The sequence below is a fragment of the Styela clava genome, chromosome 2, assembly GCF_964204865.1.
Source record: "Styela clava chromosome 2, kaStyClav1.hap1.2, whole genome shotgun sequence".
In the NCBI taxonomy this organism is placed as follows: Eukaryota; Metazoa; Chordata; class Ascidiacea; order Stolidobranchia; family Styelidae; genus Styela; species Styela clava.
In genome coordinates this window covers 16,619,977-16,740,713 of record NC_135251.1, presented here as the reverse complement: position 1 = coordinate 16,740,713, position 120,737 = coordinate 16,619,977, and the positions used below count along the sequence as shown (strand labels likewise).

The 120,737-nt window shown below is 34.6% G+C and overlaps 5 protein-coding genes and 2 long non-coding RNA genes across 8 annotated transcripts; 2 read left to right on the top strand and 5 right to left on the bottom strand.

The window, feature by feature from the left end:
• The first annotated feature begins 10,745 nt into the window (after window positions 1-10,745).
• LOC144419857 (uncharacterized) lies at window positions 10,746-12,052 on the top strand. The gene is made up of 2 exons (XR_013474323.1): window positions 10,746-10,891; window positions 10,984-12,052. It is a non-coding gene; the product is annotated as an uncharacterized LOC144419857 (long non-coding RNA).
• Window positions 12,053-19,963: 7,911 nt separating this feature from the next.
• On the bottom strand, window positions 19,964-54,754 carry LOC120336220 (uncharacterized). The gene is made up of 26 exons (XM_039403842.2): window positions 54,310-54,754; window positions 53,767-53,807; window positions 52,005-52,079; window positions 50,297-50,360; window positions 49,411-49,485; window positions 47,001-47,154; window positions 43,650-43,744; window positions 40,326-40,444; window positions 39,093-39,241; window positions 36,947-37,035; window positions 35,962-36,078; window positions 35,432-35,486; window positions 35,262-35,338; window positions 34,680-35,168; window positions 34,056-34,133; window positions 33,253-33,412; window positions 31,666-31,782; window positions 30,426-30,619; window positions 29,626-29,763; window positions 28,443-28,614; window positions 27,779-28,164; window positions 25,600-27,651; window positions 24,399-24,585; window positions 23,155-23,385; window positions 22,674-22,737; window positions 19,964-21,928 (listed from the first exon to the last, which is right to left on the bottom strand). The coding sequence occupies exons 1-26, from the start codon at window positions 54,403-54,405 to the stop codon at window positions 21,304-21,306; spliced, it is 6,099 nt and encodes a 2,032-aa protein (XP_039259776.2). The 5' UTR covers window positions 54,406-54,754; the 3' UTR covers window positions 19,964-21,303.
• Window positions 54,755-67,881: 13,127 nt separating this feature from the next.
• On the top strand, window positions 67,882-70,488 carry LOC144419859 (uncharacterized). The gene is made up of 2 exons (XR_013474324.1): window positions 67,882-68,825; window positions 69,081-70,488. It is a non-coding gene; the product is annotated as an uncharacterized LOC144419859 (long non-coding RNA).
• A 2,642-nt stretch (window positions 70,489-73,130) lies between these two features.
• Window positions 73,131-81,732, bottom strand: LOC120335550 (serine/threonine-protein kinase NIM1-like). The gene is made up of 7 exons (XM_039403078.2): window positions 81,130-81,732; window positions 80,479-80,600; window positions 79,161-79,307; window positions 78,688-78,759; window positions 76,810-76,978; window positions 76,382-76,595; window positions 73,131-76,086 (listed from the first exon to the last, which is right to left on the bottom strand). Exons 1-7 carry the CDS (start codon window positions 81,578-81,580, stop codon window positions 75,528-75,530), a joined length of 1,734 nt encoding a protein of 577 aa, XP_039259012.2. The 5' UTR covers window positions 81,581-81,732; the 3' UTR covers window positions 73,131-75,527.
• Window positions 81,733-93,207: 11,475 nt separating this feature from the next.
• LOC120336334 (uncharacterized) lies at window positions 93,208-98,074 on the bottom strand. Of its 2 annotated transcripts, XM_039403998.2 has the most exons (4): window positions 97,974-98,074; window positions 97,665-97,855; window positions 97,026-97,152; window positions 93,208-94,426 (listed from the first exon to the last, which is right to left on the bottom strand). In XM_039403998.2, exons 1-4 carry the CDS (start codon window positions 98,017-98,019, stop codon window positions 94,356-94,358), a joined length of 435 nt encoding a protein of 144 aa, XP_039259932.2. In that variant the 5' UTR covers window positions 98,020-98,074; the 3' UTR covers window positions 93,208-94,355. The 2 variants fall into 2 exon arrangements, with proteins under 2 accessions (XP_039259932.2, XP_077966391.1); XM_078110265.1 differs by lacking the exon at window positions 97,026-97,152.
• A 3,813-nt stretch (window positions 98,075-101,887) lies between these two features.
• Window positions 101,888-105,627, bottom strand: LOC120336875 (uncharacterized). Its single transcript, XM_039404645.2, has 5 exons — window positions 105,564-105,627; window positions 104,720-104,806; window positions 104,390-104,601; window positions 103,776-103,902; window positions 101,888-103,062 (listed from the first exon to the last, which is right to left on the bottom strand). Exons 2-5 carry the CDS (start codon window positions 104,763-104,765, stop codon window positions 102,986-102,988), a joined length of 462 nt encoding a protein of 153 aa, XP_039260579.2. The 5' UTR covers window positions 104,766-104,806; window positions 105,564-105,627; the 3' UTR covers window positions 101,888-102,985.
• A 4,228-nt stretch (window positions 105,628-109,855) lies between these two features.
• LOC120336236 (uncharacterized) lies at window positions 109,856-112,019 on the bottom strand. Its single transcript, XM_078109759.1, has 4 exons — window positions 111,797-112,019; window positions 111,484-111,686; window positions 111,065-111,191; window positions 109,856-110,494 (listed from the first exon to the last, which is right to left on the bottom strand). The coding sequence occupies exons 1-4, from the start codon at window positions 111,840-111,842 to the stop codon at window positions 110,418-110,420; spliced, it is 453 nt and encodes a 150-aa protein (XP_077965885.1). The 5' UTR covers window positions 111,843-112,019; the 3' UTR covers window positions 109,856-110,417.
• Window positions 112,020-120,737: the final 8,718 nt, after the last annotated feature.

The following is a 120,737-nucleotide window of genomic DNA, read 5'->3' as shown; positions in this document are numbered from 1 at the left end:
GTTATTTTCTTCGAGGTTTCAGGATTTATTGTTTTTTGTATTGTATTTCTCATCTCAACGTTATTTATTGGTTTCCCTCTAGTTATTTCTTGCCCTGTGTTTGAGACTCCGGCATTATTCTGGGATATATTTTTATTTCCAGTTTTTGTTGATGGTGACTGTGTATTTTGTTTGTTTACACTTGTTTGTTTCTGTAATTCTTTTGTTATTTCACTGATTACGGAAACGGTTTGATCTCTGGCAGCTCTTTCATAAGATTTTGACGTATCTGTATTTTCAGTATTTTCTTGATTAGCATTTTGACTTTTTTGGATTTGTTTTTTCTCAATACAATCTTTCTCTAAATGGGGTTTTCCTTTTCCTCCACAATATTTGCATTTCCTTCGTCTTGGACAAGCCTCCACTTCGTGACTTAGAGAATGGCATATGTAACACCAATTGTCAAATTTCCTCAAGTTAGCTGGTCTTGTGGTGTAATAAACCCCAAATTCATCACCTGTACAGCTACTTGGAAGTCTGACTATTGGTGGAATGTCACTATGCATGATTATTTTGCACTTTCTGATTCCGTTTTCCGTACCATCATCGTCCAAATATCTGTTGAACGACTTTATCTCCCCAAATTTTGATAAAATTTTATTAATTGTGTTGTCTGGTACTTCCACAGGTACATAGCTGAGTGTTACCTCAGTGGCATTAGAATATACCTCTTCTGGTTTGGCATTGTATACATTTTCCTGGTGTTTGTATGAAATTCCATTTTTGATTATTTTATCATAGAATTCTTTGGTTTTCAATTTGATCCTCCAGCAGCTCTTCTTATCCAAAAAGTATATGCTAGATATGCTTCCTATTGCCGTTTGATCATATATCAATTTCTTTATTTCTTCTCTTTTCAACCATCTGTTGTAGGGAAATTTGATGTTAAAAGTATTTACGTGTTCTACAAATTCTTCTTCTTCTTCCATTCTATCACTTTCTTCATTTGCCTCCTCCTCGTCGTCTCCGTCTGGCATACTTCAGGCCTTCTGCAAATTCAGGCTACAATACTAGGCTAGTGCTTAAACTAGTGCTTAATCCTTAATCAAATGTTTAGCTTCCCCTTTTTCGGTAGTTGCTTGACGAGAACCACCTCCACTCAAAGATACACACGTAAATCTGCAAACCAACTACCTGAACTAACGACGGTATACGAAAGTACAGGCGTCTGACACAGACACATCGAAGGCAAAAATTGACGAAGACACAGCGCCATCTGGCGGTTTTATTGAGACATCACAGCCATCGATCTATAACAGGCGATATATATCAGTCGGCGAGCGACTGATCCTCGGCCAGTGCTCTTCAACCGGGTATACAGTATATCCAAGTGTATACCGGACCATAAGTTAGGTATAGACCTGATAAAAGGTATACGAAGGGTATACAGCAGTGGGCGGAAACTTTATGTACTTGCGAGCCAAATATGCACATTTCCGGTAGCGTGCGGGCCGCATCGATTTCCGTCTAGGATCAATCGCCTAATAAAGTTCAAATTATGACGCACTCGCACCATCAATGGCTGTGTTAAAAGTCTGGAACAATGAGACGTGTATGTGCCTTTTTAATATATTATTATCAAAAATACCTCCAACCGAAGAAGTAGTTCTGATTTATTCGTACCTTTCATGAGTAAATCTGTGAGTCAGCATTTCTTGTCTTTTACTGGACCCAAACTTTGGAATTCTCTTCCCTTAAATTTGAAAACGTTAAAGTCCAAAAAATCTTTTCAAAAACAAGTCAAGTCTCATTTAGTTTCCAAATATTAAAAATTACTACTGGTGGTATTCGATGACAAAAACTTGGGACACTCCACACTTGCACATTATTGTCTTAATGAAAATGTTGAACAGCTATAATAATATTGTTATATCTTGCCATGACTTGGCCAGACCTAGTCTGGCACCAAAGAAATGGTATTGTGACATGCATGAGTATATTTTATATATATATATAGGTAGCTGACATACCCGGATGGTATTTTCTTTGCATAACTGCACACATTCTATCACTTCACGCTCGTGTTTTTACCTTTTTGGACACGTAGTGGACATAAGGATCGTTTCAATATTATGTTGTTGTTGTGTTGTTCTTGTTCTTTGACACGTTTTTAAAAAGTCGCTTTTCTCTTCGAATACTGGACCAATTGCTTTGAAATTTTCAGTGGTTAAAGATTAATTTTTTCGCTAGAAGGCTATTACTTTTATTTATTTCAAAATTTTGCGTGAATTCTATGAAATTTGATATTTCGTCTAAAATTTTGCTGTATTATTTTTTATCCATGGGAACACGGATTTTAGTCAGTGTCATGACTGGCTGTACGTTTTGATTCTGCAAAATTCTTGCTACTGGAAATTCAGAACTTTTTTGAGGGTACCGGTAGCGTCAAAGGTACCGGTAAGGACTGATTCGCTCTGGTCTAACGTGTCCATATATTTGTGCGTAGCTCTCTTGTTCTAGCTGTGATGTCCTTATCATATATGCATGGTCTTATGTTTGAGTGGTGGTATAAGGGTTGTAGATAGTATAATATAGTTCCTGCAAGGTTACTAATTATTGAAACTAGGCGAGTAGTAGAGCTATGTTGGATTCTCCCCTTCAGATTTTAATTTGCTGTGGGTCATTTTAATTGGATGTGGTTTTTATATCATTTATGTATGCATGCATTTTATGTTAAGCCATGGTATTGGTGTTTGAGTTGACTTGTTGGCCAAGGTATAGATAGGAAAATTTTGTGTGTTTTGCATGGTGTGATAAATTTTTCTCTGTCCCAATCAGAATGTCATCACAGATCGTCTATCCATCGCTATATAATGACAATACATCCCATTTAATTAAACAATTATTTTTGCCTGAAATAAATAGTTCAGCGCGTTCCCCTTCACCCAATCATTGAAACATCTTCTCGCAGTTTTATTTTTTGTTTTTCAGGTTACTTCGAAGTGATTAAATGAAGAAAACACATAAGGAAGAAATCGAACAAAGACTCCGATATCCTGTGAAATAACGATCTTATTCCTATATCCTTGTCTGAAATTTGGCAATAATAGGCTCTAATTTGGGGAATGAAGTGATCTAGCCCAGTGGTTCCCAAACTTGTTGTACCATCGCCCCCATAAACTAGTTTATACAACTTCATCGCCCCCCGGCACTGCAAAAAAAATTGCAAGTCTGAAACAAATATATTACAGACCAAATAAGAAGACAAATCAGAGTTTATAGTGTTTTTCAATGAGATTGATGAGCTTGGTGTTCTTCAGCGAGTTTTTTATTATATCTAAAATTACCCCGTTTACTGATGGAAAGGCGATTTAGTTGTTTTGATAGCAATAGTGTCACGGCTGAAAACCCATTTTTCAACATATCAGAAGTCGGAAATGAAAGAATCCAGGGTTCTACCTCCTCAAAAACCGCCGGGTACTCTTGCCTTATAGCATTTAACTCCCTAAATTCACCCCGTTTCAAATTAAAGGAATGAAAACAAAATTAAATTTTCAAAACTTATAATAATGATTTAGGTACATCCCATTCATCCCTACAGCCTGATGACCTTCACCAAAATACATGATATATAACGGTATTCGGTAAAAATCATCCTCATTCCTCATCCTACCACGTCCTACAGTCCGATCACCAGTCCATAGAATTAATCAGCCATTTGTTTTGGATTTGTGGACTCGGATGGCTCGGGGGTCAGCAAATTTTAAGTCGCTCGCGGGACAAAATTTAGGATTGCTATCCTTTTGCGAATCGCATATATTTTTTGAAAGTTAAAAACGGAACATCGTGCAAAAACTCCGACAATTCGTGAACTCAACTCAGTCGTCTTATTAAAAAATTATTACAATGACATTTAATGTGACACTGTCTTGTTGCTGCATCACGCTTGATAGCTTTACGACGCCAAGACTGGAAGATTTTCCAAATCCTAGTTCTTTGCTTGTTCTTTGTAATGTTCAGTTTCAAAAATAATTGTTCGCCCAAATATGTACTTCCAAACATCGAAGTGAATGTTTTTGCATGGTTTGTGAAATTTTGATAAAGATTTTCTTTACAAAGATTCATTCTTACAAAAATTAAGCAGTGATGAATCTCTCGAATAGAATATGAATTTTTCCCCCTATTGCATTGCAATATATTCCGATATTCGTATATTTACTGCGCTATTAAACCCCTGCACTCAGCATCAACTTTTCTGCGTGTTTTCATTTGTCTAATTGTAATTAAATTGTAGGCTCGTTAAACGAGCTGTTCAATATAATTTTTAGGATATGAAAAAATTTAGTCTAAACGTGTCTCACGATAAATTATGTTACGTAAAAAATGTAATTTACTCTTCGAGCGTAGATAATAAATAAAATTAATTCATCGGTAAAACCGCCGTTTTGGATGTTTCCCCTGGCATAGACTTCCTTGTTTACTTTGGTGACATTGGCAAATCAGCAAGATGCAAAAATAAACGTAACAATGCCCCCTTTCGCATCCACTCAGACATATTCCTCACTCAGCCAGACTTTCAGGTGTGGTCGTGAACATTACCTCATTTTTGCGATTTTGAATTATATTCGTTAGTTTTTAGTTGTTTTTCGGAAATTTAAATAAAATAAGTCAATGATCACCTTGTCCTCCTAGGAGTTTTAATTTAATTGCAGTAATCAAAAATTAGTGTAGAAATAGCTGTGATAGACTAGGCTAAAATTCTTTACCGGTACTTTTAAAAAACAGATTGTTGAATGGTATGAATTAGAATGATAGTTTGAAACAAATCCTTCATTTTATAGGCAACAACTCGAGAAACCACTCTTAAAATAAGCATCGAAAATTTTAGAATGGTAAAGTATGGGAAGAATTTTCCGGGGTCTAAGGTCGGGGAAAGGTCCATTCAGCGTCCCTGGTCAGATTACCCGACCACTGGGATACGCAAACTATCGTACCTTACTGCGAAGACGAGTCCAGCAATCCCTTCGCGTGTGACATCGCCCATGTGATTCAAACCCACGAAAGCACTCATAGTACAGTAATCAAGTGCACGATGCGCCGAGCAAAACCAGTTTTCGCGAAATCGCCCCCTTCGACTTTTTCGCCCCCTTCTGTATCATTTTCGCCCATCGGGGGGCGATATCGCCCACTTTGGGAATCACTGGTCTAGCCCACCTCTTCATGCACCCAATTCTGGCAACTTTGGTTGGGCAACTTGGCATTTGACTCCAACTATAATCAGCTTGGCAATATGTTTTCAATAGATTCTCCCTTTTATTGTTTATTCACGATTAGAAGATCGATCAATTTGGCAGTGGCAACCATTACAAAATTTTCAATATGGTACGTGTGGCAAATAAATTTTCTTTTTTTCTATACCCTAAATTTATTGCGTTTTATTCTTACTCAAATAACTTTTCAGTGGTTGTGTGTGTGTGTGGTGGCTGGTGGGTGCATGTGAGCGTGTGTGAAATAACTTAATAATTTTAGGTGAGTAAACACCTACCACTTCCTCTTGGCAAAACCTTCCATCTCATATTCTGTACTTTATAAACCTTATCTAAGGTTTCGTTTGCTCCCCTGATTTCATAATCAGTTTTTATTTATTTGTTTTTATCTGTCAAGTGTATTGTTATGCTGATTATGGAGTCGAAATAAACTTATACTATTAACATTGTTTACATTATTTACTTATTATCAACGGAATCTGTGTGATATCACATATCAACTCCGTTGCCCCGCTGTACGTCTCCGAATAACGATCGGACAAGCAAACGTGAAGTTTATTCTAAAAACGGCTTATAAATAGGGAAAACACTTCAACTATTAACCTGGTAAAATTAACCGGTCAACCGCAGCGTGACGTTCGATGTAATAATTTATAATTTTAGCTTGTTACGTCACAATGGTTATAAAGCAATTTCGGGTGATCTTATCCCGGTATCGCTCAAAATTATTTACGAATGGAGATAGTTTCGTGATCGCTCTAATGCAAAAGATATGCAGCGTGCTCCGGACGGATATGGATATGGGAGTATTTTAGTAAAACCCGAATCCGGTAATAAATGTCATTTATATGACAAATTTTCAGTGTTTGACGTGCAAATTCTACCTTGAGATTTCATAAAGAACAAGAGAGCTATGCTTAAATATATGGACACGTAGCGCCACATAATTTTGAAGATGTCATAGCAAAATATAAAAGCAATTCTGGAAAAAAATTCCATTTTTATCCACTGAAAATTTCAAAGCAATTGGTCCAGTAATCAAAGAGAAAATCGATTTCTTCAAAACGATACAAAGAACAAGAACAACATAACAACAAAACGATCGTTATGTCCACTACGTGCCAAAAAACAGCATCAACTGCGCACTTGTTGGATGACATTGAATATACGATTTTGCAATAAAAACGTGAACAATATATTTCGACCGAAAACTGATTCTGAATTTATCATTGTCAAATTTTCATAATCAACAATACTTGGTACTACAAAATTATATTTCACTTTTATTAGGTCCCTACCAATACAGTTAGTGATTCTTTTGAAGTAAACACACCACAGTTGATAAAGTTGCGATGACGTAATCATTTTTGAAGAAATTGTACATTATAAAGATGATTTGTACCGGAGATGTCAGTTAACAGTTAAAATAAATTGTAACCGTCAACCATCTAAAATCGGTTAACCATTCCCAGCCCTACTCATAATGTAATTTTATGAAGCGGCTCACAGCAATATATATAATGTGCTTCTGTGCACATTACACGTATTGCTCCGTCGCATAGATGAGCAGTGACGCAGCCCCGCGTCTCGGGGTCAAATTTCGTATTTGCAATGACACGTTTCGCAATGACGTTTAACATTAAATCCTTTAATACCTGCTGACTTGAAATATCAAGCAAACTGGTTTTGAAATGCGCAATAGAAAAAATATTTTTCCGTCCAAGCACTTTGTAATGTTCCACCCTCGTCGCAAACTTCCCTGCGTTTCTCAGACATTTTTAAAATTTTAGGAAAAAATAATAGTAATAGCCTCCTGGCAAAAAATCAAGCTTTCACCGCTAAAAATGCAACTGGTCAAAGCAACTGGTCCAGTATTCGAAGAGAAAAGCGATTTTATAATGATGATGAACAAGAACAACATAATATTGAAACGATCGTTATGTCCACTGACGTGTCCAATAATCAATTGGAGACAACAACGCAAACGTGGCGCACATGAAAACAACTTTATCACGTCCACCAATTTTTAAGTCTTGGTCAGTCTCTATCTAACCCATATTGGGAAACGCGGCATATAAAATAACCACTTCCCAATAACACTTACCAGTACAAAGTCAAGCAAAAATTCAGGACGACAAAACCAAAATAGCAATAGCAAATTCATTTCAATTGAGACTTTTTGTTAATTACTGAAAATCTCGCATACCACCGGAGATACAGGCGCTCAAAATCAACGGAAGTCGTTATTTAAATCATGGCGGGATCCGTCAATATATTAGGATCAAAAATTTAAAAAAGGGTTGTTCAACAGGTATTTAAGTTTATTGCTTACGTTGACGAGCGCGCGTTATTGTAACACGTCCAGAAATGAGGCTTTTGTGTTTCCAACGTGCATTTTGGACCCTTAGTATCATATAATACAAATTCAAAGGCTAACACAGTACTCACCACACAATACAAAATTTAATAAGAGGCCAGGACAATAGTATATAAACATAAAAAATGTACACAACATAAACGCCGCTTACAGTTTGATATCCGGGGCTAAGAGTTCGGCGGGAAAAAAAGGAGTTGTACTTCAAACTACAACATCAATATCAGGACAAGAACCTTGTTCTGACTTTGAAAAGAAGCTGAACCGCTGCAACGGTAACGGTTTACAACTTATATTGTATTTCATTTGCTTTAAATATTTTTGTGTTAGTGTTTGCCTGATTTTTTGTTGTATATTTCGCCAAATTTGCTATTCCTATTTTTTTGTATATTTATTCTGCTTTCCCGCATTTTTATTAGTAATTATACCGAGATAGTTACATATTCTTAGTTTTACTCTGCGTAATAATCTCAAATATGCCTAATGTCGCAACTACTGCATTTGCATCAGTTGTCAGACTCATTCTTAGGACTTACCGGTATATGTTTCATCCCTCATTCATGTTACTTTTTATGCAAACTTGTATTAGCGCTGTAGGTGTCGCTGCTTAAAGACCTCTTTAAGTTAGGGTTGCCACACCGTCCGGAAAATTCCGGAATTTCGGGTTAAATTTTGCGTCCGGAAAGAATTTAAAAAAATGCTCAAATGTCCGGAATTATACTGCATCTGCAATCGTACACTGTGCACATACAGAACATTGTTATTTCGTACCGTGCACAGATTTTTTACTACGGGGTTGTATGGAATTATAATAAGTATATATAAGTTTATTTCGACTTATTATGATGTAACAGAGCGTTTTCCTTATTAATGTTTATCACTTAGAACTTTCTTGAACTTATTGACCGTTGTGCTGAATCCGAATCGGTTAGATATAGATCACATGCTGCGAAAATTACTAGAACATTTCAACAGTCTATAAAAGCAGGCGATTTCGCCCATATAATTAGAGAATTACTTAAAATGTTATAGATATAGGCCTACTATAGAGGGTCTGTGGAGATACCAAGTTGGAAGGATGTAGAGCAGGGATTATCAACTTTTTTTATGTTAAGAACCCCCTACACACACAAAAACTCGACTGCCATCCAAGTACCCCTGAAAATCTTCTCGCGAAACCCAGGTTGAAAACCCCTGATGTAAAGCTTTGCCTGGAATATCTGATTGGTAAAGAAAGAGGTTGATGTGAACGATGCAAAGTGCTTTGATCAAATCTGTAACTTGAAGCAGTTTGTGGAAAGTTACCTCCAGGATGAAGAATTTATTTAACTGCCAACGCATAAGACATGGTGCAAATATTTCGATCAGTCTACGAACATCACATGTCACTCAGAAATTTTAAAAATTGTACAATTTTTCTTTTCACTGATGCAAAGTCAGTGGACTGAAGAGAGAAACAAGTTGAGCGTTGCGACTATGAAATTGACTCTTCGGTATAATTTCAAAGATATGCGCTGTAATGAATTCTTTTCATTTTTGAAATCAGACAAGGCCCTATGGACCTTTCCCCGGCCTTTGACCCCCAAAAATTCTTCTTATACTTTACCATTGCAAAATTTTCGGGGCTATTTTAAGAGTGCTTTTGCGAGTTGGCGCCTGTAAAATGGGGTATGTGTTTCAAACCATCTATCGCTTATTCATCGCATACAACAATCTGTTTTTTAAAAGTAACGGTAAAGAATTTTAGCCTAGTCTAGTCTATCACAGCTATTTCTACACTAATTTTTTATTACTGCAATTAAATTAAAACTCATATGAAGACAGAGTGATCATTGAATTATCTGATTTATATTTAAGTTTCCGAAACACAACTGAAAACTAACGAATAGAGTTCAAAAACGCGAAAACGAGGTAATGTTTACGACCACGCTCGAAAATCTGTCTGAGTGAGAAAAGTGTTGCACGGATGCGAAAAGGGAGCATTGTTACGTCACTTTTCACATCTTGCTGATTGACCAATGTCACGAAGTAAACAATGAAGTCAATGCTCGAGGCAAGGTCCATTGAAGAGAATTAGATTTTCAGGAAATTATGCATGGTCAGAAGAGTAAATTTGTAGTTAATTGACTTACAAGCGTGTCTTCAATTTGTTTTTTTAGCATGTAATTTCTGTTCTTCCTTTTCGGCACAACTTGATTCTCATTATTATTTTTTACTCTGAAGTTGAGATTTTTTTCAGTGACGGTTCGTAGCTATATTTAGAGGTGACCGTACATTTGAACCCATGCGTATATCCACGGGTTCAATCTATATGCGGGTGCTAAAACCCATGGGTTAGGGTTAGTATCGGTTTAACTATCCGTGAAACAAAAAATTTTTTATAGGTGCAATAGCATACAGGTGCAATTGTCATGGGTTCAAATGTACGTGGGTTCAAATGTAATGGAACCATATTTAGAGAGTGCTTAGCTGCCTGGGGTGATATTCTGCTTGTGACTGAAGACAATACTTTTCATTTCGGTAGCTGGCGCTTTAGCATGAGTATAGTACAACGTTTGCAGCCTTAGCATTTCAGTAGCGTATATATATATGGTCTTATGAAAATAGGCATGCACTGTCCGGAATTTTGCTTTTTCAAATATGGTAACCCTACCTTAGGTCCCTCGCGACTCCGGTCACACAAATAATATAATTAGTACTGTATATTTATTCATTGCATCAGTTTTATTTGAACTTGTTTTTGTGATGACAAATAAACGATTGATTGATTGTACGTCCCATTTTGTGTGTTTATCTTTCTAAGTAAGAAATGAACTTTGCAGCTGATATCATTTCAGCGCACACTACCTGATAATAGCTATACTGTAGAGCTCGTATCCGTATTTAGACCAGGTTCGTATTTAGACCAGATATCTGAATGACCCACAGAGCAATAGGCGAAACACATGTAAAAAGAACAAATTATTTGGCTAGTAATATAACAACTCATATGAATCTGAATCTTTTCTAAGAAACCTGTTAATATTTTTAAGGTTTTGGATTTTTCGACTAAACATTTATTTTTTTTAAATAAATTTTTTTTTCATTCAAGATGACTTTCACTGTTGAGCATAAAGAAAATTCAGAGTGCTCTCAAAAGCTGAACGAATCCAAGATTGGCAAGAATTAAAATATACTATTCTTTTCCACACGGTTTGCCATCACTTTGTGTCCTCAGTAATAATTAATATCAAGCTTAGCTCACAGTTGCAATTTATGAAATATCGTGGAGGTGATTGATTTTGTGATTTGATATAATGATATGTAATTGTAGCATTTTAAAAAAATATCTTCGTATTCATTCACGTATTTTATTATTTTTAGCAATGCGATCGTGAAATCAAACATGAAGGAAGCGATTGTGATAAAATAGCTGATCTTTTGCACGCAAGAAAACGCACAATCAGCAATTAATACAATTATAGTAAAATTTCCATTGTTACAGATATCATTTTTCTTTAAAAATAAAATTCCTCTAGAAATTTGTCAATGATTCATTCAATCCCAAATGATCGGTAGAACGAGACACTTGTTCCTGTTTGGCTCAAAAAATCCTGTTAAGCCCCCACAAAGCAATTACATTGTATATTTGTAGTCGGTGACTGTTTCCAAAGCGGTTGTGTGACTGATGGCCACCGTAATCGACGTATTAAGCTAGCTTATGAATAATATTGTGTCTGGTGATCTCGTATAAATTAATTTTGATTATATCTCGAATGCAAATGAGTCAGCAGGAACATCGCCTACACGCATGCAACTTTCGGTCGTAGATATCACTCGATGCCGCGAAACGTAATTTTAGTGATTGATGTTACCGCATCATGCAACGCCTTTAATGACACTGATATTTTTCTTATCGATAAGTCTAATTATTATAGTCAATAAGACGATTTCGTGTGGCACAAAAAGTTCATTCGATGCGAGAAATGTGATAAAAATTACATTCGTGTCGACCAGCTGTCGAATAGTTATTATAATGATTAATAGACAAGACTCTGTCGATATTATTCCAAAAAAATAGAGTTTAATTTAAAAATATCGCTGATAAATATAAAAACATTCAGAGTAAATAACATGTTGCCTTTGGCACAGGACTGTACTACAAGCTGGTCGACGAGATACCTGTGGTTAACGACGAGCTAGAGCCGGAATTTTATAATATTAAAGATTATGATCTCGAAAGTAAACTAATTTTATGACGCACAATTCACATAGTTCAAATGTTCTTAGCATCACAGGCTTTCGTGGGGGTACCGACCAGTCCAGACAGGGACGAGACAGGAATCCGTACGTCTACAAAGTTGGCGCTGACGCAACATTTACCATTCAAAGAACTGTACCACCAGTTAAACACGTATCCGGCAATACGTGAATAAAAGGGGCTGTTGAAGGTCATCTGACGCTGAAAAACATGCCAAGAAATTGCGTATGAAATGGCATCTGAAATGTGTATGCATAGTATTGATTTGTTGTACAGTTTGTTGTGCAAAGATGGTTGATAGTAAGAATTCTGTGTTTTCACTGAGTTTGAATAGTGCCAGCCACAACACTGCAGCTGTGAATACAAAAGGATCAAGTGGTGCTGTTTGGATACACACAGAGAAAATGTGGAGTGCCGTTAATAAAGGAAATATGCGCCTGCATGCTCGTAGAACAAAGGATAGATCAGACGTGGTTATTGAAACGAGGCTGACATCGTATTGGACTGTGTGGCAGTGGCACAATGGCCAAAATATGTTTGTTATGTTAAGCATTCCTAATTCAGGATCAACTACTTCTAATTTATTCATTTCTTCAAGTTCGAAATCATCAAAATTAATGTTAACTAGTCACGCACTGCCAACAACACTTGGAGCTCGTGGCGATGATGTTTCTATGGACGATCCCAGGCTTTTTATCTTGGAATATGCGCCGGAGCTATCGGGAAATGGATATATACTGAGACACGCCAAGAGTGTGAGGTACATATCTGCAAGATCCACGTTCGCGCGAACATACAGAGCCGTATTGACACGTAGAAAACGAGACAGCATTGTGTGGTCTGTAGCGGGATAGATCGTCCATATGATACTCTCTTTATGGCTTCTTGTGTATCGGTTTTCGTCTGGCGGTCAAAATGCTTCGAAATTTTTCACATTATCATTGTTATGCAAATAATTTTTTACTGAAAGATTGCAATAAAATACCATTTTGGACACAAAGGTTCGTTATGTTCGAAGGCGGTGTCATGAAATCGCCGATAGAAGGTAAAGGCCTGTTATGTTATCTTAAATTGATGTAGGCTACGTTAGATTTAGAATACAATAGTGAATAGTCCATCTATTAAATTGAGGTTTAATTAAGAGGGGAATATATGAGTAATGAAGAATTATGAAAAGCCGAGTGTCAGCTGAGGTTATTATATTTGACGTGGTCTAACATCAAGTGAAACCATTGCATGTTATAATGCTACATTTGCATTTGGGAGAAGTGCGGATCAAATGTAATCGCGTAATATTATTTCAAAAATGATTTATAACAAAAATGTTTCAATACAACGAAAAGCATGGTAATTTCCAATTACTTATCATAATCGATTGGCAAAATTTCTAGCGACTGCCTTAATTGCCAATTGATATTAAAACTGATTCATTCCAATAGAATGGCTGAAGTATCGTCTAATTTCCTTCCTTCAAAATTACCCTGTTTTTTGCAATCAAAAGAGATTATGGTGGAAAATTCTCTCATTGACATTTAAACAACTTCCGCATTTCGTTGTTGAGGTCAATTCTATTTTTATCCGAACAACAAGCAGTATTTGATTTCAGGCGATGATAGTTATTAAATATTCTAAATCGCGATATCTCCAACCAGACCACGTTTTTCTGGAAGTGATTTTTCTAATAATTGAGTTTAATGTTAGGCTACGTTCGATTAAACGAGTAAGTTGGTCTAACGAGAATTAACATCATAAACCAATATCGTGTGTCATTTCAACCATTTATGTAAATTGCAATCTATCACCCAATATTCAATATTATTTAAACTTTAAGTAAATAAATTAAGGACGGTAAAATTGGCAATAATTTACTGAAAAGCTAACGGAATATTTTTATTTGGTTATAAATATTATATTCATTTGACCAGAAGTCATTCCATCAATTATAACTGTAGCTCGACTTTTATAAAAATCATTTATTTAGGCCAAATAGCCAAATGTAGGCTTGTATACAACATTTAAAATTTAACAACATAATGTGTTTTATTCATATTAAAAAAGATAAGCGGGAACATGATGCTCTGGTACAAAAAGTACAACATTTATCGGCATTATTGCGTTAATTAAAATAAGTTTTATGTTTTGGCAGATTCATGTTTTGGCAGATTTAAGCGCCCTCAATTCAAATTGTTTCTCATATGCCAAAGAGGTCATATATATTTTTAGTCATGATATGATGAGTGAAATGTGATAGCCTGATAATGTCAAGGTTATTTTCTAACGAGCCACGCATTCTTCACAGAAATATAATGATTTCACTTCCAAAGTTTTTATTAATGAATTACACGGTAATAATCTCTATTTCAGTATATTAGGTAAAATTGGTATAAATATGCACAGTTTAGAAGGATAATAGTTGACACAACAACCATTTCGCAAACGTGGTTATGCTTATCAGCCTTCAAAAACGCATTCGAAACACGAATAAGCGATTTTTATCGAATTTAATTTAAAAAGCGCCGGCTTCCAAACATGACATGAATAATGCGATTATGTACGATTTGTTTGTTGCTCAATTTACATAACTTTCGCTTGACGTTCGTATGACAAAAATTGGTTCTGATAGAAAACTTGAGTAAAACAATAACTTTTATTATCGTGATCTTGATCAGTCATTTCTTGTCATTATGTGTTGTAGCTACATGGTAAAAACATATATATTCATACATTTTATTTGTTGTAATTTTAGACATAAATTACCAAGGTGACAAACATTAATCAGTTGAGAATTCCATGTTTGTAAATCATCAAATGCTGGCTATTAAACTTTTATCTGATAAAGCAAGTGTTTTTCCTTATTTTGGTCACGGCACATTAACTGGTATATCACCTTGCATGAATTCACATAATTATTTAAGGAGAAACGTACTTTTTAGCCTTTGAAAGTCAATATTTTGCATATAACTCAACTGGAATATAAGATCGTTTGATGAGTTTTACCGACATGCATGCTCGTATACGTGCTTAATATATAACTATGTCGAAAATGGAAACGAAAAAATGTTGAAAACCAATTGTCCCTATTTATAAATCTATTATCGCGCCAACGTATATCTCTGTTTTGTCTATTTTAAAAATATCAATTGTCTCCATGGCATATTATGGTATGGACGCCTCAGACCTGAATCATTGGTCAAAATTCTGTGTATAGGCGTTTAATTTCCATCCACATTAGGGGCATTTCAGCAAAATTTAAATCTAATTACTAATCTTATTACTTCTACGGAGACGAAATGTACATTTGTATCCTTTTGCTGTCGTTGTAAACTAATCGTTTGCCGAATATTCGTAATATTGTTAGATGATTGAATCCGTTAGAAATATATTTATTTTTTTATCAATTTTTTTCTAATTTCTATGGAACTCGATATTTTCACCCAAAACTTTGCTGTTTTATATTAATTCACGGAAACATTTTTTATGAAATTTTGAAACACTTTATGCCGCCAATCTTTTCAGTAAACGTGGTACTAAGCCATGTATCCATGTATCTGGGCATTAAAATAATTGCCTAATTAACTCAAATAGCATTAGAAATATAAAATTGTTCAGTTACCAACGAAAATACGCGATTGTTGAACAGAAGTCGCATGGGATGTATTTCCCTGATTGCACCAGTGCATAGCAATTTGGGACAAATACCACGTTTATGCCCAAAATGAAATATTTCTGTGAGAGCTATGTTCGTTCGAGCTTGTTTCCAATTTGCATAAATGTTCGACAGTTGCGTCAACAATACTATGGAGTTAATGATCGAACAACTATTTTAAATTTTCAATATAAATAACGAATATTGGAAGTTTCTCATTTTTGGCTTGGGGTCGAAGAAATTGCGTTTTTTTGCGGTGCAAATAAAGTTTTGTCGACTATTTGAATCAGTAATCGGTAGGTTATTGTTTCACCGTACTGAAAATTCGGTTCTCCCGAAGTATGCGAACCAAGATGGCGGACATCGGAACGTAACATGGGTAACAGGTTAGGGTTAGGCGATAATTTTTTCCAATTTTCCTTATTTTAGTCCTATTATCAGTTCGAAGACTAGCCAAGAGCCTCCCGTAGTATTTATACCTAAAATTATGGCCTAACCCTAACCTAGTACACATATTACATTCCGATGTCCGTCATCTTGGTTCGCATACTTCGGGAGCCCCGAAAATTCACTTTGTACTAACATAATATAAAATAATAAAAATAACGTGTAAATGGAGCTTCGCGGTGAAGAAAGGCGCGAAAAAAAAAATCTTGATAATCGAGCAGTGACAGTGACACAACAAACCTGGTACATGGTATTACATAAGTTTCTATAATTAACAACACAATGCATCGATGGACGGATGCGGAACCTAGTCAACTTTTAAAATATGACGTGATCTAATACTGATTCCGGGGTACTCTCCGTCCGTTTAAAACTACTTCGTGACTTGACTTCAAGGAAACATTGCAGTAAGTATTTGAATCAGAAATTGCATGTATGCAAATAACAACCACATTATATAAGAGAGACGTTGTATAAATGCACGGCAAAGGCCTATGTCAGATGTTGAAGTTTTTAGACTTCTTCCGTGTGTAGGATATAAATTTGTGATACAGGAGTGTAAAGAAGAAGCCGGTGTGGGTTAGGAGGCACACAGGAAGAACTAAACAAACCGAATAGATTATCAAAAAGTGTTGGCGTGTCTCCAACCCTTTTCTCGAAATTGCGTCTCTGCAATTCTTAAACCAGTTTTTGTATATTCAGTTAGCCTGAACTATTGCTTGTCTTCATTGTTTTTATACCTAAACATTGTTATCATTCATTGATTTAGAATTTTACACTTATCTACTCCAACGAACTGTCTATATTCATATAGCTTTAGAAAAAATAGAAATCAAGATGTTGATTGCGGTGTAGGAGATGAAACAGAGATTAAAAAAATGTTTTCCAGCGTTTATTTTTTTTAATAAATGGGCCTAACCTATTTCAGATATATATATGAAACTATTGTGTTGTAAACGTATAAAAAGCTAACTGTGGGAATTAAGCTTTCCATGATATAAAGCTCTATAATCACTAAATAAACACCACTTGATTTTTTTACCCAGCGTCCTCATTATTGCTTAGATCGATGACTGCTGTCGAATTGCTTTTATCAAAATATTGCGACATTGTGGTAAATTGCGTAAAATGCCACTTATGTCTTATGTATGCCATCGTTACTAACCTATTTTCTCATTTTTACATTCAGTACATTATTTTATAATGGGACAGGTCGCTTCGGGATTAGACGTTATGGACGACGATGGGCCAGATATTTTCAGTTTGTTAGAGGATTTATTTCAGTGTTTTGGTATGTTAAACATGTTTGCCGGGAGCAACAAGCGCCGTAAAAAACGTTCAAAAAGAGAAAAAATGTACAATGGTTTTCAACAAGAACCACTATACACAAAGACAAGATATACGACAGACGAAGACCCGTACAGAAGTAGCATATATTACGATACAACCGGGCGAGAAGGAAATACTGGTCTTAATACGGATAACTCGGTAATAGGAGTACTCAAGCCGGATTTTGTTTTGGGTAAAACGGGTAGTACCATATACGAAGTTGAAGTTATTCAACCCGATACATATCAAAAATGGCGTCCCAAGCATAAGGTGCCTAAGTCAAAAGTAATTATCCAATTGGAACCATTGGCAGAGGTTTGGACAATGTGGCAACAGGTGAATAATGACTTGTGTGTATTCGGAATCCCGACAAAAGTACGCAGCAGTGACGGTACAGAACAAAATTCGTTCCTTTACGTAACTGTCGTAACTCTCCCTGTTCAAGTAAATAATTCACGTGATGAACTTAGAGTTGTTCGTCTTATGCCGGCATTAACAGAACCAATCAAGAATGACCTGGAACCGGACGATCCAAGACTTTTTAAAATGGACTACCTGGAGAAAAGTGGCAACAGAAAGCTGTTTCATATTGCTTCGTTGTCCTACTTAGGGATTGAAAATAACGACTTGTGCTTGACTGACTCCCGGCATGCATCTGTGTGGGAAGTTAAAGAACATGCTGTGTCCAGAAAAAAAGTGAGAAAGACTGCAAAATAGTCCTTCAGGCCAACTGTAAATACTATACTGTACTGTAAAGATAATGTTCATACTATAATTATTTATTTCTTGATCTAATTTATTGAGTGACAGCCAATAATTCCACTGTTAAAATGTATTTATTTGCTGTAATATATCGTTGTATTTTTCATGCAAACTGCATTGTTACTATTTTGTATTGTGGTATTTATTTTGAAATCGTCAAGTAGTGTCATCGATTTAAGTATGTTCGACTGTCACAAGTGCTTGTTGAAAGATAGAATTTTGTGAAAACTTGAAATTTTATGTAGCCATTGACATGAAAATGATCTTTATTACTTTTAAGTTGTACTTCATATATATAGTTGTTTTGGATGTATACGCCTACTTCTAACGGTGCGCAATGCAGTGTCTACTCTGGCTGGAGCCTAGGCTAAAGAAAACATATTGGTGTTATTTTACATTACTAAGATCTTGTTTCAATTTACATTATTGAAAATTTATATATTTTATTGGGGAATGCGGTACCGTATGAACCCACCCATTTGATAACAGTAATCGATCGATCATTTAGCACGTATCGGAGATTTTACTCGATCATTTTCTTCCTGAAGTTCATAGTCTTCATCACCCATAAATGACCCACGCTCTCGGGTTGGGACAGACAATATTATTTAAATATCGTGAAAAGTCTTTCTATATTTATACCAAGTATGACGCACATAGTAAAATTACGTGACTGATTGCAAACAAATGAAAGTGGATGTCAGCCTAATATGCAAAGACTTGAATGATATAAAAGTCTCATTGTTATTTATTGGCGTATATGCCAAAGGAGCTATAGAATGCGGATTCAATTGTCCCTCATTTTTCCCGCCCTCTGTCTAGAATTATGAAGTTATCTTAGACAAACAGTGCTTGTCCTAAAATGTAGAATGTATTAAAATTAGCACTGTTACATCATCTAATTTTGATCGAAACCACTTTCGTTGCGACTTTAATAATATTTATGGACACAATATATGAATAAATTTGATTATGTTTTGAATGTCTTGACAATATATCGCAACACGTCTTCGTAAGAGAATGAGATAATCACAATGTATTTACTTCATAATAAAAGTGAAAAAAGTCTCTGATAGACAAGAAGCTGTAAGGACAGGAATCTTTCCGATTCGGCATTGCTTTCCCAATTTATTACAACGCGAGTGAAGTGGTGGACAGAAGATTTTTATCCAAGACTGTAACCTGCGGTGCCGTCATTGGTGCGTCGAACGCTTTAGCCAACAGGCCGCCGCGCCCACTAAAAGTAGACGCACATCTGTAAAAGTACATAAATAACGACAGCCTTGCTACCAAATTAGAAAGAAGTCGCGCAACCGTCCATTAATTTGACGTGTTTCGACGTATCACGCCAGTATGCTCTTCAGTTACACAAACTGTAGATTGCACCGTAGAAGCATGTGATGTTGATAAATTCAAATAGGAAGATTTACAGATATTTTGGCCAATCTGGTATTGAAATGGAAAAAGTCGCAACCGCGGTTTCCGAACCGTGCGATAGTCGCCTTACTGCCACGGGTCTTACTGGAAGTTGGCCTATACGCGACACCTACTAAACATACACTCATTGCACGTTGCTATGTCATGACGGACAATGTCGCCATGACACGCTCTGAAACTGGGGCATGGCATGTACTGTTCATCAACCCGTCATGCTAGGAAACAAGGATGACATAAGTCAGCATGTTTACATGATTTGTTTTGATTTTTAAGTTGACCTCGTGATGTTCGTTAGCAATGAAAAAGGGAATTGGACCTTCCTCAAACATGAGCTTAACCAGGGAGAGTGCTTTTAAGGAAACGCTGTTTCCCTTATAGGAGAGACAGATCACAGTCACAGAGTACGAAAACAAAAGCAAAAGTCGTAATTACACGCATTTGCATTCACTTAGACTTTCCCAAGCCTGAAAATACCAAAACACTTTAATCAAAATGGCTTTGTTAAAAAGATAAATTCCAAAAATGATCACAAAAGTAAAACAAGCAAAACGAGTAACCGTCTAATAATAATAATAACAGCAGAGGCAATCTAGCTACGAATTCTACTTTACCATCTTCATCGCGATTCTTTGGCCGTGACAATAAATGAAAAATATAGGATAGAAAAGAGAACAACAATTCTACAAATTTAGTTTAAACATGAGTATTAGAATAAAGTATTAAAGAATATGCCTGTCATCATATTGAAATAACCTTAATTAAAAAATCATTCCGTTAAGAATATGATAAAACATACAGCGGCAAAAACTTTCAAACATGCAGCAGCTTGATCCAAATAATTGGCCTGCATACTTCATTCGCCACCACCAGCGCACCAGATGCATTCTATTTACTGAATCTTCTGCCAATATGCAAAATTGAATAACTTCTAGTTATGTGAAACCATCCGTTCTGACATACGTTTCAACCCTTATCGAATGTGTGATGATATTTGAACAAGCTTAATCCAAATTTTGAATTTGTCATCCACTAAAAATGAGAGCGAAAAACTATTATCAAAACGTTGAGCATACACCTCTTAAAAGCAATTACCAAATTTTCTGAAAATGGATTCTGCATAGAAATCAGGAGGTACAAGTTCGTCTTTTTATCGAATCAAGTATTTATGAACATCATTTTGCATTTTCTCTTGTACATAACTATCAAAAACAATTAATCTTCAAAAAGCAGAATTTCAAAATATTGAAATGACAAAAGTCAAAATTGAATTTACATTTCACGTCTTTTTATAATTAGGACGGGGTTAATGCCATTTTGAAGAATACCATTTTTACCATGATTACTCGAAAATTTATGTAAAGATTCACATTAAAAAAAAATCATGAGACTCTTTGCTACAAATCAATTAAATGCAAAAGGTTATCACAAAAAAGGACTGTTGTCATTAGCATCCGTGGTAGTGCAGATATCAGTATAATTTTTAATCTTAGGCCTGTGAATACATTTTTGGAACACGGAAGAAAAGGCTTTAAGTAGGCACATTTCTGTTTACAACAAAATGATAAAAGTTATTTTCACAACGTGAAGCTGATACTACTGAAGATACAATTGCTTCAAACCAGTCTGGTAAAATACATTTTATGAAATGTTACAACAAATCTCCAATCATGATAAATTGGTTCCATATAAAAATACAACTAAACAAACAAAACAACATGAATGAACGAGCAAAAAATAAGACTACAATGTGATAAAAATGGAAACTTAATCCTGAAAGAAAAAAAACAAAACTAGAAATAAAAACACGAATAATAAAAAAGCGTCATTTTCCGCTTGATGGCTTTCCTGGGGGAGGCGGAGGAGGAGGCAATTCCCCTCCTCTAGAGTCAGTTTTTAATGCTTTTGACACAGAGAATATGTTGTCTTTAGAGGTATCTACATTTTCAGGAGGTGGCAGAGGCGGTTGGGATGACGACGTGGGTAGAGGGGGTGGCATGGATGTCGGGTAGCCTGCACTTTGCATCTGCGAGAGAGAATACGGCTGAGCCATTATGCTAGATGTTTGATAGGGTGGATATTGAATCATCTGCGGTGATGAAACACCATAGCTGACATATGGGGTAGCATAATATGGTTGGCAATGAGGCACAGAAGTTGATGCAAGTGTTTTAGTTTTATCACCACCAGTCCATACTCGTTGTGTTGAATTGGTTGGTCGGGATCTAGATTGAGTTTTGTAATTTCGAGACTGTTTGCTTTGTTCTGAGTATGGGGTTGATGAATGACGTTCCTGATATCTTGGGTTCCTATTACCATGATTTCCTTGCCATGTGCTGTGTGACTTACGATATTTATTGTAATTATCATTTCTTTCATTGTTATCATATTCTCTTGTTCTGCTTTGCTCTGATATGTTGCCTTCTGAAGATGGTTTTCTTTGCCATGGCCTAAAAATAAAACATGTTATAGGCAATGTACAAAATAAAAAGAAAGCTAATTTAATTCTTTGTCGTAGAATTGAGACTCAAGTTGTGTTCGGAAATAAGAACTACAATAAAAGCACCCAAATCCTTGATTGCAAGGTGAGTCAAATTCCATATTTAACCCATACCAGTTCCTATTTGCAAATATAGTTTTTAATTTCAGACAGTGGAATGAGTCAATTTCAAGTCCTCAATAGCAAAGAGTTATTGGACTATGGACAAATCATTCAGTCATTATACAATTCATGACTCGCATCCAAGTACTTCCTAATACTAAAGGGCCTTTTGTTGAACTGTCTTGAGTCAGTTTGGAAAACTTTGGAATCTTGCACATCAGTAATCTTTTGAACTTTCACTTTATAGCATGTTCTTATCGACTTTTTAATGAGTAAATAGTCAAAAAATATGTAAGATAGCAATAACCACATTTTAATTTTTTTTTTGATAAGCTAAACTGCAATCATATCATTTGTGGCATTTAAACTGAAAAAGAGTCGTAACTTCTACTTTTTATAGTTGTGTGTTTATTAGGGTAATGAAGAGGTCATACAAGCTTCCGTTTTTATTATTAAAATTAATATTTTCACCAGAAATCATGTGATCAAAACATCCAATAGTTTATCTATATATCATTTGCTTCAGCTTTTTCACTTAAAAATAATCAAGCATATAGTGGCGTGCTTCAAGGTGTTGAACTCGAACTACTCACTTTTTGTATTTATCTTGAGAGGGATTTTGTTTATTTCCAGGACTTTTTCTATCTGAATTCCAAGCTGTAGAAATTGATATATTAATCATTAGTTCTACTGGAGTACAAATTATTTCTGTTTAGTATATACTGGGTAAAGCATTGTTCTATAATAGTTTTCTTTGTGGTTAATTATAAAATGACAGCAACTGATCATCATGGAAATAGAAATACAAATGTTCTTTTATAAAATAATTTTTGTTAATAAATCTTCCATTCCATTTTCAAAAATTTGCAAGTGGTGTTTGGTTAACTGTCCATTTTCAATCAAGTTAATACATCCCAGTAATTTGACGATTTTTACCAGTAACATTCCTGAATAATACTGGGCACTTCTGGCCGATAGAAAGAAATATAGCTCAAGTAACGAACTGCAGCTTGAGACGAGGATATTAACAAAACGAAGAATTAGGTATAGAAAAACAACAAATACATTCACTACCTTTACTACTAGAGACAGTTTTATTTGTGTTATTCTGCTTTGTGGAATGTGCAGTGCTGAAGGTTTTTTTGTGCAACTGATGGTCACCGTGCTTCAATTTTCCATCATCAGCATTCACTTTTTTGTTTTCGGACTTTGACGGACTTTGTACAAGATGATCCAGTTTCTTGATGCTGTCTGGTGTCTGCCGATTTACATAGTGAGGTGGGGAGGCAGCTGGTATACTTTCACCTGAGGATAGCACTATGGTCAATGAACAGGATTTATACGATTTACTCATTCATTCAAATAAACGACTGGAACAACAACCGATGTTACAGCTTCATCATGTGGTAAACCTCACTGATTGCATATCTAAAGCTCAGCTCAGAGCAAATGAGAATAACACAGGATATAACCACAATATACAGAAATTGCAACAAAATATAGAACAATGTTATCATGTTAGATTCAGTAGATCCACTCAATGAAGGGTGACACATATTTCTATTTGTCTAAACCATGGTTTCTCAAATTGGGCACTTTTCCTCCTTTGGGGGTCACGGATGGTCAGCTGGAGGTCACAAGTAAGGTGTCCATTAGATACCATTAGAGGTGAGCCCATTAATTTTGCTGCGATTCGTTTAATTCTTTGATAGTAACACATATATTTATTCTTTTGCTATCGTTTGTTGGTTTTGTAGTATTAAGCGCATGAAATAACTGACAGTAACGTGTTTAAAGCAATTAAGCAAAACTAGGGTTTTTTTTCTCTCTAAAAACCGGGATCATAAGTGTTGAGTGTGTTTGTAAGGCGCTATGGATTATGAAAGTTTGAGAATTACTGATCTAATTGAGTGATATATCTAAAAGGAAATTATTTAACCGGAAAATGGCAGTGTCAGATTATGTTCTTGATCCCCGCATCAGAGGTGTGCAACCTTTAATAGGGCCAGATACAAGTAACTGGGTGAAACCACGGTCCACACCTTCTTTAACATAGGCTTTCTAGTAGTTGCAGGCACAAAAATTTTGGTTATTGATCTTATGATATGCGTTGCTCACCTCATACAAGCTTGCTTCGGGCGTTGTAATGCATATGCATAAATTGGACACAGGTATTAGCTTTGCAATGCGAAAGAATTGGCATTACTTGCACGTTCCAATCAAAATTGACACTTCTCCGTGGGCCGCACAATTTCCCCCCCGTGTGCCACAGGTTGCACACCCCATGCTCTACATCGTACAAACAGTTAATAACTCACCATCGCTTGATAATGAGTGAGTAGGAGACTTGATATCTGGTGATCCAATTTGCGAAGAATGTTTGTGTGATTTCAACGCCAATTGCTTTTTCGTTTTAGGCCAAAGTATACCAACGTCTTCTCCCGAATATTTACCCTGGTGCTTTTCTGGTGATTTCTCTTCGTTTGCGTTTGACGATGTTTCCTCCTGTGATAAATAGTTAGAGAGATTGAACCGACGTGTAAAGTAGAAAATGTGATATATTAATATGATTAAAATATGTTTTCATATTTTCAACGGGGAGAATTTGGTCTCACACGTTTTTCCATTCATGCAGCAAGTCAGAAATATGTGAGAGCCACATAATTTTTGAAATTATTAGTCGATTAGTGGTCGCGTCTCGCGTGAGGATTTTCCGGGGTCGCCTGATGCGCACACAAGTGGATAGGATTTGGAAAGGAAAATTTGTGCTGGTCGGCAGGTACCGTAAAAGTGCCTAACTTCGGATTTTCAGCAATAACTCGACCATTCATTGTCCAAACTGTGTCAAAATTGTGGTGCTTTCATGCGATACCTAACTTTTCCAGCTAGTTGGCAGTTGACCTGCAGGTACACGAATCGTATTTTTGCCAGGATACGAAAAATCATGTTAATTAGTATCAGTGTAGCCGCTAGGTTATCGAATATTCGAAGCAAAGTTGCTTTATTTAGCGATAGGCCCTTGATTAGGTGTTTGACAAGTATGGTATTGATTGCAAGAAGATGTCTTGGGCCTTTTTTATGTATATATAGTAGTAAAGTAATCTTACTATTTCGAAGTATTGTACCATTCGTAAGCTTCCTTACAATACAACACATTTCATCAAGTCCGCCTTTGTTTCGGCAAAGAACCGTTATAATTCTGATATTGGGGTTTTTTACACCATGGTTTTCATTACAATGCCATGTGTTATCAAATCTTTCAGGGTTCCCCGTTTTGTCGGCGCATTGCTGGACTAGTACACTTGCATTCGATATACATGTTGTTTCCATTGAGGTAATTAAACTGATATACATTAGCCTACTGATTTTTGAAGTTGTTCAGCGTTTCTAGTTGTGGGATCGCGAGTATCTGTGGGCTTTGATTTTAGGAAAAATGGGGTCGCGAAAAAAAAGTTTGGGAACTACTGCACTAGGCTGGCCATTGGGCCCACAAATTAAAGTAAATCAAATTTCACAAACCTTTGAGATCCCCTTTTCTGCATAAGTATCTTCGTCTATAACTAATGATTCTTCACTTTCTCCTGACGTAAATCTACTAGCAGAAGTCGATGATGCCTCAGTTAGCAATGAAGCTGATCTGAAGTTGTGTGATGCCCGACGATTTGTTTCGATTTCTCTCCGAGGTTTTTCTGATTTACTTGTGGTGAATGAAGTCGTTGGTATGACATTTTCATTCAAAGATATGTTCATTGCTGGCATTCGTGCCGCTGTTCTTCTGGGTGGACTTTGATATAGCTCACTTTCTGGTGCAGAATCCGTTGCGGAATCTGATAAGCCTGTTATACCTGCCAGCACTTGAGGTTGTGACGAATTACTTGGGATACTGTCTTTACTCCAACGAGAAATCCTGTCATTTTCATGAACCGACGTTGTCACCGAGATATGTTCAGAGGATGTTGAAATAGAGACAGTCGAACTTTTTGAAGCAAAATTAGGAGAACCAGTTGATTCAGATTCTGATGGTGTCAGTGGTGAAAAGTTTCCTTGGTAAGGGGGTCCGTTATTTGAACCAGAAGATAAGCTTGACTTCAATGGGATATGAACTGTAAGAGGAGTGCTGTGAGATTGTGACAAACTATCCACTCTAGTTCTAGTCGAAGTATTCGCAATAACGGAAGTTGTAATCGGACATGTATTAATGGAACAGAAAACAGTTTGCACTGACTTTGTTGTGTTCGGACAAGCTGGCATCCCTGAAACTTGTATAATTGTCTGAGATAGCGTTGTTGGTACTTCAGGCAAGGCCTTCATCACATTTGTTTTCGATTTATAACCCTCTGGATACACAGGCTTTGAAATCTTGGGACTGTCTGATGTCATGTGATCATCATTTCGAGGAGTAGTCAAGGACGAAGGACTTCTTTTTACCTTCGATGCAGAAAAAGTTCGAGGTGACTTTGATGAGTAAACGCTGTTCGGAGATGAAACAGTTGGTGTTGATTGAAAATTTTCTGACATAGGAGCTTGAGATACTGCACATGATAGTGCAGACATCATCAAGGGACCGACAGACTGTCCTACGTTGTACACATTCGACGAACTCATTTTGGGAGTTGTGTGAATATGGGGGTATATATACTGATTGGTCGGAGTCACAGACATACCAGGTGTTGGAAAAATCCCCAAATGAGCACTTGGTGAAGCAAAACGAGCAGCCCCCAATGTCTGTAAATTTTGGTGCGTTAGGTAGGCGGCAGCAGCGGCATGTGGGGATAATGCCGCTGCATATGGAATGCCAATACTCATTGGATATGCCAGAGGACTGTAAGGTAATTGATAAAGAGATTGTTCATGGGATGGAGTCATTGCAACAGCATTTGGAGTCAATTGCAACAAACGTCTTTGCGTTTGCGGTGGGGTAACTGGTTGAAGAGGGAAGTTTTGTTGCCGGGGCTCCATCTTTACGTTTACTGTAGCGGGCGAGGGTTGCACACTTGTGGATTGAGGGCGGCTCACGGAAGGAGTACGTACACGACTATCCTGATGCGGTCGAGGTGTTACAGGACTATTCGTCTGTACTGTTGAAGCAGGCGTGTTTCTAACCGCTGGGGTTGCAACTTGTGATGCAGATTCCACATAGGGAGATGCGGAATTTTTAGTTTTATCAATTGTTATATGAGACGATTCTTTATAGACGAGGTTACTAATATTAAAATGAAGAGGATTCGATGACAATGTTTCCTTTGCAGTTGTATAAGGAAGTGATTGAGTGGAGGCTTGATGTAAATGGTTTGCGAATCTCTGTGGAGTGCCACTTGGTGGTGGAGTAATTGGTGACAACATAGACACGCTGTGACCATGGTGAGAATCAGGCTCAGTTTTTGGTAACTTGATAGGATGTGGAATATTAGGAGATTTGCCTAGTGTTGATTGTTCGTTATGAGGATGTTTTCTAGGTGGTGATAATTTTTTCACAGTTGTCGTTTTGTGTTTTTGAGCATTCAGTGTTGGTGAAGCGTCTTTCTTCTGGGGAGACTTGGTTTTCATCACATCTCTGTAGCTGTTCAGAACCTGAAAATTAGAAAATACTACGATAACAGACAGATATTTCTTTTTTTTTTTTCAATAAAATATTAATAAGCTACAAAATTATGCCCCTAAAGACAGGATAAACTCTACCAAATACAACATACTATACCTCTTGAACAATTGCCATTGCTTCAGGATTAAGAGTAGAGTCCTGATCTTTACTTGATTCGGATTGTTTCGAAGTGAGTGAGCTTGCTAAAGCATCTTTGGCCTTATCACTTGCAGAGAACGGTACAGGAAGACCGCCTTTGCCAAACCCCAGCATGGGTGAACTTTGCAAATGTCCTGGGGACAAAATTTCTGGAGTAGGTGGAGTTGGAAGTCCAGGAACCATCTTGGGAGCACCCCTTGGCATGGGAAGTGATAACGGAGAGTGAAACGGGGGATGTTTCAACCCAAGTAATCCATCATTAGAACGATCGTTTGCTTGAACTGTTATAGATTGACCAGCTTGTAGCTTGATGAGTCCATGGCTGTTGGGTGTGAACTTGTGACCTATATAAAACAAATATAAATGTATCGGCGCTCCAGAAGTGTGTGTACCAATATGTAAGGTAACTTATTTTGTTTGCCTACTTTACATCAAGCTGTCTATGGGCAGGGGGTATATTCACTTGGCTAACACAGACAATCCCAGAACTCGTTATAGAACTAAAATAAGAAAAATCAGAATAATATTATGACCTAACTCTAACCTGGTACACACACTACGAGAGTAATGTTAAATGATTTTATGTTGCTGGCATTAATTCATATATTCTCCATATACATACCATTTGAATTATTTGTTGGATCAAATGGTTGTTGTTCGAGTGCATTCATGACATCACGAAGCAACATATCAACATGAGTCATATTCTGTTTTCCAGGTAAACTTTCTGGTGTTGATATTGTGGCAAAATGGTAAGGTGAATTTATTTCTTGTGGCCGTCCTCGTAACTCAAACTAAAATACAGAAAGGGCTGTTCACAAATATATTTTTTCAGAAACATAAGGACACTCATATGATGGAAATATTTTGGATATATATAAGTAATCGATTTTACAGTTACTAAATCATTTAAAAAATTCAGTAAATTTCTAAATATCACTTTAAGGAAAATATTAAATATGGCTTTGCATTGAACAACGGTACAAGGAGCTAATACAAAAAGAATCAAATAGTAGGACATACACATGTGAATAATTTGTTACTACATATTACCCTTCATTTCAGTTACCAAAATTTAAAGTACTACCGTATATACAAGCAAGAATCTGCATATAGTGATTGCGGCTGAAAATGTTTAATGAATTTAATTTGAATCAATACTAAAACCCAAACTGTCTGATAAATCACCATTTTCCTGTTAAGTTCCCTCAAATTAAAATTTGGCTAATATCCCGAAAATATTCAAATTATGACAATTAGAATTTTATAATCCAGGGCTAGATTATGCAAATCCAGTTAATTAGTCGGACTCGGGTCGGGGCTGCAAATCCAGCTAATACCCACGGGCCCGGGTCGGGCTGGAATTTTTGGGCCTTACCTCTAGTTGTCAGACACATGAGCGCTTGCGTCTTTACGCTATGACAGCAACAACAGTCTGTGATTGGTTGTCATACATGTGACCGCTTACGTGTTTACGCTATGACAGGATTTTGAGACACTTCTTATTACCATAATATATTATTAATAAAAGGAAAACATAACAATAATAATGGTTTTATTTCCATTAATTCACGTCTGCAACCAATCGCTGTGACAGGTGCGTAAGCCGTGTTACGGTTTGTAGGGTTGGCTTGTATGCAGGGATATATTGTAAATATCAGTAGCTGCCTTGTTCAAAGTGAGAGGTGTGAATATAAGTTCAATTGTATTTTTAAATATCATACTTTTCTTTGCTATTCTTACGAAATAAAAATAACCATAATCTGATTGAAAAAAGAAAATAATGAATATATAATAGAACTCACTAATTTTCTGTTTTCTTCTTCCACGAGTTGTAGACTTGTATGAACTTGAAACAAATGTGCTTGTAAATTGTGATTCCTTGCTCTCTCAGCACTGATCAAATTGTAGATTTCACCAGGATTTTTAGCAGAGACCTGTAACTAAGAAGAGAATATCTCTCAATAAAAAAATAATAAAATCCCTCAATATAACACGAGGGAGAGTATGTCAGTTAAAATTTGAGAAACTAATAATTCCTCCATACTTTGAATATACTCAATTGTACTTTTAAAGATATTTTGTAAATCTCAATAGTGAGGAATTACAGGATTACCTCCAAAAAAAAAAACATTCGAAATGGACGGTTTCGTTTTTTTTTTTGGGGGGGGAGGGGGGTCACCTTGTACTTGATGTACCTGATGGGTGGGTATCAAAATATTCTTTCTGCAACCCTTTACAATTTGGCACCACTGAAAAGGATGGAAAAAATAAGAAATCTTCTTATTTTTCAATTTACAGTGGCCTAGCGGTTAAAGCGGCCTAGCGGTTAGACTTAACTGTGTTGGCATCGCAGATTATATATCTCAGATTCAAATCCCATGCCCACCAGAGTGTAATAAATTGGGTAGGCAGTGCCGACCCAAAAAGATTCAAATGTTTCCAGATAATAGTAACTCCTTAGATATCAGGCTGCTTGTTCGGAGTGAAAAAATTTCTATAGTTTAATTTTTCGCCAATTCCTACCAATGCAAAAAAGAGAACTCAAAATGGGATTATTAGACTTGTGATATTATTTAATTCCGCAAATATGTTGTACGCATACCTCATTCATATGATGTTTAACTAACAATTTATTTTCCTCTGCAAGCTCTTGTACATCATTGTGAATAGAAATAGCTGTTTCTCTAAGAAGATCGTTTTGTTTTTGTTCCTCATCGAGGTGTTTCTTCAGTTTTTGTTTGAATTCAGGACTTGTTGAAGCATGCATCAATTGCAGATAATTCATTTTCCATTTTTCTGTGAAATACAATTTTAACGATATTGCATAGGAGTGACTTTCTCAAAATTAAACTATTATCCATGAAATGATGCGAAATAAAACCTCTCGATTTAATAATGGAAATTTTCATCATATTTATATTGGGGAAGACTGGCATATGGGGCATGCTCCTCTAAATGAGTTTCTTTGAAAATGTGACATGCCTAAATAGAATATTCAAATCTTTTGCAACCAGAATCAAACACTCATGCAGTTATCTGATCAAAATGTAAAGTTTGTCACTGTGCGAAAATAACAAATATTTTGTCATATGAAGCAATAAATTTTATATTTTAAAATAAATGGGTGTCACTGCTCAATAATCAGTTTTGATTTTTTCAGGTCGGAAGGTTATGAGGAATCTTTGGAATTCATTTACAATTAAATACCCAACCTCATACCATTTTAAAAAGAACTCTGGCTCTGACTCAAGATTGATGAAACTTCTACTCTCGACTAGGGCTGAACATTTCGAATCAAATAGTAGATTATTCGAATCGGTTTAGATTTAGAGTAAAACTTTGAATCGCTGCCATCTTTTTTTTTTCTTTCCGCCAATGGTCGATGTGAATTCCTCAATTTTTTTTTTATAAAAGTCCTATTTTTTCAACGCAATCAGACATAACTAATTTCTGCAAGTATATGGTACAATTATAAACAAGAGAGGTATGCTAAAATGAAACGCTCAGCAATCTGACTGAGTGATGTATTCTATGTTTTCAGTAGTTCATTTGGTGGCAGGACCAGTTATAATAAAAAAAAGTCGCATACAATTATATATCTCTCAAGCATTCAAGATTAGATTCTGAAATCATCAGGTTTTCGAAAATGTCCAGCCCTACTCCCGACTCCACATCCCTGTTTTTGTCACCTTCTATTATTTCTTCAATTTACAATCTCCAATTGATACAGCCCCATAGTGAAATTTCCCAAAATACACAAACAAACTTTGTTACTTCATTAATAATCACATTGTCACAAACAATGCTGCATTATAGTCACAATTATATACATTAAGACTCACCAAACATCAAATCCAAGGCACACGATTGAGTTTGTTTCAAGACAGGTATTGATAAATCACAATCTGATGTAACAATAGGTTTACTTAGTAAGGACAAGTTCGCAACTTCACATGATTCTAAAAAAGGAAGGCAAAACACAATTGAATCGTTAGGAAATCATAATGACAGAAGTTAACACACGCCAATGGGGCAAAGACTGCCATTTCGGAGGTCAATTCGCAAGCTTGATGCGGATCAAAAATTACAAAAAGTACTTCATAAGAGTACTGTATATCGTGGATGTTCCAAAGCATTCAGATATTCTGAAAAATATGAAATAAAAATAGAAAACTGGTCAAATTATTATTTTTTCATCATAACCTCAAACATGATTGGAATATGAACTTCTGTGTGTTCTTTGTTGAATATGACCGAATCAGGAGTATTTTTGATATTTTATATTGATAATATTTATTTTAGAGCATATTAGAGATAGAAAATTATTTGATTTTGGCTATCCCTTCTTCATATAATTATAAAGAACCGTTTCCAGAAATAAGCTGGCGAGACATGGAAAAACAAAAGTATGTTTCATTATAAGTATAACAGGATATAATTTTTTTTATGATGCTTATTCACATCTTCTGCTCCCAACAAGGAGCTATACGAGAAGCTACTTATATGTAAAGATATTTGAGGAGCTACAACTTTTGACAAACCAGAATTTTTTTGGTTTTTCAACACACATTCTTTCAAAATAATCCCAATTCTGAGCTTCGTAGCATTCGTAGACGTAACATATGTAGGTACTAGGAAGAACAAATCGTACTAAAATTTACGTTCGATTCTCATTTCAATGTGAATTACTTTTATTATATTTAATTACGATACGACCAATCAAGTTCCATGTGCTGGCAGACCGCAGTATGTTTACACATTTTCAAAAATTGCACATCTCAAAAAAAAATATCAATATCATGATTTGAAGTGAGAAAAAAAACATGTGTTGCTTCTTAGAGTCGCTAAATTTAGGTACAATATTGATTTCTAACATCACATTTTCAGGGGATCATATCACAGAAAAGCTAGTTTCATCGCCATTAGCCTTCACCAAGAAGTCATAAAGATTTCACATAAATTATGCATGGAAAAATATGTGTATATTCAAAAACTCCATCCATCTGATAGGTGTGCAACCCAAAATTAACCTTCGAATGAATTTGAAATTTTATACAGGGCTATACATGACCTTTCTAAAAAAACATTTACAGACTTGATTAAGCATCAAAAATATAAAATAATGAATCGCAAATCAATTATTTTTGTAAATTTCTCAAACAAGATGGAAGAGAGATAATTATAATATTGTAGACCAAAATACAGTCATCATAACAACATAAATAGAAGAATTTTTTTTTTTTATGTTATAGACAGGAAAGATGATCAACAATAAGATCATAAAGTCAACTCCCCCCATATTCACTTTTAAGTTCAAGATTCACCCAATAACAACTAACAAGACAACACTAATATAAAATGGTTAAATATTGACATGGTTAAAAGTCATAACAAATTAATAAATAATATGAGAAGACTTTGATTCTTACCTGGTGAGGCAGATAGCGTTTTAGCATGCAGAAGATTAAGTGTTGCATGAAGTTGGTTACGACTCAACGTTTCTGTAATTGCGCTAGCTCCTTCCAATTTTCCTTTTTGAGATTTCCGCTTCCTTCTAGGAGGACTAGGAGACGAAGCTGGGCGATTTCTCTGAAATTTAATTTATAAAAATGAATAGATTTTATAAAGAAAGAGAACCTTAAATAATAAAGTATGTATAAGGCCGTGAATTACCGTATTTCCTCCTTGAAAAAAGCAAAGTCATTTATACTCACTCAAGAGTGAGGGAAACTCGTCTCTGAGCACAAGAGACAAATATGACACGAGAGAAAAAATGTTTATAACAGGATGTTAAACGAACACAATTTTAAAGGAGACTACGAGACAGAAATCATCTCTACTAATATCTACTGAACTAATACATTAAACCAGGGGTGTGCAACCATTTATACAGGAGGGCCAGATACGAATAACTAGATGAAAACCGCGGGACGCACTCTTATTTTACATAGGCTTTCTAGTAGTTGCATGTACAAAAGTTTTGATTATCGATTTTATGACATGCGTTGTTCGCTTCGCACAAGCTAGCTATTAGGGCATTGTAACGTCATAGACATAGGCATCGATAATAAATTGGACTCGGGCATAGGCTTTGCAACGCAAAGGGAATTACTCGCACGTTCCAGATTAAACTAATTAAGAACTCGTTTCCCGGGTCACACAATTTTCCCTTGTGGGCCGCATTTAGCCCGAGGGCTGCAGTGCCCACCCCTGCATTAAACAAATATCAGACCTTTAGAGGTACACGGTTGCTTTTTCTTCTGCTTCTATCATTGTTTAGTTCTATGTTGATTGTACTATTTTGTTTTGCCTGTAGATATATTATGTTTTATATTATTCGAAATATTACCAACAACTATGCAAATGTTCTCATTAATACCATCAGAAAGTTACTGCATTCAGAACTTCATATAAGCGAAAAGCTTATTAGAAATGTGAAAAATATTTTAAATTTACATATAGTAAAACTTTATACATAATGGAGCTTAGGACAACAAAACAATAATCCATTTAAATCATATCGAGGCTCAAAATAAATGTGTCCCTTTGTGCATATATTTCATTCAGGATGAATTCATCAATATATCTATGTCAAGCATCTGGCTATGAAATATTATGTAATGCATTGATAAAAAAATAAGTTGAATTACACAAAGATTATATTTGGGCCATTTTTGATTCGAAGGTTGGCACATCATTAGGGCTGCATGGTTTTGCCAGTTAGAATATCATCAGAGATAAATATATGCAAGGATTGCTGGACTCGTCAATTTCGCAGGGTGGTTCATATGATCAACCGCTGTTCAGATACGGCTTCCTACACTATCCAAAACCAAGATTCTGTGATAAAACATACCCTTCTGGAACCAGATGAATTATCAGCAACCACTGAATTCATATCCTTCTCTTGCAGAAGTTTTGGTTTCTTGGAAGCTCTTTTATTTTTAGCAGAAGAACGTTTTTTATTTCCAGCATGTGCTACATAATCAGCATCAGATTCCTCATCGCTTGATAATTCGATTTTCGAAGCCAAAGCAAGAGCATCGATATCATTGTCTTCAAGTTCGACATCTTGATCAGATATCTCGCTAATCTCAACATCATCAATGTCAAAATCTTCATCTTCACTTGAAGAAATATCGGAAGAAATTTTTCGCGATTTTTTCTTTGTGTGTTTCTTTGTAGCTTTATTTGAGGTTTTACTAGCAGCTAAAGGTGGATTGCCTTTTTGTCTTTTGTTGGAATTTGAATGAGATAAGTTATTGATGATGGGTGTACCAACTCGAGATGGTTGGTTCGATGAATCACTCATTGTGGATGTAGGTGACGCTCTGTTACTATCGTTCTACAGATAAAAAAAAAGTAAAGGCAATTAAGAAAAAAATTGACGGTAACGAACAAATTAAAATTTCTAGGTATGAATAGGGAAAATACATACTTTTCGATGACCATTGCATTTTAGATCACTGACAGAGAGGTGCTTTGCAAGTTGTAGAACTCCATTAGGATAAGCATCTGAAAAAAAATATTCAGTTAATTTACATTTTTCAAATCATATCAAAAACAAATAAGCATAACAGAATCAATAAAAAACATAAAATGACATACCAAGCTTTTCATTCTTCGATTTTCCATCAAAATTGACATATCTTGCTGCACGATACTGCAAAAAAATATGCAAAAAGTTACAACAAATATGGTTGTTTGACAACAGCACTTTGACAACTTTTGATTAAAAGCAATTCCGCAAACAGTCGTATATCATTTGAAATAGAATTTGAATATTATTATTCATATAATATAACTTATGTGAAAAAAAAAATTGAAAGGAAGGCGAGCTGCACAATGCTGCACTGCTATGTTTGCTCACACCACAGATATTAGAATACTGATAAAATTGGGCATAATATAAAGATTTTAAGAATTTTCCTGATTCTTGAGTCCCACCTCTTATCTATTACAAACATAGCATTACCCAAATTTGTAGTAAATATGATCTCAGTTTTCTTCGATAAAAACAAGCAGTAATATTGGAAAATATATAAGAGCAGTGCAAATATGTTTTATAGGAACTCATGGTCATTCCACAGGCCAACATTTATAACAGAACAACTCTCACGCTTAAATTTTCATTTTACCATTTTTGCCGCTGGACTATTTTCTTTTGATCTCCTTTGTTCCATTTCAAGTTCCTCTTTCAATTTTGGATCTTTCTGAGCATTGAAATATCTTTCTAACATTGTTCTATCCACAATCTGGGAAAATACAAAAAGACAAAACAAATGATGTGAATATGATAGCTTCGACGACACAATAAATGCCAAAGTGTTTGGTCTTATTGTTGTTAGTGGGTATCAGGTGAACAGTGAGAAAGACATTCTTGCAAGTAGTTTTAATTGTAACCTTGCTTGTTCTATGATTTGAAACTAGCATCATACATGAACTGCAGCAAAATTTTAGTTCAACTTCTGCATACGATAAATAACTTTAATCAAAGGTCAAATATTATGAGTTAAGAGATCGAAATTCCATCTATATGCCACACTTGATCAATGAATCGATCAGATCTTATTCATAACAGAAGAGCTACGTACAAATTAATACTCATAACTATACAGCATGTGGCTTTGTATCATTCAAATTGAAGGGGGGGTAGTAATAAAGCTAAAATAGCTAACACAACAAAACCATGGTCCGCTCATGATAACTGGATACAAAGGGATGGTCTTTGTTTTTATAGGAGATTTTTATAGTTCATGTTAAAAAAAACTTATTTTATAACCTGGACTAATGGACTAATTTTCAAACAAAATATTTGTTCGATTTCATCTTTCCCGCCTTTTTTTTGGATATTTACATTCCAAAACTTCTCATTTATTCCATTATGGTTAGCTAGTTATTTTTAAAGAGGGGCGCGAGACTTCACAAATTCTAAAAAGGGGGCGTGGCCTAAAAAGTTTGAGAACCACTGTTCAAGAGAAAACATCACTTTTGTGAAGAGCAATAGATTATTGAAACGTTTTGGTACAATCATATACAAACAAAACTTCAATTGTTGGATGGGTTCAATTAAGAAATTGATGGTACTATGGATAAGTGAATATAAAACAAAAATTGACATACCTGTAAATAATATGTGACAGGATTAGGAGTCCATGATACAGATCCCCGTAGTGGAGATAACTCTGAAACCCTCAAAATTGTGCCAATATCTGGAAAGTGGATTGTATTGAATGATAAAGTAAGAGAACACTTGTATTGTTTTAAACAATGTAGGAGCGAAGCCTTAGATATGATTACGGTATTAAACTATAACCATGACAAAAAAGACAAGTGTCAGAATTACATTGCTGGCAGATGTTTCCATCGCACCAAAAAGGAAGCAATAATATATAGTACTCCTACAATATTCTAAATTATAATCTAAAGCAGCGTTTCATAACTTTTCGGGCCAAGAACCCATGCTTGTGAATTTTATTTTAGGCGAACCCCCATCCTATGTCGTACCAATTTCTGGGCCTAACCAACGCGGAAGGATAATGTTTCCTTTGATGAAAAAAAACTCATGAAAGTCTAAATCAATACATACTAACGTTAAATACTGGTAAGCTAATGACAATTTGGAAAGAATATGATCTATTTGTATATGTTTCAGACTCTTTTCATTTGGTTGCGAATCCCTGTGCAGTCTTCGCGGACCCCAGTTTGGGAAACCCTGATCTGGATCAAATAAATCATCAACAAACGAATGAATAAACAAGTTTTACTTGTAATATGATTCATCAAGATATAATCTAAGTAACCGAATTGAGGTAAAATTAGTTGTAACGAAACTTTGAAACTAAGATTACACAAAGTTGATGATTTATTCAAATTTCGCATGACAAACACACATTCTATGTTGGATAATGAGAAAACTTTGGAGTATAAATAATTATTTCATATACATAAGGTCTGATAGGTATAGAAAAAAATGCAGACAAAAAACAAAGAAATAAAAAAGTATTTTCCAGCTGTTATTTTTTTTGCAAATTGTGTTTTGTGAATTGCTTTACTATAATTCAGAACCAAGGACAGTTGTACTCGCACCACCTAGAATATTGGAACCAAATCACCAAAAATGTTCCATTTCATTTTATATGTAAATATACCTACTATAATGGGACAATGCAATTGATAGATAGTCTTGGCAAATTACAAGGCAAAAATAAATATAAAAGCCACTGTAACGTGACAAGGCTGCAGTATCATTACAACAAATAATTGTACCATGAGGTACCAGTGCGGTCATACTGTAACGTGATATTATAATCTGGCTTATCATAAGGACCACCAGATTTATTTGAGCCCATTATTACCAGAAAGATGTTTTATTATATTTAATCACTGTACACTATACAGTATACAATACTAAGTATCTGAAAGAAACTAGATATAAAATTGCATATAAGAAGAGGATAATTTTGACAAAGCGTCAAATTATATAGTCTGGTGAAGCAGAAAGTCAAATTGCATATTACAATATAATCATTTAAATAAAGTATAAATTATATGTCTCTTCCAACTGATATTTCACCCATTTATTGAGTTTTTGAAGTTTGGCAAAATAACACAAAAATATTCAACTATGTTACAATGGTGACAAATATTGGCTACAGTAGCCTGATGTTTAGCATTTGAATTTACACTACAGATTCTAGTCTCCTATTTCCCGTATTTTATTACATGGTACTTTTATGTGCCTTTCTCTCCAAACAAGGTTCTATACAAGAAGCCACTGCTTGGTATGGAGCTACTATAATTTGGGAAATGGGGAAGAACAAGAATCTTTCCTGTTTGCCAATGACTATCCAATTTATTACACACTGGGTGAGGTGGCGGGCATGAGGACCATTACGCATCCGCACTATCAAATAAAATTACCATATATCCTCACATATAAGTCGACCCCTAAAAACATGTGTGCAGGAATGCTCTTATCATGAGAACTTGGCACATATAAGCCGACTCTTTAGTCCGATCAGGGTTATGTGTGTATAAGCCGAATTTTAAGTGCGATCTGAGTTATGCGTGTATAAGCAGACCCCTTAGTTTGGCAAATTTTTTAAAGTTTTAAACTCGGCTTATATGCGAGGATATATGGTGTATAAGAGACTTGCAGCAAAAGTTTTTGAGCAATTTTCAAGAACATTCTGGTCTGAGGGTGAAAAACAACTGAAAAGTAGGTTTGAAACCTTGTGGCATTATCTCGTCAATACAAAATACAAACCTGATAAATTTCTATCAGTTATTCGAAAATTCACAGGAGCAAAAGCTTTAGAGGAAACAATCCGAGCACCTTCTTTCAAATTTTGAAATCGAAGTTTGAGTTGATGATCTACTTCTGGCCCAAATGCATAATTGTTGACAAAAATAACACTGAAAATATACGATATCGTAATGGTTAAACATATCATACTATGCCGCAAAATTCATCACATAAAGCCAATAAGAATTATCAGATCTACTTTCATACATTTTATAATAAAATTATTTCTTTACAAAGACTCGCCAAGCATAAAAACAACCTAGGTAATGTGGAATCTTGGAAATATTTTTTTGCATCGATTAGATCTACAATGATTTTTAAAATACAATTTCGAATGCCATCTTAAATACTAAAATATAGATAGGCTATGTATTCTGAAATTTAGGTACGAAAAGCATCACATCATTTTTCAAAAATTGATTATTCCTATAGCCGAAATGGCTAAACTAAGCTTAATACCCAGATTCTGTTTTATTTGTTGATAAAATCTGTTTTAAGGATTCTGTTGTATGTATAAAAGATATTATTTGACAGGAACTAATTCTAACTAACTAACTAAGTGTATGTACCAATATGAATGTTTATTGTTTACGTCTTTTTTATATTTTGTTTCGCTGTGAGGGTCATCAGTGCATATCATAATAAACTTTGCGTATATTATACCTAAGCCAAGTAGTATAACTAGATATGCCCCAATCACTTGGGATAAACCAAATTCCCCCTTTTTTTTTATAATTTGATTCCTATAGATAAATGAAGAATTCTTTCGAATAAAAATTTTACTTAATACTATCGAAGTTAATTAAAAAATCTGTTATCTTCGTAGCCAAATCATAATGTAAGTTTAATTTGGGCTAATTTTTTATCCGTATCATAACTTCATTACTGAACAAATTTATTTAAATCCAACTATAATATAGGGGTGAATACCCAATATTGATTTGATTAAACTAAGCCTAGATTTTTTTACATCGACTCCTTAATTTTGATTCCATGAAAGTTAAAAAAACAACTACCTTTAGTAGCTTTTATCCTAAACTTAATTTGAATTGCACAGAGCTCCATTTAACAGAAGTTTATTAAACAGCCATAATTCACAGGGGCAAGTTCACAAAGAAGCAGTCATAGCAACAAAACATATTATTTTCAAATACGTTTTTTCAGAAAAAATACTTAACGACAATTTAGACTCACGTAGCCGTCGATATTTTTTCCCTCCAGTCATCAGATAGAAAATCAGCTTCCGATATTTTATATGGTCGATAAGTTTTCCCATACCATTTCATCCATCTACGAAAATTTCTTTCCATGGTCTGAAATAAATAAATATTTGATTTATATGATACAGAATGGGAAATAAAAGATAATACTACCCAATGCACCTGAGTGTTTATTTGAAAAGCTGGAAATCAAGTAAGCTACATAATGTTGCCACACAGTTACTGTCCTTATTATTGCGAAAAACACCAACAACTGAGTCTAGAAATTTGTCAACATCGAGATGTTTGTTTTTTGTAAGTGGGCGGGTTTATTACAAAATCATATACATATCATGCTTTTGCCACACAAAAAAAATAATTATAAGTCTATAATACTATATATTAGAGTGAAGATTTCAATATAATGTCTATATTATTAGCCATCAACCACATCAAAAAAACAGACAATAGATGAAATGTCAGTGTGGTTGAAAACACATTCTACCACTGGTTTGTTTGTTGATTGTGATAGTGCTGAGTTTGTATAGTGAAGCCGTTGTTATACTTCATAAAGCTTCAAAAACAGTTACCTTATTACATAAAGAAAACCAGAATGACAACAGCGGGTAGGTACAACAATACGTTACGCAGCGCACTTTCACAACATAAACATCGATTGATTAGTCAGAGGCTCACGGTATAGCCTGCTGTATTGCAATGAATTATTATGATGACATGACATGGTAAGCAATGCTGTTGGCAAACAGGACGCTCAACGTGTGTCTCATGTCATTAATCTTCGTGGCTATACCATTTGAGAAATGACTAATGGACAATAGTTTTTTCATATGATAAATGAGGATTTCATAATACAATGATTGTTTGCGTAAATTTCAAATTAAAATAGCATACTATAATATGTTGACTGTTGATAATTGATATTTAAAATCATTTCAATAAATATACAAGTACATATATTATGGCACATCTTCAAATGTATTAATATAATACAACTATTTATTCGAAACAGTTCAACTGCAAATTGGGTTGCAGTTCAGGATATATTAAGATATCTTTTATTAAATGCAATGCAAGAGCTAGCAACTGGATTGAGATAAGGTTTGAAATTACTTGTTGCATGATTGGTCTTGCAGTGATATTTACAAGAGATAATTGCAGAATTAAGATGGATTAGTCGTCAAAATTCACCTAATTGAAAGTTATAGAAAAATGTCTGCTTGAATGAAAATTATCTGAATTTTGCTTTAACATCTTAAATTATAGTTCATAAAATTTGACATTATTTTGCAAAATCTAAATAAAATTACGAAAATCATAATTCAATGAGCTGTGCAATAAAGTTTAATAAAGCAGCATCCTCACGGCCAAAATGTGGACATTTCTAACACATATTTATAGGAAAGTAGGCATTTTCTATGATCAACTAATTTGAAGCTTAATACTTCCATGTAAATAAAATTTATTGTTGTGTTTTGGATTAGATGTAACACATGTTTAAAACGGGGTTTCTTAACCAGGAGTGCATGCACACATCCCTGAGGAGTGCAAGAACTGTTCTAATGGGTACATCAAATCATCAAATATAAAGGCTATCATAACCAGAGCATAGTGGAAATAACAGCACAAAAGTGAGCCTTCTGCTTTATCTGAGACAATGTAAATATAGACTTATATGTAACTGTAATTTGATTATTATGATATTGATATACAAAAATAGTATTATTTTTTAACAATCATGGAATAGCAGTGCAAGAAACAGTTGGTGATTTTAAAGGCTGTAGGAGAAATAAAAGGTGATGCACCACTGGATTAGAAGTAAGAAAATAAGATGTAAATCAAGGTAATATGAAAGATTTGAAAAAAAAATTATGACACAAATGTTACCAAGCCTTATTCATAGATCATACAGATATAAGTAAACCTGAGAATAATTGCAACATGCCAATGAATTGAAGCACACTATCAATCAATATATTTTTCAACTTCCTTCATACGACCTACTACGCTATGATGAGAGTGAATGTATTGATCAATATTTCACTACGCACCATGCAACTTACGCATAGTAAGGAAATCAGACGGTCAAAATGCAGCTAATTTAACGTTAAATGAAACGAAATGCTGCACATTGGCTTCAGGCTTAGTAATATGAGGTGATATAACATTTTTCATTGAATCTATTACATTTCTACAAATATGCAGAAATAATATATACATATTGATTTTTTTAGAAAAATTCGGAAATTTTTAATGGCAAGCAATGGTCTAATAATGATATATTATGCTTTGTATCTAAAAAATTATATCTCAAAGAAAAGGCATAGGCTATAATAAAATTTGCAAATTTTCAAGCATGCAACTTAGTTTATCGAAAATATATTTAGCATTTACTTCTTTATAAAATACGATCTAGTACATATCTTTTGACAGATAGTCAGATAATTCGTTCCCAAACAACAATTTGAGTGAATACATAATTATTACTCCTACTTGAGCTAATTGAAAAGAGGTCAGGCATGCAAAAACATTTCAATTCAGCGAAACAATTTGTTTGGTCTTAAAATAGATGCCATGCTATCAAACAGATAAGACAAATTATTGCATGCAATAATGCATTATGCAGCTTACGGTATGCATTTTTCAAATAAAATTTCAAATAAAATGTATTTCAACAGTCAATCCTGCTTTTGTCCAGACAGTATTACAACGAGTATTTATTAATATTAAAATATATAATTTTCATTCGATTAGTCTGGCGTATAATTGCATTTATAAATCCACAAAATGAGCCAAGTCATGTACCTTTGACTTAGTGAGACCAAAGAAGATTTAAATGGAATTCAAAGATAAACATTGTAAATACAATGAGATTATCAATACTTTGTACGAAGGCAAGCATCTGTGGTTGTTCTAAAAATTCGGTGCTCAATTTACTGTTAAATAGTTTTTAATCAAAAACAGAGAATAGACAAACCAGATTGCTTCCAAATGGCACTATAAAATGCATATGCACATTTTTTCATGAAAAAACCAACTAGTATTTGCACAGGAAACTCATGGTTAACCTCTATATTGCAACGATACTACAAATTCATGCAGGGGACTCAAAGTTTCTTGTCTACTGACATCTTCAAGTCTTGATTTCTATGTATGGTAAATTAGCAATCAAATACATATACCCTATACATACTTTAGTGATAAAAATATACAGAATTATGATTTACTTCATCCATAAATTGTACACAATACTAATATCTAATAATCTCTAATAGGCTTTATCAGAATAGGTTTTACTTACAACTGCATATTGAGCAGGAAGAGGAGCTTTCTCTACTCCATAACACATTTTGCATGGTGTTGAAGAAGCAACTTGAAGAACAACTTGTCCAACACCTGAAATGCAGATCAAATATTATGAATTGAAATTTGAAAATTAATTTCTTAAGTTAATATATCAAAATCATCTATTTCGATATAGGAATATGATACACAAGGTCAAAATCTTGATGGAATTATGATAGTTTTGAAATACAAAATGTTCATTTTATAAATAGACATGCACACAGAAATATTATTGTTACTAAATTTTGAATCACATTCAATATGAACCAGAGCTTGGAATTAAAAATGAAGAAAGATCCACTACATTTTCAAAATAAACCTGATCAGATCTGATAAAATATAATATTCATAATAAATCGTTAAATAATAAATAATTAGCTAATTTTCATGTTTTTTCTGTGGCCTAAACCAAACTGAAACAGCCCATTTTTATGATATAGTAGTGGTTTATGTGGAAAGAGAAAAGTCCAATTTCTCAAACCAGCAAGCAAATATGGTAATAAGCCTTTGGTCATATAATTAACCACTACAAGCTACCATATGTTTTATTGTCAGGCCTTGACAACAATACATGGCATTTATGGCAAGCTGTTTGGATTGTGCTGTGGTTACTAAAATGTCTTTGAGTAACATTTAGGCTTGAGAATGCATGAAAACTGTGCTCTACAACCGTACTTCCCAACATGTTAAATTTATTTTCTAGTATTTTATTGTTTATTCAATATTTAATAATAATGTTAGTTACTGAATAATAATAATATTTATATATAAAAGTAACTAACACGTCGATTTTGCTATGCTCAAGCAAAGACGCGCAACAATTCAATTTCAATAACTCCGCTGATGGCAAACAGCCTTCTCATTGGCACATAAGTAATTTCAGGTGAAATAAATGTTACGTAAAAATGATTGTTTTGTATTAGTAATTTAAAGTTAGTTTTTGATCATATTCTTAGGTCACAAGATTTTAGCAAATTTATTTCCTATAAATTTGGGTTGTTTAACAAAACGGTTGGGAACTTGGGAACCACTGCTTTACAAGACTTACTGGAAAAAAGTTTAACTCATTGTTTTATCTCAATATACCATACTGCAGCAAATTCATATTTTATATAAAATTCAGCATATAATATGACAGTGGTGCAAAATGGATCACTTCAGATTATTTGTGACAAAATCTAATTTATGAGAGCCGTAAAACATTTTTTGTGCAATCAGGAACACACAAAGATTTTTCTTTTGCAGGCATTCAAATGACATTAGAACAACGCTCCAACATAGTATCTTATCTCCCCTATTTCCCCTCTACAGAGACATTGTTTGCAATCCAAAACCTCTGAATAATTTATCAATAAAATAAGAGAATTTCGGCTTTGAAACACCCCATGAAAAGCCGCCGGCAAAAGACAGACATACGGTAATTAATGGCCCGACAAACTTTGGCTGCAAAATGCAATCAATGTTGGAGGCTGTAAAATTAGCTTTCTTACCTTTTGGTAAAATTGAAAGGTATAGTTTGAAATGTAAATTTGGAAAATTGACTAGTAAATTTCTGAAAGCTTACATACACAGGATGGGCAAAAAATTTTTTACCATTTTTAACATTCTGACAATTTTCAAAAATGATAACATTTTTTCAGCCCACCCTGTATATAATGTAGCACTAGCAATATCAACCGAAAAGTCTAACATGAAATTAGTTCACATTAATCTTTCATAAATAAATATTATACATTTGAATTGAGCCATAGTAATTTAAGACATTGGTCTGAATAAATATTCTGAAACGAAATGAAATTACGCTCGTCATTTTTTCGAACTTTATTATGAAAGGGATTGCTCTATCAGATTATTTCAATCAATTGGCAATTTAACAATTCCAATTTTGAAATAAAATTAATCAACGCCTAAATTGTATATAATTTTACTACTAAAAGCAATATAAAGTACAACATAATATATGTCAGTCACAACTATACTTAATAGCATCATATATAGAATGTAGGGTGAACCAACCCAGGTTATTAGCAACATTGCCAACTTATTCTACAAAACTTTTTTAGAAAATGTCATAAAGCATACTGAACATTTTGGGTACAAACATATCGACGCATGAAATCCAAATTGGGCTAAGTCCATTTTTTCTAGTTTTGAGAAAAACGCAAAAAACGTTTTTTTTTTTTGTTTCCTTTTTTTTATTTCTCTAATACCTTACATCGAGGATGTCTAGTTTTTATGGTCCACCAAAGTTACAATGAAAGCCATATTTAGATGGTATAAAAAAATTTGTGCTCTGCCCCAATTTTTTTTTTGGGGATTTTTTTTGGACTTAACCCTTTTTGGCTCTCAATTTTCTGGACCAGGAACAATTTTATTGGACTTAGGGCCCCTTTATTATGTTATTATAGAGGCAGGTATGGACTTAGCGCTTTGTATTATATTTTTTGAGAGGAGCTATGTCAAAAAAACGGACTTAGCCCCAACTTACAATGCAGTTATCCAGAGCTAAGTCCACTATAGTAGACACAGCTCTGTTTAGTTCTCAAATGCCCTAAAAAAAGCAGGGTTATGTCCATAGCTGTCTTGAGATCTAGAGCACCTAGAGATAAGGCAAATAGACCAAAATGTAGAGCTAAGTCCAGGAAAATCAGCAATTGAAAAATGTCATTTTTTGGAAAAGTGGACTTAGCACTGTTTGGTTTTGAGGTGTCGATATACACAAACAGACATTTAAGTGTAAATGAATTGTTTTCGTAGAAGTAATTCAGAAGTTTATGGGTTCTGTTTTTCAAGTCTCTCTGTATCTGATATATTTTCAAAGGAAACACTATGAATTCAAAAACAGTTGTCATGATATATGTGTTTAGTAAATAAGCTTATATAACAATCATTTTGCTGTATCATGGTGCCGAATACCACAAAACAAGCGCCTGTATCTCGTATCGATAAATATTAGCAGGCAGCGTGCAACAATGGCTAAACATAAACAGGCAAAGTAATTTTTTGCCCCAGGCTAATAGTGCACTGACCTCCTTTACCAACTCAAGAGTGCTTTATTATTAACTCTAATGGATAGAAAAGGAATAACTTTTGTTGACAAAGCTAACTATTCTAGTAATGTATTACCTGATAAAGACCTTCTATTTTCATAAAACATTTCATATTAGGACATATTTACGGTAAGTGAAAAGATATATAAATTACGACAGTTAAACAATTAAAAAGTAAGGGTAAATTTACTCAGCGAATTCATTGACACCCATGAAATTTTTTACAACATTTTTAGAGTGAAAATATAACAACATACCACTTCCTAAATCAATGAAGATATCATCTTCTTTCATATCAAGTTCTTTAATCATTTGACTGATAAGTTCGAATGATGTTTCTCCATAGACTTCAGGTGAAAATGGTTCATACTGGTTCAGCTTTTCGGGTTCCAATATACTGTGGTTGTAAACCTATGTAAAATGAAGAAATAACAAGATTTAGTAACACAATATCCTATTCTAGATGAATTACAGATAATACTGCCGAAGTGAAGGCTATTTGATATCAGTAAAATCCAACTCCAGATCAACCATTAAAAATTATAGTTTTATAAAAGAATATTGTACAATATGGATGAATAAATACATAAAAAAATAGCGCTAAAACATAATAAGCTTTCAGTTTGATCATTTCTTATTCTGTTCCCATAATAATGTATGTAGATTATAATTACAGACACTGAACTCGAGACATATAATTATCCTGATCACACTGTTTAATACATACAGTGCATATTTCAGCTGTAGACTACGCAAGTCAAGCACAAGACTAATTCCCTTGTATAATATAATCTATTTCGATGAATAGATATGCCACAACTGGTAGAAAAGTGAAAAATATACCATACTTTCATAAAAATAGGCATGAGATGTAGACCGATATAATATAATAGTCAAACGATCAATCATGGAATGATATTTATATTTGAAAATTTTTTTAACCCGAGTCCAACTTACGCTTCATGAATACTTATAATTACATATACCTAAACTAAATGAAGCCAAGAAAAAATGGCAATTTCGTCATATATGACCTTGTGAGGGATAATCCGTAATTAAACCTTGATATGAGACCAATTAATTATACATAGATTTTCGTTCACTTGATGTATTTCCTCAATTGACGTTTTGAAGGGCTGATGCCTGAAACTGAAATCAGGCAGCCCTTGCAGTAGGCATCAGATTTCAAATTGTCGAATAATATACAATACTATCATAAAAATAGGAATTATATTTAAGCGATACAATATAATCATGGACTGATATTTATATTTGAAAAATTCTGCAATTCCAGTCTTAACTCATGCTTCACGAATACTTAGAATTACATATAAACTAAATGAAGCCATGAAATAATGTCAATTTCGTCATATATGACCTTGTGAAGGATAATCCGTAATTGAACCTTGATATGAGACCAATTAATTATACATAGATTTTCGTTCACTTGATGTATTTCTTCAATAAACGTTTTGAAGGGCTGATGCCTGAAACTGAAATCAGGCAGCCCTTGCAGTAGGCATCAGATTTCAAATTGTCGAATAATATACAATACTATCATAAAAATAGGAATTAGATATAGGCCGATATAATATAATAATAAAACGTTCAATGATGGAATGATATTTTTATTTGAAAAATTTTGCAATTCCAGTGTTAACTTATGCTTCACGAATAATCAGAATTACGGTACATATAAACTAAATGAAGCCATGAAAAATGGCAATTTCGTCATTTATGACCTTCTGAAGGATAATCCGTATTTTAACCTTGATGTGAGACCAATTAATTATACATAGATTTTCGTTCACTTGATGCACTTCCTCAATTAATAACGTTTTGAAGTGCTGATGCCTGAAACTGAAATCAGGCAGCCCTATGCAGTAGGCATCAGATTTCGAATAGTCGATTGTTGAATAAAGAATATAATCATTATTGTATTAATAGCATTTTTTAATTTAATAGGACCTCTATTAATGTGTATTGCTACTCACAGAGTGGACATAAATATTATATTGTACGCACAAGTTATCACCTATTTAATATTTGCATCAACACATACATAACTAGATAAAGCATAATCTATTAACATGCCATGTCTGGCACAAACCTAAAACGTGCATAAAACCATAAAAGTGACAGTTGGATTCAGTATTGGTAACTGTATTTACCCAGGGGATCAGTGAACAAATAGAAGTTAATGAGTAACATGAACTGTGGCGATTCGTACTTCTCATTCTGTTATACAGAATAGATATCAAATATCACATCACAAAAGAAAGCTTGTATTTAGGTTAGCTTCATGGAATGTCACGCTCAGTTTGAAAGCTCGAATGAGGTTGACAATATAAGCTTTGTGGACATTTCATTCAAAATGAAATCTGTAACACTGCCGTGAGAAAACACTTCCGCAAACCACTTGATCATGAAATTATGGGGCCATTCAAAAGGCTTCTTCATATAACATCGGAAATAATGTAATGAATAACAAACATTTGATAATTGTTTGACAATCAATTTTAATCAAGCATATTCAACATGTTCAAAAGTAATAAACTTTACTGTATTTTTATAAACATGAGGTGTCTTATTTGAATCGGTGATTTTAAAATTTAGCAAAATAATTGCAAAAACATCAAGAAAATATAATGAATATACCGTACTAACCTGTTGCATGATGTGTCTCAATAAGCCATTGGAAGGCTGGCGTTGAAGATTAGCTGATTTACTTGTCCCTTGCCACTGTATTGAAAAAAAATCAATTTTTAGTGACATATACCAATAATCAACTGTACAGAAACAAAGACTGTACATAAGCAAGGAAATGTTAGAGTATTTCAAACAGTTTTGTACAAAATTTATCTCCAAATTATATCAATTGCATTAAAAGGTCTTGGACTTATGCTTTCAGGTAGCAGCTGCAATCCTTGTTTTCTAATCTAGGTATATATGTGAAAAAAAACCAATCAGACTTGTTGTTGTTTAACATGTACAAATGGTTGATGTATAATTAAGCAAAATGTTCTATCTCAGTGACGAATATTTATCAACAGGAAACACTGTCCATGCTCAAAAATCTTACAATAGTATTACAATGTAATAAAAGCTTGCAATGCCTTGAATAATCATGAAACACCTATGAGCTTTTAAAAAATCACTAAAAACGAATAATTTCAGAAATATAAGTTTTTAAATACAATCACAATAATCAATATGCATATCTATTTCATTATATGTTTTATAATTTCATTATATTTACTGCACTTCCTAATCAATATCTGTCCTCTCATTCATTGTTAATGAATTTATATTTGATAATTATGATCTAACAATGATCTATATATAGGTTCATTTAATAAGGGATCATCTTCAACTATAAAAGCAGTACTGCTTTACTAGTATAGTATTAAGTGATTGAACGAGCTTTCTCAGATATTATGATCTTCAAATTCATAAAAAAATAGTCCTTTAAAAATATTGTCGATTTTGTTCGAACTACATTCTTGTTAATCCTGCTACTAAATTATTTTGAAACAATGAATAGTCAGCTTACCAGTTGTAGTATTGAATCCATAGCTCTGTTGTATTTATCACAGAGTTCTTTCATGCTTTCATAACTGGAAATAAAATGACAAAATAATATCTTTCTTGCCAGAATTCCCTCAGCTGTTGAGGTTGCAATGGTTGATGATGTGTGTGTATGAATAGCTACAGTCTTAGAATATTCGTAAATCGTGAAGATTTTAAATTCTGTGGATATTTTCGACAAAAAATAACTGAATAGGCTATTGAGTTAAATTTCGGAAAATTATCAGTTTCGAATACAGGAGTGTTGTGGAAAACTGAATAATAACCATAAATTTCTATTGAGTTAGATATTGAAAAATTATCAGTTTTGAATGCTGGAGTTTTCTGAAAAATTGAATAATAACCACAACTTTCAGTTTTTTGAAGCCAAACATTGAATTTTTAAATTTCCAGTTTTACTTTTGAATGCAGGAGTTTCGTGAAAAACTGAATAATAACCATGAATTTCAGTTACCGGTATATAAAGCCAAACATTGAAATTTTAAATGGATATTTTCCCTCATAGTAAATAATTCCTCTGATTCTACAACAGAGTTAATGATTCATTTATGTTAATGATGATAGCAAGCAATATTTACGATATGTCTTTACTATATACTATCTTAGCTAATTACTTCATGAGTCATGACAACAAAAATAGCCTGGCATCGAAGTAATGAAACTATCTAATGAGACCAAAATAAACTAATAGTAGTCAAACGATGGAACAAACGTTTATGATGATATAGCTTGTCTGGAGACGGAAGGTAATTAATTTGAAATTAAAAAACCATGTTCAAGATTTTTAAAATATCTGAAAATTTGATGGCAGAGTGTTCTTCGAAATTAAATCATTTGATAACCGATAGATATTTTATTAAAATAAGACAAATTCAGTAAGTAAAAACTATAAAACATTCACAAATATCAAACACGAATATCATAACACTTAAACATTTGGGGTAACAGGAATAATAAAAGTTATCGTTCTTGGGTACAGATTTATCTGCTTTCAATAAAAGCCAATATCACCAAAGTATGACAGAATATTTACAATTAAATTTTGCTACATGTCCATGATCAATTCCCACGGTATTTTCATTTAACCACAAAAAATGACATAAATTTTCACCGAATTCAACGTCCAGCCTCTTGGGACGACAAATGACAGATGCCACCTTCACGAGTACAGTGGTAATTTCAATCAAAAATGGAATGTTAGATGCGAATAGAATATCGATAATGCGTATTAGAACCGAGGAACCATTTTAACTAAATATTACACTTTTATCCTATTCTTTTGAGCACAAAAAAATTCCAACATTTAAAATATATTCAGTAATGTGTATTATGAATTCAATAGTTATAATTTACAATTTATATGGTTGTACAATGTACAGTAAGCTATCAAAACAGCAATCCTTTGAGGCATTTTATTACAATTGGCTTAGCAAGTTACTTGAACTAATACCAGCATATACCACGATGAATATAATGGTATGATATGCCACTATAATAATGTCATTATTGAGGAACCATGGAATTCGGTGTAAAGCAATTGAAAAAAGGCGTTTTTCAACTGCATTCGATGAATGTTTAATCTGGCAGTAAATTCCTAATCTGATGGAATTCCCAAAGCCCAGTAATAGAAATGCTACTAAATGTAGCATTTTTCAATCTTCTACTATACATACTTTTTCGTATCATAATCTGCAAGTATATGTTTTTCCATTGCCATTTTCAGATCAGGATAATCTTCACACACCCATCTGAAAGAATAAATTAAACTTAATTGCTTTTCCACCATTGTGAAAGTCAATACATTACACAGCAAAATATGATATTTATAAAGCTCCTAAACCCTTTTACTCAGTTCAATTATCTGTAGACACAAAGCAAGAACGGCCAATTTGAAGATATATAGGATTTACGACAACAATATCACATTTCATATTTATAAAAAACTCAAAAGATAATGCATGCACACAATGAAAAATTAAGATTATAAACATTCCTGAATCATTTGCCTGCTCTTGGCCAACTAACCAGCTGCTGTTTTAGATCGTAGATTCAAATCGCTATGCCCAAATATAGCCAGGTTGTAAGTGCACTAGCATTGCAAGTCAGATATCTTGGTTTTAATATGTTCATAATAAGTTCATATAAAAACACAACAAAACATCATATATTAGGATTATTTTGGTACAATTTAGCTTCATGTGCAGTTGATGCATTTTCTTGACTTCAATTTATCGAATTGTATAGGATATAACACGATTATGGAGAAGTAGCCTATTGCAATATGAAAAGAATTTGTTAATAACTGGCTTGAACATTTCTTAATCTTATTATATTTGTACAAATATTCGTGTTGTATTGAAAATATTAGTTCACAGATTTACGTAATGAATAACACGTATATGAATTCATTCATATTACATCCTTCCTGAATGATTATGGCAATGAGACATTGATTTGTACATGAGAAATATTATTTATTTGTTTGCTGAGCAATACAGCAATCTGGTATAAAAACGTTTGCCAACTGTGTAGTATACAAAATAGCCTAAACCAAACAGTCTACCATTATTACAATAGTTTTATACTCAAATATGAAATGTGTATAGTATTTGAGAATAAATCAATATAATATGACTGCAAGTTCAAACATGCATTAAAAGATTATTATACATCTTGTGAATACAGTTACAATTTAATAAGGCATATGTCAATTTATCATTACAGAAACCTTATTGACTTGAGCGATATCACAGAAATCGAAAGAAAAATATGGTCTGTTAAATTACTAGATAAAAATGGTGTTGTATAATGTTTTCAATAAGTAATCAACTCAGTGCTGACCGTTGGCTATTTATCTAGGCATGGTGGTTGAACAATCTTAACATACGTTTTATTTTGAAAGTTACATGAACTAAAGCCAGATCAATACTTAAATTGTCAGAGCATGACTACACAGCTCAGTGCCCATCGTCCGTGAATAGGTAAGTGGGTACAAAAGGACAAAAGAGACTCATCGTCTTCTTACAATTGTGCAAACGATTCGTTATATACAATGCCCAATCAAAAATGTTTGACTATTGATACTGAACCAAGTATGGGCAATGCATGAAGAATAGCATAGAAACATGAATCTTCCATATTCCAAACTTGGTGAAGCACAATTATAAAACAGATGGATTGACGGTTGACCCGAACACTAGCTGGTTACTGGCGTACATTGTACAAATATGTCTAACGGTAAGAACCACATTTGTACAAAACCCAAATATTTTTTCATGTAAGATTAAAACTACCAATGTATACAGTTGCACATTAGTCAATAAATATTAACTTCATTCTATTGTGAATACTTCATAAACTGTAGGAAGGCTGTGAATAAATCTTTCATCCCAGTAATAAAATTTTTTAGAACTAAATTAAAATTTAATTAAATACCTGATTGTATCAATAATTTCATATGCTCCATCTTTGGTCTCCTTAAAATAAAACATAAAAATTGTGGTGAAAAAAAAAACTCTCCAGTAAAGTAATAACATATGCATAAGGAACAATTGTGTTGCCTCTTTCAAAATGGGCAAGTAATGGAGTAAAGTAGTAAATGATAATTCGTATCACAGCTAAATAATATGAGTAACTGATAAAATGATCAACTCGGAGATAACAATGAAATAATAACAAAACTGTAAATGTTATCAACTATTTGAAACAAATTACCAGAAGGAAAAATATGCTAACATTGTGACCAATCACCAAATCTATTTAGGGCTTTTTTTCAAAGTTTTCAATGCTTCAATAATAATCTTTTCTAAACAACATAAAAAATTATTCAACAGAGTTTTCTGCTAAATTGTGATGCATGCGAAAAGGTATGCGGACAAGGCAAGATCCAGTAATTTTCAATGTATTTAATCTAATACCTAAACAAATCAGGTAATAAAAATAATAAACAAAGTTAAAATAATATGCAAGAAAGCTTACATAAGTGGGAAGAGGCCACTTATAAATAGCTGGTTCAGCACCAGCAGGGCTTTTCAGTCGTAAGTTGAGTCTTTTGTCTTCAATTTCTTTTGTCATATTTTATTTTTATATCAATTCAACCAAGAGAAATCTGCTTTTAAGTTATCCACTCATGTAAATCCTTAATTCCAGGCTACGCAGACGCTTATATCCCAATATCATCTCAATGTTTAAAATACTCCGTATTGCTGTTGTTTCCTCACCAATACTTGACTATGACAATAGTCAATAATAAAAACTTTTATGCAAGCCACACCGAAGACATTTTCTCTATTTGTAACTGAACAAAAACCAGCTGTACAGGTTATGCAACAGAATACTAATAAATACAAAAACTTCAATTTTCCCGGAATTATGTTAAAATATAGTACATAGATATTTGTTGACAGCAGTTTGACTGCACATTCCCAACTGTAAATGAGAAGGTAATATTAAGGTAACATTTATTAATAAATGATTTTGATTGAAAACGATAGGACAGAACCTAAATTTAAAAATTACAGTCAATGAGCTCCAAAAACTTAGTCCATCTGCATCTAATATTTTAAACTATGTTCTTTCCGGTCTTTGAATAATTTCAGTCGGTTTGAATTTTGTTTTTGTTCAGAAAAATGAATATCTCCTATTGAATCAAAGCGCAGATGTGTGTTAAAATAGTTCGTAATCACCAAAACACCCACAAAATAGTTAAAAAAGTAATAAGTTAAAGTAATGGCTTAAAAAAGTCAAAAAAGTGCCATGTATTCAAGCATAGTGATTCCTAATGATTTTTCACTGAAAAATTAGCCTTCAATTAGAACCACCATTATCTATGCCAGGGTCCTGCAGATAAAAAAATTATTATGAGGTATAAATTAACTGACATTTAGCTTTCATGCTTTTACCGATATAGCTTTAAAAACGTTGAGTCTCATATCATAGCCCAATGCGCCTCACGTATGATTAAAACACAATCCTAGCAATTTATTGACAGTGAGCCTTATAATACAATGAGCCTTGCAGTCTGTAAAATACAGTAATGCTTAATTTTTTGTTTCTCAATTTTCAAATTAAAGGTTGATACTGTTGCTGCAATCAAGTAAATCTTGATATGCCTAGCGAAGTATGCCCGGAACCTGAGAATTTGGAGCAGCTCAGAAAAAAACATATTTCTGGAAGACTTGCTGTTAAAAAGTTTACATAAGAATAATATTTAAACCGAATGAAGTATTATAAAATTGATTCATAACTCTAAATGCATTTCTCGTTTCGCAATGAGCTTTTAAGCAAATCAGACTATGATACCAAACATATATCAAGTTTCACTTTTATTCTATAGAAATGAAAGCAGTCATGGTACAAATTCTAGGGTGATGATGCCGTACCTGTGATGTATGGCATCAACCTGCGTAATTCTAGCTGTATCTGTGTATAATGTTTTATCAAAAAAGGTGGTCATAATTCAGTAATTTAACCATAACAGCTATTACTGTATTAAATTTAACTTTGTTTTGCCATATGACTGTATGAATACCTACCAATCTTCTGGATTTAGCAGCTTTACTGGGTAAAATCATACGGTACTTCACTACCTGTACATTCAGACTTTACTGCATTACTGCCTTAACCAGTTAACTGTGCATTTAATTTCTTTCGCAATTATTTTGGAAATCAGTTGCATGATTTATTTTCATTAGTTCACTCACAGACATGCCGGTAGCAAAATTTATGGCAGAAGGTTTTACTGCTCTACCATACCGGTACCGGTACTGGTTTACAAAATACACCAGTCAGTCAAGAGCTATATTCTGATATTACTGTATTAAACAGGTACAGGTACGGTATCATGGTAGGCACAGACAGGGTACTGCAGGCAGCACGGTACCGGTACCGTACACCATACGGTAGGTAATCTACGGTATATTCAGATATACAGGAAAATAGCAGCTCTCTTCACTCCACTCACTGACTCAGCTAAGGTAGGTACCGGTACCGTACTGCCTGTACTGGTACTCTTCTCTGTCAGTCTATACCGGTACCGGTATCCTGACACTGTGGTAGTGTACGGTATCCGTATGGCGTTACGTTTTTGCTAACCATCCTACCAGTCAGTCCCGATTTTCGTACCGTATATATTGCGATGGAGTACCGTATTTTACCGAAAGTCAACAAGGAGCATCTACTACCGGTACGGTACCGTACCGGTCCACAGGAAAGCTGAAAGCCAAAACAAAGCCCGGCAACACCACAAACGCTGTGGAGGTGTCGTAGGGGCGAAGTTTACAGTGCCAGTATTTCAAACATCAAAGACAAAGCATAACAAGTCATGTAAAATTTAGGAAAAAAACAAAGGGATGCCAATACATACTATAAAAATAACGATGCCCTTCCACATGCTTCAAAAATGTCATTCGTTTATTAAATTGTCCATTATTTAAAATTTTGTTGTCCGAAATATTTTGGGAGTTGAAGAAGCAACTCGGTCACTCGGTTGGAAATATTTTGGGAGTTGAAGAAGCAACTCGGTCACCCAATTTCGAAAAATAGAACTTGTGCAAGTCCATACATCTGAAAACAAACAACTGGCTAATGAAATAGATAAATGTATAAGTAGTATGCGTTCAATTTTCAAATGTAAACTGATAGGAATTTATTGAAAACAAGTGGAGGAAATGATTCATTATTGTATGAACACATGGGCGATCTCATACATAGATCAATCATATGACATTTTCTATGCAACACCAGCTTTGATGAATATTATGAAAAAATTTAAATGTCCAAATTTATGCATTATTTAGATATAATATTCACAGATATGCCCGAACGCCCCACTGATGGTGCTTGCGATAAGTTTCTCATCAGTCGGATCTTTGGATGCCACACACCACCAAAAAAAAATTAGCCTATTACCTGGTGACGGACCACAAAAAGCAAATATTCTCCGAAATCACACTGATTGTGTTTACAATGTGTGCCCCAAAGTGATCAAATAAAGATTAATTGATCTATCGTCGATTGCACTTCGCACGACGCTACACAAAATGTACATTGGATGTTGTGTTGTTTTTTTGTTTTGCAAATGTCAGCAAATTGTGTTTATTAACAAATATCAACGCTGATTACTTTACCAAATCATTATTTTCCACGTGTCACAATTATAACGCCAGAATGGATTTCATTATTTGTTGTTACAAAACATCCGTGTATTATTACGAACACACAACATCTGATTTTGCCTATTATTTGCCTTTAGCGTGTTCCTAGCATCACGCGTGCTACTATTTAATCCAAATTGTGGGTTTCGTCCCATTTTTAAATGTTTCTCCATTTTTTGTTGGCCTTTGCCGGAGATATCATATTAAACTATATCTAATTGTATGTAAACCTAGGTATTATACCATTTATTTTCAAATTCCAGAAAACGCTCCGTGAGGGCTTGAGCACTCGTTTGAAACCTAGTACAGGTTTTGTCTGTTTTTCTTGGCTTTCCGTCTCATTTTTTGTGTTTGTTCAATTATTAAAAATATTGCCAGTAGACACGGTAAATGTGTTTTAAACATTTTTCTCCCTTTCAGTATAAAAATCCTACTAAGAAAGACTGTCCTCCAAGATAATTTTTTTTTTATTAGATTTTTATAAAATAAAATTGAAATAATCAATACTAGAATATCAGCAATACACTGAAATAATATTACACGATCTAACAGAAAAACAAATCAAACTAAGCATAAATATAAACAAACATAACAGTACATTTTTAATCAAATTATCCTACAAAAAAACAAGAGAAAAATCTCACATTTTATTTATAAGAACTATAAAGGGGAATAATAATAAAAAAGGGAATAACACAGTTGTCAGGTTGAAGATAAATGATCTATGGTTATATGAATAGATGCCATTTTCTATTGTGTATCAGGATTTTTCCATTTTTCACTGCTATATATTTCTCGTTATTTCAAATATCAGAAGGGAGAAGGGCATACCAACCAAATTTGCAAAAAAATATAGGATATAATAAAAGAGAGCTATGCTCAAATATATGAACACATTGCGCCACATAGTGGCAAATTTTGATGGCGTCATAGCACACAAAGAAAAGATAAATAAAAGATATAGCCTCCTAGCGAAAAATACTCTTTACTCACTGAAAATTTCAGAGCAATTGGTCCAGTATTCGAAGAGAAAAGCGACTTTATAATGATGACGAAAAAAAAAACAAGACCAACAACAAAATATTGAAACGATCGTTATGTCCACTGAAATGCCCAACAACATTCGATTTCGAGTCCACGTCGTTTTTACCGAAGTTATAATCAATTTTGTTTTTACTAATTTACGCCTATGTTTGTACTTTTACCCCTATGAATCTCACTACATGCCTTAAATAGTTGAAATTCAAGTTTAGATATGTAACAATATCACTCGTGTGTATTATAAACACTCCTGATAAAACGTATACGTTGGTTCTCTCGTTCTTCTGTGGACGCTTTTACGTCAATTACGTTATTATGTATTTGTCTCGTATTTCTATTGCGTGTGTCGCATTCGCATATATTTCTTCAATTACGCTACACTTGGATCTGACTTTATATTCATTTCAATATACGAGCTTCTGTGCTTATATTCAACTGACTACTTTATGTTGTATACTGAGACAATAGATAGCTTAAAATTGTTACTAGTATTTCAAGGTCAGCAAAGTTAAGAAGGACGGTCTTCTCTCCGCATCAGATTACTGTTGAGAGCTGCCGCATTACTGCATTAAATCCCAGCTTGGCTACAAATTGGTGGCAACGTTTCAAGAACGTGGATGACGAGTATTTTGGAATCTGCATAATACATGACGTTGTGTGCTTTGTGGACATTTTGGAGGACGCTACTCAGCCAGTCAACCTTCAATTCTAATCACGGAACAACAAACGATTTTTGTTATCTCTTGAGAGATAATTTCTGATCATTCTCCGAAGAGATGAGTTTGATGGCGGGCGACGAGTGTATCATTTCTATCGATGCAATTATTATTCTAGCCGTGATCAACAATGTAATGACTATTTTTACAGTTTTGGTGTGCGTCATTGGAGTTATCCGTGGCCCAAACTGTTGCAGAAGTAGGTGTTGCTCACAATCTAGCATTACCGAAGAAGTAACAAAGCAAGCTGGCCAAACGGTCCGTCAAAGTTTAAGATCACCACCACCACATCTTCTTGCTCCAGAATTGCCGGCGCAAATCAAGGAAAGCAACGGAAAATTCCGAATTGTATCCGTTAAAGCAATCTGTCCCCAGCATACGATCGAAGGAGAGAAGAAATTCAAATTACATCTCTTACATTCCTTAGACGAGACGATTTCGGAATTGTTTGACATTTTATAATATCAAATCGCGTTGCACAACCTTCAGAACTTTGGTAGTCCGATCAAGTTGAATAAATTTTGACTTGAGAAACGGCAAATTGTATCTGCCATAGTGTATGGAAATACCCAACAATCTGAGTTCTGAATCTTGAGAACATTTTTCCATCAACTACAAAAACCTATATTTCAGCTTTTCGAGTACTTCAGTAACTGTCACACCGCATCGATACAGTACGAAAATTACGCGTAGAATACTGAGTTTGTAAGAAAAGTCTGACCCGTCAACTTCAGTAGGTAAGCCGGCGCGACATCAGAAGGGGAATATTTTGTGTCAAGTATGTCTAAAACTTTTGTTCCAGCTTCTGTTTTTTTTTAACAATGTCACCAAATCATGAGTAATGATACCACACATGTTGCAACTTTTTCCAGACTTCAATGTCTTTGCCTGATGTTGTTCATTCCTATAAAAAATCACTGGATCTGTTTTATGGGAATATTCCGAATCGAATGTATTATTAGAATTATTCGTCTTATTTATCTGGTAACTTTCATATGGATTCAACTAAGAAGCTGTCCTATAACGTGCCCAACAACAGCCCGGGATGTTTGAAACGTTGGTAGAATTACTCAAAATATACGAACGAATATTATTACTGAGATTGATTTTGATTCTATGTTTTCTGAAATGCCAAGTGTAGGAACGACCCGTATTTTTGGTCATTTCGAAAATAGGCTTTGGCTCCTTTTTATTTCTTGTTTTACGAACCCAGAAGCGGTCCCAATGTGGTTTTTAGGGATTTGCACAAATGACTTTATTTTTGTTGGTAAAATTGATGGTCACTCTTGTTGTAAAAAAAATTGTTTTGAGAGAGAGGTTTTCAGATTTTTGTTGTGTCGGGAAATTTTTTTTACGAGCAATGTAATTCCATATTATTGGAAATCGTGATGATGTATTGTAAATAATTTCGTAACTCCTATTCCAATAACAAGTATATTTTATCTATGATTGACAATTTAACAAATATTTATGATGTGTAGCAATACTAGATCGAGAGGCTAGTACAATAGCACCCGTACTTGTATCCGAGTACATTTGTAATCACATGCCACCGAAAAAACTACATTCCGATAAAGGTTCAAGTTTTTTTAGGATATGGTATGAAAAAATCAATGGGCAATAAACGAACAGTAAAATTTATTACAGATTTTGTCACATGAAATTGTTTCTAAAAATTGGATTTTACCTTGGCATGTTATGCTTATATTATAGTACAGCCATACATGATTGGACTAATTCATTGGTTTATGGAATTGTACCAAAGGATACTCCTTTTGACCACAAAAATTAAACAGCCCCGATAACCAACGATTCCCACGAATTTTTTTCCCATAAAACTGATAAAAGATATTATGTCTAGAAAAGGTTACTTAATTTATTGGTGCGGACGCATCTGAAAAATTTGGTATATCGATGGAAAAGCAGTATAATGAAACAGCCATTTTAAATGATCTTCAATTAAATTCTTTATTACGCTTTATACCCCTTTTGTACCTAGTTGGGAAACTACCAAAGTTGCCTGATTATGGAATTGTCCTTACCAAATTATAATTTCTGAAAATCAGAAACTGTTTATGCAAATAGGAGGAAATTCCATGGTAGTATTCGAGTTTATTCCAATATCTTCGCAATACTTTGGTTTATCGTGGTATACCCAATATTCCAAGTAATTCGTTATGAGTATTTGGAATTATTAACTTTTGTTTCATTGATAATTTCATATATATATATTAGATATTTCAATTGTAATTTAACGATTGAATAGTATGTGATAGTTTTCGTAATTCGTTGTTCAATGCGTATTATACTTCGCAATTATCGTACTTTTTCACAATAAGGTAGAAACGCCCCCACCCAGTGATTTTTTTTTCACAGGAATAATACGTTGAAAATTGCTTGTAACCATATTTGGTGTGTCGGAAATCGACAACGTGAATTTCCTTTTTTTCTCACAAAAGAGGGAGTTGTAACGTAACACTTCAGTGGCGGCGCGTGGTCATTTTGACAACCGGGGCAAGCTACTGCGGGACCAAGTCACCCCCATCTACGGGGACAGGATGAGCGCTGTAAGTTCTCCCATCATTTTATGAGAATAAAAACCCTTCCATCGGTAACAACCAATCGGCAAAAGCGACAATTTTTAACGATAAGAAAGTGTCTTTAAAACCGGTCCAAGTCAAGGGATTAATAAATATAGACATAGTTTATTTTGAAACCTCTTTCAAAAGGAAAGGCAATATTTACCCAGATAAATACAATGACATATTAACAGAAACTTCGGGAAAGCAGACAAAACCTAAAATAAGGTTTAAAACGTTACTATGAAGAAAGGAAAGTTAATGCAAAGATAAGGACATGCGTCGCTCACTCATAGATATATATGCTGCTAGACTTCTACTGCTTGAACATATATGCAACACACCGCGGTTTCTTGGAAGCAAAATGCTCAATAACGCGCTGATTAAAGTCATGCATCCCAGAAATAACGTCTCTGTGAATGGATAAAACAGCCAAGGAATTTAATCTATCTTGCTTCATTGTGTTTCTGAGATACGTTTTAATACGCTTCAGCGTGCTGAATGTTCGCTCTGCGTCGGCGGAAGAAATAGGCGTCGTCAAAATGATGTCCAGAAATTTGGCAGACGCCGCAAAGGTAGTTAATAGAGTGTTATCTATGAGGAACCCATAGAGCGCGCAAGTTGATGTGATGTTCAAAAAATTTAAATCGCAATTCATTTTCCAATTTACCCACGTTTATCATGGGGTAAAATTTGGAGACAGCAGCCAACAAATGGATGGGAAATTGACGTGCAAATTTTGAAAAATTTTTGGGGTTCATCAAAGAGAACGCGACAAGGTGTTCAGTGCGCAGACGATCGCCTATTTGATTCACCAGAATGTCACAGCATTCCTTTGCAGACAAAATCAAACGCTGCGTTGTTTGCCCGCGGCGTAAAGAAGCACTCCATGTGTCGTCGTATTTTTTTGTTTCCCGGATACGAGATACAGCATCGCAGAAGTCTGAAATACACGACTGCACAGACGCTCCATCCATTAGCCTTGACTGCAATGCGCCGTATAATACATCCACGTGATAGAATATTGTGGAGAAAAAAGCGAGAAAAAATGAAAACTCACCATCTTCTAGCAGACGCTTTAGACATGCCGCCTCCCTCACAGAGCGTTCGTCCCAAACCGGAGAGCTCTGAATGCCATTGAAACACTCAATGAGCTCAGACCTAATTTCGGACACGCCCTGCACCACGCGTGATTAGAAGTTCCAACGTGTTGGTGCACAAGCTGGGAGACGGCGGCTACATATCTGGCGAAGGAGGTCAGAGCGCTTCGGCGAAACGGAAAAAAATGAAGAAAACCCCGAAACATTTGCAAAAAATATACGGACGAGAGGGGGATCAAGACACATATTTTTAATAACGACTAACGAGGTTAAATTGGTGTGCATAACAATGTAAAAAATGCGCATGAGGAAAATCTTCTTTTATATAAACTTGAACACCATGTTTCGACCCACACATGACTGCCGCGCCGTCATAAGTTTGAGCTATCAATTTTGACTTCGCGTTGTAAGGCTGTAACACTTCTTTCAGTACAGCCGATATCCCGCAAGCCGTGCGATCAACGATTGGTACAAAGCTGTGAAATCTCTCGGTAGGTTTACCATCTTTCACAAACCGAAAAATCACAGCCAGTTGGGAAACGCACGTGATGTCAGTTGTCTCGTCAGACTGAATCGAAAGGAACTGGCAATTCTCAATTTCCAGAGCCAAATGTTGTAAATAAATTTTATACATTGAGTCGAGCAAATCATTTTGGATATCCTTAGATGTCCCTTTCGAAACAGTTGCGGCATCAAGATGATCTCTCAATACTGTATCTAGGGATGGGGTGTATTCCACCATATCCAAAAATACCCCTCTATTAGAAGAGCCAGCCCGTTCATCGTGCCCACGGAGGGACAGCTCGTGACAACCAATGACATTAAACAACATGATAGGCAACTCTGACGTCACTCCATAAGACTACAGGCAAAACATTGTATTTCATGATACGCTCCAATGCACATATTTCTCGTCGCCTTTCGCGTCCGTTTTCCGCTCGCTTTTGCTACTCGGCGTCTTTTTTACGTGTAGTACCTGCCTTTTTGCGCCTGTAACGAAACAAAATAATCTCTATATCTAAGAAGTTTTGCTTACTTGGAAAGCTGGAATAACAGGCAAGCTGTAAAGAGCAATTCTGGACATCATAGACGTTTTTTTTTTATCAGAGAAGATTACAAACGCGATAGCGGAAAGATTTGTGTGGAACATTTTGCAGATAATGACAAAGTTCAAAGTTAGTAATTTTATTGTTTGCGCTTAATCATTGAAATTTTCATTTAAAGAGGGTGTCATACAAAACTTTGCTGCGATACAATTCTATAACACAAAGTTTGCACCTATCGAACTTGCTTTTGTAGGTGAATTTATTAGACATATTACAAATTCAGTTAATCGTAGGTAACATTGCTTGTACATAATGCATCATAGAGGTTTGTTTAAATTTAGGAATTTAGCTCATAGCCCACTAATTAATATTATCTTTTATGCAGGAGGTTGCAGGGCTGAATTCAACTTGCAGCCTTACCGATCACCTGACGATGCTCATTTAGTTTGGCTCGAGCAAGTCTCCTTGAAATGCTTGTGTGGATGGAAACTACCTATATTTTTTGCCTTCCTCCGATTTTAGACAAATTTATTCTGAGGGATTTCGCATATAATTCTCACTGATTGTTGGCTGTTTATAATTCCTATTGATTGTGAATTCTGATTATAACAATGAGTTGAGAATTTTTTTAACCTAATTTACTGGCACCTTTTTCTTGTCAATACTCCAAGCTGAGGTAATAAACATGACACTACATTTATGTCATCTGGAAGCAAAATATGCACACTAATTAATAGTTTGGCACATTGAGATAATACATCATGACAGAAAATACAAGTTAAAGATATGTATGACCATCACATGGTAATTAAAATTAAAAAAAATTAATAGGGGCTGTGGAGTATGGAAAGTTCAAGACAAAGAAAAAGACAAATGTTCATAGCTCATGAACTCTCAATTTTGCCTCCATTGCTTTGTGAAGGCCAATATATTTCGAGTGGCTGAATTGGTTTACCTTTATGATAGCAACGATTTTGTATTTAATATAGCGAGATTATTTCAATTTAATTGAAGTGATATAATCTCCCAAAGCAATGCTTGAATCGTCTAGAATAGATCAGTGGTGTCAAACTCATGGGTTTTTGAGAGCCGCATTGCATTTTGAAAATTGTAAAAAGAGCCGCAAACAGTTTTTGATAATGTATACTTAAAAGATATTTTTAAGATAGTTTTAGTTTGTGGCATATATTGTAATGCAACTAAACAGTTGGATTAAGTTTTATTATTTTCTTCAATTTCAAATGCAATTACATATTAATATTTGCATTCCACTATTATTGCAACATTTGCAAGTTACAGTATTTATTATAAAAAATCGTAAAATTCTATGTACAACCATCAAAATCATTTTTGAACAAGCTTTGAATAAGGAAAGAATGATACATACACTAAAAACAACTTAATCTAAATATATGAACCTAAAATTAACAAAAATATTACAGTATAAATCATTGTTTTAATAATTACATTTGTCCTGGCGTTTGGCATCTTTTTTGTGTCACCAGCATACTAAGGCCAGTCTGAAATGATTTTATAGTACCAACTCTAACTAACGAGGCCACATGATCATGGGTTTATCTGGATCTTTACGAATGTTTAATTAATTCCAGTAATGCAAAAAAGTTACTTTTATCATTTCATGTATAGATCAGTAAAAAAACAAATGACAGATTTTTTCGACAAGACATTTCGCACTACATTGCGTGGCATAGGATTGCTTGAATTATTATTGATATTGATTTTTAGTAACTAAGTCGTTGTATAATTATATTAATATACAAACACATGGAAATTTTCTGTTCGAAGTTGGTCTTCGAATTTGTCATATTGACTGCTGAGCTTATTGTGTTTTTTGATTGTATTGATGGAAATATGACAAATTAAACAATGTGCTTCAGAATTTTGTGAAGAGCAGAAATGTTACAACTCCCATTTTCTTCGAAAATGCCACCTTCTCCATGTACTTTGCGTTTAATTTAATTACTCAAGTGTTTTATTCAAGTATTCTTTTGCTAGCTTGATGTGTATTCTTAATTGGGTCAAAATGTGGACAAAAAAAATCAATATTCCAAAACTACTTTCAGTAAATTGTTTTCTGTGTGAATAATCAATTTCACTTTAGAAGGTTTGAAAAATCTATTACATTTAGATAAAAAAAAAAACTTCCAAAATACTATTACAATTATTGTTAATCGAGGGCCGCACTGGAAGTTCTCTGGGGCCGCGAGTTTGAGATCCCTGGTCTAGATTGAAGTTGTTCAAAAAATATATGATAGTATTTTATCATGAATGATGATTATACCCCTTCCGGAATTTCTTCTATAGTACTACCAAAAGTTGATGAACCAAATATAACACAGGTGCAGTGAGGTACCCGTAATCCTCATTTCCAAAGCTGTTTTAAGTATGTCTGGCGTGTTTTGTGCCTTTTTACAAATAAGACCGCTTAAGCAATCTTACGCTTTGGAATTTTTAGTTATTTTCCTCAAGCCCTGCAGGATGTGGGGGCCATACACAACTCTACCGGAGAGTCAAATGTCTTTGCATGCCTCCATAGGTTGTTTTTCTATTGCAAATTTCATTTTCAATTGCATTATATTTCTTGGAATCACACTGTCACTGATATGTCGCCAGACTTCTGATATCTCCCCGTCTGCTATCTGATATCTCCCCGTCTAGACGAATAGTTGAAAGTTTTGCTTTATGTCGGCTTAATTTCTTGATTGATATACTTACTATTTCTGCTATTGCCTCTTGTGCTGCAAGAGTCTCACAATGCTTAGACAGGTTTGTCCACAACTTTCACATCTGAAGAAAGAGAGGAGATTTATTAATTTTCGTTAAGAATAAATAAAGCAGTCTATATGATTCAGAATGGAAAAGCTAATAAATCCAATATCTCATGTTTTATTTAAAAAATATTTTACTGAATTTGGTATATAAACCAACTAATAAAAGGGTTTAGTCAGAAAATTACAAGCATTCGTGGCTCCAAATACTTGAGAAATCAGACTATACAATATAGACCGGTATGAGTGAAATGTTAGGTGAACTTGTTAACACTTTGAGTCAATACGCAAATAAAAGTGAATGCGTAATAGTATGTTACAATGAGCAGCAATCAACAATGAGTATATATCCTCACTGATTAAAAAAATATAACTGGAGGTGCATGAACTATTTGAAACCATAACGGGTAAGTAAATATGTAATTTCGGCAAATGGGCAACTACGTACCGTACTGAATTAATAACTTCGTAGTATTTGACAAAGGCTGGCTTTCCCACATGTACTTAACAGTGCGATGCCCGGGTGTGATATACAACAATAGTATTCACCTTACCTTTTACCGATTTCTTTTTACCCCAACTTTCAAAAATATCATTAAAATCGACAACAACTGTCAAAGCAGGCACGAACACCATTCGTGCTACGCCTTGAAAGCAGCACACATCCGCTCGTTTTCGTCTCGTCAAGTATGTGCATTGGAGCGTGCTATCGAATACGATCTTCGGACAAAAATGCCGGAGTTGCGCATCATGTTGTTTAATGTCATTGTGACAACCAATGAACTTCAAAACATCTATCAATCGACCGAGAACATGGCGGTTTTTCTCGACGTTTTGGTTGTGCCGACGAATAGAAACCGCGCGTCCTTCATCCAACTGTGCTGCAATATTAACATTTCCGAATGTTCGGTATTTTACTGCATTGTCCAGATGCTCCATAGAAGATTGATGATCCCTGGCACGCTCGGAAAGATGTTTAAGATCTCTAAAACCAAATTTACACCAACGTGAGTGGTGAGTCACGGGCGTTAGCAAAAAGTAGGCAATAAAAACAAAAAAGTGCATTTTTGTCCTCGCTGTAACACAACCATTTGTGTTTTTTTTAAACCAAGTTTCTGCGCAGAATGTACGCCGACGCTTTCCTCCGTCATGGGATTGTTCCAGTGAACAATTTTTTGGTTGATAAGGCCCAAGACGTTGTACCTCTAATTTTTGTTCCAGCGGCAGCTGCGAAAACGGAGTGCGAAGTAGTGCATCAACCTTATTCATTATGAGGTCTAAGGCTAAGAAATGCGAAGCCGGAAAGAAGTGAGGAGCTCAAAAGGAATGTGGAAAATCGAAAGCAAATGAACTAAAGGTCTCTAACTGATTCAAATAGCGAAACAAGCGACAAAAACGAAGGCGAGGAAACTATCAACACTTCAAGCAACCAACGAACGAGAAGGAATGCGTGAATATGTCAACACGTTGTTGTAAGAAACGTCGGCATTGTGTCGTCATAATTTCGGGGCTAGCCCCGATGATTTAGTAAAAGAAACAGAAAACAAACGAGACAACCGCGGCGAGTGGAAGATAAAAGAGAGAATACGATATACAATGAGCAACCGGGGCAAAATCGGCGTCGCCCCGTCGACGTTCGGCGAAGGCTTTGCGAGCGAAAAATGAACCATGTCGGGAGAATATGGCTAGTGTAGACAGTCTGTGCAACCAATGACATTAAACAACATGATAGGCAACTCTGACGTCACTCCATAAGACTACAGGCAAAACATTGTATTTCATGATACGCTCCAATGCACATATTTCTCGTCGCCTTTCGCGTCCGTTTTCCGCTCGCTTTTGCTACTCGGCGTCTTTTTTACGTGTAGTACCTGCCTTTTTGCGCCTGTAACGAAACAAAATAATCTCTATATCTAAGAAGTTTTGCTTACTTGGAAAGCTGGAATAACAGGCAAGCTGTAAAGAGCAATTCTGGACATCATAGACGTTTTTTTTTATCAGAGAAGATTACAAACGCGATAGCGGAAAGATTTGTGTGGAACATTTTGCAGATAATGACAAAGTTCAAAGTTAGTAATTTTAATGTTTGCGCTTAATCATTGAAATTTCATTTAAAGAGGGTGTCATACAAAACTGTGCTGCGATACAATTCCATAACACAAAGTTTGCACCTATCGAACTTGCTTTTGTAGGTGAATTTATTAGACATATTACATATTCAGTTAATCGTAGGTAACATTGCTGGTACATAATGCATCATAGAGGTTTGTTTAAATTTAGGAATTTAGCTCATAGCCCACTAATTAATATTATCTTCTATGCAGGAGGTTGCAGCGCTGAATTCAACTTGCAGCCTTACCGATCACCTGACGATGCTCATTTAGTTTGGCTCGAGCAAGTCTCCTTGAAATGCTTGTGTGGATGGAAACTACCTATATTTTTTGCCTTCCTCCGATTTTAGACAAATTTATTCTGAGGGATTTCGCATATAATTCTCACTGATTGTTGGCTGTTTATAATTCCTATTGATTGTGAAGTCTGATTATAACAATGAGTTGAAAATTTTTTTACCTAATTTACTGGCACCTTTTTCTTGTCAATACTCCAAGCTGAGGTAATAAACATGACAATACATTTATGTCATCTGGAAGCAAAATATGCACACTAATTAATAGTTTGGCACATTGAGATAATACATCATGACAGAAAATACAAGTTAAAGATATGTATGACCATCACATGGTAATTAAAAATAAAAAAAATTAATAGGGGCTGTGGAGTATGGAAAGTTCAAGACAAAGAAAAAGACAAATGTTCATAGCTCATGAACTCTCAATTTTGCCTCCATTGCTTTGTGAAGGCCAATATATTTCGAGTGGCTGAATTGGTTTACCTTTATGATAGCAACGATTTTGTATTTAATATAGCGAGATTATTTCAATTTAATTGAAGTGATATAATCTCCCAAAGCAATGCTTGAATCGTCTAGAATAGATCAGTGGTGTCAAACTCATGGGTTTTCGAGAGCCGCATTGCATTTTGAAAATTGTAAAAAGAGCCGCAAACAGTTTTTGATAATGTATACTTAAAAAGATATTTTTAAGATAGTTTTAGTTTGTGACATATATTGTGATGCAACTAAACAGTTGGATTAAGTTTTATTATTTTCTTCAATTTCAAATGCAATTACATATTAATATTTGCATTCCACTATTATTGCAACATTTGCAAGTTACAGTATTTATTATAAAAAATCGTAAAATTCTATGTACAACCATCAAAATCATTTTTGAACAAGCTTTGAATAAGGAAAGAATAATACATACACTAAAAATAACTTAATCCAAATATATGAACCTAAAATTAACAAAAATACTACAGTATAAACTCAATGTTTTAATAATTACATTTGTCCTGGCGTTTGGCATCTTTTTTGTGTCACCAGCATACTAAGGCCAGTCTGAAATGATTTTATAGTACCAACTCTAACTAACGAGGCCACATGATCATGGGTTTATCTGGATCTTTACGAATGTTTAATTAATTCCAGTAATGCAAAAAAGTTACTTTTATCATTTCATGTATAGATCAGTAAAAAAACAAATGACAGATTTTTTCGACAAGACATTTCGCACTACATTGCGTGGCATAGGATTGCTTGAATTATTATTGATATTGATTTTTAGTAACTAAGTCGTTGTATAATTATATTAATATACAAACACATGGAAATTTTCTGTTCGAAGTTGGTCTTCGAATTTGTCATATTGACTGCTGAGCTTATTGTGTTTTTTGATTGTATTGATGGAAATATGACAAATTAAACAATGTGCTTCAGAATTTTGTGAAGAGCAGAAATGTTACAACTCCCATTCTCTTCGAAAATGCCACCTTCTTCATGTACTTTGCGTTTAATTTAATTACTCAGGTGTTTTATTCAAGTATTCTTTTGCTAGCTTGATGTGTATTCTTAATTGGGTCAAAATGTGGACAAAAAAAATCAATATTCCAAAACTACTTTCAGTAAATTGTTTTCTGTGTGAATAATCAATTTCACTTTAGAAGGTTTGAAAAATCTATTACATTTAGATAAAAAAAAAACTTCCAAAATACTATTACAATTATTGTTAATCGAGGGCCGCACTGGAAGTTCTCTGGGCCGCGAGTTTGAGATCCCTGGTCTAGATTGAAGTTGTTCAAAAAATATATGATAGTATTTTATCATGAATGATGATTATACCCCTTCCGGAATTTCTTCTATAGTACTACCAAAAGTTGATGAACCAAATATAACACAGGTGCAGTGAGGTACCCGTAATCCTCATTTCCAAAGCTGTTTTAATTATGTCTGGCGTGTTTTGTGCCTTTTTACAAATAAGACCGCTCAAGCAATCTTACGCTTTGGAATTTTTAGTTATTTTCCTCAAGCCCTGCAGGATGTGGGGGCCATACACAACTCTACCGGAGGGTCAAATGTCTTTGCATGCCTCCATAGGTTGTTTTTCTATTGCAAATTTCTATTTTCAATTGCATTATATTTCTTGGAATCACACTGTCACTGATATGTCGCCAGACTTCTGATATCTCTCCGTCTGCTATAGTTGTCCTGTGAATAAATAATAGGAAATTGAGATTAGACGAATAGTTGAAAGTTTTGCTTTATGTCGGCTTAATTTCTTGATTGATATACTTACTATTTCTGCTATTGCCTCTTGTGCTGCAAGAGTCTCACAATGCTTAGACAGGTTTGTCCACAACTTTCACATCTGAAGAAAGAGAGGAGATTTATTAATTTTCGTTAAGAATAAATAAAGCAGTCTATATGATTCAGAATGGAAAAGCTAATAAATCCAATATCTCATGTTTTATTTAAAAAATATTTTACTGAATTTGGTATATAAACCAACTAATAAAAGGGTTTAGTCAGAAAATTACAAGCATTCGTGGCTCCAAATACTTGAGAAATCAGACTATACAATATAGACCGGTATGAGTGAAATGTTAGGTGAACTTGTTAACACTTTGATTCAATACGCAAATAAAAGTGAATGCGTAATAGTATGTTACAATGAGCAGCAATCAACAATGAGTATATATCCTCACTGATTAAAAAAATCTAACTGGAGGTGCATGAACTATTTGAAACCATAACGGGTAAGTAAATATGTAATTTCGGCAAATGGGCAACTACGTACCGTACTGAATTAATAACTTCGTAGTATTTGACAAAGGCTGGCTTTCCCACATGTACTTAACAGTGCGATGCCCGGGTGTGATATACAACAATAGTATTCACCTTACCTTTTACCGATTTCTTTTTACCCCAACTTTCAAAAATATCATTAAAATCGACAACAACTGTCAAAGCAGGCACGAACACCATTCGTGCTACGCCTTGAAAGCAGCACACATCCGCTCGTTTTCGTCTCGTCAAGTATGTGCATTGGAGCGTGCTATCGAATACGATCTTCGGACAAAAATGCCGGAGTTGCGCATCATGTTGTTTAATGTCATTGGTGCAACCGATATTGAGGTATTTTTCGAATATTTTTTAGTATACCGAAAAAACAAAACATTGCCCCGGTTGGCCCTATTGACGCGCCGCCACTACTAACACATATGTCCTACGCCTCTTCTCGATGCGTATACGTTGGTTCTCTTGTTCTTCCGCAGGACGATTCTGACGTCGTACGCCAGCTAGCTACGTTATTATATATTCATCCCGTATTTGTATTACTTGTGTATTCACTATAAATAGTACATATTGCTTCACTTACACTACACTTGCATCTGTATATTCACATGAGCATAATATGAGTTTCTGTACTGTTTCAATACAAAAATACACGTTGTTAGGATAGAATTTACATCTTTATCCTGGGGGAGAGGAAATAGGATAAGACGGCGTATTTAGATGGCGAACCACGGTATCGGGTTTTTTCATGTCGGGTATGTGATTAGTTAATAGTTAGCCAGTTATTTGTTTTCATACGCATGAACTTGATAGCGGAGGAAGCTACGTGCAACACCCTACGTATATCATCGACTGCTTTATGTTGTATACTGGGACTAAAGAATACTTTGGAATTGTGGCTAGTGTTTTCAAAGTCGGTTCAATCAAATTGTTGATCGTATTTTCAAAGTCGGTCCAATCGTCGTTTAGCTAAAAGGCCAATCATTTCTACACAGTAAATACTGTAGAGCGCCGTTGCTTTTTTTTACTGATATTTACTTTATTTTCATCATTATGACAGTCAACAATAATCAGACATGGCTGGCGCATTTACTAATACCTAGATCAAGCCATACAAAAAATTCAATTTCGACTCAAAGAATTCCTGAAAACCTCACCTTATATAAAATAACAGATTGACTGGAGTTTTACACAAATCATTTAATAAAAATGTAATTGTACTTCACAACTTAAAATATAGCTACTAATGGAGTGTTATTCAATAGTACAGTGTTACTGAATAAATAAATTGAACTTTATACATTTAAAACAATACTGTTTGATGGCAAAAATAACAGACAAAGTTTCATTCAACACCATTGTGTTAAAAAAAATATAAAAAACGATATGCTAATAACATAAACAGTCAAAAAGCAGTATTGATGAGCAGAAACTGTGAGTGGATGTGACATTAGTAACACTGCCCAACAATGACAATAGTGACTCATTGGGATAAAATGATTCTTTATATTTCCAAATAGAACTGTGGGTACTAAGAAGTTAGCAATGCATGGCAATCCAAATTTTAACAAATTAATCACAAAGGCTAAAGATGATGCGGGTGGGGTACAGGCATGATGTCTTCATCTAAACTAAATGTAAAAATTGTATATCACTAATAAATTTTTGCTTGAAATAAATTGAGATGTTACATCAACCATAAAATAGTTTAACAGTGAAAATATGATTTTACTGAACAATTGGTAATTCATGATATTTAAATAAAACATATACAGAACTGTAAAACAGAATTACGGTAAAGATCATTCAGACAAATTACATTCACTAAGAAAACTGGCAACCAGAAATTATTCTAAATATATTTCAACGTAGAACACATAAAAATTCTGATGGGGGAGTTTCAAATAATATGATGTAATGATTCTACAGGAAAACAAATTTTGACATGAATTTCAAAGCATTGAAATATGAAATCGACTTCTAACGCGAGTATTTCATACAGTCGGAAAACACTAATTTGAATTATTCCAACATCATTTAAGTATGAAAACGTTTTTAGTACTGGTTTTAAAATTTCTCATTAAAAATAGTAAAACAAAATGAACTCTCTGAAGCAGGGATTAGTATTCTAGACTGAGTGAGAATATTCGACTAAAACTAATTCAGGTTTGCCAATGACAAAGTTTTAAAAGTCAAAGTCATCGCTAAGGAGCTGAAGTCAGGGATGGCCAAAGGCGATATTCCACTATTTCGTATACATTCTGAAAAAATATTTCCGAATACATTCGAAATGGGGTCAAGTTTATGTAATAAATTATGTGAATCACTATATCTTCATGTTGATCATATCTAAAACAACATAAATAATTATGAAGGTCATTGTTTCCTTTTTGTTGTTTGTTGTGTTAGATATCGTACATTTTGATCTGCTTGACTGACAGCTGAAAATCCCAATTTTCAAATAAAAATTCTAAATTACTCTTAAATTCAAATATGAAGTCCAAATGTATTTGAATTGTTTAAGACATCCTTGGCTGGAGTCTAAACTTTTGTAGACCAGGAATTCACAGTGGGATTTTAGTCGGATGGAAATTTTGTGATTTCGCCAGCACTCAATGTAAATAGAAATTTTGATATTTCATAGACCAAAAGACAAGATATTTCAAGTGTACGAGACATTTTCTTATAACAATATTTACAGTTACTCTTAGAATAGTAAATTTCAACTCTATATATGAAAATAATTTGTAATGTAAAAACAGAAAAAATGAAATTTTAAAAAATGTCTTACGATAATTAAGGTAAATAGATCTGTGACGAGTACGACATTAACGGTTTATGTGATTGTGCGGATATTTTTGAGGTAAGGAAAACAAATATAAAATGTGTTAACAAGATAAAAAATTAGAGGCATTAGATTAAAGTGCTGAAATATGAACTCACGCTAATGATTTAAATAAAGTGACATTATGAAGACCTATGCAGTAATTTTCAATGAATCTAGCAATTTCAAATGGAATCTAAATTCAAAGACATCAATTATTATTCATCACACAGTATTTTACGGATCATAAGGCGCACTTTAAATCACTTTTTTGTGCACCTTATGTATGGACAAAACCCCAATTTAGGCAATTTATTAACAGTGTGCCTTATAACCCAGTGCGCCTTGTGATCCAAAAATACTTTAAGTAACTGAAATATGGATATAATAGACATGTACCAGTTAATCTGCTCAACACTACAATTGCAAAATCAGTCCAAGCAAGAATGTGTCTTTAGCAGCTGGAGATGCCAACAGAAAGCAGGTGTCACCGTGAGCTATTACCACAAAGTCATGTTACAGGAACAGGATTGAAACAAAATAAGTCATTTCGTAGCGAAACTGAAACTTTCAATTGGTGTTTATGACAATACGCTTTATTGAAAAACTGGTCCCATCCTGTAATTCAGCAGAAGGTCAGTACTCAATGCCAGAAATGTAGGCTCTTCAGACACTTTTCTATTCAACTGATAGGTTGCTACTTCGATCAGCAGGAACGTCAAATATTTCGGATTAATAAAAAGCATCTCAATTTTACAAAATTACACAGAACTTTGACTTAACTGTTCCTGTATTTTGACCGTGCACCCCTGTACTTCTAGATGAAATATCGTTATCATTATTTATACCTTTCTCAATGTTGTTATTTTCTTGCACTGATATACCATTAGCACTAACTAATGGTACTGAAATTTCATTATCATCTACACTAGTGCCACAATGTTCACAAGATTTGGAATGTCTTGTAAGAGGCGATTCTCTGCCAGTGACATGATTTGTAATGGCTGATAATTTAAGTAAGTCTTCTTTAGAAGGTGGATGAACTAACTTTTTATGTGCTCGCATTAATAAAATACGATAAGTACCGACAATAGCACTGCTATGATCTACAGACGTTCCAATGGAATCGTCATTGTTAGATGGTGATGATTCGGAATCAGATTCCCAGGAAAATAAAGGTTCATCTTGAGATTCTTCAACAGCAGATAGTCTTTTCATATGATCGTCTTTCACTCCTAATCTTTCCAACATGAAGAGTGCATAAGCTTCTTCGGGTTGAGCTTCTTTTCTCTGCACCTTCCTAGGATCGAGACTGTAACAAAAGGAAACACTTATCATCATTGAGGTTTTAAAAGTATTCATGAGAAAAAGGTTGGATAGCATCATATATTATACACTAGCTTTAAATCAAAATGATGATTATACATGTATTACTGTTACTTGCCTTTTTTCAAGCTCAAATACTAAATTACCATCGTATTTTCATTAACATAGCTACAATTTCCAGCACTGCATTTAAACATTGAGCCAGATGAAACTTTCATTTCCAAAATTTGAATCCAAAATTCCAAACGCTGGGTAAGATTGAATCAGAAGAGTCAGCTTACTTGAAAAAAGATGTTGCATTTGGGAATGAGGTTCGATTGAACCAGCTAGATTGTTTAATTTCCTGCAGCGAGAGTCGATGTGAAGGACTTGGTTTCAAAATATTTCTTATTAAATGTTTACAATCCGAAGAAACATGTGAAGGAACAGTGAAATGTCCAAGAAGTATTCTCTTTTTCAATTTTCCAACAGTTTCTGCCCGAAATGGCATAGTTCCTGAAGAAATCCATATCAATTATTTACTTGGAATTACTCAGTGATGGTTTGATATTTTAATATATAACGTTTTGTAGTATAATATCATCTCACATAAATGTAACAGAGTAATAAATTTAAAAAATAATTCAATAGGATTTGGATAGCTTTGAAACATACCTACTAAGTAAACACTTTAATCAGTTTAATGTATGAATTCAATATATTGTCAAACCTGTGACAGCAAAATAAAGCAGAATGCCAAGTGCCCAAATATCAACATATTCTCCATAATAATATGAATCTCGGAATAATTCTGGAGCAGCATATGGTGGAGAACCACAGAAAGTATCAAGAGCGTCTTTTGACCCATGAGCCTTTGTACTAAATCCAAAGTCTCCTACCTGAAAAAATGTATGCCGCATAAATTGAAATTGCTGTATACAGTTAAAAAAAATAACATGCATATTATGTAATACGATATACAATGTTAAAAAGCTACATTAAATATTTATAAAAAATTGAAACCGCATAGAAGCTTATTACAGGCTAAATATGGGATTGACGCAACAACTTCCAGTTTTATAATGAGTGCCCTAAATTTTATAGAGTTTGAAATAGTCCCAATCCCTTCTGTACCAAAACAAATACCAGTATATGTATTTGTAAAGACAACCATATATATCTGCAAAAGAAGGTGATTGATAATTTTTTTTTGTAAAAAATTTCAATTTCATAAACTATATAATAAATAAGAGGCTATTACATGTCCTCTTTTCTTTTATGATTCACTGACAATTTCCAATGACACTGATTACCATGAGTGCAGTCAGATGGCTGTTTTGATAAAACTGTTTTATAAATTTCTGTTATTACTGTCCATTGTTATAACGCAACAATGTAGCAAAAACAAAGGTCAACAAAAGTCGACATTTCAAAGATTTTGATATCACAGTTGATTTGGTTATTTCATTAAGTAAACTTCATCGACTTGTTGAGTATACTAAGTTCAATTAGGTTGTCAGATATGAAGTTTTGAATTTGATTGAAAGATAGATACTTCAGACATTCCATAAATAGTTTCAACTTTTTTCAATAATTTATGAACATGGTTTTTAAAATTAGGTTTTATATTTGGGTAGTTAAATTTCCTAGTTGATATCACCAGAAAACAATGTGACATTAATTTAGCAAAATGTGTCATCTACAATTGCAACTAAGCGTAATAACAAAATCTATTACTGGAGGCCATACCATCGATATCAGAATATGGTTAATTTGGTTTAATAAAATACCAAATATATCTTCATTACATTGATATGAAAATTTTGTTCTGATAAATTGAAATATGGTCAAAAGTATGTCTGTAATGACCAGGTGATGGGTCAGTTTACAATTACTTTAAAAAGGAACATATAGATAGAGTAACAAAAAGAAAAATGTTCAATTCTATTAATTACATAAGCTGACAAGAATAGAATAGTATGAATGCTGAAAATGGGTTTATGAATAAGATCATAATATTTTGATGTTTCATTGAAGCCTTTCTTTTGTGCTAATGAACCCATTACACCCGCCTGTTTCTTTCAACTGTTCAGCTATAAAAGCTTTCAGTTCGTTTGTCAAAGAAAACACGAACAATGAGACGAGTACAACCCTATCAATGATATATGAACATATGTAATTCTTGTATTAAAAAGATCAAAACACATAATATCAGGAAAAGAAAACACAAGGTTTAAAATAGACTATCCATTGAAGTACTGGCTCCATGACCAAAATGACATAGCAATAATATAGAGCGGAATTATTCGAAACTTTTATGTCACACTGGCATAGCCGAAGCACTTTGCACTATGTTAGTGTCGCAGATTAGAAACTGTGAATTAAAAAGTGCATGACAACCATCTCACAAAACCAATTAATTTATTTTTTATTATAGAGTCAATTACCGTATCTAACATTGTAACTAAAGGTACTAAATTAAGCTAATAACTACAACATACTCAATTCACAATAATATCATGGTTTGTGTTGAAATGCATTTAGCCATCAATAAAAAGTAATATAAAATATGAAAAAAACTTTGAAAGCATTAATTCCCTAATATTACCTTGACAATCCTCTTTTCGGAGAAAAATACATTTTCAGCTTTCATATCTCGATGTATAATGTTATGTTGATGCTGTAAACAAGAAAATGCGCTTTAAAATATTCATGAGGAAACCTAAACATATAATCATAATTCATAATATCATTCAGGCAAGTAAAAATATACTCAAAATATAATTTCAATCATTATCAATGTTATCGAAAATAATTTTTTTTTAAAAATATTTCATCGTCCTCAAAGCAAGGCAACCGATAAATGATACAACAACTTGTCTTCCAATGCTAACATTGCAAAGTCAACACAGTTTGCATCACCAACCTCGCTATAACTCTTGAATCAATCAGCACTACACTATGTTAAGTGTACCTAACTAAGGTTAAATAAGAGTTGTAGAAAGAGGAATATTTTCTTTTTTATGGGAGTAATATTCAAACAAGGTTCTGACTTTGAGATAAAAATGACATAAAATTTACCATGTGTTCGACAGCAGAAAGTATTTGTGAAAATATGATCTTTGCATCGCTCTCGGCCATTTTTCCTTGAGATGATAACCTGCTGAATAGTTCACCCCCTCCTGCATATTCCATAACAAGAAATAATTTGCTTTTGGTATGCATAACCTAAAGAAGAGAGGAATATTGAGATATTAGGTGAAATGATATTAAATTGAATACAGTAACACACAACTCAACACAAATGCTAAATAAATGAATTTTGCAACAAATAAACAATGTGTGTACCAGAATAATTAATAAATCAAAGCAGAAAATAGATAGGCCTATTCATTCCCTTTCAATCCATATTAAAGAAAAAATAATGTAAATGTGAAAAACTTATGCTTGTGATCACAGGGGCAAATTTGGGATTTTATTTGCAAAATAATCAATGATTGAATACAATAAAAGCAGCACTGGCACTATAATATGGAACATACTCAATTGCCAAAAGCAGTCATATTGACTCTCTGCCATATGGATTATTTGCATAAGTAGGGCTATTATTAGGACTATTGTTCTAAAACAATAAATTAATCTATACAAATCAGATTATCTCATAATAGGAGAAATTCTACAACCTATATTCGACCTAATATTATCAAAAAGAACAATAAGAAATTAATAAGATAATTGGAACATGTCTATGTATAATAGAGTTTCTTAGCGACAATACCTACTTGAGACAGTTGGCCTTAAGTCATAATCATTCAAGAGTAGACTAAATATTCACGCCTATTGATTCAGTAGGTACTTAAGAAAGACAAAAGAAAATGGCCTTAAAATATGACAAATTTGACACTAATGGGGCAGAGATAAGCATGAAAAACTTTCTATTGAAAGGCTGCCTTATAATAATACTGTGTTATATTATATTCACAAACGCCCATTTCATCTCAATACTTTGTGAAATTTCCAATTTCACATTGGTTAGCCATTGTCAAAATATACAATTTAGGGTAAAGCAGGCTATTTTCAACATTTTATTATCCAAATGTTATCCGATACAAGCGACTTTCAAATCCAAAAATTTTTTTTGTTAAATTTTGAGACAAACTGTGACCTCCAATGAAAATATTTTATATAAAAAATATAATTTTAAACGCATCAATTCTTAAAAGATATACTTTCAAATATAATCAATCGAGGACAAATACTAGAGAATAGAGCTATACAATATTTTCTTATTTTGCTTTGTAATATATTTTTCAAAAACATGTTATGATGCATGCTTTTTAATGAGTTGTTCCTAGCTTGTTTATGTTCATACATTTTGATATCAGATCGAATATCTTACTTCATAGAGTCTAATGATGTTAGGATGATGTAATTTTTCCATACTGCTTATTTCTCTTGATAAAAGTCTTTTAGTTTTTCTGTCCATCTTTGTTTTATCAAGAATCTTGACAGCAACACGTTCTGAAAATCATACAGTAGAAAGTAGTATATTAAAAGTATGAACGACACAAATACTTGAATATAGATCTGACATTGGCAAACCATGGCCCGCAGGCCAAATCCGGCCCGTTGGGTGATTCAATCTGGCTCGCCTGATTCAGCCAACCAGCCAAGTTCAACAACCAAACTGAAACCAAATTTTGATGTTATAGCTAAAAAATAGCTCAAGGAATTTGTTGAGATTGCGATTAAATTTAGTTTTGGCATAAGGCTTATTGTTTTCCAATTTGATGTCGTAACCTTGTAAATATTGTCATAAAATGTAACTCTTTACATCACACTTACATGGCCCGCCAGTCTAGATGGTCAAAATTTTTGGCCCTAGTCCGAAAACCCGGTATAGATAGATAACCCAGTTGTAATCATTTCATTTCTAAGTAATTCGTGTCATCTTGGTAATAGATGAACACAATTTACTGCATATGATGAGAAAATTTTCCCATAATAATGAAACAATTAACATTTTTCAATTAAAATCATCATCACTCACCCTTTGTTAGAGAATGAGTTCCAATCTTAACTCTTGAAAAATTCCCTGTACCTATATCACCTTTGAGTGAATAAAATCCGATCCTTTTGCCATACGATAATTCTAATTTGATACGGTGATCATAATTCAAAGCTTGCACAAGTTTTTCAAATGGAGATAATAAAGTCCTAGAAAGAATTTGTCCCTCTGCAGATTCACCATTGTCAGATCCACTTTTCATTAAAGGAAACGTTTCTCTCTTGGTTAACCTATATCCATTCAAAGATTCTATTTTCTTTGTAGACGTTGGAGTCAAATCAAGAGTCAATCTACGGCTGAAAGAACTACTTCTTGATGAGGGTGAGCTCGCTGATGATGATATTGTTTCACTTGAATTATGATTCACATTTGCAGGCACTGTTAACAGATTCTTTGAATTCTGAGGAGACTGCATTTTGACTGCTTTTGTCATATTGATAAATATTTAGCTCAATGGTACTGTTGTATACAACTCTATTCAGACAGTGTAATTTTATATCCAATTGATAATCATCATTAAGCTGTATCATCAATTATTAAACAACATGATACAGAATAGTTAAAATCTGAAAAATGTACAAGCATAATATAGTTGGAGTTAAAGTACCTGACTATTGTCATAGATCAATTTAATCTAAGTTATGACGAGTTCATGTTGTCTTATTATAATGCAGCAGTCCTAAACTGCTGTTATAATTGTTAGTAGGGGTGCATGTCGCACATCTGTGCCTTAGGCCAGTAAGGTCTTGAACATGTATTCCCGTCTCTGTTTTACTGTTTAATTATTATACAGATACTGTTATATTTTTGAGGCAAATAAACATACATACATGAAATAATTTTTTAATTGCCATGAATTTCAAGTTTCCTGACCAGTTGTTCACTGTCCAATAGAGCAAGTCTAGCTATCAAGTTTTATTTTTCTGTAATGGTTTGCAAATTAATAAACGAATATAATATATTCTAGGTTTTTTTATGACATTTCCCATTTATTAATGCCCGACTACAGCAAGCTATCATCTGATACTTTTGAAATTGTACAACAAGTTTCTGAGTTTCGACAGGTATAGGAATAGAAAATCATTTATTTGTTTCAGATGCCTTGACGGTGGAGGAAGCGGTCTGGTACCGACCAGCAGTTAGTAAACCACCCTGAATAAAATGTGCAGCAAGAAGTCCAGCAATCCTTTTAAAAATGATTACCGGTATGTCCAACTGGATACAAAGTAATCGGTGGTGGATGGAAAGCGTTCCTGACGCTCAGTCTGAAGCGTCAAGTCATAAAATCATGAGAATTCAAGTCAATCAAGAAATTACCGATATCAGAATATAATATCCAGTACCGGTTGCCACACTCAGTATAAAATAATTCGTGATTTAGTATAATAGTGAATGAAAAATTTTGTTTACTTCAGCATATGAGTTTTTAGCAAAAATTGGAGAACTGTGCCAGGTGCGCCCTACTGGAATGAATACATTACTAGGGATGCCACTTTCGGATCTACGAATCGGATCGATTCGAATCGCATCTTTTCCGAATCGATTCGAATCAGATTTACGCGATTCGGAAAAAGAGAGCGATTTAGCGAAAAAAAAACATTGAACGTTTGTTAAATCGTCGTTTTCGGCGGCTTTAAATCTGCCAGAGTGTGTTTATGCGGCGCTCCAAATAACGCCAAATTACGGGACCGAAAAAAAAACATTGAACGTGTGTTAATCGTTGTTTTCGGCGGTGTTAAAACTACCGAATGCGTTTATGCAGCACTCCAAATACCACCAAATTACGGGACCGAAAGAAAAACATTGAATATTTGTTAATCGTTGTTTTCGGTGGCGTTTAAACTGCCGAATGCGTTTATGCGGCACTCCAAATAGCAACAAATTACGGGACGTAAATAAATGAAAATGAATTTTTCGTGATTGACTTTTTTACTTGTCTGCCGTCATTTGTTTCAAGTTCGACACAACACACTCTTTTACGCATCACTCGAGATGATGTGTGGCGTAATTACCAGCAAACTGCGAGTTCAGTTTTCCACTAAATAGCCGAAGTTCCCATTATGCGCGAATTCAAATGGATCGTATACCTGAAAATTCGTGACAATTTTGATGAAAATTTTCAACAGCACACCTGCGCTGCCACTAAGTTATTGTACGCCCTGGCATGATTGGATAAAGAATCGGCTACCGACGTCTAGATAATGTTTAATTTTGATTGAAATTTAATTTAAACTTTGTTCTGAGAGCAATATTTCGCGTACATTTGAAGAGAACTATTGCTGAATGAGTTCATCGGCCGGCAATGTTAATTTACAATCATGTATCTCATCCTAAAATATATTTTTATTTTGTTTGCGTTTGTCAGGCTTCCACTCGAGTGGCGGTAAACGAAATCAGGGGGACATAATGTAATAGTACATACACGTCTTTTTTCAGCTGTTACCAAAAAAAAATAGTATTTACTTTTAATTTTGTTAGCGCGATACAAGCGGATAAAACATTTCGGATTATTTCGAGCAAATGTCATAACGGACAGGTGGGAGTAAATAATACTTGAGGAATGGCAACTTGTGCACTGTTTTACATCAACACGTGGCAGATTTCATACCAGACCGAGCATACGGTGCGAATGTCGTCTTACTTTAGCCCCAGCGACCATGTTTGATCGAGATAAAGCGTCAACCAATTATCGCTCGTCAGCGCGGCGTCCATTATGCACATTTGGACTTTCTGAATTACGAAATTAAACGTAGTCCACATTAATAATGAAGCCCGAGTTAGCCAATAACGCTGTTTGCCACAAATAATACTGTCTCTAATATTTATGGAAATTTTTGTTCGCAATCGTAGTCGGATGAACGATTGTTTTTATCGAAATTAATTTAATTTAATCGTGGTTAATTTTATCGTCTTCAATCATATTCTTGTAAGCATTTCCCATTTATAGTAATTCAGATGCAATTAGAATGTTTTTGTCGTATTACTCTATGCTGCTAGCATAAATATAAAATATTGTACTAAGATTTTGAAGATAAAGAATCGGTAATAAGGCCGTCCCTAATTCAATATAACAAGAAGGGAAATACCACGGTCACATATACTGGTGTGGGACAAGGGAAAGCAGTGCTGTTACTGTGTTTACGACATAACAGTACAACAGTTCCCTGCTTATTTTCTCATATGAATTCCATCAAATTGCCTCAGCCCTGATACAAGTATAACACAATAACTCAGTATTGTAAGACTCGCAGATAAGTTGCAACAGCAAGTTTTTCATCAATGCATTTATTAGTGATATCTATGACCTACATCTTTTTTATCAAGATGAAAATAAGTGTGGCTTATTCACTGAAAAACCCTCATCACCCTTGCTATATAGCCTATTCCATTTTCAAATTTTTTTCTTCTAGATTTGAGCTTTTTTGTGAGTTTGGCCAAACATACACATGTAATAAAAAAAAAAAAGCTTAATGGAATCAGATTCGGAAAGATTCGATTCGAAAAGTTTTGATTCGAGATTCGATTCGAAAAAAAATGTATCCAGAAGTGGCAACCCTATTAACAGCAGAGTATACTATATATTCCATTGATATATCTATGATGCGTTTCCACAATGATTGCCAGTACAATATTCATTTATTAGCATTAATCATTAACTAGGAAAATTTTCTTAATATATATTTATTTTTACTGGATTAGTTTCAATACTACTGTACTATGGATCACAGTAAAAATTACAGTATTATATCGGGTTTTTTATTTAAAAATAAGACGTTTTCCAAATTTTCATTATTACGATGCTAACACTTGGGTTAACATTTTTAAAAATTACAGCATTTCTTTTGAGCCAAATGTCATATCTTTCAGTGCACAATGATAATAAAATGGTGTTACGCTCAATACTGGATAAATCTGTAAATGCAAATAGTCTACTGAAATAACAAGGATGACACAAATAATTACGATAGTATACAAATTATACAATTATTTAATAAAACACAATAATTGATTTTCAGTGCAAAAGAAAAAAAAGAATCCTGTAATCATATAAATCATTGCGCGAAAGGAAAGGTTCTTGTAAATACAACAAACATTGCCTATTTCATTCCCAGAATTTCAGAAATAATATGTCTGATTCATGGTTTTTCTTTAACAAAAATAATATTCCACATTATTTTCTAATTAAAAGTCTTTATATTATTTCAGTATTTGCCAAGATTTCACCGGTAAGTTGTACAGTTATAATATCCGAATAATAGAACAGCACACTTATTCTGCTGCAGTCCAGCAGTCAGGCAGACCAAAGTAATTCCAGCCCACACTCAGCCTGATGTCAACGGGTTAACCAACTATTTTACTGACTTTATAAACGTATTACATGAAAACTTACTCTGACTCTGACAATATAGAGATCATATCTGATATACACAACAAGCACGGCCCAGTTAGCTTTACCTAGGTTAGTATGGCCTGACAAAAACGGGGTCTCATGTAGTTTCGTACCTAACGTACTTCTAGTAGGCATAGCATAACAACTTTTGGGTCTAGTATAGTACCACAGGTAGGTACTTCCAGTTATGCTATATCTAACACTCACCTGACTATGCCATCCAAAAATTACACCAGTACGAGGCCACCATCACGTCATAGGGCTTGCCAAAGTATAATTATGATCGCCCGAGATGGCATCTGCGCCGCCGATAACGAACTCGCTAAGGCCGGCGATCTCTCTCCTATCGTGATCGTTGTGACGAGAAAACGAGAGAAATAGCTTGCTCGATTTCGGGTGATTGTCTGCGCGTTTTGGACGATCATTCGCATACTTTGGTGGGCCTTATTACGCCACAGTGACGTTAAAATGACGTAATTTTTGGGTGACTTAGTCAGGTGAGGGTTAGGATTGACATATGCAAAAATTGTTTAGCCAGGCCAAGTAGAAGTACATGTGGTACTAAACTATACCAGACCCCAATTTTTCAACGTGTCAATCCTAACCCCCACCTGACCACTCCATCCGAAAATTACGTCAGTACGATGTCACAGTGATAGAGCCTTTCAAACTATGCAAACTGTCATCCAAGACGCGCAGACGACGAGAACCCGAAATCGAACAGCCATTTCTCTCGTCGCAACGATCCCGATGAGAGACCAGTCTGGATTTCATGGCCTTTTCGAACGAGAAATCGGGCGTGCAATCAGAAATTCCGGCGTGCAAATAAGAATTTCTGGCGTGCAATTATAGTTCACGGCGTGCAAAACAACTGCGCCCGCTAAACTGATTTCGACCTAAGATACCTCTCAATACATCCGCGTAAAATTACCAGTATTGGATAAAAAATAAGTTGAATCATAGCAAAAATGGACGTTTGACCTTTGAACCCCAAACATCATTTCTATATTTTGTCACTAATTTTGAGAGTGTTTGTGCGACTTTAGATACCGGTACTGTTCAGTACATCCGTGTAAAATGATTGTATTAAAAATACGCTGAATCAGAGCCATAACTGGCCAGCGTCGGCGAGGAGGCGATTTTTCTCACGGGATTCCTATCATTCAACACGATATGGTGTTTTTTGGTTCGCATTTTTCGATCAGGCCAAATCTTGCAAGCAATTATTAGTCGACAATTGTAAAGTTATAATTTTTGGCATCTTTATATTACTAGATTATTGATTTAAAAACTATTTAAACCGATTTACATTGGTGAGCAATTGCAAATTTTCGGCGTGCAAAATTGAATTCGCTCGCGTGCATTTTTGTGGAGCGCTAGCGCCCTCGGGCGTGCATCTGCCATGGAATCCAGTCTGGATGAGAGAGAGATCGATGACGTTAGTCAGTTCTTTATCGTCGGCGCCGATGCCATTTCGGGCGATCGTACGGGTATTTGGCAAGCTCTATGACGTGATTGTGACGTCGTAGTGACGTAATTTTTGGATGTCATAGTCAGGTGAGGGTTAGGATTGGCATGCCAAAAAATTGTTACGCTACGCCTACTAGAAGAACGTTAGGTACGAAACTACACGAGACCCCAAAAACGAGTGTGGGCTAGCGTCACACGAGTGTGGGCTGACTTCTGACAATGTTTCACCGTATGTGGGGGCATCCTAAACGTTCACAGACTACTAAATTACACCTATCCATGTTTAACTCAGCGCCAGAACCTCTCAAGCAGAAAATAGCCACAATTGCCGGGAAAATGAATCAAAATCAGCTGAACAATAATATCTCTAATCACCGTTGTCAGATATATAGGTAAACAAGCATGAATTCACGGGAGGGTTTTACAACAAAAAATTCATATCTAATCGAAATATCAAACCTATTCATTTCCATCAATAAAATTGAGGTTTAAAAAAATTGAATCTGATTTGCACAAATACATCTTTTAAAATGAAGATTGAACAAGCAAATTCAAAAGCAAATTAAGTAACATTTACCCAAAGAGATACATTGTTTTGATGGCTTTGAAGTCTGATTTCGGCACTTCGAACACTTTGTACACCATGAAATTGACTTATTACATTATATATCCAATTATCCAACAAATAACGAAAAATTCAAAAATTCTACCGGGGGAAAGACTTTAAAATAGAACAAGAATCTACCTATGTATAACGGTAATCATATTTCACGATAATAGTATTTTATGGCAAAATGTAACAAGGAAATGGAAACTTTTCTATTAATTTGTACATCACGAAAATTGCTTTTTATATTATATAGTGAATTATCTTACAAATACTGAGACAATAAAAAAAATTCTACCGTCGGGAAAGACCTTAAAATAAAACCAGAATCTACCTATGTCTAACGATAATCATATTTCCCGATAATGATATTTGTAAGTTAATTCACAATATAACATAATAAGAAAATTTCGTGATGTACAAACAAATAGAAAAGTTTCAATTTATTGTTGCATTTTGTCATAAAATACCATTATCGGAAAATAGGATTATCGTTAGACATAGGTAGATTAGGGTTTTATTTTAAAGTCTTTCCTTGCGTGATGTCAAAATAATATAAAAGTTTCAATTTCTTGTTGCATTTTGTCATAAAATACCATTATCGGGAAATAGGATTATCGTTACACATAGGTAGATTTCGGTTTTATTTTAAAGTCTTTCCCCCCGGTAGAATTTTTTTTATTTTTTAGTGTTTGTAAGATAATTCACTATATAATATAAAATGCAATTTCCGTGATGTGCAAGTTATTAGAAAAGCTTCAATTCCTTGTTGCATTTTGTCATAAAATACCATTATCGGGAAATATGATTATCGTTAGACATAAGTAGATTCCGGTTTTATTTTAAAGTTTTTCCCCCCGGTAGAATTTTTTTTAATATTTGATATTTGTAGGATACTTCACTATATAATATAATAAGCAAATTTCGTGAAGTACAAACAAATAGAAAAGTTTCAATTGCTTGTTGCACTTGTCATAAAATACCATTATCGGGAAATATGATTATCGTTATACATAGGTAAATTCTTGTTCTATTTTAAAGTCTTTCCCCCCGGTAGAATTTTTGAATTTTTCGTTATTTGTTGGATAATTGGATATATAATGTAATAAGTCAATTTCATGATGTACAAAGTATTAGAAGTGCCAAAATCAGACTTCAAAGTCATCAAGACAATGTATCTCTTTGGGTAAATGTTACTTAATTTGCTTGTTCAATCTTTATTTTAAAAGATGTATTTGTGCAAATCAGATTCGATTTGTTCATACCTCAATTTTATTGATGGATATGAATAGGTTTGATATTTCGCTTAAATTTAATTTGTTTTGTTGTGAACCCTCCTGTGAATTCATGCTTGTTTACCTATATATCTGGCAACAGTGAATAGAGATATTATTGTTCAGCTGATTTTGATTCATTTTCCGGCAATTGTGGCTATTTTGTGCCATCAATTGCCTGACTTTAAGAGGTTCTGGCGCTGAGTTAAACATGGATATACGAAATTTAGTAATCTGTGAACGTTTAGGATGCCTAAACTTACGGTGAAACATTGTCAGAACGTCAGCCCACACTCGTGTGACGCTAGCCCACACTCGTGGGATGCCAGCACACATTCGTGTGACGCTAGCCCACACTTGTATGACGCTAGCCCACACTCGTTTTTGTCATGCCTTACTAGGGTTAACTGGGCCGCCGGTATTGTATTTGCGTTGTGTATATAAGATATAGTCTCTATATTGTCAGAGTCACCAAGTTTTTATGTAATAACGTTTATAAAGTCAGTAAAATAGTTGGTTAACCCGTTGACGTCAGGCTAAGCGAGTGTGGGCTGGGGTAACTTTGGTCAAATAGTTTAAAATAGTAAATAGCAATAAAACCTTTTGACGCCAGGCTGAGTGTGAGATGAGCGAGTGTGGGCTGGGGTAATTTTGGTCCGGATTACCGATACTTTTTCCAGTTTGTTTCAGCAGTGACTATTAGTCATAACGATAACGTTATTTTGATAATTATAATGATATAATACAATAAAAAAATAAAAAAAAATTAGCAAATGTATAAAACCTATTAGCATTTATCTACGATAAAATTTATCATAAACCTACGTAATTGCTTCACATAAATTCTGTAATTCCGTTTCAAAGGTTTTGTTTACTCTGGAACTCTCTATACTTTTTCTATATATCAAAGCCATTTTCATCTTATTGGCGCAAAATGCACGTTCGACGTTCATTTCAGCACAAAAACGTACACAGAAACTGTTTCGCCGAAATCACGCGTCATGAGTGTACGAGTGCATCCTTCGCAGAAAACGTTGCTTACCGAAAGGGAATTTTAGCCTATTTTTTCACAGATAGACTATTTCTAGACAGTTTTTGATTACTGCAATTAAACTACAACACATAAGAAAAGAAATGATGATTGACTTATTTGATTTCTACTTAAATTTTGCAATCACGACTTAAAACTAATAACTTATAACGAATAGTATTCAAAATCGCGAAAACGAGATATTGTTTTAACTGAATAGGAAAGGCAGGATCTGGCCCGCGTGCCGTAGTTTGGTGATCCATGTATTAGATCATCCCTGTGCTCATTTAACAATAATTCATTTGTTTCGCTTGATTTCAATTAAATTTAAGATTCCTATTAGTTTACATTTGTAAATTGAACGCATATCGGTACTACTGTTGAAATTGAAACCTTGTCGCGAACTTTCGGTGTTTTCCACCGCGCAGCGCAGACTGCAAGTGCAGTTTCAAGCACTTTGTGGCGTCTGAAGCTGCCGCAAAACCATGGCGGGGATTTTTCAACCATGGCCGCTACGGCCCATGGGCTTTGCTATGGTTAAACCATGGCGGCTGACTTTTTAGCTGTCACAAACCATTGATGATTTAGCAATGGATAGAAAACTCATTGTTGTCGCCACAGACGTTCCACGCTTGAATGACCTTCTGTAAAATCATATTCTGGGGCGCTTAAACAATGCTTTTCTTATGGCGGAGCCGCGTGGAATTAAATTGCGAAGATGTGCGTGACATCGTATATTGAATCCAAAGTGCGATATGCGACCAGAAGGTGGTTTCTGATCAATTCATTTTCGATTCATTTTCCGGCAATTGTGGCTATTTTGTGCCATCAATTGCCTGACTTTAAGAGGTTCTGGCGCTGAGTTAAACATGGATATATAAAATTTAGTAATCTGTGAACGTTTAGGATGCCTAAACTTACGGTGAAACATTGTCAGAACGTCAGCCTGAAAATGCCTGAATGGCGTGCGATTGCATTTTGTGATATTAGCCGATCTAATTCAGTGTAATCTACAGTTTCAAAGGATATGAAGAAGGAGAAATGGTTTTCGAAGATGATGCTCCACATCAATTTTTTTAAAAGAAGCTGAATGATCTAGTTCGCGACCTCAGATTGTCAAAGGACTCTGCCAAATTGTTGGCTTCCAGCTTGAAGATAAAAAATCTTCTTTATGACAGTACCTACATCAGCTTCTTCTGCAACAGGCATAAAGAATAGAGTGACACATCACGGAGGAACTGGTGCATTGCAAAGAAAGGAGCTTCACCAATAACCCTCTGGTTGAATACTCTTCCATCCATTGCTCATTAAGCTCGGCTTGATCAAGCAATATTCCAAGGATCTCGACACGTTATGGTAGGGTTGCCAACCGTCCTTTATTTCGAAGGAAATTCCTTTAGTTTAAGCTTCTCGGTCCTTGTCCTTTTTGGCATTTAGAAAAGATGCTAATTGTCCTTTATTCTTTCTAACGTTGTTTTACCTGATAGTTATAGTACTGTGTTTGATATTGTTCCGTTCTTAAAAAATCGCCTTCGTTTATGTATTTGCAAGCTTTCAATTATTCTTTTTAATATCGCTTTGGTCCGGCTCAAATAGCCAAAGAAATACAATTTTCTTAACATTGTTTGGGTCAATGTTAAATAAACATTAAATGAAAAAACATGAAGATGTTTTAATAAATCTTTTTAGCTTGTATATAATTTTTATTTCATTGTTTTCATTTGATGACGGTAATCCATGTCCTTTATTGAAACTTGTCATAGTTGGCAACCCTACGTTATGGTGACTGCTTCACTTAAATGTGCCAGGCTTTCAACCTTAAATTAGCGCATGACACTTATGTGTAATATAAATATGGCTCTAATATGATTGGTCAGTAAGAGTTAATATTTTTTATGTATACGTCGTATCGTGGACGTATGTCAAAACAAAAGCAATAAGACATTTTCGCGTCTTTTCAAGCATGATAAATGCCTGTCTAAGCGTTTGTGACCCCGGTTGCTCGTCACTTTTTTTTAGCATATTTTAAATTCTAAGAGTTTTATATTTGTAAGTATTTGAAAGCTAAGAATATACAATGAATCTGTTATTACTTAAAGAAAGTAACTTGAGCGAGTTTACAATCGTTTTCGACGCGTTAACAAGCTTGTAATCATTACCCGCACAAAAATAAACAAACAAAGATTGCGGCCGCTCGAAACAGCTCGCGAAAACATTCGCCCTTTGTATCTTGATTATTTTGCGTTGCTCTTCGCTCCAGACGGCCACTCTTATCTCGTTTGAAAGATGAAGTAAGTTGCTTTTTCTGGAGTATTAGATGTCGGGTTCATCTGGCTTGTATTTATAACACCGATTTGAAATACAAAACTTATTTTAATTTTTTTTTTACATTTTCCATTACTTTTGTTTATCAATGTCCACCATTCAGTTTTTATTAATCGATGTTTCCATCTCGTAATCAATATATATTGTTGAACGAAGATTTTTTTAGTAAGTGTGCTGACAAAATTACGTCATAATGATACAAAAACAACAATCAATTTTGTTAATCGGTCTGATTTTTTGAAACGCACGAACTTTACCTGATGGAGAGAAAAGAATATTATTTTCGGATTCAGCAGTGCCAAAATACCCCAAATCAGTTGCAAAAAATCTAAAATCTTCAAGTCACTTTTTACCAGTATTCTTTCTATAATATTTCCGCTGTAGTTCGCATCTCACTCTAGAGCAGTGGTCGGAAAGCTGCGGCCCTTGAGGCAAATGCGGCCCGCGAACGAATGAAACCATTTATTGAAAATCTTAATTTACAACTAAAAACGATAGTGCTTATTTCCCCCTCACATTTGATGAAAGCTCGGATGCAAGAGGTACTGCGCAGCGAGCCACTCGCTTGTCAGATCGTCATTTGAACGATGTGCTGCAGATATCAACAAAGTTACCAGTTCATTTCAACGCATTGGCCACCAAACAAAAGGATCATTCATATCGATGATAAGTAAATGAAAATAATATCCTGGGCTTGATAGCAAATAAAAATGTGCGCATACACATTTTATTGTGACAGGCGTTTAACACAGTAATAGGAGTCCGATTGCGCCATAATTTAAACTTTAATGTGGCGATTGTTTGGAGGCGGAAACTAAAGTACCCCGTAGGCTATCTGGAATGTGTATATTTTGCCCACTAGTTCATAATATTTACCAATCATTGCTCAAGAGCAGGGGTTCTCAACCTTTTTACTGTGCACACCTACAGTAAATATAACCATTCAGTGCATTCATTTCGAATATTACTATGATCACAAATTTATTCTTGTTCATATATATATAACATGTTAAATCGTAAACTTTTTATAAGGCCGAAAGCTCAGTAGAAAACTCATAGATTGTAAAAAGTTAATAATCCGACTATTAGAATAGCATTGCATTTGATACTTCTTCTACGGTTTCATAAAATGAACGCATTCGAGGGAATAACTTTTGGGGTCATTACAACGATTCTTCCAAATATCCTTAATTTAGGTCTATTAGATTACTGCTAAAATGAGGATTATCAATTGAATAAACATCAATGACTTTTTAGATTAATTGACCGCGTTATTCAGATGTTTAAAATGAGCAAATAATCAGTAACAAAAATTGGCTAATTACTGATTTATGAAAGGTATTATAGTTCCACTTCTCGATATATATACGCAATTATAAGGAAAAGGGAATAGGATGGGGTGAAAAAGTCAATGTTGACTTTTTTATTTAAAGTTTCCGAACGCGCAAGACGGATGAAAATCCTTCTAGTTCTTTGAATAATGCATTGGAACATACCGTGTTTCCCCCAAAATAAGACCTACCCTGAAAATAAGACCTAGCCTGAATTTTAGGAATAATTTTAATATAAGCCCCCCCCCCCCCTTGACCTAGTCAATGACGCAATTTTTTTTACCTGGTCGATAGCAAGAAATCTTTCCCATACGACACGTTATAAATGATTAATCTAAAACGCGTGAGGGAGGAAAACGTGTCATTTAAAGTAAATGGATATCGGTTTCAATATTTTTTATAATTGAAAATCCCCCAATTCTGTAATTTCTAATTTTGTTTTGGATAAATAAAATTATACGATTATACGAAAATAAACCCTAGTGGTATTTTTCGAAAGAAAATTGAAATAACACACTGTCTTATTTTCGGGGAAACACGGTATCTTGTCTGATTCCCTGTTCATGATTAGCATAATCTTGGTTACATGTTGCTGGTGAATTAATACATCACGAGTTAGTTGTCTTTTAAATTTGGGAAGCATTTTATTTATTTGAGCACACAGTTTCATTGATCAGCGTTTGGGCGGAAATAAAAATAAAAAAAAAACATCATAGTTTAAATCTATTTCTCTTTTATCTTCCGGTTACTGACATTGACGTAAATCATCACCAAATCTGCTTCAAGGAGTACGTATTATATGTCTTCTGCATCTCTCTTGACAATTGACGCACCATCTTCCAGCTCTTCTCTCTGTCCAAAAAAGTTGTAAATTTTATACCTCTGGTATACATCAGTGACCACCGCGTCGACAATAATTAATCACCTAGAAATAACAGCTATAAATTTCACGTATTGGTTTTATTTTCAGATTTTTATCGTCGTTAGGACGTAGAAAGGTTATTGGCACTTTGAATAAAACAAGTGAGAAAAATAAACAACGAATGCGAAGCAATGCGAAAAATTAAAATTTACGAGTGAGCTGATTAAAGGAGCCTTGGAATGAATTAAATTCATATTGTTCAACATTTCGAAAAGTGACGAAAAAGTTGAAAACTCAATTTTCAACAATCTGGAATATTTATAGTTGTTTTAATTTAAACAAGCAAGGCAAGGAGGAACTGATTATAACTGGATGCTATTTATGAAAGAAAAGGATTCTTTCCGGTTATGGATTTAAATGAGTACAAACATATAGACTCTAGAGCGGTGTTCTTCAACCTTTTTTTTTATCGTTGTGTACATTTTACAAATTTTCAAGACCTCTGTATACCTTACAATGTATACCAACCTCTGTATGCCAATGTTTATTTAGGGCTTAAATATACATTAAATTTATGCCCATATTGTACTGCAATATCATATTGCAATCTAATAATCTAGTGTCCGCAAGTTATAAATTTGACTGACGGCCTCGTCAACAGGAATAATGTTCAACGTAAATCAAACGAAGTGCATGGCAGCTGAAATCACCTACCCAAACACGTGACCGCATTATCTACACAATTAGTGATGTAACAATGTGCTCACGTCGGTTCTTTGCGTAAATGATATTTTATATTTCATGTGCGCCGCGTTTGCACTGTTGTCTACTACGCCTGAATATTTTATAATATGAGAGTTTAGAATCCCTGAATTAGGCTGTACACCCTTTATCAGTTGTATACCATACTTATTGTCCGGTATACAACTGGGTATACCGTATACCCGGTTGAAGAGCACTGCTCTAGACTAGAGGATATACTGACGAGCTCATTGGGCTAAACCAGTGTTTCCCAACCCGAGTCCGCGGAGCGTTTGAATGAGTCCGCAACGAGCCAGAAATTCACTGCACGCCGCAAACGTTTTTGCGATACTTAACTATCAGCCAAGTTACGATTTACGTTAGAATTTACATAAAACGTAAAAAGCAAGTTCATTCACATAACACTAATCCAGTCAATAATTACTGGTTACTGAGTAGGGCTGGGCATATATTCGTATATTCAACTATTGGAATAGAAATTTACTATTCGAAAATTTGGTAACAGGTGACGCGACGGTTCACCTGCGCGTCGCTTTATCAAACAATTGGATTTCACAACTCACTTGCGAATTTCCGACCAAAACACGAGTCGGCACACGCGTCGATACATACAAAAGGGGTGTTTCTCACGAGTACGACAACGAGGAATATTTTTTTCTATGGTAAGTGTCAATGATGGCAATCCAAATTTTTTAAATTGAAAAGCGGCAATACAAAATACTCAAAATAAAACGAAGAATACAATAAGTTTTATGATGGTCCGCGACCGATTAAAAACTCTTTTTTTTAGACATTGCAAATCGCAAAATTTCGGGTGCTACCGTGGTATACGTACTAGGGCTTTTCCCCTTAGGATTCTTTGCTTTACTGCATCCACATTAGTACGTACGGTACTGGAGCGCCGTAGGTATTGAACGAACGGATCAGATTTGTCGAATTCACAAAAATACGAATCAAAACAAAATGTAATCAGACACTTTACCACGCATTTTTGTGTCCACGGGTTGTCATGATATTTTCTGAGTAGTATTGCTTTTATTACGTCAACACAACCGCAGATTAAAATTATCACACTTAAATAAAGTAAGTCCTCGGGTTACGACGGCCCCGACCCCGACGCTGTTTCGAGGTTACGAACGCACTCCATGAAAATATAAAAGATAACACTGTAATATCGAAGCCCTTAAACTGGATCATTGTGATCAAGAAAATCAGTGCTTTTGGCTCATTGGTTTTCGTCATTTACATCGTATCTGGAAAGTTATAGCAGATAGTAGGATTTTTCTAACGGCGATAACAAATTCGCAAGTCAACGCAACCGCGAGTTATTATGAACACAATCAAATTAAGATGGAATGGCATTTTAAATTCTCATTGTTGTCATGGATTAAATATTGTGCTACAGAAAAGGCTCTTTTAACGAACGCGTAATTGCGGCAAATTTCCGATTTTGAAATTCGTTAAAATTCTGTTGTATTTGATTTTATTGGTACGGTTGCAAAAAACGGACATTGAGTCCGCAAAGGTTTTCGCCGTTGATAAAATAGTCCGCGACCAAAAAAGGTTGGGAAACGCTGGGCTAAACTGTTGCCGTTTATTATTGTGTTACTATAATAGTGTTCCGTCTGACCGTTCGCAATTTGCCTCGTCCAGTAGGCCTGATTATATATCATTTGGATATAACTGTACTGTTCAACAATATATCTAAAGTACACTCCTTACTTTTCATCGATCAATGTGGTCGATGATCTAATTGGATCTCGCTAATTTTAATAATTTTTAATAATCTGCAGACAATGTTTAATTGAAATTTGCACTTAAACTTACTATAGACTTTAGGGAATGAATTTCTTCTGTTCACATAATTCATCATAAACCCAGCACATCCAATTTTGAACCCATGCCCCTCTTTCTCGCATAACTTGAACGTTTTACAAAAACGAATGAATGGGTCCTAAAAAACGTGTGACCAATGTGATTAAAAAATACAACTTTAAATTCAGATATATATATTATTTTTATTTATTATATTATTACAAAAATCAATGCTTGAAATGAAGGAAAACAAGACAAGAAAAGTCGCAAAAGCACACTCTCCATTTTACTAAATGATTTTATATTCTGCTTTCTTGGTCGTTACCAATTATTTTGTTTTGTGGAGTTTTGGGTGTAGACTTGCTTTTTCAAATATCGAAAAGCAAAATAAATTTACATGCAAAGAGTCCAGTCAAAGCTAAGTATAAAAATTGGTCACGAGAGAAAGGTGACCATTGACCTTTTAAAAATGTACTCTGTGCTTTCACGCTTAGTAAGGCTAACAGACAAATAACCGCAAAATTTCGTTAAATTCTGCGTAAATTTGGGACACTTCTATGAAACAGCGAATTCCACAAAGTGGTATTTTCGAAAAATATAGGCATGTATTGGGGGTGCTGTCTTGGTGGCTATTTATTATGTTGTACAAACCGTCAGATCTTTTTCATAATCAGGCTCGAAATCATCCTCGAATATGGCTTCAAAATTTGTTTCAAGGTCTGGTTCAAAATCTTCTTCGTCGTCAAAATCGTTTTTATCATTCAGAAAATTTCGAAGATATTCTTTCTCGAGATTTTTATCAAAATCTTCCTTGTAGTTAAAATTTCCAAACTGTAGAGTTTCTAGAATGTTTTATTCATATTGTATTTCATTAAAAAAGGTTACAAAACAACAATTAACGTTAAAAAAGTTTGATTTGTTTCAAGTGAAATTCAATAGATAATATGACATACAACTTACTTGCTATTATGCAGCAGTAAAGAAGCACAACAGGCGTGATCTTCATTTTCTGCAGCTTTTGTATTAACTATAATCCTAATGAATCTGTTAAAAAAAAATCTGTTAACATTTAAAAAGTGTTATGCGAAGTAATCAAAACAACGGATTTACCAAAGTTTCAACAAATCTATCATTGCTATCATAGGAACTAAACTCTACCAGTACTGTTTGATAAGCTACCGAAAAGAAGTAACTCCGCACCAAAAATAACGAATTCCGCCTAAAGTTATAAGTAGATTAATCTAGTTCAGAATTCCGAGTTACGTGGGATTGAGCTAGATATCACAACATTTATGTTTTAAATATCGCAGTAATTTCAGACATTTAGACTGTTGGGCTACTTCCAATGAATAATTTTCTAAGATTAGGAATGGTCAGAACTTATATATATTTCCGATTTCTATGCCAGGTTACAACTCTAAGCCTCGATTTCAACAAACTGTCCCGTCGTCCCACCCGGTAGACTTAAATGTACCGGACATACAGTATGACAGTCATAAATGTTTTTTTTGTTTTGTTTACTATCAATACAAAGATTTTTATGGCAATGAAACCAGTCCATTTATCTCCACTAATTCCGTGGGAGAGGGAGAGAGACTACTATATATAATGTTTTGTTATAATTGTTGTATATTTATTTAATACATCAATTTAACATCTCGCGGAAGCTTTACTGTCGTTAATTTATTCAAAATGCCGAAAGAAAAGTGCACTTTTTCTAGTGATGTTCCTACGCCTACGGATCGAATCAAGATTTTCCAATACGCACTGTCCCGTATCAAACGTGACAAGAGAAAATGATCCAATGAAAATTCCAATCAATAAGAGCTTTGCTCGAACTGAAACCGTATAGTAAGCCTGGATAAACTTTTTTTTATGTCATTTTCTAAAAACATTAATTGTTTTAATTTAGGCGTGCGATTCATTTTGATGTAGAAGTTTCTTTGTTGAACTGAAAAACCTGGATTGACTCGTGACTATGTTGCGATATATATCTATATTGTTTAGAGAGAGAGAGAGGTTGAAGCCGGCAGTGGAAGTTGAAATCGTGTAGTAAATCACATTCAATAACCCATTATCAGCACCGACTTCCTGCTTGTTATTAGAATTTATTCGTTTGACAGTAGAAACAAGCTTCCGCAAAATGTTATAATATTTTGAAACTTTGATACTTTTTGTAGACACAATGGTGAGTAACAGTTATATGGCAGACCGCCAAAAGCTGAAGCTGGCGGTGGAAGTTGAATTCGTGTAGTGAATCACATTCAATAACCCATTATCGGCATCGACTTCCTGTGTAGTTATTAGAATTTATTCGTTTGACAGTTGTGACAAGCCTCCGCTAAAAAATATCAAATTCATCGTTAGCAAAGTAGTTATTATGACAAAACATGCAAATTTGTGTAATAGTGCAGTGCTTCTTAGACACGAAATTTACATATAGATCGTTTTGTAAATGTTGTTCTTGTTGGTAATTCTTCCCATTGATATGAAAAAATCTTTTTTCTTATTACCTACTTAATGAATCAATTTAGCATCTAACGTTAGCTGTACTGTCGTCAAATTATTCAAAATGCCCCCCAAAAAATGGAAGTTTTCCAATGAGTTGAATATTACTAAGCCTCAGAATCAAACCAAGATTTGTTCAATACGGACTGTCCCGTTTTTTGTTTGTTTTTATATATATGGTAAGCCTGGATGAACTTTTACTTTAATGTCATTTCCTCAAAACATCAACTGTTCCAAGCTATGCGGGCGAATCATTTTGGTGTAAAAATTTCGTTGTTGCACTGAAAAACCTGGATTATTAGCAGTTTATAATGTGTGATTCAATAAGTATTATAGCAATATTAAAGAAATGAAAAATATAGGTACTACTACAGCAAAAACAAAAACACTCTCCAAGAACGTCAAAATTCCTCCCTGTTTACGAATTTCTCCCCGATTGCAAAACGTTGCTTTGAGCAGAGGAAATTTTGCTGGAACAAATTTTGTGCAAAGTGGGTTTATTATCAGAATACAGTATATAAAAGGTACCGATTGTACCAAAAATTCTTTTGGGTGCAACTGTAACTTGACCCTGGCTGTATCCGGTACAACCGTGTGTTCTCGTTAACTATACACCCTTCCGATACAGTGACTACCGTCAGTAGATATTAAATGATCGAAGAATGAGGTTCCAATATCATTGCACCTATGTATATTTGCACCCGACCAATTGTTTTGAAATTTTCAGCGGTTTAAGATTGTATAATTGTATCGCTGAAAAATCATTATTATTTTTTTTTGAAACATTTTTGGGGCCTCTTTTAAATTCTTTTTTTTGTGCGGTTCGGCTTTCGCATAAGTTCAAATCTGCTGCTAAGATTTGATACGATGCCGGTAAGCCACTGTGACAGATGCGTACACAGACCATTTCGTGCCCATATATTTGATCATCGCTTTTTCGTTATTATTGGATACGAATTGACCTTGGATCGTTGTGTTATTTTGTTGTCGTTGATCTCTTTGTTCATATTTTTTCTTCTTCTTGTGAAAAAAAATTGTTTTTCTCATCAACTACTGGACCAATTGCTTTGCTATTTTTAGTGACTAAAGATTGTATTTTTTGCTATTGCTTTAATTTATTCCTAAACTTTCTATGAATCCTACGAGATCTTATATTCCATCCAAAATTTCGCTAAATTTTCATTTTTCATGGGAACACGGTTTCAATTCGTCAAGCGTGACGTCTGTTTACGACTAGGGATGTAAGTTTCGGAATTTCGAATCGAAGCGATTCGAATCAACATCAATTCGAATCGATTCGAAGTAATTTGAGAAAAAGCGTTCCCAAGTCGTAACACTCCGGGGGTTGTTATTGGACACGTAGTGGACATAACGATCGTTTCAATATTATGTTGTTGTTGTTGTTCTTGTTCTTTGACACGTTTTTAAAAAGTCGCTTTTCTCTTTGAATACTGGACCAATTGCTTTGAAATTTTCAGTGGTTAAAGATTAATTTTTTCGCTAGAAGGCTATTACTTTTATTTATTTCAAAATTTTGCGTGAATTCTATGAAATTTGATATTTCGTCTAAAATTTTGCTGTATTATTTTTTATCCATGGGAACACGGATTTTAGTCAGTGTCGTACGTTTTGATTCTGCAAAATTCTTGCTACTGGAAATTCAGAACTTTTTTGAGGGTACCGGTAGCGTCAAAGGTACCGGTAAGGACTGATTCGCTCTGGTCTAACGTGTCCATATATTTGTGCGTAGCTCTCTTGTATTTCATACGGGTCACGGCCTCAGAACCCATGGTTTCGTTAAATTTTTTTTAGACTATTCAAAATGTTAAGAAGTTCTACAATATGTTATTATATGAACATGTCTTTAAATTACTTAAGTTATATATTGTCTTTATAACAACAATATTTCTCATTAAAACATAAGTCTGCGATGCTTCCCTCGTTATAATTTGCTTTCTTTAAAATCACGGCGCAAGCGGTACTAACGCATATTTCACTGACGTTTATCATTTAGATGAATTTAAAAAAAAAACATCACTATACATCCGGTATTGTTTGCGAACATAAATTAATGTAATAAATAAATATAACTGAGTGTAACTCTATATATATATATAGCAATAATAATATTCTCTAATATACTATGTAGTTGAAGCATCAATTTAATGTTTTCTTCTACTAATTTCACTCATTCTTCAAGTTTATTTTTGTTATTTAATCCCACTTTATGCTACAGTTCTTTCAAATCTAAGGGTTATGATGTTATATTAAATAGAATCAGATTCGAAAAGTACTTTCTTGCAAATGCGGCCCGCGAACGAATGAAACCATTTACTGAAAATCTTAAATTATAACTCAAAAACAAAGGTACTGATTTCAATTATTTCCCCCTCAGATTTGACAAAAACACCAAGTCTTGTATGTAATAATAAATGAAACACGGCCACATACAGGTTTTATTGCGGCATGCATTTAATATGGTAGTAGGAGTTGCGATTGCGCCAGAATTTGAACTTCAATGCATTGATTGTTTGGTGGCAGAAATGGATTCGGCCTGCACTCTATCTGGAACTTTTATATTTGGCACGTAGTACATAATGTTTGCCAACCATTGCTCTAGAAAATTTTTCTCACTTCTGGTTTGCCGTTAGACAACAGATTACGTCAGTATATCTCCCACCTAGAGCAGATATAATCAATCGATGCATTCATTTCAAATCTTACTATGAACACAAATTTATTCTTGTTTATATATTAACATGTTAAATCGTAAACTTTTTATGAGTTCAGCAGAAAACTTATAGATTGTGAAGAGTTAATATTTTTAGTATTGGAATACCATCGCATTTGCTACTTCTTCTACTGCTTCAAAAGATGATTAAATTGGATGGAATGACTTTTGGGGCCATTACAACGGTTCTTCTAAATTACCTTAATTTAAGTCTATTAGCTTACTGCTAAAAAGAGAAGTTGAATAAACATCAATGCCTTTGTAGATTAAATGAATGCGTTATTCAGAAGTTTGAATAAGTAAATAATCATTAACAAAAATTTACTAATTACTGACTTATTATAGTTCCACCTGTCGATATACAATATACGCAATTAAAAAAAAATGGAATAAGATGTGATAAATAGTCAATAATCCCCTTTCTAAAGTTTTCAAACACGCAAGAGTAGTGAAAATACTTCTAGTTATTCAAATAATGTTTTGAAACATATATTGTTGGCGAATAAGCAGAATCTCGATTACACGTTGCTGGTAAATTAATTCAGCGTGAGTTATTTTTAATATGGGAAGAAAGTATTTTATTTAATTCGAGCACACAGTTTCACTGATCAGTTTTAGGATGGAAATGAAAACTTGAAAAAAAAACATAATTTAAATCCATTCTTATTTTCTCTTCCTCTTCCGGTTACAAACATTGACGTAAATTCGTTACCAAATTTGTTTCAATCAGTAATTAACCTAATTTACTTGAGCCTCTTGTTCCTCCGCATTTCTCTTGACAATTGACGCAAAACGTTCCAGCTCTATTCTCTGTTCAAAAAGGTTGTAAATTTTAAACCTCTGGTATACATCAGGGACCACCGCGTCGAAAATAATTAATAACCGATAAATAGCATCTATAAATTTCACGCATTGGTTTTGATTTTCAGATATTTCTCGTCGTTGGGACGTAGAAACGTATTGGATCTTTGAATGAAACAAATAAAAATAAAAAAGAATGAGAAGCAATACGAAATATTAGCATTTGCGATTGAGTTGATTAAAAGAGCCTGGGATTGGATTAAATTTCAATTTGTTCAATATTTCGAAAAGTGACGAAATAGTTGTTTTAATCTGAGTTAATTTATTATGAGGCGTTTAGCACCTTCATTGCAATCAAGACAGCGAGAAACTGATTATAGCTGGATGCTATTTATTCAAGAAAAGGAATCTTTCCGGTTATGGACTTGAATGAGTACAAACACATAGAGGATATACAGACAATGTTATTGGGCTGAACTGTTGCCATTTATTAAACTTGTGTTACTATAATAGTATTCAATCTGACCGTTCGCAATTTGGCTCGTCCAGTAGACCTAATTATATCATTTGGATATACCTGTACTTTTCAACGATATATCTAAAGCACACTACTTACTTTTCATCGATTAATGTGGTTGCAAGCGAAAATTGGATCTCGCTAATTTCAATAATTCTCAATAACCTAAAGACGATGTTTAATTGAAATTTGTACTCAAACTTACTCCAGACACCACGGAATGATGTTCTTCTGTGCTTATAATTATTCTTAAACCCAGCACATCCAATTTTGAACCCATCCCCGTCTCTCTTACATAACTTGAACTCGCGACAAAAAGCAAGATTCTGTTCCTAAAAAAACGTGTGACCAATGTGATTAAAAAATACAATTTTAAATTCAGATATATTATATTCATTATTATTTTGAAAAACTATGTTTGAAATAAAAGAAAACGAGACAGGAAAAGTCGGAAAAGCACACTCTCCATTTTATTTAAATCTGCTATCGTGGTCGCTACCAAACGTTCTGTTTTGTGGAGTTTTGGTGTAGACTTGCTTTTTCAAATATTGGAAAGCAAAATAAATTTGGATGCAAAAGTGCAAGAAAGCCCAGTCAAAGCTAAGTATAAAAATTGATCACGAAAAAAGGCGACCATTGACCATTTAAAATGTACCCTTATCACGCTTAGTAAGGCTATCAGACAAATTACTGCATAATTCCATGAAACTCTGCGTAGAATTTAGGGCACTTCTATGCAACAGCGAATTGATATTTTCGAAAAATAAGGGCATGTATTGTGAGTGCTGTCTTGGTGGCTATTTATCATGTTGTACAAACCGTCAAATCTTTTTCATAATCATGCTCAAAAGCATCCTCGAATATTGCTTCAAAATTTCTTTCAAGGTCTGGTTCAAAGTCTTCATCGTCGTCGAATTGGGTGTCAATCTCCGCTTCAATACTTTTTTCATCCAGAAAATTTGGAAGATATTCTTTTTCGAGATTTTTATCAAAATCTTTCTTGTAGTCAAATTCTTCAAACTGTAGAGCTTCTGAAATGTTTTATTCATGTTGCATTTCATTAAAAAAGGTAACAAAACAACAATTAACGTTAAAAAAGTTCGATTTGTTTCAATTGATATTCAATAGAAAATATGACAAACAACTTACTTGCTATTATGCAGCAACAAAGGAGAACAACAGGTGTGATCTTCATTTTGTAATTTATTTTCTGCAACTTTTGTATTACCTAGTAACCTGGTGAAATAGAAAAATAACTGTAAACATTTAAAAAGTGTAATGCGAAGTAATCAATACAACGGACTTACCAAAGTTTGAATAAATCAATCACCACTAGCATAGAAATATATATCGAAACTAAACTCTACCAGTGCTATTTGATAAGCTACCAAAAAGAGCTACATCCGCATCAAAAATAACGAATTCGGCCTAAAGTTATAAGTCCAGTAATATAGTTCAGAATTCAGAGTTACGTGGGATTGAGCAAGATATTACAACAAATATTTTTCAAATAAGGCAGTTATTTCAGATATTTTGATTGTTGGGCTACTTCCAATGAATAATTTTTCAAGATTAGGAATGGTCCGAACTCATATTTTTGATTTATATTCCAGGTTACAACTCTGACCCGAGCTGTCCCGCCGTCACACCCGGTGGACCTATGGCCCCACAGTATGGAAGTCATAAATGTTTTTGTTGTTGTTTAATATCAATACAAATACTTTTATGGCAAGGACACCAGTCCATTTATCTCTCTGATTCCATACTCGTTGTATGTTTGATACATCAATTTAACATCTAACGTTAGCTTTACTGTCGTTAACTTATTCAAAATGCCGAAAAGAAAGTGCACGTTTCCAGTGATGTTCTAGTATCACTAAGCCTACGAATCGAACCAAGATTTGTTTGATACGCACTGTCCCGTTTTTTGTTTCATATATATATATATATGGCCTGGTACTTTTTCTTTAATGTCATTTCCTTAAAACATTACCTGTTTTAGTATATTCGTGCGGATCATCATGATCTAAAAGTATCTTTGTTGAACTAAAAGACAGGGATTGACCCGTGAATATGTAGCGATATCTTTATTGTTCAGAAAGAAAGTTTTTTTTATTTCGACATTCTGTTTTTTGGTATTTTTCCCAGACACAATGGTGAGCATGGCAGGGGCGCCAAAAGCTGAAGCAGGCAGTTGAAGTTGAAATGGTTTAGTAAATCACATTCAATAACCCATTATCAGCACCGACTTCCTGGCTGTTATTAGAATTTATTCGTTTGTCTGTTGTGATATGAGCTTCCACAATATTTTGACGTTATGTTTTTGGTACTTTTCGTAGACACAATGATGAGTAACATATGGCAGAGGCGCGAAAAGCTGAAGCCGGCAGCGGAACTTGAAATCGTGTATGAAACAATTTCCATAACCCATTATCAGCACCGACTTCCTGCTTGTTATTAGAATTTATTCGTTTGACAGTTGTGACAAGTTTCCGCGAGAAATTTTCAAATTCATTGTTTGCAAAGTTGTTATCGTGACGAAACATGCAGATTTGTGTAATAGTGCAGTTCATTTTGGACACGCAATTTACATATGGATCATTTTGTTGTTCTTGTTGATATTTCTTGTTGTTGTTATGAAAAATTCGCATTTTTTTATCAACTACTTAATACGTCGATTTAATATCTAACGTTAGCTGTACTGTGGTCAAATTATTCGAAATGCCAAAAAGAAAGTGGACGTTTTCCAATGAGTTAAATACTACTAAGCCTCCGAATTGAACCAAGATTTGTCCAAGTCGGATTGTCCTGGTTTTTTGTTTCATATATATATATATATATGTTAAGCCTGGATGAAGTTTTTCTTTAATGTCAATTCCTCAAATCATCAACTGCTCCAATCTATGCGTTCGAATCATTTTGATGTAAAAGTTTTCATGTTGAACTGAAAAAACTGGATTTTTGGTAGTTTATAATGTGTGCTCAAAAAAGTATTATAGCAATTAAAGAAATGTAAAATATAGGTACTACTACAGCAAATACAAAAACCCTTTCCCAAGAACGACAAAATTCCTCCATGTTGCGGAATTCCCCCACGATTGGAAAACGTTGGTTTGAGCAAAGGAAATTTTGCTGAGAAAAAAATTCTGCAAAATGGGTTTATTATCATATATATAATATAAGGTACCGATTGTACATTTTCCCTCTAAATTTTTGACATTTTGTTTTTTGGTACTTTTTCCAGACACAATGGTGAGTGATATCTTTATTGTTCAGAGAGAGAGTTTTTTTTTTTATCTTGACATTCTGTTTTTTGGTACTTTTCCCAGACACAATGGTGAGCATGGCAGGGGCGCCAAAAGCTGAAGCAGGCAGTGGAAGTTGAAATCGTTTAGTAAATCACATTCAATAACCCATTATCAGCACCGACTTCCTGCCTGTTATTAGAATTTATTCGTTTGTCAGTTGTGATATAAACTTCCACAAAATTTTGACGTAATATTTTGGTACTTTTCGTAGACACAATGACGAGTAACATATGGCAGAGGCGCCAAAAGCTGAAGCCGGTAGCGGAACTTGAAATCGTGTATAAAACAATTTCCATAGCCCATTATCAGCACCGACTTCCTGCTTGGGAAAAAATTTCTGCAAAATGGGTTTATTATCAGAACAGTATATATATATATATATATAAGGTACCGATTGTACATTTTCCCTCTAAATCATGAAAGCTTTTGAGTGCAACTCTAACTTGACCCTGGCTGTATCAGATACAAAAGTGTGTTCTCGTTAACTATACACCCTTGCTATACAGTGACTACCATCAATAGATATCAAATGGTCGAATAGCTTCAGGAGGAGGTTCCAATATCATTGCATCTACGTATATTTGGCCCGATCAATTGCTTTGAAATTTCAGAGGTTTAGGATTGTATTATTGTATATTTCGCTAAAATATCATTATTTCTTATTTTTCAAACATTTTCGGAGCCTCTATTGAATTCGTTTTTTTGTGCGGTTCCGCTTTCGCAAAAGTTCAAATATGCTGCTCAGATGCGATACGGAACCGGAAGGCCACTGACAGATTGCATACCCAGACCATTTTGTTCTCATGTATATATTTGATAATCGCTCTCTTGTTATTATTAGATACGAATTGACCTATGCATCGTTGTGTTATTTTGTTGTTGTTGATCTCCTTGCTAGTAATTCTTTAATTCTACTTACTATTGTGAAAAGGATTGCTTTTCTCATTAACTGCTGGATCAATTGCTTTGCAATTTTCTGTGATTAAAGATTGTATGTTCGCTAGAAGGCTATATTGCTTTAATTTATTCCTAAATTTCTATGAAACCTACGAGATCTGATATTTCATCAAAAATTCCGCTACATTTTTATTTTTCATGGCAACACGGTTTCAATTCGTCAAGCGTGACGGCCGTTTGTGACGCTACGCGAAACTCCTAGTCAGGATTGCCATATAGGCTTTTTAAACGCCAAATTTCACGATTTTGGTGTTTTTGAAACACGTTTGGCGTCAGAATTTCCGTTTGGCTTTTTCTTTTTTTTTATGTCCATTCTACTGTTTATTATTAAAATCATTTAAAATACAATACCGGTATTTAGTGCGCAGCTCAGCTACTCAACATTCAGATTTTCTGTTAACCACAACCAATCAAATAAAAATAAGCCAACAATGACATAACATGTGCTATCGATTGGGTTGTATTATGTATGTCTGAGGAAGGCTGACCTTGGTCCGACGAAACGTTACAGAAATACATTTGTGTTAGTGTGCAGCAAGACTATCGAATCGCTTAGAATGAAATAACATTTGCAGTTTTTGCAGCCGCCCAGACATATGTTCAGGCAGACTTCGTTTTTATAGTTTCGCTTGTTACAGTGTTATTTTTTTGGCTTTTTGATGGTTTTGAATTTTTTATGTAGATGTCAGCTTAACTATATTATGTCGGATATACATTCTAATTCTGCTATTCAATATTCCTTCTTAGTTGTAAACCCTTGATCGTGCTGAAATGAAAATCGTCATGATAGCAACCAAAACTACAAATTTTAGTGATATTAAGCATTTGGTGTGGCTCCCCAAATCAACTGATGTCTCTAAATCAGCATAGTGCGAACTGTGCAAATCCACTATGTGCTGGGAGTTTCAAATCATGAGGTTTTGTACTTGTTATAATTGTTTTTTCTGCCTTATTTCTGTCTTGATTTGGCTTTGTCCTCACTGGGATCTGGCAACCCTGCTCCGAGCACGTTTTACAATTGATACCGGAGGGTACGTACGAAAAGTATTTTGTTGCAAACGCGGCCCGCGAACGAATGAAACCATTTACAGAAAATCTTAAATTGCAACTTAAAACAAAGGTGCTGATTCTAATTATTTTCCCTTCACACTTGATGAAAGCAGGGATGCATGCGGTACTTGCTTGTCAGATCGTCATTTGAAAGACGTACTGCAGATATCGTCAGCTTCAACAAAGTTACCAGTTCAATTTAACGCTTTGTGAATCAGACAGAAGCAAAAACAATACAATCCTTCCCATTGATGCTATGTAGATAAAAATAAAGTCTTGTGTAATAATATTTAAAACACTGCCAGTCAGGCTTGTCCATGGGACATATTATTTTTCTGTGCCATTCCCATCCCATCCCGTAGTACTTATGTCTGCCCCATCCCATCTCATGTCATTCCCATTGGAATAAAATTCAATAAAAATTGGTAAATTTAGGTTTAGCGTCTACTAAATAGGACTACATTTACGAAGAGACATACGAATGCGAAACAACAAAATTTTCGGAGTTTGTTAAGTTTATATTCATAACTATTATACATGTGTTCACGAGGTATATTGTTAATGCTGAATATATTTTGCTCTTTATAACTAACAAGAGAGCTATGCTCAAACATATATGAACGCGAAATCCATAACGAAATGTTTTACCATCTTTTTCCCGAAAATCAAACGGTTTTCGTGTCTCACGTGTCCTATGGGAAATATAAATGTGTCCCATCCCATCCCATGGGACGTTTACCATGGACAAGCCTACTGCCAGTAATGGGAGTTAGTGATCGCGCCGTAATTTGTTTGGTGTCGGAAATAAATACGGTCCTCACGCTGTCTGAAAAGTTTATATTTTGCCCGGTAGAACAAATTGTTTGCCAGCCATTGCTCTCAAAATACTTTCTCACTTCTGGTTTTGTCGTTTGACCACAGATTACATCTGTATAGCTCACACCTAGCGCAGATATAATCAATCAATGCATTCATTTCAAATCTTACTATGATCACAAATTTATTCTTGTTTATATATTAACATGTTAAATCGTAAACTTTTTATAAGATACGAAAGTTCAGCAACAACTCATACATTGTGAAGAGGTAATATTTTGAGTGTGGGAATACCATGGCTTTCGTTACTTCTTCTACAGTTTCAAAAGATGATTAAATTCAAGGAAATGACCTTTGGGGACATTAAACGGTTCTTCCGAATATTCTTAATTTAGGAGCATACTGCTAAAAAGAATATTATCAATTGAATAAACATGAATGACTTTGTAGATCAAATGACCAAAAATGGCTAATTACTGACTTATGAAAGGTATTATAGTTCCACTTCTCGATATACAATATACGCAATTTAAAAAACAATGGAATAAGATGGGATTTTTTTTATTTTAATCGAGCACACAGTTTTACAGATCAGTTTTTGAGTGAAAATTAAAACTTAAAAAAAAAACATAGTTCGAATCTATTTTTATTTTCTCTTTCTCTTCCAGTTACTAACATTGACGTAAATTCTTTACCAAATTTGTTTCAATCAGTAATTAACCTATTATTTTTAAGATTCTTTCCCCCTTGCATTTCTCTTGACAATTGACGCACCACCTCCCAGCTCTTTTCTCTGTACAAAAAAGTTGTAAATTTTAAACCTCTGGTATACATCAGTGACAGCGTCGACAATAATTAATAACCGATAAATAGCATCCATAAATTTCATGTATTGGTTTTGATTTTCAGATATTTCTCATCGTTAGCACGTAGAAAGGTAATTGAAATTTGAATAAAACAAGTACGAAAAAAAGACGGATAAGAAGCAAAAACAAAAGCAAGGAGAACTGATTATAACTGGATGGTATTTATGGAAGAAAAGGAATATTTCTGGTTTTAGACTTGAATGATTACAAACACATAGAGGATATACAAATAATCTCATTGGGCTGAAGTTTAACTATTGCCGTTTATTAAACTTATGTTACTATAATAGTGTTCGGTCCGACCGTTCGCAATTTGCCTCGTCCAGTGGACCTAATTATATCTCATTTGGATATAACTGTACTGTTCAACGATATATAAATATATCTGAAGCGCGCTTCTTACTTTTCATCGATCATTGTGGTCGCAAACAAAAATTGGATTTCGTTAATTTTAATAATTTTCAAAAACCTGCAAACAATGTTTAACTTAAACTTACTATAGACATTGGGGAATGAATTTCTTCTGTTCACATATTTCTTCTTAAACCCAGCACATCCAGTTTTGAACCCATGTCCCTCTTTCTCACATAACTTAAACTCGTCACAAAAATCAATATTTCGTTTCTAAAAAAACGTGTGACCAATGTGATTAAAAAATACAATTTTAAATTCAGATATATTGTATTTCTTATTATTTTAAAAATCAAAGCTTGAAATAAAGGAAAACTTTAAAATGTACTCTATGCTTTCCCGCTTAGTAAGGCTAACAGACAAATAATCGCATAATTTCGTGAAATTCTGCGTAGAATTTGGAGCACTTCTATGTCACAGAAAATTTCACAAAGTGGTATTTTCGGAAAATATAGTCATGAATTGGGGGTTCTGTTTTTGTGGCTATTTATTATGTTGTACAAACCGTCAGTTTTTTTTCATAATCATGCTCAAAATCATCCTCGAATATGGCTTCAGAAAGGTCTGGTTCAAAGTCTGCGTCGTCGGCAAAATCGGTGTCAATCTCCGCTTCAATATTTATTTCATCCAGAAATTTTCGAAGATATTCTTTCTCGAGATTTATATCAAAATCTTTCTTGTAGTCAAATTCTTCAAACTGTAGAGCATCTAAAATGTTTTATCCATATTGCATTTCATAAAAAGTAACAAAACAACAAATAAAAAAGGTTTGATTTGTTCCAACTGAAATTCAATAGATAATATGACATACAACTTACTTGCTATTATGCAGCAATAAAGGAGCACAACAGGTGTGATCTTCATTTTCTGCAGCCTTTGTATTAACTACAATCCCAATGAAATAAAAAAAATCTGGTAATATTCAAAAAGTGTTATGCCAAGTAATCAATACAACGGAATTACCAAAGTTTTAATAAATCTATGCCTACTATCTTAGAAATATACATCGAAACTAAATTCTACCAGTACTATTGGACAAGCTACTAAAAGGAAGTAATTCCGCATCAAAAATAACCAATTCGGCTCAAAGGTATACAGTAATATAATTTAGAATTCTGAGTTACGCGCGATTTAGCTATTTACGACAATTACTTTTTAAATATCGCAGTTATTTCAGACAGTTTGACTGTTGGGCTACTTCCAATGAATATTCTTTCAAGATTGGGAATGATCGGAACTTATATTATCGATTTAAATTCCAGATTACAACGCTAACCCGACTGCGCAATAATTTAATCTGTGCTCCGCATAATGTTTCGTTGAACATCTATTACCCCCGAAGAGGTTCATCATACGTCCCGATTTAGCTGGGTAAGTCTCGATTTCAACAAGCTGCCCCGTCGTCCCGCCCAGTAGACTTAAATGTTCCGGTCATATATATAGTGTGGCAGTCATGAATGTTTTTTTTTTTGTTAACTATCAATACGAATATTTTTATGGCAATGGAACCAGTCAATTTATCTCCCCTAGTTCCACGAGTGAGGCAGAGAGACTACTTACTATATTGTTTTGTCATAATTGTTGTATATTTGATATATCATTTTAACATCTCGCGTTAGCTTTACTAACGTTAGGTTATTCAAAATGTCAAAAAGAAAGTGCACGTTTCCAGTCATGTACCAGTATCACTAAGCCTACGAATCGAACCAAGATTTGTCGAATACGCACCGACCCGGTTTTGGTTTCATATATATATACGAAATGGTAAGCCTGGCTAGACTTTTTCTTTTATGCCATTTCCACAAAACATTAAATGTTCCAATCTATGCGTGTGGATCATTTTGATGTAAAAGTTTCTTTGTTGAACTGAAAAACCTGGATAGACTCGTGAATATGTTGCGATATCTTTATTGTTCAGAGAGAGAGGTTTTAATATTTTTACATTTTGTTTTTTTGGCGCTTTTCGTAGACACAATAATGAGTAACATAGAGCAGGGGAAAGCTGAAGCAGGCAGTGGAAGTTGAAATCGTGTAGTAAATCACATTCAATAACCCATTATCGGCACCGACTTGCTGCTTGTTATTAGAATTTATTCGTTTGACAGTAGTAACAAGCTTCCGCAAAATGTTATATTATTTTGAAACTTTGTTTTTTGATACTTTTCGTAGACACAATGGTAAGTAACATATATATATATGGCAGAAGCGCCAAAAGCTGAACCGGCAGTGCAAGTTGAATTCGTGCAGTAAATCACATTCAATAACCCATTATCGGCAGCGACTTCATGCGTAGTTATTAGAATTTATTCGTTTGACAGTTTGTGACAAACTTCCGCAAGAAAATTTCAAATTCATCGTCAGCAAAGTAGTTATTATGACAAAACATGTGTGGCGTACCAAAATTGATATCACCACTCAGGTTCTTTCTGCCAGCTTATTGGACACTGAAGTTGCACTAGATGTCAATCACGAAATAATCTTCTTGCGGTTCCAAATACAGCAGAGTAACTAATTTAACTAACTAGATTAATTATACACCTGTAAGAACCTAATACAACCAAATACTCCAATACGAAATACAATAAACAAATAAAAACACAGTACAAATACCGTAGGATACATACGTAACACAAGATACGGAATTGGTTTATGACGTCACAGTCATGAACTATTTACTTATAATGGGATACTCTAAACCGGGTAAAACATACCTAGATATACATAAGAATAACTAGTATGACACTAAAGATACAACACAAATCCTATCTTATCGACAAACACGTAATATACATGGAAATACGCATAGACATATGGAAATTTGGTAAAGCAAAACATTCTACCCACTTAGAGAAATAGTCCGACAGAACCAAAATGTGTTCGTTGCCATTTTCAGTCACTGGCAATGGTCCAAGAAAATCAATAGCAATCCTTTCCATAGGAGCTCCAGATATAACTTGTTTCAAATCTCCCTGTCTTCTTCCGTAAAGCATCTTTGTTGAAGCACAAGACTTACAAAATTTGCACCATTTCAGAATGTCCCTTTTGAAACCGGGCCAATAAAATCTGCGCCTCATATTCTTGAAAGTCCGATTAGCACCAAGATGACCTGCAGTGCGCAAAGAATGGAGCTTATGAAACAAATCGTGCCTCAAATTTGATGGAACAATCAATTGGATAAGCGATTCCTCCGATCTACAATCAGGTATCCAACGACGATAGAGAAGTCCATTATCTACAAAAATCAAGTCCCACTGCGACATTAAACGTTTGGTCACTGTTGATTCAGGCATGTATTCTTGAATATCAGGTTTCTGAGCAGTAAGTTGTTTCCATTTCAAAACAGCAGAAATATCTGGATCTTCACTTTGCCAAGATTTAATTTGCTCATCTGTGTATGCATCTAGCCAATTACAATCGGAACAGTCTGATGATGATTGACTGGGCTGTTTTGAGATTGCACCCACAATAACCTTATTCACAGTTACATCTCTATTGGTACCACAATCAGAACAATCTTCTCGTTTGCATTTGCGAACTTGGCGTGACAATCCATCAGCATTGCCATGTTTTACGCCAGGTCTGTGTTCAATCTTAAAGTCATAAGCACCAAGTGTTAATATCCATTTTGCCAACATTCCTTGTGGTTCACGAAAATTGATCAACCATTTTTAGAGCAGCATGATCTGTGCGAATTCCGAACGGTCTCCCGAGAAGAAAATGACTGAAGTGACGAACAGCCCACACCACAGCTAATAGTTCTCGGTGTGTAGCACAGTATCTACGTTGAGACTTGGACATAGTCTTACTGGCATAAGTTCATTGTCGTCCTGAACTTGAGATAACACTGAACCAATCCCAAAACCACTGGCATCAGTATCCAATACAAATTCGCCGATTGTCCTCGAAAAGCTAAGAATTGGGGCAGATGTCAGACAATGCTTCAAAGTTTCAAAATCCTTTTGACATTCAGTACTCCATACAAAGGAAATATTCTTCCTGGTCAATCGAATAAGAGGTCCAGCAATTGTTGAATAATCTTGAACAAACTTCCGGTAGTAGTTCGCTGTGCCTAGAAAACTGCGAATATCGCTGACAGAATTAGGCGTTTTCCATTCTTTGATAGCCGCAACATTTCCAGGGTCGCAACAGACACCGTCAGATGAAATAAGATAACCAAGATAAGAGGTGCTCCGACGGAAAAGTTTACATTTCGAGGGCTTCAATCGTAAACCGGCACGGCGAGTTCTTATAAAAACTTCCCGAAGATTGGAGAGTGCCATTGATAAATCACTACCATGAGCCAAAACATCATCAAGAAAATTGAAACACCCGTTCCACAGGAGATCACCAAGGATATTGTCCATCATCCGTTCGAATGTTGCGGGAGCATTAGCCAAACCGAAGGGCATCACTACAAAGTGAAAATGACCACGGCCCGGGATGCTGAATGCTGTCTTTACACGGTCTGCAGGGTCAACCTCCACTTGCCAATACCCGCTTGCGAGATCAAGAGTTGAGAACCATTGTGCTCCGTTTAAGGACTCAATGATATCCTCAATACGCGGCAAGGGATATGCGTCTTTGTATGTGACGTCATTAAGCAATCTAAAATCCACACAAAATCTAGTAGAACCATCCTTTTTGGGAACTAGGACAATGGGAGAAGAATATGGGGAATCGCTGGGTTCTATGACACCCTGAGCCAGCATATTATCAACAGCTTCTTCGGCTATCTTCCTACGCGCCCACCCCATTCGACGAGGAGCCTGCCGAATCGGCTGTAGTGTGGTTGTGATGATCCTATGCTTTGCTGCTGAAGTACGGCCAAGTTCACCATCTGGTCCTACAAATACATCATGGAATTCACAAATCAAGTTGACCAACTGTTCACGTTGACTCGGGGTTAGATCCTCAACGGAATTGACCATGTCATGTAGATGTTCTGGTAATTTAGAAGCTATAACCCTTTCGGATTCGTCAACTTGAATTGGTGCTACAAGTTGAGGATGTGCAATACCAAGCAAATAACCAGCCCTGATCTTAAGTTGTCTGCCTTTCTGGTTGACTGCAAGAATTGGAACAGTGGACTTTCCAGGATCCACCACAGAAGAGATCAGCTGAACGCCATCAGCAAGGAAAGAAGAATTCAACGGTTCGACAAGAGCTGCAACATCAGACACAATGCTTTTCGGCCATGGGCGACTAAGTCGTGCAGGGATAACAACCTTAGAATATGGCGGTATAGTAATATCTTCTCGAACAGTTACACGGCAACACGGTACAAACTTTTCAGTAAAGAGTTTGATTTCATGACCCCCTATCATCATGTGTCCAGATGATAAGTAAAGAACGCAATCATGTTCTCGGAGATAGTCCATGCCCAAAATACCATTAGACATGCCTAGGTTGGCAACAACAACAGTGCGTCGTGATACAAACGAATCAATCGATAAATAAGATAAATGTACTCAGTGGTGATAAATCATGTCCTCCCACTGCAACAAGAGATTCTTCGAGCGGTGCTAATTGTGCTCCTTTCCCACCTATAGCCTCAAAGATGGAAATGTCGATCAGAGTAGTCATAGCACCACTATCTACAAGAAAATTGAACGGTTGATTGTTTACAAGTACCTTCGCATGCCAACTATTGTCATATTGCAAGGAACAAATATTCAGGTCTATATTCTGTTTCGTTGGTCCGCCATCAAGTAATAATTCAGCGGACACTGAGGACCTCAAGCCCGCTGAGTGTCGTTTAAATTTGCGGTCGAAGAAGCAGCTGTGGCAGATTCAGCGGGATTCTGAAGATGTGGACAATCCCGTTTAAGATGACCAGTCTGCTTGCAATTGAAACATGCCTTGCAATCCCTGCCCCAATGACCATGTTTACCACATCGAGGACACGGGTTGCGTGGTGTACCATCAAAACCACGATTGTTATTAGTGCGCGGCTTAACATATCCTATGATCTCATCCAGTTTTGCTAGAATGCACTCGCCAATACTGCCTTCGAAAGATATGTCGTTTTGCTGGTTAGCCACACTACCAGTATTACAATGTTTCACTGCTGCAATGCGCGGTTTAAGCATGTCTTTCCTCTCAGAGTGGTTCGAATCAAGAGAGTAATACAGTGTCGCAAGAGACAGAGCCTTTTCAAAAGTATCAGGCTGTTGCATGGTAACATGTTTGATCATGCTTTCATCGGTTAAACCGGCGAGAAACTGTGATTTCAAAATATCATCTTGACCAGCAATATCAAGATTTGGGTAAGCAAGAATAACAAGCTCTTTCAATTTGTTACCATAATCCCGTGGTGCTTCATTTGGCTTAATCCTACGACAATGAAATGTAGTACGGTATGAACTCTCATTTCCGGCAGGTTTAAAGAAATGGTTAAAATGAGCCACAACATCACGATAGCTAGTACGTTTCATATCTGGTGAATCTTTCAATACATTTAGAGCTTGTCCTGTCATGCAAGTAGCCAATTCCAATCCAGCAGTGTCATCATCCCACTGATTATAACTGGTAACCAATTCAAAATGGCATAAATAACTAGGCCACGCCATGACAGTGGACCCATCGAAATACATCGGCTTTTTGGCATTTCTTGCCATCATCGTAGCATTAGCTGTGCTATTGAGAACACTACGATTAACATTGGCATTTAGGACACTGCTAGTGCTCACTGGAGGAGCTGATTGTGTAGCCACTGTAATCATTTTCGGCCTAGTACTAAGTTGTCTTCTGACAACATTTGGGCCTTCATTACCATTATTGATCAAAAAAGGAAGTGTAGGTGCAAGGTTACTCACATGACCATTCTCTGCAAATTTCACTTCTAATGTCTGCGAAAACGCGTTCCGCTTCCCTTCTGGCTGTCCATCTTCTGATCCAAAATCAGAAATTTCATCATCTTTGAGAGCAGGCGCTGTTTTTGGAACAACCGTTGCTGGTGTTGAAGTGATCAGGCTGACATTTGGGTCATGTGACATGGGCTGTGTTTCCTCAGGATCAGAAACTCCACCTGGTTTAATCATGCCAGTAATATCTTGAAGCATGCTGTAGATATTATCGAAAGACGAGCCCATTTTTGTATTTTGGAGTTCAACGGATTCTAGACTTCCAATCTGTTGTACACAACCGTCTATCTGCTGTATACGACTGTCCATCAGCTGCAAACGGCTGTCAGTATCCTCTTGCTTGTCCTCTGATTCCCTCAATTTCGCCTTCAATACCTGTATTTGCAGATGCAAAAGTTCATTCTCCTCTTTGGCTTCTTTTGGTGCCGGTACAATCTTTCTTCTCTTAACCATTTTCCAAAATATCAGGCAACCGCAATTAAAAAAAAAATTGGCAACCTCAAATTTCCAATATTGTCCAAATATTATCCGTCACAGACTAGCCTACCTAATCGGCTTAGTCTTAATAGTCCCTGTGTCAAATAATAAATCCTGGCGTGTGCTCGCCAAAAATTCGTATATATGGCCTACCAAAATTGATATCACCACTCAGGTTCTTTCTGCCAGCTTATTGGACACTGAAGTTGCACTAGATGTCAATCACGAAATAATCTTCTTGCGGTTCCAAATACAGCAGAGTAACTAATTTAACTAACTAGATTAATTATACACCTGTAAGAACTTAATACAACCAAATACTCCAATACGAAATACAATAAACAAATAAAAACACAGTACAAATACCGTAGGATACATACGTAACACAAGATACGGAATTGGTTTATGACGTCACAGTCATGAACTATTTACTTATAATGGGATACTAAAAACCGGGTAAAACATACCTAGATATACATAAGAATAACTAGTATGACACTAAAGATACAACACAAATCCTATCTTATCGACAAACACGTAATATACATGGAAATACGCATAGACATATGGAAATCACACAGGAAATAAACTGCGAAAATAGATTAATTACGGAAGTGTTAAATACAAGCTAACTAGTGAACAGAGCTATGCCAAATTGGAGAAATAGTAAACCTGTACTACTAATATCATTTTACAACAATAATTACACAAATTAACGGCAATAAAACGCTATAACAATAACCTAATACACAGAGAAATATCTACACTGCCGGCAGTCTGACAAACCAGCTGAAAGAGAAAGTTACACAGCTGCTCACTAGTGACTCAAGTGGTAAGAATAAATATGGGCATACAGAATAAAACAGAGTTATAGACGTGGTCGTCTCACATGCAAATTTGTGTAATAGTGCAGTACTTCTTAGACACGAAATTTACATATGGATCGTTTTGTTATTATGTTGTTCTTGTAGATATTTCTTCTAATTGTTATGAAAAAATCGCATTTTTTCATTAATTGCTTAAGTCCTAAGTCCTAATACGTCAATTTAACTTCTAACGTTAGCTGTACTGTCGTCAAATTATTCAAAATGCTAAAAAGAAAGTGCTCGTTTTCCAATGAGTTAAATATTACTAAGCCTATACGAATCGAACCTAGATTTGTCCAATTCGGACTGTCCCGGTTTTTTGTTTTATATATATGTTAAGCATGGATGTAGTTTTTTTTCTAATGTCATTTCCTCAAAACATCAACTGCTCCAAGATATGCTTGCGGATCATTTTCATGTAAATGTTTCTTTGTTGAACTGAAAAATCTGGATTTTCAGCAGTTTATAGTGTGTGCATAAGTATTATAGCAATATTAAAGAAATGGAAAATATAGGTACTACTACAGCAAATACAAAAATCCCTTCCCAGGAACGACAAAATTCCCCCCTGTTGACGAATTTCTCCCCGACTGAAAAACGTTGGTTTGAAAGAAGGAAATTTTGCTAGAAAAAAATTTCTGCAAAATGGGCATATTATCAGAATACTGTATATAAAAGGTACCGATTGTACCTTTTTTCCAAATCATAAATGCTTTCGAGTGCAACTCTAACTTGACCCTGGTCGTATCCGATACGAAAGTGTGTTCTCGTTAACTATACACCCTTCCGATACAGTGACTACCGTCAGTAGATATTAAATTGTCGAATAACTCCGGAATGAGGTTTGAATAAATTTGCATATATTCGTATACTTGCACCCGACCAATTTTTTCGAAATTTTCAGTGATTTAAGATTGTACAATTGTATATTTCGCTAAAAGATATATTTATTTCATTTTGGGGCATCTATTGAGTTCGTTTTTTGTGCGATGACGAAATCAAAATTAAAAATTGAACTGCTAGTGGCGGTTCCGCTTTCACATAAGTTCGAATCTGCTGCTCAGGTGCGATACGATACCGGTGGGCCACTGTGACAGATTGCATACCCAGACCATTTCGTGCTCATATATTCGATAATCGCTTTCTTGTTATTATCGGATACGAATTGACCTATGGATCGTTGAGTTATTTTGTTGTTGTTGATCTCCTTGCTAGTATTTCTTTTCTTCTTCTTTTTGTGGCTAAAGATTGTATTTTCCGCTAGAATATTGCTATTGCTTCAATTTATTCCAAAATTTTCTATGAATCCAACGAGATCTGATTTCAGCCAAAATTTCGCTTAATTTTTATTTTTCATGCGAACACGGTTTCAATTCGTCAAGCGTGACGGCTGTTTGCGACGCTACGCAAAACTCCGAGAACGTTTTTAAATTTATACCTGATGGTACGGTACGAAAAAATACTATGTTGAAAATCCAGCCCGCGAACGAATGAAACCATTCACTAAAAACCTTGAATTGTAACTCAAAAACAAAGGTGCTGATTTCAATTAT

Coding starts and splice junctions, on each gene's coding strand:
- LOC120335550 (XM_039403078.2), bottom strand. CDS start 81,580: ATGACAAAAGCAGTCAAAATGCAGTCTCCTCAGAATTCAAAGAATCTG. Junction 76,979..78,687: donor CCGAAAAGAGGATTGTCAAG/GTAATATTAGGG, acceptor ACATTTTTTCAG/GTAGGAGACTTTGGATTTAG. Junction 76,087..76,381: donor AATGCAACATCTTTTTTCAA/GTAAGCTGACTC, acceptor CTTTTGTTACAG/TCTCGATCCTAGGAAGGTGC.
- LOC120336220 (XM_039403842.2), bottom strand. CDS start 54,405: ATGACAAAAGAAATTGAAGACAAAAGACTCAACTTACGACTGAAAAGC. Junction 43,745..47,000: donor CTTCATTGATTTAGGAAGTG/GTATGTTGTTAT, acceptor TCTGCATTTCAG/GTGTTGGACAAGTTGTTCTT. Junction 35,339..35,431: donor ATCGAAGAATGAAAAGCTTG/GTATGTCATTTT, acceptor ATTTTTTTTCAG/ATGCTTATCCTAATGGAGTT.
- LOC120336875 (XM_039404645.2), bottom strand. CDS start 104,765: ATGAAGATCACACCTGTTGTTCTCCTTTGTTGCTGCATAATAGCAA. Junction 104,602..104,719: donor TTGTTGCTGCATAATAGCAA/GTAAGTTGTTTG, acceptor AAAACATTTCAG/AAGCTCTACAGTTTGAAGAA. Junction 103,903..104,389: donor ATTATGAAAAAGATTTGACG/GTTTGTACAACA, acceptor ACGTTTTTTTAG/GAACAGAATCTTGCTTTTTG.
- LOC120336334 (XM_039403998.2), bottom strand. CDS start 98,019: ATGAAGATCACGCCTGTTGTGCTTCTTTACTGCTGCATAATAGCAA. Junction 97,856..97,973: donor TTACTGCTGCATAATAGCAA/GTAAGTTGTATG, acceptor AAAACATTCTAG/AAACTCTACAGTTTGGAAAT. Junction 97,153..97,664: donor ATTATGAAAAAGATCTGACG/GTTTGTACAACA, acceptor CACGTTTTTTAG/GACCCATTCATTCGTTTTTG.
- LOC120336236 (XM_078109759.1), bottom strand. CDS start 111,842: ATGAAGATCACACCTGTTGTGCTCCTTTATTGCTGCATAATAGCAA. Junction 111,192..111,483: donor ATTATGAAAAAAAACTGACG/GTTTGTACAACA, acceptor ACGTTTTTTTAG/AAACGAAATATTGATTTTTG. Junction 110,495..111,064: donor TTCATTCCCCAATGTCTATA/GTAAGTTTAAGT, acceptor TTTTTTGTACAG/AGAAAAGAGCTGGGAGGTGG.